The 143,125-nt window shown below is 44.0% G+C and overlaps 8 protein-coding genes across 9 annotated transcripts in view; 4 read left to right on the forward strand and 4 right to left on the reverse strand.

Annotated features, from left to right (window-relative positions):
- Positions 1-7,773, forward strand: part of LOC117658692 (metabotropic glutamate receptor 3-like) — a 10,035-nt gene extending 2,262 nt beyond the window's left edge. Inside the window, exons 3-5 of the mRNA XM_087893350.1 lie at positions 343-542; positions 3,044-3,273; positions 6,043-7,773. Of these exons, the coding sequence (XP_087749476.1) occupies positions 343-542; positions 3,044-3,273; positions 6,043-6,941 (1,329 nt within the window). The 3' untranslated portion in view covers positions 6,942-7,773. The remainder of the gene's footprint in view (positions 1-342; positions 543-3,043; positions 3,274-6,042) is intronic.
- A 5,728-nt stretch (positions 7,774-13,501) lies between these two features.
- Positions 13,502-14,428, reverse strand: LOC117657617 (olfactory receptor 10D3). The gene has a single exon (XM_034405740.2). The coding sequence runs from the start codon at positions 14,426-14,428 to the stop codon at positions 13,502-13,504; it is 927 nt and encodes a 308-aa protein (XP_034261631.2).
- Positions 14,429-26,675: 12,247 nt separating this feature from the next.
- Positions 26,676-38,224, forward strand: LOC117671226 (olfactory receptor 4E1-like). The gene is made up of 2 exons (XM_034427050.3): positions 26,676-26,793; positions 36,658-38,224. Exon 2 carries the CDS (start codon positions 36,677-36,679, stop codon positions 37,625-37,627), a length of 951 nt encoding a protein of 316 aa, XP_034282941.2. The 5' UTR covers positions 26,676-26,793; positions 36,658-36,676; the 3' UTR covers positions 37,628-38,224.
- A 16,021-nt stretch (positions 38,225-54,245) lies between these two features.
- On the forward strand, positions 54,246-55,190 carry LOC117671230 (olfactory receptor 4E1-like). Its single transcript, XM_060682659.2, has one exon. It carries the CDS (start codon positions 54,246-54,248, stop codon positions 55,188-55,190), a length of 945 nt encoding a protein of 314 aa, XP_060538642.1.
- A 5,951-nt stretch (positions 55,191-61,141) lies between these two features.
- LOC117671227 (olfactory receptor 4E2-like) lies at positions 61,142-62,149 on the reverse strand. Its single transcript, XM_034427051.3, has one exon. The coding sequence runs from the start codon at positions 62,134-62,136 to the stop codon at positions 61,201-61,203; it is 936 nt and encodes a 311-aa protein (XP_034282942.2). The 5' UTR covers positions 62,137-62,149; the 3' UTR covers positions 61,142-61,200.
- Positions 62,150-74,901: 12,752 nt separating this feature from the next.
- On the reverse strand, positions 74,902-75,954 carry LOC117671228 (olfactory receptor 4E2-like). Its single transcript, XM_034427052.3, has one exon. The coding sequence runs from the start codon at positions 75,928-75,930 to the stop codon at positions 74,926-74,928; it is 1,005 nt and encodes a 334-aa protein (XP_034282943.2). The 5' UTR covers positions 75,931-75,954; the 3' UTR covers positions 74,902-74,925.
- An 18,636-nt stretch (positions 75,955-94,590) lies between these two features.
- Positions 94,591-95,499, reverse strand: LOC117671229 (olfactory receptor 4E2-like). Its single transcript, XM_034427054.2, has one exon. It carries the CDS (start codon positions 95,497-95,499, stop codon positions 94,591-94,593), a length of 909 nt encoding a protein of 302 aa, XP_034282945.2.
- Positions 95,500-117,809: 22,310 nt separating this feature from the next.
- The window catches only part of SALL2 (spalt like transcription factor 2), a 35,930-nt gene continuing 10,614 nt past the window's right edge, over positions 117,810-143,125 (forward strand). The window contains exon 1 of one of the 2 annotated variants that reach the window (XM_087891751.1): positions 117,810-117,969. In XM_087891751.1, the coding sequence (XP_087747877.1) occupies positions 117,897-117,969 (73 nt within the window). In that variant the 5' untranslated portion in view covers positions 117,810-117,896. Of the gene's footprint in view, positions 117,970-135,374; positions 135,723-143,125 lie in introns of those variants that run through there. The other variant, XM_087891750.1, reaches the window with a different exon arrangement.

Here is a 143,125-nt window from a genome sequence, read left to right on the forward strand (position 1 = left end):
TTGGTTGCAATGGGGTTGCCTGGGTCATAGAAATCAACGGTGCCATCCTTTCTCCACTCACAACTAGAGTTGTGTTGGAAGACAAGAGTCAATTTGAATGATGGTTCTCTGGGGATGAGCAACTCCAAAAGAGGGTCTGGATTCCAGCTTGCCCTACGTAGCTTGTGCAACACAAGTGGGAAAGCGGCAAGGAGGCTACTGTGAGAGCCATGGGAAGAGCAAGACAAATTTCCATCTTCCTTTGTCAGCAAGACACATGGCCTGGATTCCTTGTGGAGTTGGCTCTGTTAGACTGAAAGGAAGGAGCTTTCATTCACCACCCATTTGTTTGTCTTCCTTTAGTTGACCTATGGTTCTGCTCCAGCCATGGAGAAAGAGACTCAAGCAGTTTTCTTCCAGCAGATGTTTCCAGATGAATCCCATGAACATAAGGGCCTCATGCACCTATTGAAGTACTTAAGATGGATCTGGGTTGGGATTCTTGTAGTCAAGGATGAGAAAGCAGAGAAATTTGTCCAGGAGGTTGTCCCTTCCTTTTCCAAGTATGGCATCTGCACTGAGTTCATAGCAGAGTTACCAAACATAGATTTCTATAATGATTTTACGGATATTATGGAAGAAGGACTAAAGATATACCATGTTCTCATGAAGAGCAAGGCCAACGTGATAATTGTATATGGTAAAATTCAGACCATAACAGTTCTGAGAAGTTTCCTCCAGTTTTCAGAAGTGGAAGACATACCAAAGAAGCAAAAGATCTGGCTTATAAATGCTCAGACAGATTACACTTCAATGTCCCTTCATAAAACTTGGGATGTCAATTTCCTACATGGGGCTTTATCCTTTGCAGTTCATACAAAAGAGGTCCAGGATTTCCAGGAATTTCTTCACAATCTAAGTCCAAAATATGACCATCACGATTATTTTCGGAAAGATTTCTGGGAACAGGCATTTGGTTGTTTCTTCTCTACTTCAAAAATGGAGACATCTGAGGTAACTTGTACAGGACAGGAGAAGCTTGGGACCCTTCCTACATCTGTGTTTGAAACATGCATCAGTGGACAGAGTTACAATATTTACAATGCAGTCTATGCTGTGGCACACGCTTTGCAATCTCTATATTTATCCAAGTCCAGACACAGAACAATTGTGAAAAAAGGAAGGAAACAGTTTCACAATCAACTGTGGTGGCAGGTAAGTCCTGTAAGCAGATAAGTGCGGAGACAACCATATCTGTATGTCTGTGGAGATTCTTGATCATCCAGGTCACGATAGACCCAAAAGTGCTTTTTCAAGAGGCAATTGGACTTTTTTGCTTTTGTTTAAAGACCTCCAAGTTTCCTCAATGACTCTCAGAAAGAGTGCAAATGACCAGATGACTTCAAGGAATATAAATCCTTCCATTCCACACCATTCACTTAGAACTGAAGAAGCTCTTGGACGAGAAGCAAAACCTCTTCAAGGAAAATAAGAAAGTCCAGTGGCCTTTTCGAAAAGTACCTTTGGGACAACCATATCTATAGGTCTATCTATCCATAAACTCTAACAAACAATATTCTCTAGGGGGATTGACCGTATGTCTTTTCTTTACTTTACTTTACTTTACTTTACTTTACTTTACTTTACTTTACTTTACTTTACTTTACTTTACTTTACTTTACTTTACTTTACTTTACTTTACTTTACTTTACTTTACTTTACTTTTATTTGATTTATATACCGCCCTACTCCCGAAGGACTCAGGGCGGTGAACAGCCAACAATAAAATACATACATACAAAATTTAAAAAGCAGAAATAAAATCGAATTAAATAGTTTGGCCCAGACAGATTAAAACCCCAATCAATTTAAAACAAATTTAAACTTTGAATATTAAAAATACTAAAAAAATATTAAAAATTGTTTAAAAAGAGGGAGAAAGTTAGGCCAGGCCTGCCTGGTGAAATAAAAAGATCTTTAGAGCGTGGCAGAAGGTGCGGAGATACGGGATCCTAAATCCTAATTTACAAATTAAATAAATAAATAAATAAATAATAATAATAATAAAAATGTGATTCTATCCATGAAATTGACAGACAGACAAAACATTCTTGGGGATTCTTCCAAGCTACTTTCTTTATTCTTTTGCATTTATAAGCTAAGTTCTGTAGGACTGTCCACACTACTATCAGTATTAGCAATATACTGTTCTGCCCCAGCTATGGACCCCAAAGAACGCAGCACACACAAAGTCTGTTCAAACCTTAGTTTACTGAATAAACCAGTCTTTTACAATAATGGCTGTTAATTAATTGCATTAACAGCTGCCAAGAATTCCAAGAAAAATAACTGAAAACTTACTATGGTTGGCAGAATGCCCAGAAGCAATTTGCTGAAACCTGATAAGATAAGCACGACACGAAGATGTGTGAATTAAGTTGTTCCCTGCAAATTGCTTCAGTCAGCATTCCTCCTTAAATAGGCTAAGGAAGTGCCCAATTAGCCCCAAGCCTTACTGAGGGCCCTGGCTGAATCCCCGACTCTGGCACCACATCTGCTCCAGCATTGTCCGACTCAAGCGCCAGCTGCACAGGCTGCTGGCGCAGCACCACACCAGCCTCCTCACTGTCTGAATCAGCTACTAGCTGCACAGGCTGTGTACAGGCCACAACATATACTCTGTTAATCATAAGAAAGGGCTATAGATAATATATTCAAATGTATAAGACAATAATAGGATAAAACATAAGGTAACTGGAAAGTGTGTTTGCTTGTGTGTGAGAGAGAGAGTATGTACATACATAAACATAAGCCTTTTCAATTACGTTTTGTTTTATCTTGTTATTATCTTACATCTAGTCTGCAATAATCCAGATCAAACCTTAGCATGGCTACAGCAAATATAAGGCTCTTTGTAAGTAAGAACAGTATTAAGGATAAGGATAAGGATAATTTTATTTCTATACCGCCCCTCTTCCGAAGGACTCGGGGCGCTGTACAGCCAGGTAAAAACACAATACAAATATCACAATTTAAATTTAAAACCTCTTCTGATTACTCGCAGTGGGGCAGGAAGCCACACGGAATGCCAGCACCCCCGCCGTGAGCTACCCCACATGCCCTACACCAGCTTACCTCAGGGCCCCTGCAACCAGGTCATCCAAACTTCAACCCCTGCCTCGCCTTGCAGCTGCGGCATCACCACACTACTCAGCCTCCTGCTTCATTGCGACCGTGAGCAAGCAGAGGAAGTGGGCTGGCGGCCATGTGGGCTTCTGCTACACGTGGCTAGTGGTACTGCTGCTGCCATGAGGCAGTTGTCAGGGCATGGATGGCCTGGCTGTGGAGGCCCTAAAGTAAGCCCATGTGGGGTGTGTGGGGCAGCTCCACCACGATCACCTCATGGCTGCAGCACCACGAGCAACCAGACGGAATGGGTGGGTGGGTGGTTGCGTAGGCTCTTAAGTAGGATTATTTGGAGGTAGGGCTTATATTAGGTGCACATGTAAAAAAACATACTAGGGCTTATTTTCAGGATAGGTCTTATTTTCAGGGAAATGTGGTATTTGTTTGATACTGGCCTACAACTAAAATTTTAAAAAAGTTTTAATATTTTCTTTGTTTAAAGTAACATGTATATGTACCCTGTTTCCCCCAAAATAAGACATCCCCTGATAATAAGCCCAATTGGGCTTTTGAGCACATGCATTAAAATAAGTCCTCCCCCCAAAATAAGCCCTCCCTAAAAATATTTAACCGCATGTGCAGTCAGTCCTCGCCATTTCCTCTGCTTAGGGTTAGGGAGACAGAGCTGGAAATCAGGTAAGACAGCAAGAGGAGCCCCGCCTTGCTCCACGCGCCCCAAAATAATAAGATCTCCCCGAAAATAAGGCCAAGCGCTTACTTCACAGTTCAAAAAAATATAAGACAGGGTCTTATTTTCGGGGAAACACAGTATGTTTTCAATATATGAATTCCTTATCTCTTCTCTGTCCTTTTCTCTCTTTGTTCCTCTCTGGCTGTCTCTGTTTTTCAGGTTCATTCTTTTCTGAGAAGTGTCAGATTCAACAACAGTGTTGGTGAGAAGATCTCCTTTGATAAAAACGGAGAATTCATTGGTGGATATGATATTATCAACTGGATCTCATTCCCAAACCAATCCTTTGTTAGGATCAAAGTTGGGATGATCGATCCCACAGCTCCAGAGAACAAGTTCTTCAATATTTCTGTAGATTCCATCACGTGGCCAGTAGGATTTAATCAGGTTAGCTGCTGGAATCTAGATTGGTCTCCCTTCCTTTATGTAGCATAAGCGTGTTCTGATCTAGGCTTCACAAAATCATAAAACAGAGTCCTTGTCCTGAAGAAAACCCCTTTTTATTTGACTAATGTGTGCATTCACATACAGAAAAGTCCCAGCAAACAGTCTTTCAAGGGTGAATTGCAACAATAGACCTTATCAGTCCTTGGATCGTTGCCAGCCCAATAGCTTTCAGGCGCAACTCTACAATGAAATACTTGGCAAGGAGTCTCTGTGAGACGCAACTCAGATAAGCAAATCTTCACACTAATAAATGAACTAATTGTCTCCTGCAAACACCACTCCCCTTTTGCTCCTCCTAATTCCCTATGGGAGGGGCCATTCAGCATCCGCTTGTTCCTTTACTCCCGAGTCAACCCCTGTTCCTTAATTGTTCCCTTCTCCTGACAGCTCTGTGCATGCGCACATTGGGAACAGGCTCCAGCTGTTCTTCTGCCCCACTTACCTCTGACTTCGAAGGTAGCTGGTAACTGTCAGATGGCCCTGGCCCCAGCTCTGCCTCTGATGCAGAGCCCTCATTAGAGCCTTCCCCAGACTCCAGGACTGGCCCATGTTCCTTCCCAACCTCCTCACTGTCCAAGTCTGCCGCCAGCTCCGCTTGCTGCTGGTGGGCCACAACTAAAAGTGTCTTTATTGATGAAAGTCTTAGAGCATCATCTCTGAACTAGTCTAAGTACAAATATTCTAGGAAAGAAAAAAATTATCCGTAGGAATGATTACTTTTGCAATAATAGTTATAAACTATTGTACCCTTTACCTAGGCCTTTGGTAATTAGGTACAATACTTTCATGGCTTTGAAGTAAAAGCTACAATCCAGTCAGTGGTGAAATCCAAATTTTTTTACTACCAGTTCTGTGGGCGTGGCTTGGTGCACGTGGCTTGGTGGGTGTGGCAAGGGAAGGATACTGCAAAATCTCCATTCTCACCCACTCCAGGGGAAGGATACTGCAAAATCCCCATTCTCTCCCCACTCCAGGGGAAGGATATTGCAACTCTCCATTCCCACCCCATTCCGGGGGAAAGGATATTGCAAACTCTCCATTCCCACCCCACTCCGGGGGAAAGGATATTGCAAACTCTCCATTCCCACCCCACTCTGGGGCCAGCCAGAGGTGGTATTTGCCAATTCTCCAAACTACTCAAAATTTCTGCTACTGGTTCTCCAGAACCTGTCAGAACCTGCTGGATTTCATCCCTGAATCCAGTGTAGTAGATTTCACCAGTCTGGTGACTTCAAACTTCAGAAGCTGAGAAAACTATTGTTATGTAATCGACACAAAAATTGTCTTGGAGTGGTGATGATGGTTATAGAAGGCCATAAATACCGGTAAGGGTAGATATTTAATGAATTGTTATTTCAGACCAATTACAACTAAAATGATGTCATCACATGACTTCTGTACTGCATTACTTAGTACATAAATCCATTTTTATGCTGATGATTCCACAAAAACAGTAGCTCTCCAAACATTTCCTTTTTCCTCTGCATCTTAAAATATTCTTCTTCGTTCACTGATAGGCATTGCCTCTATCTCTATGTAATGATCCTTGTGAGACAGGATACAGCAAGGAAAAGATAGAAGGGAAGTCATTTTGCTGCTATGCTTGCCGTCTGTGTCCAGAGGGGAAAATATCAAAGGAGAAGGGTAGGAAATTTCCAAATATAATGGGACTAAGCCATGAGGGTTCAACACTGTCTATAATCCACGGTATCAATTCCAATTGATGTGTTCTTTTCCAGATGTGGATGACTGCTTTCCATGTCCAGAAGATCAATATCCAAATCCAGAGAAAAATATGTGCATTCCAAAGCAGATCACTTTTTTGTCCTATGAAGAACCCTTGGGGATCAGTCTGACCGTTCTTTCCCTTTGCTTTTCCTTAATGACAACTTTGGTCATCACAATCTTCATGAAACACAAAGACACTCCCATTGTCAAAGCCAACAACCAGAATCTCACCTACCTTCTCCTAGGTTCCCTCTTTCTCTCTTTCCTTTGTGTCTTTCTATTTCTCGGGAGACCCAATACGATTGTGTGTCTCCTTCGACAGCCATCTTTTGGCCTCATCTTTTCTGTGGCGGTTTCTTGCGTCTTGGCCAAAACCTTTGTGGTGGTTCTCGCATTCATGGCCACCAAACCTGGATCCAGATTGAGGAAATGGGTGGGGGGAAGAATGGTCAGTTTCATTCTTCTAGCCTGCTCCCTTGTTCAAACGTGTGTTTGTGCTGTGTGGCTGATAACGTCCCCACCTTACCCAGATTTCAATGCACACTCAACATCTGAAGAACTCATCCTGGAGTGCAATGAAGACTCAGTCATGTTCTACTGTGTTTTGGGCTTTATGGGTTTTCTTGCTCTGGTTAGCTTCTCTGCTGCTTTCCTAGCTAGGAAGTTACCTGACAGTTTCAACGAAGCCAAATTCATCACCTTCAGCATGTTGGTCTTCTGCAGTGTTTGGCTGTGTTTTATTCCAACCTATTTAAGCACAAGGGGAAAATATACGTTGGCTGTGGAGATCTTCTCCATGATCTCTTCCAGTGCTGGATTATTGATGTGCATCTTCCTTCCCAAGTGTTTTATCATTGTGATGAGACCTGAACTGAATGATAAACATCAGCTCATGAAGAGAAAGTTTTAACAAATGTTTCCATTTGCCTGATATCCTTTATATATAAATATTGGAGATTTTCCCCACTGGAACATTTAAGCCAGGGAACAATGTGCAATATAGAAGATTGGCCTTCTATATTGTCCTGTGTCTGAGATTTAAGTTAGATCAGAACTTTTTTTCCTTCTGGAAGGCAATTATAAATGGGGACCATAAAAGCATAAATTGATGTATGGACATATTCAGTGGTGGGTTGCTACCGGTTCTCCACAGTTCGCAAGAACCGGTAGTGGAAATTTTTAGTAGTTCGGGGAACCGGTAATACCACCTCTGCCTGGCCCCGCCCCCAATCTATCCCCACTCCCAGCTGATCAGCTAGAAGGAAAAAATCAGGGCTCACTTGACAAAGAAGAGGAGGACAAAAACAAGACACTGTTGCTTTAAATTGAGAAGCCTCCCAACTGATTGGCTAGAAGGAAAAAATCAGGACTCGCTTCTCAGCCAGGAGATCACTTCACAAAGAAGAAGGGGGAAAAAAAGATGCCGTCGCTTTAAATTGACAAGCCAAGAAGCAGCTGCTGGAAGGAGGTTTTTACTTGCAGAAGTGAAGTGACATTCAGCAGTTGGTTTCTGGGTCAGCTGAACAACAAACTGGATAAGAGGAGGGATTCCTATATGGTTCTATGTTTTTGAAGTTTTGGGGTTTGTGCAACATGGGCTTTGTGTTTCTAAAAAGGTTTGGGCAATTTCCATTGTGAAATATCCTGTCTTGGGAATGAGTTTTCTGCCTGCTTGTAAATGGAGCCAAACTTCCGGTTTCCACTTTCTATTATCTCTAACCGATAACTGTTTTCTTCTTACAAAGTTTCCTTTATGCAGCTGGCAGGAATGTGGAATGAGTATCAGGCAGGTTCCTTTGTAGCAGCTTGATTTTTCCTTGCTTTTCTTATGAGTAATATTTTATTTGGGGATATGGAGAGGGGGGAGTTTGATTCCTTCCCAGAGCAGGTTAGTGGGGTGGGGAGGGAATGGGGATTTTGCAGTAACCTTCCCCTGTCACGCCATGCCATGCCCACCAAGCCACACCCACACAACCAGTAGTAAAAAAGTTTGAAATCCACCACTGTATAAGTCCATCTTAATATGCTTGTAAGCACTCTTGTAATCTTTGACTTTTAGACTTGCCATAATACTAATGACTGTTTTGAACAATAAGTAGGTTGTATTACACGAATGGCTATTTTATATGTGAAATTATGACTGAAATATTTCTGCACCTATATTGGTTCACACTGTCAGGAAGTTTCTCCTTAGTTTTAGGTTTGTTCAGTTTCCATTGCTTCTTATTTTGCCTTCTGGTGCTTTGGAAAATACATTGCCCCCCCCTTCTTTCTGGCAGCCCCTTAAAAGCCTGTTGCCTATCACACTCTTGGGCAAAGCATGTGAGCCATTTCCTCCTTTCAGTGGTCCATGAAAGTGCATCTATAGTATGTAGATAATAAAGTTGAAAAAAGGTGAACAACATTTTTACAGAAATATAGATACGTCGAGGCTGGGTGTGACAAGGAATGGCTGGGAGGGGAGGGGCCAGGCGAGGCACCTCTTGACGTGAGTGACATTGAGTTGGCCACGCCTACCCAGTCACATGACCATCAAGCCACGCCCACTGTCACATGACCATCAAGCCACGCCCACAAAATAAGCCACACCCACAGAACCGGTAGTAAAAAAAAATAGAACATATTTCATGTATGATAGACAGCTCTGACTATAATGGTGCAGTGGCCTAGAGGTGGAGCTCTTGCCTCACAATCAAGAGGCTTTGAGTTCAATCCTAGGTAGAGGTAGATATTTTTCTCTCTGGGCACACTGAGAATATGTCTGCTAAATAACACTCCGCATTGGCGACAGGCAGAGCATCCGGCCAGTCAGAATTCAGCTCCATTCAGTTGCCCAGACTCCACGCCGCAAGGGATTATGGGGTCATTAAAAGAGGATGGTAGACAGCTCTGACTAAATATATGATTAAATATGAATTGTAAATTTGTCTTGATTGATCATCTTAATCCATATGCACAATAGAATGTGAAAAAGAAGTGGAGTTAAATACAAAGGAGCTTTTCATTTAAAAAGTTAGGTCTTATGAATTGTTTCTGAAACAAGCAAACACTGGAAGTTTTCTACTGCCCCTGAGATTTAGAAAGCGGAGAACATTTTTTTTTTTCCTTTTGAAAGGTTCCATAAAAGCATTTAAATAAATAATTACACCAATTGATGCATGGACCTATTTCAGTAGGTGATGGAGAACTCTGACTAAATATATAGATTAAATGTGGCTTTTGAATTTTTCTTGACTGGTCATCTTAATTCATATGCAGACTAGAATGTGTAAGAGGAAGTGGGCATTCAATAAAAATGAGTGTTTTATTTAAACAAGGAAGCAACTGGATACTAGCAATTTTCTCGTGCGTATGATGTGTAGTGGTCACCTACCTGTTCTTCTGGTTGTCACCTTTAAAGCCCTTCATGGCTTGGGACCCAGTTATCTGAGAGACCATCCAGTGGTGACAGAGGTGGATTTCAGCAGGTTCTGACCAGTTCGGGAGAACCGGTAGCGGAAATTTTGAGTCGTTCGGAGAACCAGTAGTAAAAATTCTGACTGGCCCCGCCCCCATCTATTCTCCGCCTCCCGAGTCACAGCTGATCGGGAGGAAATGGGGATTTTGCAGTAACCTTCCCCTGGAGTGGGGTGGGAATGGAGATTTTACAGTATCCTTCCCCTGCCACGCCCACCAAGCCATGCCACACCCACCAAGCCACACCTACAGAACCGGTAGTAAAAAATTTTGAAACCCACCACTGAGTGGTGGGATTCAAATAATTTAACAACCGGTTCTCTGCCCTAATGACCAGCTGGGTGGGCGTGGCCATGATGGGCATGGCCAGGGGGTGTGACAGGCAGCACTCGGCCTCCTGCGTCCTGTACCCCCCTGGGAGAAAAAACAGGCTGTGGGGGGGGACACCCTGCCCCCGCACCCCGTTTTGGGCCTAGGAGGCCTCCCTGCAGCCTCCTGGGAGTGAAAATGGGCCGCAGGAGGGACGCCGCACCCCCACACACACAGACGCTCCATTTTGGGCCTAGGAGGCCTCCTTGCAGCCTCCTGGGAGCAAAAACAGGCTTTGGGGGGGCGCCACCCAACCAACCCCCCGCATGCCCCATTTTGGGCCTAGGAGGCCTCCCTGAAGCCCCCTGGGAGCAAAAATGAGCCACAGGGGGGTGCGGCATCCCCCACGCCCCATTTTGGGCCTAGGAGGCCTCTCTGTACTTACCTGGGAGCCAAAATGGGGCACATGGGGACTCCTGGAAGGGGCAGGACAGGGAGGGGCAGAGCCAGCCAGCAATTTAACTACCAATTCGCCCAAACCGGCCTGAACTGGCTGAATCCCACCACTGGGACTATCTCTTGAGTTGACCAACTAGAATGAGGATGCAAGGATGCAGACTATTTGGTCCTATATCACTGTGTTTTTGGAGCCGTGTGCATGCACGGAAGGCCGCATGCATGCACAGATGGCACACATACGAGCGAAGCAAGTGTGTGCACACGTACACTCACATTTCCGGTGCTGGGTGAACCGGTTGTTACATTATGTGACACCCACCTCTGGAGCCACGCCCACCCATATGACTTTCCAAAGGACTTGAAATTCTGGCTATGCACCAGCTGGTCTGGGTCTGCAATGGGGTGTTGGGAGAAATATCCATCTGGTTCAGTTCCAAGCTGTGAGGAAGACACTGGAAACATGGAGGCTGATTGGAAAGACAGTTTAATGATGAAGCAGAACCACCAAGCACATGGTTCTCTGGTGCAGCTGAACACATGGATTTGAGAGTCAGGGGTATTTATACCTTCTCTTTGGTTTTGAACTTGAGCTTCCTGTTCCTGTGCAAGACGGTGTATTCTATTGGCTGTTGTAGGGGTCATAGCTAGCTCTGTAGGTTGTCTGAGTTAAGTTTGGTTGAAGCTTAGACTCTGATGCAATGTCCTTAGGAGAGTGTGCCATGTAATAAGCTCTGCTGCTAGATGGGTTAATCCTATTATGTCCTAAGGGGTCATGTCTTAATCCCATCACCCTGGAACTGGAGGTCTTTTGTTTTATAGATAGACTAGCCCAATCTTTCTCAATGGGCACAAAATATCTCCTGGGGGCTATTAAGAAAGACTTGGGGATTTCTTTCTGTCTTGAAGAGCATGTTTCTCTATTTCTCCTTTAGGGAAATATAATATTCTGCCTTTTTAATATTTCTCAAAATATTTCATTCTTCTAGGAGAAGGGGGTCTTACCTCAGGGGGAATGGCATTTTGGAGACAGTTAATGGATTAGACAGACCCCACTTCCTCCCCATACATACTTCACTCCCTTCCTATTTTTGTTACTTGAATTCTAAATGAATTTTTAAAATATGTGGGGTTTTTTATTTATTGTTTCAAAGCTTTATATCATATTTTAATTATATGACTTCAAGCTGCCTGGGGTCATCTCAAGAAGATGGGTGTCAGGGTTTGAAGTAACACCACCAACGAAAGAAGAATCCGAGGCTAGAAGTTCCTCAAAGTTCCATTTTATTAGAGATGACATATTGGCACATCTGGGAAAAGCCGAATCTGAAAGCTTCCAGGTTTTCCACACCCATAGAAAAGTCCAAGTCCCTGCCCAGAACCCACATGTCTATCACATGGCCCAATCAATGCACCATCCCAACTGGAGATGCCTCCCAGTCCATCCCTCTGGGTGCAGGGCAAGATGTCCTTGACCCTCAGAGAAAGGAATGTTATTATGACTATATATCTTCCCTACTCCACACAATTCCCCCCCTCCCAGTTTCCCACAGCACTACACACGGCAGACCTGAAGATGCAATGCAAAAATGGCTTCCAGGCCTGACAACGGGGATCATAGAAGTGTAATAATAAATAATAAATAAAATCCATAACTTTATCATAAAAGTAGCTCTTGCTTGTGTGTGTTTTTCAGTTTCCCAGTTTGGTTTCCCTTGGAGGGCTGATAGGCGTACATTTCCATTTTTCACTCCTAGAACCGCCCCACTGAACTTCTTCAAACATTGCTCCAAAACAGATGCAAAAAAACTTTGGCTTTGCCTATTAGTTCATGTCACTGTATCATCACAACTTCAACCTTTTTTGGGGAGGAGGAAGAGGAGAAGGAGAGGAGGAGAGAGAGGGAGATGAGAGAGAAGAGAAAGAGGAGGAGGAGGAGGAGAGGGGGAAGGAGAAAAAGGGAAGGGGAGGAGAGGAGAGAGAGGGAGGAGGAGAAGGGGAGAAGGGGGTGGGGAGGAGCGGGACGGATGGAGGAATAGGAGGAGAGGAGGAGAGGGGGAAAGGGAGGAGGAAGGACATAAATGAATAGCTACAGCGGTGGGATTCAGCTGGTTGTCTCTGGATCGTGCAAACCGGTAGCGATGATTGCGGGAGGCTCCGCCCACCCACCGGGATGTAATGCGCGACTACTGCGCATGTGCTCACATTTGTGAACCGGTAGGCAAGGTAAGTGAATCCCACCTCTGAATAGCTACCCAATCCACCAGAGTGGGGGGGGTAGGGAAAGGGAATGTATGTGTCCTCTCTCCTAAGGAGGTTCATCTAGCAGGACCCAAAATATGGGCCTTCTCTGTGGTGGCTCCCTTTCTGTGGAGCATCATTCCTGCAGGGATTGGCCCCTGCTTTGACACTTTTTATCAAAGCCCTGAAGACATGGTTCTGCCAATGGTCATGGGGACCCCAGAGTGATATGGAGCCCATCAAGTGGCTCATCTGGTTGTCGTCACCAGGTGGGTGGAGATGTTATTGCTTTTTGTATAGGGTTTTTGTCCTTGTAAGCATCCCAGCAGCCCTGTGAGTGAGTTGGGCAGCCATACAAATTGTCTTAAATAAATAAATAGAAATGCTTTATACCTTAATCTCATAACTGCTGATGTCTAAGAGCTAAGTGTTCTACATTTGGACTGGAATCACAGCCTGCCCTGAACATGCCATCATGAGCTACAATTGTGAAGTCGGTGGACTTTTTCTGGTTGTGTTCCCATCGTCAAGAGAAGAAAACACTTGACTGGGAAATGGTGAGCATTCTAGACCAAGCCAAGTTCCTGGACGTCTGGGACTCAAACAAGTCAGTCATCAACCAGCACACAAAGATAAACAATATCTACATACCATTGGAAGAGACGATCAAAAAAGCCATTTCCTCAGCAGCAATCAACACCCAGATGAGCTGAGATTAACCTCAAGATTAGCACTAAGGCAACAATCAAGAACTGAACAATACCCCAATCAAGGAACAATCAATTCAGACAAACAAGCCAACAGTAAATAACGGGAACCACCAAGACCATTCCCACCAACACTGACAAGCCGCTAGCATACAAAAAGAGAGGAAACCCCGCTCTCTTTTAGCACTGATGATGTTACCTAGTTTGGTAATGAAACTCCTGACAGGAAAGCAACCAACTTCAGAGAGCATGAAGGGCTCCACAAATATGAAGCCAGTGGAGTTGTCTTCCCTTCACTTCTTCAAAAGAAAACACTTGGTCCACCTTTCAGCCTTCTGAAGGCTGATTGAACTTCCTTGTTCCGTAGAGTGTAAATAAGAGGATTTAACATTGGAGTGACAACGTTGCAGAAAATCTGGATGGGGGTGGCTAGAATGTCACTGAGAGAAGGCTGGGTGTAGAGAAGAGCACAAGGTCCAAAGAAGAAACAAACCACCGTCAGGTGTGACGCGCAAGTGGAGGCTGCCTTCCGCCGGCTTTCCGCTGACTGCATCTTCAGTATGGAAATTGAAATCCTAACGTAAGAGGTGAGGATAAGGAAAAAGCAAGCCATGGGCACCACCCCAATGTTGGTGAAGCTCACCGTTTCAATGATGTAGGTGTCCGCACAAGCCAACTTGACCACAGGGAAAATGTCACACAGGAAATAGTCGACCTCATTAGACTGGCAGTAGGGTAGGGTGAAGGTCAAACTAGTCAAGATAGTGGCATGGAAGGAGCTGGTGAACCAGGTACCAGCTGCCAGAAGGGCGCAAACTTTCCGATTCATGATGATGGAGTACCGCAGCGGGTGACAGATGGCCGCATAGCGGTCGTAAGCCATGACGGTGTAGAGAAGGCATTCGGTGCTCCCTAAGAAATGGTAGAAGAACACCTGGCACATGCAGCCACCCAGAGAGATGGTGCGGCTCCCTGCCCAAAGGTTGGCCAAGAACTTTGGGGTGCTGATGGAGGAGAAGCCAAGATCAACCACCGAGAGGTTGCAGAGGAACCAGTACATAGGGGTATGGAGGCGGGCATCGGAAATGACGGCTGTGAGGATGAGTAGGTTGCCAGTTAAAGTGAGAAGGTAGAAGGACAAGAAAACCACAAACAAGATATTGTGCAGGCCTTCGGTATGGGGGATCCCCAGGAGAATGAATTCCAGAATGACCGTACGGTTGGGCATTATATTTAGCCCCTTCCTGCAAATATAAGAAAACACACAAGGACATTCAATCTTTCTTTCTTTCTTTCTTTTTTTACTTTTGTCCTTTAAAGAAAATCTCATTTCATTTCAGAGAATTTCCTACTGGTTTGCCTCAAAGTGCTTTTTCTAAAAGGCAGCTGGACTTGGGAAAAAGTCCCTTTGGGACAACCATGACTTGGATGGTTGAGAATCTCCATAGACAGTACTAGTGACTTAATGACCAGGGAGATGGAAGTCTCTTTTGCTAAACTGTTGATTCCTGGATGCTTCCATTCTTCGCCTCTTTCACTGTCTCTTTCTTTCCAGAGGAAGATCTGGAGAACTTTCTTAACTTCTGGAGCCCAGATCTTTGTTGCTATCAAGACTCATTCAAGGGAGAATCCTGTTGAACTAGGACCATGATGGCGAACCTATGGCTCATGTGCCAGAGGTGGCACGCACAGCCCTCTCTGTGGGTACGCGTGCCATCGCCAGTTGCTCTTCCGGATTCCATCGCACACATGCGCACCGGCCAGCTGCTCTCTTCTGGGTTCCGGCAAGCGCATGCGTGAATACCAGCTGGCTGGGTCATTGCTCAGTAACTGAATTTAAACGTGCTTGGGATAAACACATTTTTCATTTCATTTTTTTCATTTTATTTGATTTATATACCGCCCTACTCCCGAAGGACTCAGGGCGGTGAACAGGCACAAGATAAAACACATAGAATACAAAAATTTAAGAGCAGAAGTAAAATCGAATTAAATCATGTCCATCATCTGACAAATTTTTTTTAAAAGCAACCAAAAAAAATTAAATAAACCCAAAAGGCAGATTCAATAACCCGTAGGGTTTTTTCTGCTGTTTTCTAATTTTCAACATCTAAAAATGAGAAAGACTTCAGTACACAAACACAGAGAGGCGTGGGGAGAGGGAGACAGAGGCAGAGAGACAGAGAGACGAGGCAGAGGCAGAGGCATTGGCAGAAGCAGAGGCAGAGGCAGAGAGAGAGAGAGAGAGAGAGAGAGAAACAGAGAGAGAAACAGAGAGAGAAACAGAGAGAGAAACAGAGAGATGAGACACACTGAGAGACAAAAAGAGACGGAGACAGAGAGGCAGAGACACAGAGACAGAGACAGAGACAGAGACAGAGACAGAGACAGAGACACAGAGGGAGAGGGAGAGGGAGAGGGAGAGGGAGGCAAAGGCAGAGACACAGAGAGAAAGAGAAAGAGAAACAGAGATGAGGCAGAGGCAGAGGCAGAGGCAGAGGCAGACAGAGTCAGAGGCAGACAGAGACAGAAAAACAGAGAGACGAGACACAGAGAGAGAGAGACAGACAGACAGAGACAGAGACAGAGACACAGAGGGAGAGGGAGAGGGAGAGGGAGAGGGAGGCAAAGGCAGAGACAGAGAGAGAAAGAGAAAGAGAAAGAGAAAGAGAAAGAGAAAGAGAAAGAGAAAGAGAAAGAGAAAGAGAGATGAGGCAGAGGCAGAGGCAGACAGAGACAGAGGCAGAGGCAGAGAGAGACAGAAAAACAGAGAGACGAGACACAGAGAGAGAGAGACAGACAGACAGACAGAGACAGAGACAGAGAGACAGAGACAGAGACAGAGACAGAGACAGAGAGACAGAGACAGAGACAGAGACAGAGAGATCATTGACAAAAAAGAGAAGATGCTAAAGTACAGGAAAATACAAGAGGCTGGTTCTTACCTTGCATGGATCGAAAAAACGATTAAGTTAATACATAGTGGCTGGTTCCAAACCCAGCTTGGTTTGATTCCTATCGCTAACAATACGTTCTGTGTTTATGAACTACAAACTGATATTTCTTGACCAGGTAGGACACAGGCTTCCATATATTTCTGTAAAAAAAAAAAAAAAAGAATCTGCATTGAACTTAGATCAATTCAGCTTCGCTGGAGAGGTGCTTTCCAGCTTTGAAAAGCTTGGAGAACCTCTGTCTTGGGAAAAGCTTTATATAGTTTCTGTATCTCTCTATGGGGAGCCTGGAGAATTCCCAGCCATCTTCTCTCAGGAGCAAATCTATCAGTGTTGCGTCAGTTGTTTGGAAGAGAATTGTAACCTTCTGGGAGGGTAAGTTAAGGATATGTGGGTGGTGATGGAGGTTTTGCGATCTTTAGAAATGTTCCTTTCATTCTATTTGTGGCATCCTAACATAGAAGTCCACCTGGTACCACCTATAAATCAACCAGGGCCTCTTCTGAAGAAGATAGCAGAGTTCTCCAAGCAGAGACTCATCCCAGGCATCACTTCTTTTCCCATCTAGGGGAGAGAATGTACTGAAAACAAGGTTTTGTCCATATCAATTCCAGGTTCCTGGAAATCTGAGGACCAGTTCATGGCGCAGTGAAGTTAAGAGAAGCACAGAGATGAATCAAGACTGCCTTCTTAAGAAAGTAAAATGCAATGGTCTTTTGAGAGACCTCAAGAGAAATAAGGGACTATTTAAAGAAAATAGTTGACCAGAGAAAAAGAAAGAAAGAAAGAAAGAAAGAAAGAAAGAAAGAAAGAAAGAAAGAAAGAAAGAGGGAGGGAGGAAGGAAAGAAAGGAGAGGGAGGGAGGGAGGAAAGAAAGAAAGACAGACAGAAAGAAAGAGAAAGAGAAAGAAAGAAAGGAGGGAGGGAGGGAGGAAAGGGAGGGAGGAAAGAAACAGAGGGAAAGAAAGAAGGAGGGAGGGAGGAAAGAAAGAAAGAAAGAAAGAAAGAAAGAAAGGGAGGGAGGGAGGAAGGAAAGAAAGAAAGGAGAGGGAGAGAGGAAGAAAGGAAGGTAGGAAGAAAGGAGGGAGGGAGGAAAGGGAGGAAAGGGAGGGAGGAAAGAAAGAGAGGGAAAGAAAGAAGGAGGGAGGGAGGGGGAAAGAAAGAAAGAAAGACAGATAGACAGAAAGACAGACAGACAGACAGAAAGAAAGAAAGAAAGAGGGAGGGAGGGAGGGAGGAAAGAAAGGAGGGAGGGAGGGAGGAAGGGAGGGAGGAAGAAAGGGAGGAAGGGAGGAAGGAAAGAAAGGAGAGGGAGGGAGGGAGGAAAGAAAGAAAGACAGACAGAAAGAAAGAGAAAGAGAAAGAGAAAGAAAGAAAGGAGGGAGGGAGGGAGGAAAGGGAGGGAGGAAAGAAACAGAGGGAAAGAAAGAAGGAGGGAGGGAGGAAAGAAAGAAAGAAAGAAAGAGAGGGAGGGAGGAAGGAAGGAAAGAAAGAAAGGAGAGGGAGGGAGGAAGGAAAGAAAGAAAGGAGAGGGAGAGAGGAAGGAAGGAAGGTAGGAAGAAAGGAGGGGGAGGGAGGGAGGGAGGAAAGAAAGACAGACAGAAAGAAAGAAAGAGAAAGAAAGAAAGAAAGGAGGGAGGGAGGGAGGAAAGAGAGGGAGGAAAGAAAGAGAGGGAAAGAAAGAAGGAGGGAGGGAGGAAAGAAAGAAAGAAAGAAAGGGAGGGAGGAAGGAAAGAAAGAAAGAAAGGAGAGGGAGGGAGGAAGGAAAGAAAGGAGAGGGAGAGAGGGAGGAAGGAGGAAGGAAGGAAGGAAAGAAGGAGGGAGGGAGGAATGAAAGAAAGAAACGTGGGAGGGAGGAAGGGAAGGGGAGGGAGGGAGAAAGGAAGGAAGGAAGGAAGGAAGGAAGGAAGGAAGGAAGGAAGGAAGGAAGGAAGGAAGAGGGAGGGAGATTAATTAATTAATTCTGGGAGTTGAAGTCCACACAAACTGACTGGATAATTCTGAAGTTGAAGTCCACGAATGCTGTGGCTGGAGGATTCCAGGTTGTGTGAAATCCACACAACCTAAAGTTGCCACCGTTAAAACACTTCCCCTAAACCAAACTGTTTCTCCTTCTCCCCAAACAACTATCCACACCACCCCACACCACCCGATCTCAAAATTCATCCTCCATGAACATAAAACCCTCTCCTGGTGCATTTTACTCCCAGCATCAAACTCTTAAGAGAGGCTTGGCACCTACACGAATCCACGACCAAGGGTAGTGGTGAAAAAAACCCTACAAGAGATCTCTACAGAAGTTCTCTTTGCCCACCCACCCCCACCCCCCAATTTTCCACCACACTTGGTGAGTTTGCAGACAAGCTATAATCTTTCGTTCGTTTCTAAATTTCATTTTTGGACTGAGGCCAGCTTGCTTCCTGCCACTGTGTCTCTCACAGCACAGAAGTACACACCGGCATCTTTCAGCCTTGCTACGTCTCTCGTAAATTTGCTCGAGCGGGATTTTGGCTCCACGTCCATCGTAAATCCGCCGGGAAGATCAGATTTTCCGTTATAGTTGGCCCCCAGAAATGCTAGGACTCTGCCAGTTTGCTGGTACCAAAACATGTTGTTAATGACAGTGATGTTGTGAGTGCACTTCAGCACCAACTTCTCTTTTTCGGCGAGGATCAGTTGCTCGGGTTGGAAGACTTGGCTGGAGACAAGACGGAAAATCTCTGCGGGTAAAGAGAAGATCAATATTGTTATTTCTTCAGCCTCCTCAGCATCGGCTTATGAAAATTTGGAACCAGCGTGCTACAAGATCTCTTTCTGCCCTCTCGCCCACCCAAGAAAAATAATCCTGTGAGGTAGGTCGGGGGTAAGAGTCAAAGACTATCCCAAAGTGGTTGAAAAGCAAGCCTAACAAGAGATTGGACAACCATTTGTCCGAAATGGTATAAGGTTTCCTGTTTAAGCAGGGGATAGAACAGGGGTCAGCAATCTGCGGCTCTGGAGCCACATGTGGCTCTTTCATCCCTCTAATGCGGCTCCCTATTGCTGGTCGGCTCCACAATTGATAGGGCTTTCAGTTAGGGCAGGTAGAGGAAAAAGGATGCCACACTAGGAGGAGACTCTATGGTGGGGGAACTGGACTTCCGATCGGCTCCAGAATTGAAGAGGGGGGCTTCTGGTTACGACTTTTGTGGCTCTTTGAGTGTTTAAGGTTGCCGACTCCTGGGCTAGAAGGTCTCCAGAGCCCCTTCCAACTTTGTTATCCTAACAGATTTTGGTTTATCCCATTCCAAAGTTGACTGACCCAAGAAGAAGAAGAAGACACTGAAGAGCATCCTTGTGGAGGAAGGCAATTCTCTGAAATGAGGAGGACGCACGACCGCAGCTTAAGACTTCAAGAGATGAGCCATCTGATCAGAGCTGCAGGACAAGCGATGGGAGGAGAAACTCAGATGGATCTCTCACCACCCACCACACCTCCTTGTCACCAACTGGAGGTGGTCTTCTCGTGGTTTGCTTTGATGCTGAAAAATCGAAACAATGCTGGGCATTTTGGAACTGGCATATACAGTAACATCTCTCTATCAGAATTCAAGGGGCAGGGTGAGGAATTTGAATTAAAGAAATATTCTCCATTACTTGCTCTTGATTGCCGGTGATTCCTTCCTTCCTTCCTTCCTTCCTTCCTTCCTTCCTTCCTTCCTTCCTTCTTTTTCTTTCTCTCTCTCTTTTTTCTTCTTCCTCCCTCCCTTTCTCTTTCTTTCTTCTTTCTTTCTTTCTCTTTCTTTTTTCCCTTTTTCTTTCTTTTTTCTTTCTCTCTCTCTCTCTCTTTCTCTTTTTCTCTCTCTCTCTTTCTTTCTTCTTCCTTCCTTCCTTTCTCTTTCTTTCTTCATTCTTTCTTTTTCTGTTTTTCCTTTTTTTTTCTTTCTTTCTCTTTCTTTTTTCCCTTTCTCTTTCTTTCTTTTTTCTTTCTCTCTTTCTTTCTCTTTTTCTTTTCTCTCTCTCTCTTCTTCTTCTTCCTTCCTTCCTTTCTCTTTCTTTCTTCTTTCTTTCTTTTTCTTTTTTTCCTTTTTCTTTCTTTCTTTCTTTCCTTCCCTTCCTTCTTTTTTTCTTTACCCTTCCTCCTATTTTCCCCCACAACAGGGGGGTTGGCTGAGGTGGGTTGGATTGAGAAGGAGAGGGATTGCTCTTAAATAAATAAGCATAAAATAAAGTTTGATGTGCATCATTCGTTTGCGTGTCTTCTTTTCTGGGGGCTTTTGGAACTAACATATAACATATCTGTATCAGAATTCAAGGGGCTTTGTCAAAGAAAGGGGAAAAAACGATTTAATGACCAGGGAAAACATTGGGCAAATCCTATGTTGTAAATTCTAAGGATAAATCTTCAGCATTGTCTATCACAAAGGATTCATTATTAAAACATAAATATGGATGATGTATTACAGTGTTTTTCAACCTCAGCAATGGTTATTTCTGACCAATGTCCTCAAAGTCACCAGATGTTTACAGTTAAAACAGCTGCTGTAATTTAGGATTGTCATTTTTTTCCCTGTATCTCTAGACCTCTAGACCTCAAATTCCAAAACCATGAGAGAAAACAATTCCTCTCTGTTATGAATTGTGTTTGAGGTCAAGGTATGTTTATATAATTTGACCTCAATCACACCTTCCTTCCTTCCTTCCCTCCTTCCTTCCTTCCTTCCTTCCTTCCTTCCTTCCTTCCTTCCATTATTTTTACCCCATACTCCTTCCTCCTTCTAATTTCTCCACAACAATCCTGTGAGGTGGGTTGAGCTGAGAGGGAGAGGGATTGCTCCTAAATAAATAAGCATAAAATTAAAGTTGATGGATGCCCTTCGTTTGCATGTCTGCCTTGCTAGGAAGTTAACGAACTGTGATGGTTTTGAACGTTGTACGGTAGGAACCGTCAACCAACCTCAGAAGTCAGATCTGCAAAATTGCTGCGGCCAGAACGCAAGTGGGGCTAAGTGGAGTGTCATTGTGTCTTGCAAATTTGCTTATTTAAGAAATGTATATGGCCCTCTACTTGCTCACAGTGACTCTAGGCAGCCTGCAAGTAACAAGAACACAATGGAGAAAATAAACAAATAAAAAACAATAACCCACTCACCCACCCTGTGACGAGACACTCCTTTTACTCCATGTTCCTCTCCCCTCTCTGGACCCCCTCCTCCTCCTCCTCCTCCTCCTCCTCCTCTTCTCTTCCCCAGCTTGCAAACTTTCAATCTGGTTTTGGAGAAGCCAGATTTTTCTGGTCCCTTCCTGCCCTCTAGTGGTGAGTTGAGGCATTTCTCAACACAACCCTAAAACTACAAGGTAAAGGTAAAGGTTCCCCTCGCACATATGTGCTAGTCGTTCCTGACTCTAGCGGGCAGTCTCATCTCCATTTCAAAGCCGAAGAGCCAGCGCTGTCCGAAGACATCTCCGTGATCATGTGGCCGGCATGACTGAATGCCAAAGGTGCACGGAACGCTGTTACCTTCCCACCAAAGGTGGTCCCTATTTTTTCTACTTGGATTTTTTATATGCTTTTGAACTGCTAGGTTGGCAGAAGCTGGGACAAGTAACAGGAGCTCACCCCATTACACAGCGCTAGGGATTCGAACCGCTGAACTGACGACCTTTCGATCGACAACTCAGCGTCTTAGCCACTGAGCCACCGCGTCCCTTCCTAAAACTATAGGTAGCCTTAGAATTTAACGATAATTAGGCCATGAACATTCATCATTTAGTGCTGCCATCATTAAGCTTCCAAATGAAGTTCAAGAGACAGTTTAGACTAGTGGTTATGGCACTAGGCTGGAAAGCAAGAGATTGTGAGTTCTAGTCCCGCCTTAAAGATGAAAGCTGGCTGTGTGACCTTGGACCAATCACGCCAGGGGATTAGGAGCTTGTTAAGTCCTTGGGTTTATGACGTGATGGCGAGGGAGCTCCCGATTGGCCAAAACGCATAGTCCTCTCGGCGGGAGAATGGAGCCCCGTGATGGGCTAAGCGCGTTTGACAGCTGCTATATATAAAGAGCTGTCAGACAGAAAGTTGTTGCCGTTCTGAAGTTACTCTTTACTTGTTAGCTGTTTAAAAGCCAATAAAGGCTTATGATGACTTCCAAACCTGTCTCACCTCAGTCCTTGCCACCCTCTGCTAACAAACAGAGTAGAGCTCTAGTCCCATCCTCAGCAGGAAAGCCAGCTGCATACCGTACCTTGGATCAGTCATTCTCTCTCTCTCTCAGCCCAATCCACCTAACAGGATTGTTGTGGGGACAATAGAAAGGAGAAGGTGTGTTGGATTTGTTCATTGTCTTGAGTTAATTGTAAAAAGAAGGAAGGAAGGAAGGAAGGAAGGAAGGAAGGAAGGAAGGGAGGGAGGGAGGGGGAGGGAAGGGGGAGGGAGGGAGGAAAGGAAGGAAGGAAGGAAGGAAGGAAAAGAAAGAAAGAAAGAAAGAAAGAAAGAAAGAAAGAAAGAAAGAAAGAAAGAAAGAAAAAGGAAGGAAGGAAGGAAGGAAGGAAGGAAGGAAGGAAGGAAGGAAGGAAGGCTCTCAAATACTGGAATACTGGTCTCATGTCCTCCTTTCTCTAGACTAGGCACTCCCAAATCCTGCAATCGTTCTTCATATATTTTAGTCTCCCAGCCTTTAATCGTCTTAGTTGCTCTTCTTTGCACTTTTTCCTCACTTCTCAGGGTTGTCGATCATTGTGGAACAGCTTCTGCCCAACCTCCTAACCACCTAACCACCCCTCAAAAATTGCAGCTGGCCTACAATTTTATTATTATTATTATTATTATTATTATTATTATTATTATTATTTATTAAATTTGTATACCGCCGTACTCCCGAAGGACTCAGGGCAGTGAACAGCCAAATAAAATACATATAATACAAATGTTAAAAAAACATTAAAATACAATTAAATAATTGGCCCAGAGAACGAAATTTAAAACACCCCAAATTCATAAGACAAATTTAAAATATTAGAAATTTAAAAAAATTTTTTAAGAAAGTTTAAAAGAGAGGTTAGGCCTTATCCTTTAGGAAGACAGCGAAATCAGGTTTGTGAGGACTAGACTGTTTATTTTTCTATTCCTATTCTATTATTTCTATTCCTATGCTATGCTATGCTATGCTATGCTATGCTATGCTATGCTATGCTATGCTATGCTATGCTATGCTATGCTAAGGTGACCAGACGTCCCGCTTTTGGCGGGACAGTCCCGCTTTTGAGCAATTTGTCCCGCGTCCCGCGGCGTTTTAAAAAAGTCCCGATTTTTCATTCTGCCTCCTGGTTCCCGGCTGCCTCCTGAATCCCCGCTGATGGCTAGAGGGAAAAAACCTGTTTAAACTCTTGCCGCGGGGCTTCAAAGGGCCGCCCTACGTTAATTAGCTCGGCTTCCCCCTCTCAGCTGATTTGGACAGGGCTCTGCTCTTGCTAAATTGCTCAGTTTTTTTTTCCTCTTTGTGCAAACCTAGCTCAAAACGAAACTGAAAGTAAAACAGGCTGTTGGCTTTGCGGTTTGCTTGCAACATTGGAAAATTAGGCAGCAGATTTATTTTCCTTTTCCTCACCAAAAAAGGTAAGTGCAAACAATGGAAAATTATTTAGGGCAAAAGAGGAGAGTTCAAGATTTTAAAACACAAAAGAAAAAAAAGCTCTTTTTAACTAGGGAATTGTAATAATTGAGATATTATTAATTGTATACTGTGTTGAAAGCAGAAATGGTTAAGTTGTGGTTTGGTTTGGAGGAATATATGGGGGAAATTATTTGGTTTATTATTATTGGTAAGTATAATTAATTGATTTGTAAGAAATTGGATTGCATGGAAATAATTGGAATATTCATGTTCATATTGATTAATATACAAAAAAGATAGTTATATAACTAATTGATTTATATTAAAATGTTGAATTTGTATTAAACAACTGTATTACATAATTACATAATTAACCAATGTGAGGATGGATATAAAAATAGATGACAATGGGAAGGGGTATAAAATAGAATAGAAGGGAAAAATTGAATTTGATTAAGATTAGAGATGAGGATGAAGGGTAATATTGTTTTTTTAAAAAAATAGATGAGGAATAAATATGGCAAAAAGGAAATATAGAAATTGTAAATTTAATTGAAATGACTAAACACTGTTTAAATTTGTGAACCAGCCAAATATTCTGTTCAAAGAAAATACATTGTATGTATGTGTGTTTCTAATTATTGCTATTTATTCATATTTGTTCTCTTTTATTCTTTAAAGTTTAACAATTCATTCTTTATCTTAATATCTTTATATTTGTTTGGGGTTGGCTTTCTTCCCTTTCATCTTTTTTATTGTACAGCAATCTTTCTCCTCAAACCTACCACCTCTCTTTTCTTTCCTTCTTACTTTCTCTTCCCCCCCTCTTCTTCTCCTCCCTACTTCCTCTTCCTTTCTCCTTCTCCTCCTCTCTTCCTCCCTCTCTTAACCGTCACTCCTACTCTAATTTCCTTTCCCTTCCTTCATCCCTCTCAATTACTGTATCCTTTTATGCATATGGACTACTCAGAGGGCTGAAAAAGTTATTTTTGACTGGTCCTCACACTTTTGACCAGTCCTCGAACTTACGACTGTCCTCACATTTTACGTTTTTGCCCTATCTTGTCACCATGGTGAAGAGAAGCAGTTGTGAAATGAGTGACATGGTTGTTAAGAATGCTGCACGGGCATAAATGTGAGGATGGTCATAAGTGTGAGGACCAGTCAAAAGTGTGAGGACCTGTCAGAAATGACTTTTTTCAGCCCTCTGGTTAGTCCTTTTGTGCATATGGACTACTCAGAGGGCTGAAAAAGTTATTTTTGACTGGTCCTCACACTTTTGACCAGTCCTCGAACTTACGACTGTCCTCACATTTTACGTTTTTGCCCTATCTTGTCATCATGGTGAAGAGAAGCAGTTGTGAAATGAGTGACGTGGTTGTTAAGAATGCTGCACGGGCATAAATGTGAGGATGGTCATAAGTGTGAGGACCAGTCAAAAGTGTGAGGACCTGTCAGAAATGACTTTTTTCAGCCCTCTGGTTAGTCCTTTTGTGCATATGGACTACTCAGAGGGCTGAAAAAGTTATTTTTGACTGGTCCTCGCACTTTTGACCAGTCCTCGAACTTACGACTGTCCTCACATTTTACATTTTTGCCCTATCTTGTCATCATGGTGAAGAGAAGCAGTTGTGAAATGAGTGATGTGGTTGTTAAGAATGCTGCACGGGCATAAATGTGAGGATGGTCATAAGTGTGAGGACCACTCAAAAGTGGGAGGATCTGTCAGAAATGACTTTTTTCAGCCCTCTGGTTAGTCCTTTTGTGCATATGGACTACTCAGAGGGCTGAAAAAGTTATTTTTGACTGGTCCTCACACTTTTGACCAGTCCTCGAACTTACGACTGTCCTCACATTTTACGTTTTTGCCCTATCTTGTCACCATGGTGAAGAGAAGCAGTTGTGAAATGAGTGACATGGTTGTTAAGAATGCTGCACGGGCATAAATGTGAGGATGGTCATAAGTGTGAGGACCAGTCAAAAGTGTGAGGACCTGTCAGAAATGACTTTCCAGCCCTCTGAGTAGTCCCTATACACATAGCCATGGCCACCCGGTCACATGACCAGCTAGCCACGCCCACCCAGTCACATGGCCTCCAAGCCACGCCCACACAATAAGCCACGCCCACAATGGTGTCCCTCTTACCAATGTTAAAATCTGTTCACCTTACCCTATACACATAACCATGGCCACCCGGTCACATGACCAGCTAGCCACGCCCACCCAGTCACATGACCAGCTAGCCACGCCCACAAAATAAGCCACGCCCACAATGTCCCTCTTTACCAATGTTAAAATCTGGTCACCTTATGCTATGCTATGCTATGCTATTCTACTCCCATTATTCTATTCTATTCTATTCTATTCTATTCTATTCTATTCTATTCTATTCTATTCTATTCTATTCTATTCTATGCCATTCCGTTCCATTCTGTTCCATTCCATTCCATTCTATTCTATTCTATTCTGTGCCATGCCGTGCCATTCCGTTCTATTCTATTCTATTCTATTCTATTCTATGCTATGCTATGCTATGCTATGCTATGCTATGCTATGCCATGGCATGCCATGCCATGCCATTCTATTCTGTTCTATTCTGTTAAGAAACTGTATCTAAAATATTTGGAAAACACTTTCTGGAGCACAATTCAATCATCAGGCCCGCTAAATAAAAACATGTTTTCCGCATTTTTTTTTTAGACCTTCCCATTCACTCCACTCTCCCCTGTCAAGGGAAAAAGCTTCACGTCCTTTGTACTAAAGTCGAAAATATCTTGGAACGGTTGTCGCCCCACCCAATGTTCTCTTTCCCCCATCACCACCACGTGATGTCATGGATTGTAATCTCTACAGGGTCGGCAAAGGACAGTTACAAAGCAACATTAAAAGACTTTGCCTTGATGCAAAAAAAGAGAAAAAAATAGAGAGAGAAAAGGCAATATATATATGGCAAGAGGGGGAAAAAAATTACAGATGTGATTCAGAAACTTCAACGGAGCTGAAGCAAGGGAACAAAAGGAGCTGTCCTTCAGACGGGTGCAAAATTGTAAGTTTTCTTTTCTTTTTTTCCTGTCAATTGCCTGAAAGCAGAAAACGTTGACAAGGGAGATTTGTATCCTTTCTTTCTTTTCTTTTCTTTTCTTTTTTTAGCAGAAATGTATATTGCCAAGAGATTACAGCAGGGATTCCTGTGTGTCTGATTAGACTTAGACTTAGAATTCTTTATTGGCCAAGAATAAAATTCTCCTGATTGTTGCAAACACCAGCGAGGTATGTAAATGCTATTTTATTCATTCTAGTATAAATTTACTTACAACAACTATACTTAGTTGAAGAAGTTGAATAGTTGAATTGCAAACATCTTCTTTTTTTTTTTTAGAATACAATAGAATATAATTTTTTATTGGCCAGGTGTGATTAGACACACAAGGAATTTGTCTTGGTGCATATGCTCTCGGTGTACATAAAAGAAAAGATACATTCATCAAGAATCATAAGGTACAACACTTAGCGATAGTCATAGGGTACAAATAAGCAATCAAATCATACTAGGAAACCGTCAATATCAATATGGATCGTAAGGATACAAGAAACAAAGTTACAGTCATGCAGTCGTAAGTGGGAAGAGATGGGTGATAGGAACGATGAAAAGATTAATAGTAATGCAGACTTAGTGAATAGTTTGACAGTGTTGAGGGAATTATTTGTTTAGCAGAGTGATGGCATTCGGGAAAAAACTGTTCTTGTTTTTCTGGTGTGCAGTGCTCTATAGCGTCGTTCTGAGGGTAGGAGTTAAAACAATTTACGTCCAGGATGTGAGGGGACTGTAGATATTTTCACAGCTCTCTTTTTGACTCGTGCAGTATACAGGTCCTCAATGGAAGGCAGGTTGGTGGCAATTGTTTTTTCTGCAATGTTGTGTTTCTAACACCGCTGAACTGAAAAATAAATACATGTACTCGTTATAAGGACCATGATAATAAATGCACCGTCAAAACCCGCTCTTATGGATGTCACTTTAACACCATTCAACCTCTGTTGAATTTTGCATAGAATAGAAATAGGAATAGGAGTAGGAGTAGGAGTAGGAGTAGGAGTAGAAATAGAAATAGAAATAGAAATAGAAATAGAAATAGAAATAGAAATAGAAATAGAAATATTAGAAATAGAAATAATAGAAGTAGAAATAATAAAAATAGAAATAGAAGAATGGAATGGAATAGAATAGAATAGAATAGAATAGAATAGAATAGAATAGAATAGAATAGAATAGAATAGAATAGAATAGAATAGAATAGAATAGAATAGAATAGAATGATGGAGTTGGAAGGGACCTTGGAGGTCTTCTAGTCCAACCCCCTGCTTAGGCAGGAAACCCTACACCACTTCAGACAAATGGTTATCCAACCTCTTCTTTAAAACTTCCAGTGTTGGAGCATTCACAACTTCTGGAGGCAAGTTGTTCCACTGATTAATTGTTCTAACTGTCAGGAAATTTCTCCTTTGTTCTACATTGCTTCTCTCCTTGATTAGTTTCCTTGATTAGTCTAAAAAAAAATTGTATTCTGAGTTTTTGTGCCTGTAAGACAACTCCAGGGATTTTTTTTTTATGTAAAATACCTTTTTGGGTGGGGGGATAGCCTCCAAAAATGGGAAGAAGGAGGGAATAGTTTGGTCAACGCCAACATTAAATTGAGCAGAAAAATCAGACCTGCTACTTTAATGAAGCCAAGTTTATTAACTTCAGCATGTTGCTGTTTTTCGATGTTTCAATGTCTTTTGTTCCACACTTACCTGAGTAACATGGTGGCTCAGTGGCTAAAACACTGAGCTTGTCGATCAAAAGGTCGGCAGTTCAGTGGTTTGAATCCCTAGTGCCACGTAATGGGGTGAGCTCCCGTTACTTGTCCCAGCTTCTGCCAACCTAGCAGTTCGAAAGCACGTAAAAAATGCAAGAAGAAAAATAGGGATCACCTTTGGTGGGAAGGTAACAGCGTTCCGTGCGCCTTTGGTGTTTAGTCATGCCGGCCACATGACCACAGAGATGCCTTCGGACAGTGCTGGCTCTTCGGCTTTGAAACAGAGATGAGCACTGCCCCCTAGAGTCAGGAACGACTAGCACATATGTGCGAGGGGAAACTTTACCTTTACTTTTTATCTGAGTACCAAGGGAAGGTACATGGTGTCTGTGGAAGTTTTTCCCATTTTGGCCTCCAATTTAGAGATAATGGGTTGCAACTTTTCCCCCAAATGGTACGTTATTTTGCTGAATCCAAATCCTGACACAAGAGAGCAGCTAACAAGAAAAAATAGAAATTCTTTATTGACCAAGTGTGATTGGACACAGGAGAAATTTGTCTAATGTGCATCTATTCAAAGGAACGCTAAAGGAAAGAAATATGTTCTTTCATCCAAAATCGCTCCAAAAGGAACTTTACTGTGTGCAGGCTGCAGCAGTCAGTTCCTGCTCTCGAGCGGATAATCTAAAGGGAGAAAATGATGCAAAATGAGGAAGAAAAGAGATTTCAGTTCTCACAACAGCGACCTAACATCAAAAGGGTTAATGAGGATGAGGTGATGAGCTGTGCACTGTTAGTACTGAGAGAGGAATGGCGGCTAAGCTACCGTAAGCACCTTCCTTATTTTTGCTTTGAATTCTTTGTGGATATTCTTTTATTCTTTCACCTTCCCTGAGAAAGAGATGGTTTTGTGGTGGAAGGGGGGAAAAAAGAGGTCCTTCATTTCTAGAATTGGTGAAACAGAGGATTATTAAAGACATGCATAAATTCTCGTCCTGTGGTTCACATTTTTAATCCGTTTCCATTTAGGAAGAGAGAGAGACAGAGAGAGAGAAAAAGAGAGACAGAGAGAAACAGAGACAAAGAGAGAGAAACAGAGGGAGAGAAACAGAGAGAAAGAGAGAAGCAGAAAGAGAGGGAGAGTCAAAGACAGAGAGGGGGAGAAACAGAGACAGAGAAACAGAGAGAGAGAAATAGAGAGAGAGAGAAACAGAGAGAGAGAGAAACAGAGAGAAAAACAGAGAAACACACAGAGAGAAACAGAGAGAGACAGAGAGAGAAACAGAGAGAGAGAGAGAAACAGAGAGAGAGAAATACAGAGAGAGAGAGAAACAGAGTGAGAGAGACAGAGAGAGAAACAGAGAGAGAGAGAGAGTGAAACAGAGAAACACAGAGAGAGAGAGAGAGAGAGAGAGAGAGAAACAGAGAGAGAGACAGAGAGGGAGAGACAGAGAGAGAAACAGAGAGAGAGATAGAGAGAAACAGAGAAACACAGAGAGAGAGAAAAAACACAGAGAGAGAAACAGAGAGAGAGAGAGAGAGAGAGAAAGGGGGGAGAGAGGGAGAGAGGGAGGGAAGGAGGGGGAGAGACTGAACTTTCCAAGCTTTTTTGAAAAACGTTTGCTTCTCATCCAAGAAGCTCTGAAGAAGCTTCTTGGGTGAGAGACAAAATGTCTTCAGAGAAAAACCAGAAAGTCCAGTTGCCTCTTGAAAAAAGCACCTTTGGGACAACCATGGCCTGGATGACTGAGAATCTCTTTAGACAGACAGACAGACAGACAGACAAGTTAGAAGATGTAAACTTTTAAAGCTTCTTCGTCATCCTGAGAATTATTATTATTACTTATTACATTTTATCCCTTTAAAAGTAACTCAAGGTGGCAAACGTACCTAATGCCCCTTCCTCCTCCTTTTTTTCCTCACAACAACAATCCTGTGAGGTAAATTGAGCTGAGGAAAAGTGAATGGCCACAAGTCACCCAGCTGGCTTTCACGCCTAAAGCAGCACTAGAATTCACAGTCTCCTGGCTTCTAGCACCTTAACTGCTACACTAAACGGCTTGATGAGACTTGTTTTCCAGCTTGTTAGTTGCGAAATAATGCCTTTGCAAAAGATCGGGTTGTTCATCCTCAGCATTTGATTTCTTGCCAATATAAGAGAGAGAAAGAGAATTTTCACTCATTCATTATTTTAATGAATGAATTCGTTAATTTCTAGAAAGCTTTTTAACAAACCCAAACCCCTTGCCCGTTTTTTTTTCCCCAAAGTCAGGTATTCTGCGGTCTCCTCTCAGTGAGTTTCAGTTGCCAGATTTAAAGCTGGCAATCCTTATTTATTTGCCAGGTGCGAAGTAAGTACAATATATCTGTCTTTTGCTTAGGGGCAGAAGAAAGTATTTGTTCATCCCAGGCATGCGACAAAAAGTACCAACTATACCAGTGGTGGGATTCATCCAGTTTGCACCGGTTCAAGCGAACTGATTGTTAACAATCGGTTCGCTTGAACCGGTGCAAACCGGATGAATTATACACACACACATACACACACACACATACACACAAAAGCTTTCAAAGTGGATCCTGGGCGCTGCGCTGCAATGGAGAAATAGGCAATGGAGTGGCCGGCGCGAGGGAAGGGGGAGGCTGCTTTCCCTCTTTCTTTTTCCTGTTCTTCCTCCTTCCCTCAGGCCGGCAGCTCTGTTTCTTCTTTCTCCATTGAAGCGCAGCACCCAGGATCCATTTTGAAAGCTTTTGTGTGTATGTGTGTGTGTGTATGTGTGTGTGTATAATTCATCCGGTTTGCACCGGTTCAAGCGAACCAATTGTTAACAATCAGTTCGCTTGAACCGGTGCAAACTGGATGAATTTGAACATAATTGAACACATGAAAAGAGTAAGTAAAAAGGAATATTAGGACAAGGACGGTAGGCACACTGGTGCATATATGCTCGCCCCTTACAGACATTTTAGGAATGAGGTGAGGTCAATGGTGGACAGTTTAAGGTTAAAGTTTTGGGGGTTTGGGGAAGAAACCACAGAGTCGGGTACTGTATTCCAGGCATTGACCACTCTGTTACTGAAGTCATATTTTCTGCAATTGTGTTTGGAGCGGTTTACCTTGAGTTTGTATCTATTATTTGCTCGTGTATTGTTGTGGTTGAAGCTGAAGTAGTCATTGACCGGAAGGACATTGTGGCAGATAATTTTATGTACTACGCTTAGGTCAGACTGAAGTCGGCGTAGTTCTAAGTTGTCTAAGCCCAAAATTTGGAGTCTGGTGGCATAAGGTACTTTATTGCGGTTAGAGGAATGGAGGACTCGTCTCGTGAAATATCTCTGGACTCTCTCGATTGTATTTATGTCCGATATGCAGTGCGGGTTCCAGACAGATGAGCTGTATTCAAGAATTGGTCTAGCAAATGTTTTGTATGCTCTAGTTAGTAGTACAAGAAGCTACACAAGATTAGGTTAACAACTCTTAATGCCTTTTTGGCAATGTTGTTACATTACAATGTTGTTACATTATGGGGTCAACTTATTTTCCAAAGCACCAGATGGCAAGGTAAGAAGCAATGGATGGAAACTGAACAAAGAGAGAAACAAACTAGAAATAAGGAGGAATTTCCTGACAGTGAGAACAATTAACCAGTGGCTTTTAAAAAGGGACTGGGCGACCATTTGTCTAAAATCATATAGGGTCTCCTGCCTGAGCAGGGGGTTGGACTAGAAGACCTCCAAGGCCCCTTCCAACTCTGTTATTCTGAATTCTGTATTAACAGGGCACAGTAAATCACATCATCGGCATTAATTGTTTGGATTCCACCTAGCTGTCTTCCTGACATATTGCATTTATTTATTTATTTAGCATATGGCCAGTCACACACAATATTAAAACACTTCATTTTTACAGGTTAAAACCATTAAAACAGTTAGAAAAAGAGCAGTAAGAAAACCTAAGAGGAAAACAGAAATAACATTTCAGAGTTTAATGTCGAGTTTGGAAATCCAGTCAGTAGCTGTCGTTGTTACGCAGAGGAAGTCCCTAAAATCTTCTGGATACCTTCTGTTAGAGCATTCCCTCACTATATGTTGGATAGTCTGTCGGGGGCCCCCGCAATCGCATTGTGCTGAAGGTGTCTTTCCCCATTTATACAAGGAGTTGGCACACACCCCATGAGTCGTTCTAATTCTATTGTATGTCACCCATATGTGTCGGGGTAGATTAAATCCTGGAGGTATACTATTAGGATTAATATGCTCAGAAATATCTTGGAAATATTTTGTGTGGTTCTGATGATCGGCCAGCAGCTTAAGCGCTGTCAAGAGTGGTGGGTTTCTTGACTTTAATCGGCATCTTAAGAGATCCTATTGACATATTTCAAATATACAGATAGTCCTCCACATACGACCACAATGGAGCCCAACATTTCTGTTGCTAAGTGAGGCATTTGTTAAGTGAGTTTCGCCCTGTTTGATGACTTTTCTTGCTACTCTTGTTAAGTGAATCCCTGCAGTTGTTAAATTAGTCAAACGGTTGTTAAGTGAATCCGTTGAGTTTGCTTATCAGAAGGTCGCAAAAGCGGGATCACGTAACTCCGGGACACTGCAACCGTCGTAAATATGAGTCCATTGCCAAGCGTCTGGACTTTGATCATGTGACCATGGAGATGCAGCAACGGTCGTAAAGGTGAAAAAATGGTCATGAGTCATTTTTCCGGTGCTATTGTAACTTCAAACAGTCACTAATATTTTTTTTTTCATTTAATGACCCCATAATCCCTTGTGCGGTGGAGCTTGGGCAACTGAATGGAGCTGACGGTTTACTGGCCGGATGCCTTTCTTGTCGCCAATGCTGAGTTATATTCAGCAGATATATTCTCATCGTGCCCCGAGTGAGAAATATCTGCCTCTACCTAGGATCGAACTGACAGCCTCCCGATTGAGAGGCGAGAGCACCACCTCTAGGCCACTGCACCACTAAACAGTCACTAAATGAACTGTTGTAAATCAAGGACCATCGGTATGATGGGTGTGTCTGTGTGTCACACTGCATACAGACCCACACATGATACATTTGCAGTGTCTGTAAGCAGTTTTTCCATTGAAAGAGCATTAGGAAGAATGCAGGCGACCACCAAATTAAGCAAAGGGTACTAATGGTTTACATCTGCAGGGTTCAGCCTTGGGTTGTTGCATTTCTAGAACTGCACACCTATTTTAAGTGTCCAGAACTGGACAGGTGAGGAATACTGCCTGAATGCTCATAAATTAAAAGAAGCTTCCTGTTTGACAATGGACCCAATGACTCAGAAAGATGGAAAGGTCTCCTTAGCTGAGTATAAGTAAGCAGAGGGACGGCCATTTATCCAGATGCTTCAATTAGGATTTTTACACAGAAAAGAAGGGCCTGGATAGCTCAACAGACAGAAGCACTGTAATTTAACACCAGCTGTCTGCAATTAAAGTAAGATCGAATCTCGCCAGGCTCAAGGTTGACTCAGCCTTCCATCCTTTCTAAGGTAGGTGAAATGAGGACCCAGTTTGTGGGGTCAATAAGTTGACTTTGTATAAATATACAAAAGTATGAAGGCTATTGCTTAACGCATTGTAAGCCGCCCTGAGTCTCCGGAGAAGGGCGGCATATAAATCAAATAAAAAAAAAAAAAAAAAGATTCGACTTGAGAATCTAAATGGTCTACCTGACATTATAGGACAGTGATGGCTAACTTTTTAAAACTAAAAAGAAAACATTGGCCACGCCCACCCTGTCATATTACCCCCCCACCAAACCACGCCCACAGAACCGGTAGTAACAAATTTTACATTTCACCACTGAGCTGATTCCCCCCCCCCCGCCTCGCTGTTCTACTTACCTTCCCAAGCCTCCTTTCGGCACGTACTGCACACGTGTGCGCGCACACCACGGTGTGTGCTTGGTGTGTACCACGCATGTGCATGTAACATGCATTTGGCACGCAGCGCACATGCGCGGCCAGAGAACCGGTAGCAAACCGCTTCAGATTTCACCGCTGGTGTGGAGCCTTCTTGGAACTGTTGAAAGGACTGTGTTGTAGACTGGAGATGGATGATATGGTATCCCTGCCCCTCTGTTGAGAGAGGGCTGTTCAGTTTTGACCTAGATGGCCTCTTTGACTCCTCTTTCATACCAGCGGACCTCTCTGTCGAAAATGTGGACTTTGCTGTCTTCAAAAGAGTGGCCTTTGTCTTTTAAATGCAGATGGGTTGCTGAATCTAGTCCTGATGAAACCCATTTTCTCCTACATTGGGCCATGTATTTATGAAGTGTCCCTGAGGACGCAGAGCAACCTCCAGGTGGCCTCAATGACTCTCTAAAACAGGGGTGTCAATGAATTCGATTTCATTGAGGGCCACATCAGGGCTGTGTTTGACCTTGGGATGGCCGGGTGGGCGTGGCCAGGGTGGGCGTGGCTAGCTTGATGTCACTCGTGTCGGAGGCACCTGTGGTGGCCCAAGCGCTCTGCCAGCGAAAACCGAGCTCTGTTTTCGCTGAGGAGAGTTCGCTGGGGAGAGTTGCAGAAGGCCGTCGTAGCCAAAAACAGAGCTCGGGAGGGTTGCACACAGCCTGAACGAGCTCCATTTTTGCTGGCAGAGGCACCCACAGGCCGGTCCTTCGCTGTTCCCAGGGAGGCCCCATGGGCCAGCTCTAAGCACCCAGTGGGCCGGATCAGGCCCTCGGGGCCTTGAGTTTGACACCCCTGCTCTAAAAGAATGCAAATGAGCCTTGGTGGCGCAGCAGACTAAAGTACTGTTAAGTAACACCAGCTGCCTGCAATTACTGCAAGTTCAAATCTCGCCAGGCTCAAGGTTGACTCAGCCTTCCATCCTTCCGAGGTAGGTAAAATGAGGACCCAGATTGTGGGGGCAATATGCTGACTTTGTATAAAAAAGAACACCACTTAGGGGGGGCCGAAAGCCCTACTAAGCAGGTATATACAAAAGTATGAAGGCTATTGCTTAACGCATTGTAAGCCACCCTGAGTCTCTGGAGAAGGGCGGCATATAAATCGAACCAATAAATAAATAAATAAATAAATAAATAAATAAATAAATAAATAAATAAATAAATAAATAAATAAATTACCAGAGTATAAATCCTTCCATTCCCCACCATCCAGGCAGAGCTGAAGAAGCTTCTTGGATGAGAAGCGAAATGTCTTCAAAGAAAAAAAAACCCGAGAAAGTCCAGTTGCCTCTTGAAAAAAACACCTTTGGGACAACTATGATGTGGATGACTGAGAATCTCCACAGATATTTCGTTGCACTTGGTAAATCGCATTGTCCTGTCTCACTATAGAATAGAATAGAATAGAATAGAATAGAATAGAATAGAATAGAATAGAACAGAACAGAACAGAACAGAACAGAACAGAACAGAATAGAATAGAATAGAATAGAATAGAATAGAATAGAATTTTTTATTTGCCAAGTGTGATTGGACACACAAGGAATTTCTCTTGGTGCATATGCTCTCAGTGTACATAAAGGAAGATACGTTCATCAAGAATCATAAGGTACAACACTTAATGATAGTCATAGGGTACAAATAAGCAATCTGGAACAATATCAATATAAATCGTAAGGATACCAGCAACAAAGTTACAGTCATACAGTCGTAAGTGGAAGGAGATGGGTGGTGGGAACGATGAGAAGATTAATAGTAGCGCAGACTTAGTAATTAGTTTGACAGTGTTGTGGGAATTATTTGTTTAGCAGAGTGATGGCGTTCGGGAAAAAATTGTTCTTGTGTCTAGTTGTTCTGATGTGCAGTGCTCTATAGTGTCATTTTGAGGGTAGGAGTTGAAACAGTTTATGTCCAGGATGTGAGGGGTCTGTAAATATTTTCACAGCCCTCTTTTTGACTCCTGCAGTATACAGGTCCTCCATGGAAGGCAGGTTGGTAGCCACTGTTTTTTCTGCAATTCTAATTATCCTCTGAAGTCTGTGTCTGTCTTGTTGGGTTGCAGAGCTTGCTACCTTTGTGATGTGAAGCCTGTAGATCTGTGAGTTGGTCACCTTCATTTTTTTTTCAAGGCAAAATAATACAAGGTATTATTTTCTCTTTTCTCCAGAACAGAAATCGATGAAGAGATGGCTTCCAATTGGACCACCCCGATACAGAACTGGACCTCGGTGACTGAATTCGTACTGGTTGGCCTTTCCAACAATCCTGAGACCCAACAGGTTCTGTTTGCCATCTTCCTGGTGATCTACCTGCTGATTTTGGCTGGGAACATGCTCATCATGATCACCATCGTGTTGGACCAGAACCTCCACACTCCCATGTATTTCTTCTTGAGCAACCTCTCTTTCATTGATATCTGCCACTCCACTGTCACTGTGCCCAAGATGCTGGCTGATTTCCTGTCAGCCGAGAAGACCATCTCGTTTGGAGGTTGCATTGCTCAGATGTTCTTCCTTCACCTCTTTGCCTGCACCGAGATCTTTCTCCTCACCGTCATGGCCTACGATCGCTATGTGGCCATCTGCAATCCCATGCACTATCTCAACATCATGAACCATAAGGTCTGTCTGCTCTTGGCGGGCACCATCTGGGTTGGTGGCATCATCCATTCCCTTGCTTTGATTGGCATGACAATCAGACTCCCCTACTGTGGCCCGAAGGTGGTGGACAACTTCTTCTGTGATGTACCTCCGGTCATCAAGCTAGCCTGTACTGACACGTATGTCATTGAGGTCCTGATTGTGTCCAACTCGGGCCTGATCTCCGTGGTCTGCTTCGTGGTGCTGGTAGTCTCCTACGGTGTCATCTTGGTCTCCCTTCGTACCCGTTTGGTGGCAGGTCAGCACAAGGCTCTTTCCACGTGCGCAGCGCATTTGACAGTGGTGACTCTCTTCCTGGGACACTGCATCTTCATTTATTCCCGTCCTTCCACAAGTTTTGCAGAGGACAAAGTGGTCTCGGTCTTCTTCACCGCGGTGACACCGTTGCTCAACCCCATTATCTATACTTTAAGGAACGAAGATATGAAACGGGCCCTGAATAAATTGCTTGGCCGGAAGATAGACACAGAGAAGTGAGAACTTGGTCCTAATATGTGAGGTGCTGCTCATCAAAAATATTCAATAAAATGTGACTGGGGTGGCCCCACAGGTGGAGAATACCAGTGGATCGAGATGGGGCCTCCATGGATCTCACATCTTTTATGAGATCATCATACAATGGCAGAATGTGGGACTTTAAATACAATCTAGTTACTCAGAACAGGATGCGGAATGGTTTAATGCTTTCCCACGTATCTTATACACTTTGTAGCTTCAGGCAGTTTGGAGCATAAATTCCATAAAAATTGGTAGTTTGATTAAATTAAATGTATTGGAAATAAAGCAGAGTTTAGCATTATTCCTTCCCTTCCCTTCCTTTCCTTTTTCATATACCCATCTCCCTCTTTTTCTTCCTTCCTTCCTTCCTTCCATCCATCTAGTGGTGACATTCAATATTTTTCCCCTACCGGTTCTGTGGGTGTGGCTTAGTGGGGGGGTCCTGCGACTGAATGGGTGTGGCCAACTCAATGTCACTCACAGCCATGCCCACTCAGTCACATGACCCCACCACCAAGCCACGCCCACAGAACCCGGTAGGAAAAAATGTATGTATGAGCACCAGAAGGGCTCATAGTGAATGTTGTGGCAGAGAGAATCTGCACTTTTCTCCCTCCATTCACAGTGGAGCTGCTGCTCCTGTTATGATTCCCCCCTGGCCCCCTCCCTCCCGGGAACTACCTTAAAGGGACAGGCTGCAGCAGCTCCGCTGTGAATGGAGGGAGAAAAGTTTAGATTCTCTCTGCTGCAGCATTTAACGTTGAATGGGGCAAGCGGCCAGAAGGTGTGAGCGGTGACCAGACAAGCGAGCAGGCATGGGCGCGGCCAACCAGGGGTGGTTTTTACCGGTTCGGCGAACCAATTCAAATCGTCCCTACCGGTTCGCTCGAGCTGGTCCAAACCGGTTGAATTTCACCCCTGCATCCATCCATCCATCTGCTTTTCTCCCTCTCCTTCCCCTCCCTCCCCTTCCCTTCCTTCTTCAGTTTAGTTAGTTTAGTTTAGTTTATTTGATTTGTATACCGCCCTACTCCCGAAGGACTCAGGGTGGTGAACAGCCAACAATAAAATACATAAATACACAAAATTTAAAAACCCGATAAAATCAAATTAAATTATTTGGCCCAGACAAATTAAAATACCCCAATAATTTAAAAACAGATTAAAATTTACGTATTTAAAAAGGGAAGAGATCAGGCCAAGCCCGCTTGATGGAATAAAAAGGTCTTCACAGCACGGCGGAAGGAGCGCAGATCCGGGATCCTCCGTATCTCCAGGGGGAGCTCATTCCAGATGGTAGGTGCCCCCACAGAGAAAGCTCTCCCCCTAGGGGCCGCCAGTCGACACTGTTTGGCTGACTGCACCCGGAGGAGTCCCTCTCTATGAGAGCGTACTGGCCAGTGGGAGGCTATTGGTGGTAGTAGGCGGTCCCGTAAATAACCAGGCCCTAAGCCATGGAGCGCTTTAAAGGTGGTAACCAAAACCTTGAAGCGCACCCGGAAGACCACCGGGAGCCAGTGCAGCTCGCGCAGGAGAGGTGTTACATGGGAGCTCCATGTCGCTCCCATTACCACCCGCGCAGCCGCACTCTGCGCCAGTTGGAGCCTCCGGGTGCTCCTCAAGGGGAGCCCCATGTAGAGAGCATTACAATAGTCCAGGCGGGAGGTGACGAGGGCATGAGTGACCGTGCGTAACGAGTCCCGAACCAGAAAGGGACGCAACTGGCGAATCAGGCGGACCTGATAAAAAATCCTCCCGGTCACGGCCGTCAAGTGCTCTTCTAAAGACAGCCGTGAATCCAGGAGGACGCCCAAGTTGCGAGCCCTCTCCGTGGGGGCCAATGATTCGCCCCCAATAGTCAGTGATGGTGTCAACTGGCTATATCGGGACGTCGGAAATCACAGCCACTCGGTCTTGGATGGGTTCACCTTTCCATCTCCTTCCTTCCTTCCTTCCTTCTTTCTTCCTTCCTTCCCTCTGTTATTCTTCTTTCCCTTCCCTTCTCTTCCTCTCATCCCCATCTCCTTCATCCTTCCTAGTGACTTCTTGGATGACAAAATTGAGCAGTATCATTATCACTATTACTATGTTGACATTGCTAGGGGGATTTAGAGACTCTTATTGATTTGCTTATTTAGCGTATGGCATTTACAGCAGTCATACAATCACTGATGTACAAACTTAGCTTAAATAAAGCATCACAAATACACATGCACACACACATAAATTGTATACATGTGAATATACATCTATACATATACATTTCCTGCTGAGGCTGTATCCATGTAATTGATTAACAGAACAACAGAATTAAAAGGAATCTTGTAGGTCATCTAGTCAATTTCATTGAGGGTTGCATCAGGGTTGTATTTGACCTCAGAGGGCTGAGGTGGGCATGGCTGGGGTGAGCGTGGCTGGGGTGGGCATGGCCAGCTCAATGTCACTTGTGTCGGGGGCACCTGTGGTGGCCAGGTGCTAAGGCAGGACTTCCCTCAGACCCTCCCTCACTATCATTATAACCTCCTTCCTTCCTTCCTTCCTCGGTAGGGTGCATGTGGGTCCCCTGAGCTCCATTTTTTCTGGCAGAGGCACCACGGGCTGATTCATTGCTGTTTCCACAGTGGCCCTGCGTGCCAGATCTAAGCATCCCACAGGCCGGATTTGGCCCGCAGGCCTTGAGTTTGACACCCCTACCTTACACCATTACTGACAGATGTCCATCCAGTCTTTTCTTGAAATCTTCCAGTGATGAAGCTCCCACAACTTCCAAAGGCAACTTCCATTCCATTGGTTGGTTGTTCTCACTGTCAGAAAATCTCTTCTTATTTCCAGGTTGAATCTCTCCTTGATCAGTTTCCATCCATTGTTCCTTGTCTGGCCTTCAGGTGCTTTGGAAAATAGCTTGATCCCCTCCTCTCTGTGGCAGCCCCTCAGATATTGGAAGACTGCTCTCATGTCTCCCCTGGTCCTTCTCTCCACTAGACTAGCCATGCCCAGTTCCTGCAACCGTTCTTCAAATATTTTAGCCTCCAGTCCCCTAATCATCTTGGTTGCTCTTCTCTGCACTCTTTCTAGAGTCTCAACATTTCTAGAGTCTTTTTTTATTTTAATTGCCCAGGGTGACTCTGCCCAGCTTCTAAGAACAGCCAAGAGAAGATTGTAAGAAGTAAATCCTGCTTCATCCTTCTCTGACTGGCCATTTTTTGGGGACCAGGATGCTGACAGGGGTTGTACAAGGACAGAGACACACAGGAACATGTCTCAATCATGTTGATTATACAGTGTTTAATGTGACCAGTTCATCCATTCAATTGCTCTCCAATTTGCCTTAACCAAACATAGGAAAGGTCTCCTTTTTTATGACCTGGGCAGTAGTGAAATCCAAATTTTTTTACTATTGGTTCTGTGGGCGTGGTTTGGTGGGCGTGGTGTGGCTTGGTGGGTGTGGCTTGGTGGGCATGGCAGGGGAAGGATACTGCAAAATCTCCATTCCCACCCCACTCCAGGAGAAGGATACTGCAAAATACCCATTCCCTCCCCTCTCCTGGGGGAAGGATATTGCAAAATCTCCATTCCCACCCCACTCTGGGGCCAGCCAGAGGTGCTATTTACTGGTTCTCTGAACTACTCAAAATTTCTGCTACCAGTTCTCCAGAACCTGTCAGAACCTGCTGGATTTCACCCCTGGACCTGGGCAAATTACAGCCTTACAACTGTTCATTTAATAACCATTTGAAATAGCACTGAAAAAAGTGATCTATGACCCTTTTCCACACTTATGATCATTGCACACATTCCCCACAGTCACGTGATCAAAATTTGGATGCTTAGCAAAAGGATTCGTGACAGTGGCAGGGTCCCTGGATCATGTGATAGGTCCCCTCTTGCGACCTTGTCAATGGGGAAGCGAGATTCACTTAACAACTGGGTTACTGACTCAAGAAGGGCAATGGTTCACTTAACAACTGTAGCAAGAAAAGTCGTACAATGGGACAAAACTCACGTAGCAACTGTCTCGCTTAGCAATGGCAATTTGGGGCTCAATCGTGGTCATAAATCAAGGACTACCTGCAGGGAGTTGGATTAGAAGACCTCCAAGGTCCCTTCCCACTCTGTTATTCTGCCTACAGCAGAGAGATCTGTCCATGAAGTTATCAAGAGCTAACTTGAAGTCTTCACCCTATGTAAAGCCTTTCCCCCTTCCCCCGAAGAATGAAATATTTTGAGGAATATTTTTAAAAGGCAGAATATTATATTTCCCTAGATGAGAAATGGAGAAACATGTTTTTTTAGAGTCAGGAAGCAGCCCCAGTCTCCCTGCCCCCAAGCAAAAACTGAGGAGGCACCTTTTAGAAATACAGATTTGGCCATCCGTTCAAGGCAGGCTATTTTGAAACTCCCTGCAGTAAAGTCTAAACAAAGGCAGAATGGTAGGATTAGAAGTAACCCCCTCACTCAAGATCCAAACCAGGACAAAGCCATTAAACCACAATAGGAATTGCCCAACACCCTTTCAGAACATAAGCCCGTTCATTGCATGTCTCCCAGAGCAGTCCAAACTTCACCTGAGACCTCAGATAAACAATAAACCAGAGGTTAACCAGATTAGCTCAGACAAGCTCGGACAATGCAAAGCATTTGCATTTCCCCTTTTGCCTATAGAGCCAGCTATGACCCCTACATGACCCCACAGGTATCTGACAACAGCCAATAGAATACATGTTTTTGCACAGGAACAGGAAGCTCAAGTGCAAAGCTCAAAAGAAGGTATAAACACCGCCCCGAACTCTCAACTCCATTTGGTCAGCTGCCCAGAATCACATGTGTTTCTGCTTCACCACTTTTCCAATCAGCCTCCATGTTTCCAATGTCTTCCTCCTAGCTTGGAATTGAACCAGATGGATATTTCTTTCTTTTTTTTTTTTAATTTGATTTATATGCCGCCCTTCTCCGGAGACTCAGGGCGGCTTACAATGCGTTAAGCAATAGCCTTCATCCTTTTGTATATTTATACAAAGTCAGCTTATTGCCCCCACAAACTGGGTCCTCATTTCACCTACCTTAGAAAGGATGGAAGGCTGAGTCAACCTTGAGCCTTGGAGAGATTCGAACCAGCAGTAAATTGCAGGCAGCTGTGTTAATAACAGGGTGCTTAGACCACTGTACTATCAAGGCTCTTCTTCCCACAACCCCTTTTTTTCAAAGTTGGAGAAAAGCAACATGGGGGTTTTTTTTCCAGGTATTCTGGATGACAGAATTCCATAAATGTCCAAAAACATGCGGAGACATTTTTCTGCCAAAGTTTGCTGTTGTGTTTGAGGTATTCGTATGCTGTTCTCCCTCTCCACAACACCACAACTGCAACTCTTCAAACCCTAAGAGGGCTTGTTAAACAATTCTAAGATTAACTTTACAGATTTCAAAACTTTGGGAAGCTTGACACTGGTTTCCCTAGGGACCTAATTGCTGTTAACTTCTGAGGTGAATCTTCAAAGCATAATGGTTCTCTTCGACCTCCCAATAACTGGCACGAATTATTACTGACTCGCAATTAAATTTAGGAGCTAAGGATGATGCAAAATATATTTGATTTTATAGTTCCCTTTTTTTTTCTTTTTTTGAGTTGCATTTTAACAACAGATGCTGAATAATTTTCTAGACGTCAAAGCACTGAATAGGAACATATTAGATTGCTTCCATGCCTGGTAAATTTTGATGCAGAAAGATTATCTCGCTGCCCATTTTATTTTGAGTTACATGAATTTGGAATTAATCGGAGCATCAGTCTGACCACTGAAGCAGATATCACTTATTTCCAAAGGCAGAATTAAAAGCACTAAAGGTGAAGATTTTATTATCATCACATCCTGAGAGGGACCAAGTTTTGAAGACAATACCTCCAGATTGCTTTCATTTATTTAAACGGAACTCTGTGGCTTCTCCTAAAATATTATTTTTGGGGATACTGAGCGTAAGGAATTTATTCAGCAATAAAAATTCTCCTGATTGTTGCAAAAGCCAGCAAGGTATGTAAATGCTATTTTGTTCATTCTATTATTAAAAAATATACTTAACTGAATAAGTTGAATAGTTGAATTGCAAACATCTTTTTTTTTAGAATACAATAGAATAGAATTCTTTTATTGGCCAAGTGTGATTGGACACACAAGGAATTTGTCTTTGGTGCATAAGCTCTCATAAAAAATGCATTCATCAAGAATCATAAGATACAACACTTAGTGATAGTCATAGGATACTAAATAAGCAATCAAAATCATACTAGGAAACTAAATAAAACAATATAAATTGTAAAGATACAAGCAACAAGGTATGTAAATGCTATTTTGTTCATTCTATTATTAAAAAATATACTTAGTTGTTTTGGTGATACTGAGCATAAGGAATTTATTCAGAAATAAAAAAATTCTCTTGATTGTTGCAAAAGCTAGCAAGGTATGTAAATGCTTTTTTGTTCATTCTATTACTAAAAAATATACTTAGCTGGATAAGTTGAATAGTTGAATTGCAAACATCTTTTTTTTAGAGTACAATAGAATAGAATTCTTTTATTGGCCAAGTGTGATTGGACACACAAGGAATTTGTCTTTGGTGCATAAGCTCTCATAAAAAATGCATTCATCAAGAATCGTAAGATACAACACTTAGTGATAGTCATAGGATACTAAATAAGCAATCAAAATCATACTAGGAAACTAAATAAAACAATATAAATGGTAAAGATACAAGCAACAAGGCTATAGTCATAAGTAGAAGGAGATCGGTAATAGGAAGGATGAGAAGAATAATAGTAGTAGTACAGTCTTAGTAAATAGTTTGACAGTGTTGTGAGACTTAGTTGTTTAACTGAGTGATGGCATGTGGGAAAAAACTGTCCTTGTGTCTAGTTGTTCTGGTGTGCATTGCTCTATAATGTCATTTTGTGGGTAGAAGTTGAAACAATTTATGTCCAGGATGCAAGGGGTGTGTAGATATTTTCACAGCCCTCTTTTTGACTTGTGCAGTATACAGGTCCTCAATGGAAGGCAGGTTGGTAACAATTGTTTTTTCTGCAGTTCTGATTATCCTCTGAAGTCTGTGTCTGTCTTGTTGGGTTGCAGAACCAAACCAGACAGTTATAGAGGTGCAGATGAAAGACTCAATAATTCCTCTGTAGAACTGGATCAGCGGTTCCTTGGGCAGTTTGAGCTTTCTGAGTTGGCACAGAAAGAAAATTCTTTCTTTTTATTTTAAATATAAACATTTTAATATAAAATATTAAAAATATATAAAATATAAACGTTTTAAAGCCACATGTAGTTTTTTTCAGTGGGTGGGATACCAGAGAAAGAAACGGACATTCTAAGTTTGTGAAAAGTTACTCTACTAATTAACTGTAGTTTAATTCTGGAAATGAGGCATGATTATTCATTGTCTTTGCAGCCTGCCGCTGGATGTTGTGCATTTGCACAAGACCCAATGCAGAAAAATAATTAATAACTTAGTGCCAGGAAACCCCTGTGTTTAAACCACAGTTTAAACAAGTTCCTAGTCCATAGTTCTGAAAAGATCATTTTCCAAATGTGTGAAATGCAGAAAGTGCTCTCCGATGAACATCAGTGTCATAAATTCTGCAGGTGAGAAACTCAGCATGTTGTGCATCAAATGAGCAAATGATTTACACAATATAGCATTTGGTGCACAGACAGAAAGAGAGAGAATGTACTTCGTGCTAGTGGTTTGCACAAAATTGTACACACACAATGCAAAGTATCTCCCTTTTAAACTAAATGGAATTGGAGGGAGGAAGGAAGGAAGGAAGGAAGGAAGATGTGATTGAGGTCAAGGTATATCAACATACCTTGACCTCAGTCATATATTCATAATTCACACTTTATTTATTGGAATTTGTCAAACAAAAACGAGAATAAGAATAAGAGAATAAAAATACAATGACGGGGACGATAGGCAAGTTAGTGCACTTACGTACGCCCTCTCTACTGACCACTTAAGTATGAAGTAAGGTCCACGGAAGTCCATTTGTGACTGAAAGTGTGAAAATTTGTCAATTCTCTATTACAGAGAATTGTATTTCTCTATTACAGAGATCGTATTTTTTACAGGCAAGTTTAGAACAATTTACATTGAGTTTAAAGCAGTCATTCGTGCATGTATTCTTGCAATTAAAACAGAAAAAGGCATTTACAGATAAAACATTCCTACGTATAATTGTGTTTACAATACCTAAGTCTGACCGCAAGCGATGCAGTTCTAAGTTATCCAAACCGAGAATATTGAGCCTAGGAGAATAAGGAATTCTATTAATTCTATTTTTTAGCAACGCTGTTACAGGGAGCTTTGGAGCATAAATCATCAGAGATAAGTACACCTAGGTCAGGAGTCTGCAACCTTAAACACTCAAAGAGCCATTTGGACCAGTGGTGGGTTGCTCCCGGTTCAGCTCGGTTTGGCCGAGCCGGTAGCGGTGATGCTATTACGTCACCGAACCAGTTCTCTTTCTTCGGGAGCTGGGCCCTCCCACCCGCCCCCGCATTATTCCGTCCTTATATTTCGAAGAGGCAATCGCGCACAAAGCGCGCACACAAAGAGATCCGGTAGTAAAGCCGGTTAGAACCCACCACTGATTTGGACCCGTTTTCCCACAGAAAAGAAAACATAGGGAGCCACAAAACCCTTCTCGTGCCTGACTATTTCTAGCATATGTAGTTGAATTAAACATTCTGTTTTCTTCTGAAATTTTTCTTTTCTTGGATTTATCCATGGTTGGCCTACCGGGGGTTGAAACGCTCAATAAATCACGTGCCGGTGCGTGTCACACATTGGCGGTTGTGACACATATTTTGAGTGACAGGTAGCCGCAGCAGAAGGGTGAAAGAGCTACATGCGGCTCCAGAGCCGCAGGTTGCTGACCCCTGACCTAGGTCCTTAACAAAGTGAGGGTCGTCTGCTAGATCAATGCCACCTAGCTTATACTTGACATTCTGCTTATGTTTACCAATATGTAAGACAGAGCATTTATTAATTGAGATTTGAAGTTTATTTATTTATTCATTTATTTTATTATATTTCTATACCGCCCTTCTCCTGCGGGACTCAGGGCGGTGTACAGCCAGAATAAAACATAGCATATAAAATTTAAAAACATTTTAAAAAACAATTAAATAATTTTGGCCCGAATTTAAAACAACCCAATTAAAACTGAATTCGATTAAAAAAACTGAGAGGATGGGATCAAGCCAGCCCAGCTAGATGGAACAAGTGTGTCTTCAGGGCCTGACGAAAAGTCCGGAGGTCTGATATCGTGCGTATCTCAGGGGGCAGGTCATTCCAGAGGGCAGGTGCTGCCACAGAGAAGGCTCTCCCCCTGAGGGTCGCCAGCCGGCACTGCCTGGCCGACGGCACCCTGAGGAGGCCCTCTCTGTGCGAGCGAACCGGTCGGTGGGAGGCTATTGGCGGCACAAGGCGGTCTCGCAAATACCCTGGCCCTAAGCCATGGAGCGCTTTAAAGGTGGTCACTAACACCTTGAAGCGCACCCGGAAGACCACAGGAAGCCAGTGCAGCTCGCGCAGGAGAGGTGTTATATGTGAGCGCTCCATCGCTCCCATAATCCCCCGCGCGGCCGCATTCTGGACCAACTGCAACCTCTGGGTGCACCCCAAGGGGAGCCCCATGTAGAGAGCATTGCAGTAGTCCAGGCGGGAAGTGATGAGTGCTTGAGAGACCGTGTGTAGGGAGTCCCGATCCAGAAAGGGACACAACTGGCGTATCAGGCGAAGTTGCCAAATAGGATGACCATTCAGACCACATAGTCGAGATCACTTTGCAAAACAACGGAATTCATAACAAAGAGGAGTTGTTTTCTCTCGTGGTTTTGGAATTTGAGGTCTAAACCATCTGCTATAATTTGAGAGAAACCGAAGAGATACAGTGAAAAAAACGACAATCCTAAATTATAGCAGATGTTTTAAGAGCAACCATCAACAATTGCCAGCCTCTGGTGACTTTGAAATAACCATTGCCAAGGCTGAAAAACACTGTTTTACACTGTAGTACCTCATCCATATTTATGTTTATGTTTTAAAAAATGAATCCTTTGGGATAGACAATGCTGGAGATTTATCCTTGGAATTTACAACATAGGATTTGCCCAATGTTTTCTCCCGTAGTTAAATCATTTTTTCTCTCTCTCTCTTTTTTTGACAAAACATGTATTTCTATCATAATTATCTTTCTCTCTTCTTTCTTTATTATTTTGAAAGCAATATAAAATAAATTTATAAAATCAAGTTGCAAAATATGGAAAGCATTCATTAATATAGCGGGACCAAACTATCGCAGGCAGGTTTCACTCAAACTACAACTCCTTTTTTTAAAAAAACTCCCAATTTTGCAAACGGTCTTTTCACCTACAAAGAATATGTAGAAATGTCCGATTTTTTTTTTCCCTCTCCAAGGTATAAAATAAATGAAGGAGATTTTGAGCACGGTAATAGTAAAATTGTTAAAATTAACTATATGGAAGAAATAAGTTTGTCCTCTGACAGTCCACATTTCTACAGAATATGTACAATAGTGGCCAAAATTGTGGAAACTTTTTGGGAAAAGGGTATTTTCTAAAACTAGCTAATAACACCACTTATTAGCAGTACCATCAAATAATATATCAATGGAAAGATAATTTAATCAAGAATGTAATGCAATGACTTTCATGAAGGATTTGCTATTAGAATAGCAGTTACGGTATAAAGAAGAAAAGTGAAACACGTAGAAAAATGAGATATACAAAAATGATCACCATAGAAAAAAACGAGATATACAAAAATGATCACCATGTCAGTTAATACTTAGTTGGGTAACCTTTAGCATGAATGATGGCCTTACAATGTCTTCCCATGGAGTGAACCAAGTCTTTTAGTTCTGCAGCTGTTAGAATGTGAAACCAAGATTGAATGATTTCTTCTATTAACTGGGTTTTATTGCTGGGTCGTTTCTGACTAACAAGTTTCTTTAGTCGGCTCCATAGATTTTCAATTGGGTTAAGGTCTGGGCCAAGGGTCTGCAACCTTAAACACTCAAAGAGCCATTTGGACCCATTTCCCACAGAAAAGAAAACACCAGGAGCCACAAAACCTGGGTGGGCGTGGCCAACTCAATGTCACTCACTTCCACCAGTTATGTGACCCCCTTAGCCACGCCTACCCAGCCAGTCATTAGTGCAGAGAACCAGTTGTTAAAAAACACCAGGAACCACAAAACCCTTTTGACATATCTCTCTCTCCCCTCCCTCCCTCCCCTCTCTCTTTCCCTCTCTCTCTGTATCTCTTTATGTCTCTCTCTCTCTCCCCCTCTCTCTATATCTCTTTCTCTGCCCTGGCCACTTCTCCCCCTCGCTGTCGCCCTTACCTTCTCAGGTGAGGCGAGGAGTGACTGGGAGGGGAGGACAAGGGGCGGAGCCAACCAGTGATGGGATCACCTGACAGGGAGCCACAGCAGAGGGCCCAAAGAGCCGCATGTGGCTCCAGAGCCGCAGGTTGCTGACCTCTGGTCTGGGTTATTCCCAGGCCATTCCAGCAGTGGAATAGGATTACCTTGAAACTCCAAAAATATATATATATTAGCCATCATATCATCAACACTTTTCCCAAGAGGTTCCCACAATTTTGGCCACTACTGTATATTGTTGTTGTCGTCAACTTTCATGTAAAGAAAGTAATTGTGGAACACCAGAAAATATCTAATGTGGAAGCTCAGCTGTAAATCTATAAGAGGCTGGGTGAATGATTTGAAATTGCAGCAGAATTATTCTTGATAATCCATTACTATTACTGAGCTTCCAGAAAAAGACTAGGAGATTGTTTTATTAATTGGCATTTTTTCTCTATTGTATGTATCCAGAGGTGGTATTGATTTACTTTCCCTACCAGTTTGCAAATGTGAGCACACGTGTGTGCTTCGCTAGCACGCACCTCGTCCACGCATGCACACATCCTTCCGTGCATGCTCTTTGCTCGGTCACATGTGCCCGGCCTCAAAAATATGCCTAAATAGGATGGCATACATTTCCGCAACCGGTTCGGGCAAACCAGTCCAAACCGGCATACATTTCTGCAACCGGTTCGGGCAAACCGATCCGAACCGACTAAATACCACCTCTGTATGGATCTAATCTTTCAGATAACAGATTGGCCCTTTTCTGTGAATTTAAGTGAAGCAGAAATGCAAACAATATCTAAAGTTAGGGTTAAACGTCACTCCTGAGCACAGATTGTGAGATAATAAATCCTGGCTCTGAACATTTGGGGACCTTGATTTGGGATCTTAGAGATCTTCAAAACTAGAATCTCCCCTCATGCCATGACCCTAGTCCGAGTCTCCTCTATGAATCCATTTCAAATAATATTTGGCTTTTCTGATTATGAGTATGTAGCATGGCCGTAACAGGTGGGTAGAAATGCAGTTCAGCTATTTGAACTAACATGTCCATATTTTGTTAAAACTGACATTGTAATTTGGAGACCTGAAGTCGGTCTGATAACTATCATAGATTGTTGTAGTTGATTTATATGATAGAGCAACTAAGATGATTAAGGGCCTGGAACAGAGGTGGGTTCTACTTACCTTTACTACTGGTTTCTCAATGGGATCGTGCATGCGCAGATAGCTGATGACAACATCCGGGGAGGGGGACGGGGCCTCCAGCCGGTTTTACTACCGGTTTTTGTGAACCAGTCCGAACTGGAGACAACCTACCATTGGCCTGGAGAATAAAACACATGAAGAACGGTTGCAGGAACTGAGTTTGTTTAGTCTAGTGAAAAGAAGGACATGGGGTGACATGATAGCAGTGTTCCAACATTTTGATTTTATTTTATTTTATTTTATTTATTAGATTTCTATGCCGCCCTTCTCCCGAAGGACTCAGGGCGGTGTACAGCCATATTAAAACACATATAAATATACCAAATTTAAAACAATTTAAAATTGAATATATAAAAATTTGGCCCATAGATTAAAACACACATACACCCATTCTAAAATTCGTATTAGGCCAGGCCGGCTTGCTGGAACAGGAGGGTCTTCAAGGCGCGGCGAAAGGAACGCAGGTCGGGGATGAGACGAATCTCAAGAGGCAACTCATTCCAGAGGGCTGGTGCCCCCACAGAGAAGGCTCTCCCCCTGGGTGTCATCAGTCGGCATTGTCTGGCCGACGGCACCCTGAGGAGCCCCTCTCTGTGGGAGCATATTGGCCGGTAGGAGGCTGTTGCTGGCAGCAGGCGGTCTTGTATATACCCCGGTCCTAAGCCATGGAGCACTTTAAAGGTGGTGACCAACACCTTGAATCACACTCGGAAGACCACCGGGAGCCAGTGCAGCTCGCGCAGGAGGGGAGTTATGTGGGTGCGCCGAGTCGCCCCCATAACCACCCACGCGGCCGCATTCTGGACCAGTTGGAGCCTCTGAGCGCTCTTCAGGGGGAGCCCCATGTAGAGAGCGTTACAGTAGTCCAGAGGCCCATTTGAGGGGCTTCCACAAAAAAGAGGGGGTCAACCTATTTTTCAAAACACCAGAAGGCAAGAAAAGAAACAATAGATGGAAATTAATCAAGGAGAGAAGCGACCTGGAATTAAGGAGAAATTTCCTTAACAGTGAGAACAATTAACCAGTGGCACGGCTTGCCTTCAGAAGTTTTATGTGCTTCATCACTGGAGGCTTTTAAGAAGAAACTGGACAGCCACTTGTCTGAAATGGCATAGGGCAGTGGTGGCAAACCTATGGCATGTGTGCCACAGGTGGCTCGCAGAGCCCTCTCTGTGGGCATGCGTGCCGTTGCCCCAGCTCTGTTTTGGGTCTCTGCCATGCATGCGCATGCACCTCCCGCCAGCCAATTGGTCTTCGGGTCTCTGCCACGCACGCATGGGGCACGCGCGCCTGTGCCCATGCCTTGCAATTTGGGCGGGGTGCACAGACGTACACGAGGCATGTGCATGCACACACCCATGCCTTGCAGGTTGCCATCACTCAATAGGGTCTCCTATTGACCAGGGGTTGGACTAGAAGACCTCCAAGGTCCCTTCCACTCTGCTATTCTGTTCTGTTCATCCAATTTTTTCAGATGTACAGAGATTGGTACAATTATTTTCCCGGTCCAGATTACTCCTTCCCAATCTAGTTCTATTTACTTCCTGTTACATGAATACTGACCACTGGGACAACTTCAGCCACCTAAGCTCATGTTTATGTTTGTTTATGTTTTATTAAATTTATATACCACCCTACTCCCGAAGGACTCAGGACGGTGAACAGGCACAAAATAAAATGCATAAATACAAAAGTTAGAAACATAATTAAAACCAAATTAAATAATTTAGCCCAAGACAATTAAAAATCCCAATAATTTAAAACAAATTTAAATTCCAATTTAAAAAAAAGGGGAGAAAATTAGGCCAGGCCGGCTTGCTGGAATAGGAGGGTCTTAAGCGCACGGCGGAAAGTGCGCAGATCCGGGATCCTCCGTATCTCCGGGGGGAGCTCGTTCCAGATAGTGGGTGCCCCCACAGAGAAGGCCCTCCCCCTGGGGGCCGCCAGTCGACACTGCTTGGCTGACGGCACCCGGAGGAGCCCCTCTCTGTGAGAGTGTACCAGCCATTGGGAGGCTGTTTGTGGTAGTAGGCGGTCCGTAAGTTCATAATAAATGGAACCCAGTCAAGGAGGGAACCAAGCTAGAACTAAGGAGAAATTTCCTGACAGTGAGAATAATCAACCAGTGGAAGGGCTTGCCTTCAGAAGTTGTGGGTGCTTCATCACTGGAGATTTTTGAGAAGAGATTGGACAACCACTTGTCTGAGTATAGGGTTTCCTGCCTGAGCAGGGGGTTGGACTAGAAGTCCTCCAAAGTTCTTTCCAACTCTGTTATTCTGTTATTCAATCAGCCTGGGACTGTAGAATCCATTTATGAAAGTTTGCTCTGTTGAGTGGATTAGTTTATGGAAACTAATCAAGGAGAAGCAATTATCTGTTATTCAGAGGTGGCATTCAGCCGGTTCGGGCCAGCTAGTGGTGACCTGTGGGTGGGCGCCCCCACCTCCCCCCCAGCATTATGCCATCCTACTTAGAGGGTTGGTAGCTTTAAATTTCTGGGCATTTATATCTCAAAGGACCTCTCATGTACTATGAATGCTAACATGCTTGTGAAGAAGGCACAGAAGAGGCTGTGCTTCCTGAGAATGCTCAGGAAGATAAATCTATCTCAGCATCTACTTCTGTCCTACTATCGCAGCACCATTGAGAGTGTCCTGACATAAGGCATTCTTGCATGGTATGGGAGCAGCTCTGTAGCGGACAAAAAAGCTCTACAGAGACTCATTAAAACGGCCCAAAATATCACCAGGCTCCAGCTATCAGCCCTGGATGACATCTTCGAATCTCGCTGTTTGAGGAAGTTGCATAACATTCTCAGAGACTCTTCCCATCCTGCTTACAATCTTTTTTGGACTGTTGCCTTCCAGCAGAAGATACAGAACAGTTAAAACTTGGACCACACATTTTCTGAATAGTTTTTATCCCAGAGCTATAATTGCACTCAACGATGAACTAAAGGGCCACCATCGGTGAGCTGTTGGACAACATTACTTGGTCTGTTGTGTGGATGTTTGGGTGGTTTAGGGGTGGGGAATTGTGGTGGGTGGGAGTGTGTTTGGGGATTGTTCAGTGGTGAAATGTAAAATTTGTTACTACCAGTTCTGTGGGCGTGGCTTGCTGGAGAGGGTAATGTGACTGGGTGGGCGTGGCCAACTTTTTTTTTTTTTACTTTTAAAAGCATTTTTTCTACAACCTTAAGAGGTTGCAGAAAAAAATGCTTTTAAAAGCCTCTGATGATCAGGCAACTCAGCTGGGATCGTCAAAGGCTTTTAAAGGCATTTTTTTTTCTACAACCTCTTCGGCCAAAGAGGTTGTAGAAAAAATGCTTTTAAAAGTAAAAAAAAAAGCCTCTGATGAACGTGCGGCTCAGCTGGGCATGGGAGCGGGACAGGGATTTTTGCTACCAGTTCTCCGAACCACCCGCCGCCATCGCTACCGGATCGGGCGATCCGGTCCGAACCAGGAGCATTTCACCCCTGGGATTGTTATGTGTGTTGGACCTGATCTTTGGGTGTTAAGTGAATTTCGTTGTATGGTTATACTGTGTATACACATACGATGACAATAAAGTTGTTGTTGTTGTTGTTGTTATTATTATTATTATTATTATTATTATTATTATTATTATTTAGCCACATTTTCTAAACCGCGTGCATGCAGTGCATTGGGAAGCTAGTGATTTAATTCTTTTTAATTATCTTAACTTTTGTATTTGTATGTTTTTTAATTTTGGCTGTTCACCGCCCTGAGTCCCTTCTGGGAGAAGGGCGGTATACAAATTAAATTAATAAAAATTAATAAATAAAGCCGCATGCGCAAGCCAAGCATCACATTTTCAGTGTGCAGCGAACCGGTGGTAAAATTATGTGAAACCCACCTCTGCTGTTATTCTGTTATAGTATTGTTCTTCTTTCCTTCCTACTTTCTCCACAGAAGACCATGCCAGGAGAGAACACTACAGAAGTGACAGCATTCGTCTTATCTGGACTCACCACCAACCACAACACCGAACTGGTTCTTTTCGTCATTTTCATTGCCATTTACACTTTGATCCTGGTTGGCAATATTCTCATCGTCATCACCATCATCTTCGACAACCAGCTGCACAGTCCCATGTATTTCTTCCTCAGCAATCTCTCCTTCATTGATGTCTGCCACTCCTCGGTGGTCATGCCCAAAATGCTAGCGGACTTCCTGACCGAGTTCAAAACCATCTCCTTTGGAGAATGCATTGCGCAGATGTTCTTCCTCCACCTCTTCGCCTGCACCGAGATCTTCCTTCTCACCATTATGGCCTACGATCGCTACGCCGCCATATGTCATCCTCTGCATTACACAAGCATCATGAGCCGCCGTGTCTGCCTCAGCTTGGCGGTGGGCATGTGGCTAGGAGGCCTTGTCCACTCCATTGCTCTGACAGCCTTGACCCTCAGCGTGCCCTACTGTGGCCCCAACTCCATCGACAACTTCTTTTGCGATGTTCCTCTAGTCATCAAACTCGCGTGCGCCGACACCTATGTTTTTGAGGTCCTCATCGTCTCCAATTCAGGACTGATTTCCGTGGTTTGCTTTATCGTTTTGATCATCTCCTACGTGGTCATCCTGGTCTCCCTGAGGAACCGCTTCTCCGAAGGGCGGCGCAAAGCTCTGTCTACTTGTGCTGCTCACCTGACCGTCGTGACCTTTTTCTTGGGCCACTGTATCTTCATTTACCTCAGGCCAGCTAAGAGTTTGGCCGCAGATAAGGTTGTCTCCATCTTCTTCACAGCTGTGACGCCCCTGCTCAACCCAGTCATCTACACGTTGCGTAATGAGGACATGTTAAATGCCTTGAATAAACTCCGTGGCCGGCAAGTCCATGCAGGAGCCAAAGGAGTTCATTAAGAAGGCTAAAATATTTCAAGATGCGGCACTCTGTCTTTCCAATAATTTGATAATCAATAGAAATAGTGAGTTGTCTACCACAGTGAAGGAAGCAGACTTCCAATCTGACGTTACCTCCAAAATGAATAACAAAATAACACTTGGAAGCAGTGGTGAAATCTAAAATTTGTTACTACTGGTTCTGTGGGAGTGGCTTGGTGGGGGGGGTAATGTGACTGGGTGGGCGTGGCCAATTTTTTTTTTTACTTTTAAAACCATTTTTTCTACAACCTCTTCAGCTAAGAGATTGTAAAAAAAATGCTTTCAAAAGGCTCTGACGATCCCAGCTGAGTTACCTGATCGTCAGAGGGTTTTTTTAAAAACCCTCTGCCGATCAGGCAAATCAGCTTGGATGTCAGAGCCATTTAAAAGAAAAAAAGGCAACTCAGCTGGGATCGTCAGAGCTTGGATCATCAGAGGCATTTCTTTTAAATTGCTCTGACAATCCCAGCTGAGTTGCCTGATCGGCAGAAGGTTCCTAAAAACCCTCTATGATCAGGCAACTCAGCTTGGATCATCAGAGGCATTTAAAAGAAAAAAAGGCAGCTCAGCTGGGATCGTCAGAGCTGGGATCGTCAGAGCTTGGATCGTCAGAGGCATTTAAAAGAAAAAAAGGCAACTCAGCTGGGATCATCAGAGCTTGGATCGTCAGAGGCATTTAAAAGAAAAAAAAGCCTCTGATGATCGCGCGGCTCAGCTGGGCATGGGGGGGGACAGGGATTTTTGCTACCGGTTCTCCGAACCACCCGCCTCCATCGCTACTGGATCGGGCGATCCGGTCTGAACCGGGAGCATTTCACCCCTGGTTGGAAGGGACCTTGGAGGTCTTCTAATCCAACCCCTTTGCTCAAGCAGGAAACCCGATGAGATTTCAAAACTGGGCTTTGTATGTTTCTTACTCTTTAAATTGGGGAGAACAACCTTTCGCATGTGGGTAGCAAAAAATAAAGTTATGGGCAGTCTTCCACTTATGACCACAATTAAATGAAATTCAATGGTGTAAAAAGTAAGGTTCTATATTTAGGCAAGAAAAACCAAATGCACAGGTACAGCATAGGTGGTACTTTGCTGAACGGTAGTAACTGTGGGAGGGATATTGAAGTCCTAGTGGACAACCATTTAAATATGAGCCAGCAGTGTGGGGCAGCAGCCAAAAAAGCCAACTGTCAGCATTCTGATGCTGCCATGAAAAGACGAGGCTTGACTTTTCACCTACTTATTTTCTCTGTAGATAATATCCCCTAGGAGATGGGATGGGAGGGGGGAACATTCCTGTGGGGTGAGATCAGAAGCTGGGGAGATTGACTTGGAAGATGGCCAATGAGAAGATGAGAATTGGGGAACGGAAAGGGAAGGGTTTGGGGGTCAGAGGGTTAGTATCGGCTACAACGAAGTCGGGGCCAGATCTGTCATACTCAATAAATGGAATATTTCAGCAAAGATTAATTGTTTGGGAGTGCAATTTATTTGAGATGACATCGAAACCTGGCACCAACACAGTTCTCAGCTGCATAAACAGAGGGATAGAATCAAGATCATGTGAAGTGTAAATACCACTTTATAATGCCTTGGTAAGGCCACCCTTGGAATACTGCATTCAGTTTTGGTTGCCATGATGTAAAAAAGATGTTGAGACTGTAGAAAGAGTTGCAGAGAAGAGCAACAAAGATGATTAGGCAACTGGAGGCTAAAACATATCAAGAACGGTTGCTGGAATTGGGTATGTCTAGTTTAATGAAAAGAAGGACTAGGGGTGACATGATAGCAGTCTTCCAATATCTCAGGGGCTGCCACAAAGAAGAGGGAGTCAAGCTATTCTCCAAAGCAGGACAGGACAAGAAGCAATGGGTGGAAACTAATCAAGGAGAGAAGCAACTTAGAACTAAGGAGAAATTTCCTGACAGTAAGAACAATTAACCAGTCGAACAACTTGCCTCCAGAAGTTGTGAATTCTCCAACACTGGAAGTTTTTAAGATGTTGAATAACCATTTGTCTGAAGTGGTATAGGGTTTCCTGCCTGGGCAGGGGGTTAGACTAGAAGACCTCCAAGGTCCCTTCCAATTCTGTTATTCTATTCTATTCTATTCTATTCTATTCTATTCTATTCTACTCTACTCTACTCTACTCTACTCTACTCTACTCTACTCTACTCTACTCTACTCTACTCTGTTCCGTTCCGTTCCGTTCCGTTCCGTTCCATTCCATTCTATTCTATTCTATTCTATTCTATTCTACTCTACTCTACTCTACTCTATTCTACTCTATTCTATTTATTCTTTTTTTTTAATTTATTTTTTAATTTGATTTATATGCCGCCCTTCTCCAGAGACTCAGGGCTGCTTACAATGCGTTAAGCAATAGCCTTCATACTTTTGTATATTTTATACAAAGTCAGCTTATTGCCCCCACAAACTGGGTCCTCATTTCACCTACCTTAGAAAGGATGGAAGGCTGAGTCAACCTTGAGCCTTGGAGAGATTCGAACCAGCAGTAAATTGCAGGCAGCTGTGTTAATAACAGTGTGCGTAGACCACTGTACTATCAAGGCTCTTATTCTATTCTCTACTCTACTCTATTCTATTCTATTTATTCTATTCTGTTCCGTTCCATTCTATTCTATTCTACTCTACTCTACTCTACTCTACTCTATTCTATTTATTCTATTCCGTTCCGCTCCACTCCATTCCATTCTATTCCATTCCATTCCATTCTATTCTATTCTATTCAGCCCAAAATTTCCATAGCTAAGCAAGACAGTTGTTAAGTGAATTTTGCTTCATTTTACAACTTTTCTGGCCCCGATTGTTTAAGAATTCAAATATCAAAAAATAAATAATTCATCTAGATAAGTTAATACATTAAGTGAATCGGGCTCTCCCGTTGAGTTTGCTTGTCAAAAGTTCGCAAAAGGTGAACTGATCGTCCCAGGATACTGCAACTGTCATAAATCCATACCGAATTTTAATCACGTGACCACAAGGATGCCGCAATGGCCAGTGAAAAATGGTCATAAGAAACTTTTTTCAGTGCCATCGGCCCTCGGTCACTAAATGAACAGTTGTAAGTCGAGGACTACCTGTAGTTGGGGGGGAGAGAACAGTGGGGCCCCCCTGAAAACAGCAAAGGACCAGCCCGCAGTGCCTCTGCCAGTGAAAACGGCACCCGGGGGGGCCTCATGCAGCCCTCCCGAGCTCCGTTTTCACTGACAGAGAGTTGCAAGAGGCCATCGCAACTGAAAACGGAGCTCGGGAGCTTGTTTTCACTTGCAAACCGCTTGGGCCACTACAGGCACCTCCGACATGAGTGATATCGAGCTGGCCATGCCCACTCTGGCCACACACACCCGTCCCCCCATAAGGTCAATCACAACCCTGAATTAGACAAATTATCATAGCTTATGGGCAACGCTGATTGTTTGGGCCCATCATACAGCTAAGATGGAGCAGCTGCTACTGAAGTTCATATGAGAGATATCATAATTATTTCTCTGAATGAAAAAAAACAACAACAACATGGAGTGCTTTAAAGTGCTCCATGGCATTGGACCTGGGTACCTTCGAGACCGTCTTCTGCCACCAGTAGCCTCCCACCGGCCAGTCCGCTCCCACAGAGAGGGTCTCCTCAGGGTGCCATCGGCCAAATTATGTCAGCTGGCGACACCCAGGGGGAGGGCCTTCTCTGTGGGAGCCCCTGCCCTTTGGAATGAATTGCCCCCAGAATTGCGTAAGATCTCCGATCACCGTGTATTTCGCTGTGCCCTCAAAACCTTGTTGTTCCGCCAGGCCAGGCTATCAATGTAAAGATTTTAATTGGTTTTAAATATGGGATTTTAAATTTGGGGGTTTTATAATTGAGCCAATTATTTAATAATTTTAATAATTTTAAAATTTTGTTTGTCTTTGTGCTTTTAATCAGGCTGTACACTGCTCTGAGTCCTTCGGGAGAAGGGCGGTATAGAAATAAAATTAATAAATAAATAAATAAAATAATGTGTTTTTCTTACAGTTCTGGAGAATAAACCTACAGAAAGGTTCTTTCAGCCTTGGTGCTATGTTTTATTCCATCTTTCCTTTCTTGCTCAAACAGCCTTTCTCTTTATGTATATCGTTTTATTAGTTTATAATATAACATACAAAGAGAATACAAAAGCAAATGTTAGGGAAATTAGAGAAGGAAAAAGGGAATGGAATAGTGGGGGAAAGGAAGGGGAAAGAGGAAGAAAAAGAAAAGGCAAGTCAATGCCTCAAACAGCCTTTTTCAGTTGGGCCTCAAATGCAAAATGGGGCCATTTTGCTTGAGATTCCATCTTGCTTGAGATTCCATCTTCCAATGCTATAGTTCAGTGGGGAGATTCAAAAAAATTTACGACCGGTTCTGTGGGCGTGGCATGGCTTGATGGGCGTGACTTGGTGGGCATGGCGGGGGAAGGTTACTGCAAAATCCCCATTTCCTCCCGATCAGCTGGGACTCGGGAGGCAGAGAATAGATGGGGGCATGGGCAGTCAGAGGTGGTATTTACTGGTTCCCCGAACTACTCAAAATTTCCGCTACTGGTTCTCCAGAACTGGTCAGAACCTGCTGAATACCACCTCTGCTATAGCTACACCAGAGCTGGGATTCATATACTGTAGCAACCAGTTCACCCAGCACTGGAAATGTGAGCGCATGCGCCCCATCCGCCACCATGCATGCAGCGTCACAAAACACAGCGATATAGGACGGGATTGCGCCCAGGCAGGTGGGTGGGCCCATCCACCACCATGCATGCAGCGTCACAAAACACAGCGATATAGGACGGGATTGCGCCCAGGCAGGTGGGCGGGGGCGGGCCCACCCGCAGGTCGCCTCTACCAGTTCTCCTGAACCGGTCTGAACCGCTACACCATTAAATACAGGAAGTCCTTGACTTATGACCACAATTGAGCCCAAAATTTCCATTGCTATGTGAGGCATTCGTTAAGTGAATTTTGCCCCGTTTCACAACCTTTCTTGCCACTGTTGTTAATTGAATCACTACGGTGGTTAAATTAGTAACACGGTTGGTAACACGGAATCTGGATTTTGCTTGTCAGAAGGTCGCAAAAGGTGATTTGGTTGATCTCCATGAGAGTCATAAATATGAGTCAGTGGCCAAGCGTCTGAATTTTAAACCATAGGTGGACGTAGAGATGCAACAATGGTGAAAAATGGTCAAAAAGTCAAAAAGTCTTCGATTTTAAGTGTTAATCTGTCCATTTCCGCACATTTTAGTATATTTTTTTTATTACATTCTCTTCTGTAGGGATCTCTATTTTCTTCCAGTGTTGTGCAAATGTAATTCTAGCCATTGTTAATGCATGTAGTATTAAGTACATATCCCCTTTTATTATATTTTTCTGGTATGATACCCAGCAGGAATATTTCTGGTTTAAAGTCTATATCAGTGATGGCTAACCTTTTTGCCATCGCGTGCCAGGAAGTTCTGGTCCCACCGGAAGTTGGCAAATGGGCCGTTTCTGGCCTCCAGAGGGCCTCCAGGGAGTGGGGAAGCCCGTTTTCACCCTCCCCAGACTCCTAGAAAGGCTCTGGAGGCTGGGGACAGCAAAAAACGGGCCTTCAGGTCCCACTGGAAGTTGGCAAATGGACCGTTTCTGGCCTCTGGAGGGCCTCCAGGGGGTTGGGGAAGGATGTTTTTGCCCTCCCCAGACTCCTAGAAAGGCTCTGGAGGCTGGGGAGAGAGAAAAACGGGCCTTCCCCACCCCACACTGCGAGGTCCTCTGGAGGTAGGAAACAGCCTGTTTCCATAGTTCTGATGGGCCCAGAAGGCCCGAAAAACCCACCTGTGGCACACATGCCATAGGTTCGCCATCACGGGTCTATATGTTCCTTTACCATTTTTTCTATCCAAGGTGTATTTTTGTCCATTTTTTTTTTATTTTTTATTTTTTGGCCTTTGTCTTCTCCTATTTCTTGTCAAGCTAGTTGGCCAACTCATCCCCTTGTAAAAAATATCTTCTTCCGGAGCCAGAGTTTCTGCATGGACTTCTTTACCTCTTCATTCCTCAGGGTATAGATCACAGGGTTGAGGAGAGGAGTAACCATGGTGTAGAAGACAGCTATCAGTTTGTCTGAGGAGAAGTTGGAAGCAGGGCGGCTGTAGAGGACGATGCATGGCCCCAGGAACAAGACCACAACCAGTAAGTGGGCACTGCAGGTTGAGAAAGCTTTGCGACGGCCCTCAGCAGTCCGTCTCCTCAGTGAGAACAGGATGATGACATAGGAAGTCACCAAGGCCAAGAAGCACACCAAGGAGATCATGCCACTATTCGATACGATGAGAACGCCAGTGAAGTACGTATCAGTGCAAGCCAATTTGATGACCGGTGGGACATCACAGAAAAAGCTATCTATGACATTTGGGCCACAGTAAGGGAGGCGAACGGTGAGAACAGTCTGGACCAGGGAATGGACAGTCGCGCCCACCCACAAACCGCCCACCAAGTACGCACAAATCTTCAGGTTGACATGTTTCACATAATGCAATGGGTAGCAGATGGCAACGCAACGGTCATAAGCCATGATAGTCAGGAGGAAGATCTCAGCACAGGCACAGATGTGGAGGAAGAAGAGTTGGGCCACACATCCCCCAAAGGAGATGACCTTCTGGGAGAGGAAGGTGTCAAGCAGCATCTTGGGTGCAGTGACAGATGAATGGCAGATGTCAATCAAAGAGAGGTTCCCCAAGAGGAAGTACATGGGGGTGTGGAGGCACCGATCAAAAGCCACCGTCACTATGATGAGGACATTCCCTATTAAAATAAGCAGGTAGATGATGAAAAAAATGACAAACAAAGCCAGCTCCAGATTCCGGATATCAGTCAGTCCCAAGAACACAAAATGAGTCACGGTCTGGTTGAACGCTGACATTGGAGTGGGATAGATTGAAGTCCACACCTTCAACCTAAATAGAGAGAAATAATATGTTTGCTTCAGAACACCTCCAAATCTACAAACATAGAAATACATACCAATAAACCATTCCTCAATATCAATATATACCCCCATCACCACTTTCTTACTTCAGTAGCAGATGGGATATACAGTAGTGGCCAGAATTGTGGAAACCTTTTGGAAAAAGTATATTTTCTAAAACTAGCTAATAACACCACTTTTTTTTTTAAGTAGTACCATAAAATTATATATCAATGGAAATATAATTTAATCTAGAAAAGAATGGAATGGAATGGAATGGAATGGAATGGAACGGAACAGAACGGAGGAGAGGAGAGGAGAGGAGAGGAGAGGAGAGGAGAGGAGAAGAGAAGAGAAGAGAAGAGAAGAGAAGAGAAGAGAAGAGAAGAGAAGAGAAGAGAAGAGAAGAGAAGAGAAGAGAGAAGAGAATATAGAATAGGATGGAATGGAATGGAATGGAATGGAATGGAATGGAATGGAATAGAATAGAATAGAATAGAATAGAATAGAATAGAATAGAATAGAATAGAATAGAATAGAATAGAATAGAATAGAATATATGGAATGGAATGGAATGGAATGGAATGGAATGGAGAATAGGATAGAATAGAATAGAATAGAGAATACAGAAGAGAAAAGAAAAGAGAATAGAGAACAGAATATGGAATGGAATGAAATGGAATAGAATAGAATAGAAAATATGGAATGGAATATATGGAATGGAATAGAGAATAGAAGAGAATATGTATGTATGTATGTATGTATGTATGTATGTATGTATGTATGTATTTATTTATTTATTTATTTATTTATTAGTCCAATTATATGCTGCCCTTCTCCGTAGACTTAGGGCGGCTTACAATGCATTATAGCAATAGCCTGCATATTGTTTTGTATATACCTGCTTATTAGGGTTTTCGGGGCCCCCAGAGAAGAGAAGAGAAGAGAAGAGAAGAGAAGAGAAGAGAAGAGAAGAGAAGAGAAGAGAAGAGAAGAGAAGAGAAGAGAAGAGAAGAGAACTCATATTGACCAAGTGTGATTGGACACACAAGGAATTTGTCTTGGTCCATACACTCTCGGTGTACATAAAAGAAAAGATACATTCGTCAAGAATCATAAGGTACAATGCTTAATGATAGTCCTAGGGAACAAATAAGCAATCAAATCATATTAGGAAACAGTCAATATAAATCGTAAGGATACCAGCAACAAGGTTACAGTCATGCGGTCATAAGTGGGAGGAGATGGGTGATAGGAATGATGAGAAGATTAATAATAATGCAGTAACTTTTATGAAGGATTTGCTTTTAGCATAGCAGTTACAATAGAAAGAAGAAAAGTGAAACACGTAGAAAAAAACGAGAGATACAAAAATTATCACCGTAGAAAAAAAGAGATATGCAAAAATTATCACCATGTCAGTTAATACTTCGTTGGGTAATTTAGCATGAATTACAGCTTTACAACGTCTTCCCATGGAGTGAACCAAGTCTTTTAGTTCTGCAGCAGTGGTGGGTTGTCCCCGGTTCGGACCGGTTCGCAAGAACCGGTAGTAACTAACAACCGCTTCTGACTAACAAGTTTCTTTAGTTGGCTCCATAGATTTTCAATTGGGTTAAGGTCTGGGCTATTCTCTCCACTGTTTCAGGTCTACAATTAAAAGTCCTCTTTGTGTGTGCGCACGCACGCACGCGCACACACACACACACACACACACAAGCCCTTTCTGCACATTGTCAGATTACTTCAAAAGACTGTGATATGTTTATCAAGTCTTCCTACAAGGGAGCTGTTCAGATTTTCAATTGATGTGCCCCGTTCAGAGGTCAAAGACTATTCCTTCTTTTTTTTCTTTTTTTTTAAATTAAATTTTTTTGTCTTGTGCAATACCAATTAAAATTTACAGCCATATTCATTATTTGTCTATTCTTAATTACTATTCTTAATACTGATTATCTAATACTGTAATAATTCTCTTCTTAGCTTATTTAATTCTATTAATATATTTTCCGTATTTCACTAATCTACTTTTATTTCTGACTTTCATATTTATTCTCTAGCCATCGGTAAAATAGTTCCCATGCAATATAATATTCAGTTTGTTCCTTCTCTTTGTTTGCAAGTGTTAACCTATTCATTTCTGCACATATTCGTATTTATTCTCTAGCCATCGGTAAAATAGTTCCCATACAATATAATATTCAGTTTGTTCCTTCTCTTTGATTGCAAGTGTTAACCTATTCATTTCTGCACATATTCTTATTTATTCTCTAGTCATCGGTAAAATAGTTCCCATACAATATAATATTCAGTTTGTTCCTTCTCTTTGATTGCAAGTGTTAACCTATTCATTTCTGCACATATTCATATTTATTCTCTAGCCATCTGTAAAATAGTTCCCATACAATATAATATTCAGTTTGTTCCTTCTCTTTGATTGCAAGTGTTAATCTATTCATTTCTGCACATTCTAATATTTTCCTAATCACATTCTCATCTCTTGACTTTTCCAATTTTGTGCAAATACAATTCTAGCTGCAGTTATTACATGGATAATCAAATATACATTCTCTTTACTATAAGTTTCTGGTAAAATCCCCAACAAATATATAAGTCTCTTTTCCTTCTTGAGGCTGCTGACTGAATTCAGGCTTCAGGCATGTCGAGAAAAACACACTTTTGCTACTGCAAATTTCTGCCTCGGTTTCTGCCTTGTCTATATAGCGCTCTGGTTCAATATGTCTGTCAGCTGGGGGTCAACCCCACCTCATGGATGAGTATATTTGAAATACAGCTCAAGTTTGAAAATCATTGTTTAATGGGCACCCTTAGAGCAGAAAAGAAATTTCACACACATTTCAAATGTACACCTTGCTGTTTCCAGATCTTTTCAACCTGAAGAGCACATGGAGTAGATGATAGATAGATAGATAGATAGATAGATAGATAGATAGATAGATAGATAGATAGATAGGCATAATAGAGATATAGATATATAAACAGACAGATGATGGTGGTGGTGATGATGATGAGATAGATAGATAGATAGATAGATAGATAGATAGATAGATAGATAGATAGATAGATATGCATAATAGAGATATAGATATATAAACAGACAGATGATGATGATGATGATGAGATAGATAGATAGATGGATGGATGGATGGATGGATGGATGGATGGATGGATGGATAGATAGATAGATAGATAGATAGATAGATAGATAGATAGATAGATAGATATGCATAATAGAGATATAGATATATAAACAGATAGATGATGATGATGTTGAGATAGATGGATGGATGGATGGATGGATGGATGGATGGATGGATGGATGGATGTATAGATAGATAGATAGATAGATAGATAGATAGATAGATAGATAGATAGATAGATAGATAGATAGATAAACATACAGATCAATATGGAGCAGAGAGAGATGATATATAGATATTATATATATATATATATATATATATATATATATATATATATAGAGAGAGAGAGAGAGAGAGAGAGAGAGAGAGAGAGAGAGAGACAGACAGACAGACAGACAGACAGACAGACAGACAGACAGACAGACAGACAGACATGATAGCACTCTTCCAATATCTCAGGGGCTGCCACAAAGAAGTGGGGGTCAACTTATTCTCCAAAACACCTGAGTGTAGGACATGAAGCAATGGATGGAAACCAATCAAGGAGAGAAGCAACCTATTAACAATTAATCTGTGGAATGATTTGCCTCCAGAATTTGTGGCTGTGCCAACACTGAAGGTTTTTAAGAAGAGGTTGGATAACCATCTCTCTCTCTCTCTCTGAGATTTCCTGCTTGAACAGGAGGCTGGATTGGCAGACTGCTAAGGTCCCTTACATCTCTATTATTCTGTTATTTTTATTTACCTCTAAGCCTTGTACACATCTTTGCAGCTATCTCCATGCTCGTGTGCCAATCATAGTTATGTACTCACTTTTTCTGAAGACAAATCTGTACAGTAAAGGTATCTCAGGTACGATAGTGCATTGGGGAGTAAAAGCTTACAAATGAGCGGTCACCATCCACCAGCAATCCAAAAGTCTTGATGGGCTCCATCGTAATCATTTTCCTTGTATAGACTTAGGCAACCTGAAAGAAATACGGGAGGTGATGTCACAAATTGCAGTGAAGACAAAATGAGGTTTTTTTTCCAGATTGAAAAGCTGCACACTAATGAATTCACCATTGGGATGGAGTGTTTAATTAAAGTTTTCCCAACAGGGCCAAAAGTTGTAGACAGTTTTTATTAACAGCTGTGGAGCAAAAAAAAAATATTGTGTCAGAAGGAAGGAAGGATCCCATAATGTTGTTCAGAGGTCCATTACTAACCAATTGTCAATTTTTGCCAACAAAAACTGCCAGCAGAATTATCGAGTCAGAAGGAAACTTGGAGGTCTTCTAGTTCAACCAGGGGTGAAATCCAGCAGGTTCTGGAGAACTGGTAGCGGAAATTTTGAGTAGTTTGGAGAACCGGCAAATGCCATCACTGGCTTGCCCCAGAGTGGGGTGGGAACGGAGATTTTACAATATCCTTCCCTCAGGAGTGGGGAGGGAATGGAGATTTTGCAGTATCCTTCCCCTGTCACGCCCACCAAGCCACTCCCACAGAACCTGTAGTAAAAAAATTTGGATTTCACCCCTGAGTCCAACCCCTGCTCGAACAGAAAACCCTATACACATGATGGCAAACCTATGGCACGCGTGCCAGAGGTGGCATGCACAACCCTCTCTATGGGCATGCGTGCCATTGCCAGCTGCTCTTCTGGTTTCCAGCACACTAGCCAGCTAGTCTTCATGGGTGCAGGAGCGCCGTAAAATGGCCTGAAAACGGTCAAAAACCAGGCTGTTTTTCAGGCCATTTTCAGGCCATTTTTCAGGCCATTTTCAGGGCCGCTTTTGGCTCAAAAAACAGCCCAAAAAGAGCCCAAAGAATGGCCGGAAAACAGCCCAGAAAACAGCCAAAAAACAGGCATGCGTGCACCAGCCCGTTGGTCTTCAGATTACCAATGCTCTAGCGCAGGGATGAAATCCAGCAGGTTCTGACAGTTTCTGGAGAACCGGTAGCGGAAATTTTGAGTAGTTCGGAGAACCGGCAAATACCAACCTCTGGCTGGCCCCAGAGGGGTGGGAATGGAGATTTCGCAATATCCTTCTCCCAGGAGTAGGGTGGGAATGGGGATTTTGCAGTATCCTTCCCCTGGAGTGGGGTGGGAATGGAGATTTTGCAGTATACTTCCCCTGGAATGGGGTGGGAATGGAGATTTTGCAGTATCCTTCCCCCAGGAGTGGGATGGGAATGGAGATTTTGCAGTATCCTTCCCCTGCCATGCCCACCAAGCCACGCCCACAGAACCAGAAGTAAAAAAAATTTGGATTTCACCACTGCTCCAGCGCATGCATGCACACGCATGCACGCGCGTTCCGGTTTGGGCACCCACTCCCAAAAAGATTCGCCATCACGGCCCTATACCATTTCAGGCAAATGGTTGTCCGATCTCTTCTTAAAAACCTCAAGTGTTGCAGCACCCAAAACTTCTAGAAGCTACACAGACACTGCTTGGTCCTTCAATGAGTTCTGAGCTTTCCAAATCCGAAAGAAAACTTACATTTACAAAACACCGTGGTTTAAGCGGAACTGTCTAAGAATTTAGATTTTATTTAACGTTTATTTAACGTTCATCCCATCAACCAAGTACAATCATCCGGTGACTAATCCTACGACAGTCACCGGCCAACTTGGGTACTCTCCCGCGATGTAGACTTCAATTCCTAGAATCCAATATGGTCTTTCAATATGGCTGAGAATTCTGGAAGCTTCTTAGGAAACAAGAATAATTGAGTTGGAAAGGATCTTGGAGGACTTCTAGTCCAACCCACTGCTCAAGCTGGAGACCCTTTCTACCATTTCCGACAAATGGTTGTCCAGTGTCTTTTTGAAAGCCTCCAGTGATGGAGCACCCACAACTTTTGAAGGCAAACTGTTTCACTGGTTGATAGTTTCACACCGTTAGGAAATTTCTCCTCAATTCCAGGTTGCTTCTCTCCTTGATTAGTTTCCATCCATTGCTTCTTGTCCTGCCTTCTGGTGCTTTGAAAAATAAGTTGACCCTTTCTTCTTTGTGGCAGCCCCTCAAATACTGGGATACTGCTACCATGCCACCCTTAGTCCTTCTTTTCATGAGACCAACCACACCCAATTCCTGCAACCGTTTTTCATATGTTTTAGCCTAATCATTCTTGTTGCCCTTCTCTGCACTCCTTCCAGAACCTGAATATCTGTTTTGTTTTGGGGTGACCAGAACTGGATACAGTATTCCAGGTGTGGCCTTACTAAAGCTTTCTAAAATGATATTAATACTTCATATGATTTTGATTCCATGTGTCTGTTTATATAAGCAAGGATCGTATTAGCTTTAGCTGCAGTACTCCAACGGTGGCCTTACTAAGGCCATATTTTGTTAATACACTTGAGATGAGCCAGGTTGCAGAAAGTTGTTATGGGATCGTAACAACTTTCTGACCTAATTATTTATCTAGATCAGTGTTGAGACCATCAGTTACTACACTTAAAGGAACAAAATCCCCATGCGTAAAGGTAAAGGTAAAGGTTCCCCTCGCACATATGTGCTAGTCGTTCCTGACCCTAGGGAGCAGTGCTCATCTCTGTTTCAAAGCTGAAGAGCCAGCACTGTCCAAAGACGTCTCCATGGTCTAAGATAGACTAAGATAGATCTATTTTGGACTTATAAGTCCTCATCAGTTAGCCACACCCTCATCCCATGTATCCTTCCTGTAAAGGTACAGTATTTGTTTTCTTTCCTTTTCGTAGACTTTATGTGTTTTTCTCTTTAGCCAGATTCTTCCTATGTAAACGAAGATTTTTATGCAGCCCTAGTTCAGTGAAATCACAATCCACTAGTTTCTAGGCTTTTTTTTTTTTTCTGGCAGCCAGCAAACACTCTGCTGCCCATTGGGAGACAAAGGAGACTAAGATATATCTATTTCAGACTTATAAGTCCTCATCAGTTAGCCACACCCTCATCCCATGTATCCTCCCTGTAAAGATACAGTATTTGTTTTCTTTCCTTTTCATAGGCTTTATGTATATTTCTCTTTAGCCAGGTTCTTCCTATGTAAACCAAGTTTTTTATGCAGCCCTAGTTCAGTGAAATCACAATCCACTATTTCTAGGCTTTTTTTTTCTGGCAGCCAGCAAACACTCTGCTGCCCATTGGGAGACAAAGGAGACTAAGATAGATCTATTTCAGACTTATAAGTCCTCATCAGTTAGCCACACCCTCATCCCATGTATCCTCCCTGTAAAGATACAGTATTTGTTTTCTTTCCTTTTCGTAGGCTTTATGTATATTTCTCTTTAGCCAGGCTCTTCCTACATAAACCAAGATTTTTATGCAGCCCTAGTTCAGTGAAATCACAATCCACTAGTTTCTAGTGGAAAGAGAAAGTGCTGGCTTTGTTGTTGTAAGCAGGTTGGTTGGCTGTGATGTTACAGCTGGCAAAAATGGCCTCCTCCGGGCTCCAGAGGCCCTCCGGAGGCCGGAAATGGGCTTGTTTCCGGAATTCCGGTACTTCAAGTAGGCCCATTTTTCACCCTCCCCAGGCTCTGGAGGCTTTCCTTGAGCCTCCGGGAGGGCGAAAACAGCCTCCCCCAGGCTCCAGAGATCCTCCGGAGGCTGGAAATGGGCCTGTTTCAGGACTTTTGGAACTTCCAATAGGCCTGTTTTTCACCCTCCCAGAGCCTCCGCATGGGCCCTGCATTTACGTGGCATCCACGTGGAGACTCCTGGGATAGGTGGGGTCAGCGGGGTCAGCCAGTCCTTGCAACTACCAGTTCGGAGAACCAGATTAAAATTAACATCCTGTTCGCCAAAACCGGTCCGAACCGGCTGAATCCCATCCCTGAACCAGGGGTGAAATTCAGCGGGTTCTGACAGGTTCTGGAGAACTGGTAGCGGAAATTTTGAGTAGTTCAGAGAACCGGCAAATACCACCTCTGGCTGCCCCAGAATGGGGTGGGAATGGGGATTTTGCAGTATCCTTCCCCTGCCACACCCCCAAGCCACACCCCCAAGCCACACCATGCCCACCAAGCCACACCCACAGAACTGGTAGTAAAAAAATTTGGATTTCACCACTACCCTGAACTTCATGTTTATGTGAAGAATGCTGGATGAGTTTCCAACTCCAGAATCTTTTCATCAAAACAGTATTAAAATAAGTAATATCATTAATTATATTTAATAGCAATCTCCCAATATTTGAGGGGCTGCCATAAAGAAGAGGGGGGTCAACTTTTTTTTCCGAAGCACCAGAAGACAAGACAAGAAATAATGAATGGAAACTAATTAAGGAGAGAAGCAACATGGCAAAATGTATGGAACAAAACTATGAAATTGACCCTTTCTTCCCCGTTCAAAGAAAACTTTTATAAAATGATCTACCGTTAGTATCTCCCCCCCCCCCCGCCAGAATCACTAAGATGTTCCCAGGATCTTCTGATAGATGTTGGAAATGTGGGTCGGCTAAGGGTACTTTCTTCCATCAGTGGTGGATTTGTCCGTCAGCTAGACGCTATTGGGGGAAAATACAGCAGTGGCTGCTGGAAATAACAGATGTGAGCTTTCCCCTTCACCCAGACCTCTACTTACTTGGAATAAGACCGGACCACATTGACAACAAGGACTGGTATATATTTGTCCATGTCTCAACAGCGGCGAGAATGGCATTTGCTCAACTGTGGAAAGATGCAGATACGCCCCCTGACCATCTGATAATAAACAAGATTCTCCGATGTGCTGAGATGGACAGGCTAACGTGTATCTTAAAAGACAAGAAAGATTCAGTATATAATAGAAGTTGGGACAGATGCTTTGTCTGGCTCAAAAGAAGGTTAAACCTAGGAGAAGGGTGATAAGATCGTCTAATTAGATTAACTAGGTATTTACTAGGCTTTATAACTCTTTATAATTTTGATAAAAACAGGCCAATTGTTTTGTAGATAGTTAAAAGAACTTGATTGCATTGAAATGTTTGGCTAGGATGATATTAGTTAATATTAATTGGAGAGCGAGCTTAACTCTCGGTTAGTCATGTTTGTTGTTTCGTTTTAGTCTTGTGTTTATGTGTTTCTATATTTCACTCCTTATGTTGCTTTCCAATCATTATTGTGTGTTAATTTTACTGTAAATATTTAATAAAGATATTTAAAAAAAAGGAGAGAAGCAGCCTAGAACAAGTAGCCGACAGTGAGAATAATTATAGTGGAACGGATTGCCTTCAGAAGTTGTGACTGCTCCATCACTGGAGGATTTTAAGAAGAGATTTTACAGCTATTCATTGGACAGCAATTCTCCTGCTTGAGCAAGGGGTTGGACTAGAAGACCTCCAAGGTCCCTCCCATCTCTGCTGTTCTGTATTATGCTGTATATTCTGCAAGTATAACAATTCATAAACAGTAGCATTTAAAGGAAAAAAGCAATAGGTTCTATTACAAATTAATCTCAGAGACACGTTCATGAATGCACAATAAAAGGGTCCATAAAAATAAAATACAGAAGGAATTTAAAGATATAACATTCAAGAGCCGAGGTGGCGCAGTGGTTAGGGTGCAGTACTGCAGCTACTTCAGCTGACTGCTAGTTCAGCAGATCGGCGGATCAAAATCTCACCGGCTCAAGGTTGACTCAGCCTTCCATCCTTCCGAGGTAGGTAAAATGAGGACCCAGATTGTTGGGGGCAATATGCTATTTAGTATACTGTCTTTGGTGTAAGCCGCCCAGAGTCCTCGGAGAGTGGGCAGCATAGAAATATGAATAATAAATAAATAAATAAACAGTCTGGTGCTCCTCCAGCTTTTTCAGATGACTAGTCTTATAGTGTCTAGCACAGGGGTGTCAAAGTCAAGGACTGTGGGCCAGATCTGGCCCTCAGGATGCTTAGATCTGGCCCATCGGAGTGCCCTGAAAACAGTGAAGGACTGGCCTGCTGTGCCTCTTGGTATGTCCTGGATCGAACAGGATGACTGAGGCGATCGGTAACAGGTAAGTATTTAATGTCAACTCAGAATACACATTGAACAACTTGCAGAACACGGTTAGCTGAGGGAAGAAGAAGAACCGCAAACTCACTCTGACAGCTCTTATATAGCAGCTGTCAGACAGCTTAACCAATGAGAACATCAAATGTAAATATGGACCCCAGCAGAGGGCCTACTCTGCCGAACAGGCTCAAAACACAACCCCTCTGCCAGCAAAAATGGAGCTCGAGACGGCTACAGGCAGCCCTTCCAAGCTCCGTTGGCTGCAGGTTGCAGGAGGCTGTCACAGCCAAAAACAGAGCTCAGGAGCCCGTTTTCACTAGCAGAGCACTCGAGCCATCACAGGTGCCCCCGACATGAGTGACGTTGAGCTGACCCACCCTGGCCATGCCCCCACACCAGTGGTGGGTTGCCCCCGGTTCGGACCGGTTCACAAGAACCGGTAGTAAAACTGGCGGGAGGCTCCGCCCACTGACTCGGACGTCATCTTGGTGATCAGGCGCGATGCGAACCAGTAGTAAAGGTAAGTAGAACCCACCCCTGCCCCACATCCCTCCCCAGGTCAAACACAACCCTGATGTGGCCCTCTGTTAGGATATGGTTTGAGCCTAACAAGTTGTCCAGGCAATATATGTGTACTGTAACTTTAATATGAATATCTATTGTGTAACTTTAAGGCTTTATTGCTGATTTATTGTAATACTGAGTCATGCTGTAATTAGGTAATGACTGGTTGTGAGAGTATTTAAGCAAGGTATTGTAACGTGTTCAGTTGATGCTATGATATGCTGCCATTGTGCATGAAGCTGATGTGTTATGCTACCAGAGTATGATAAGCTGCCATTGAGAGGAGTTGCTATCTGCTAATCATCGTTTGATGGATCGTGGTTTGTGAACCAGAGTGAGTTTGTTATTCTAACCAACTACTGTTTGTGTGGTAAGAAGATATCTGTAACTACTGGACTGATTTAACTGGTAAAGACTTGGAATTTGTTTAAAGACTATGAGACTGTTTTTTCTACTATAAAGTAAACTTTTGATAAACCAGTTTGCATATCTCTTATTCATTGCTCTCAGCAACGTTTCCTTGTGCATTTACTCTGCTGGTTGGTAACACAACACCAATATCCTTAACACCCTCAATGGAATCAAGTTTGACACCCCTGGTCTAGCACAAATAACATTTTTTTCAATCATTGACCCTTAAGATTTATTTCCCCAATATTCATTTATAGACGTTTTGGTTAGATGAAAACACATGTCCTTGTTTCTTTTTAGTTTCAGTTGAGTCTTCTCCCTCCAAATCTTCCCTTTCACTTAGCTGGGAAGGGGCAGCTCATCAGTTCTTCATCAAGTCCTATGTAGGAATGTAGTTTTGTCTTTTTCCCACAGAACTGTTTCCAGCACAGATTTCAGGCCTTTGGATTGACCATGCTCCAAAACCATTGCCTCGCTTTTTAAAGAAATTAATAATATCTTACAGAGGTCGTAAAAACTTAGCATAGCTTGTTGGCTTTCCATGTCTCCAAACTTAGAAAAATGGGCCTGTCATAGACATACAGGTAGTCCTTAACTTACAACCATTCATTTAGTGACCATTTCTGTTAGAAATTCAGCTTATATATAGCATCACAGAGCAAACAAAGAGTACCGTCACCATGTGCTTTACTGCTCAACTATATAACGGTAACAGGAAACAGGAAACTCTCCTCAGAACATAAAGAAATCATAGATTATAACCATAGATGCACACTAAACACTGCCATCTACTGGCTGAATAATTCTGTAGTTGTTGCAATACAAAATACATTCTAATATGTATTCCAACAGTTTGAAGTTACAACAGCATGGAAAAAAGTGATTTATGACCATTTTTCACACTTACAAACATTGTACCATCCCCATGGTCACTGCAGCTGGCATGTATTTATGACAGTTGCAGTATCCTGGGGTCATGCGATCACCTTTTGCAACCTTCTGACAGGCAAAGTCAATGGGGAAGCCAAATTCACTTAACAACCATATTGTTAACTTAATAACTGCAGTGACTCACTTAACAACTGTGGCAAGAAAGGTTGTAAAGTGGGACAAAACTCACTTAGCTACTGGCTTGCTTTGCAACAGAAATTTGGGGTTCAGTTGTGGTTGTAAGTTGAAGACTACCTATACCCGTGATGAAGAATCTATGGCACGCGTGCCAAAGGTGGCATGCGGAGCCATATTGGTGGGCACGCGAACATTGCCCTAGCTCAGCTCCAGCACGCATGCATGTGCTGGTCAGCTGATTTTCAAGTCTCCCGGGCCCACCAGAAGTTGGCAAAAAGCTATTTCCGGCCTCCGGAGGGCCTCCAGGGGGTTGGGGAAGGCTGTTTTTGCCCTCCCCAGGTTCCTAGAAAGCCTCTGGAGCCTGGAGAGGGCAAAAAACAGGCCTATTGGGCCCACCATGCGATTGCTTGCCAAAAGCGGTGGGGGTGCGGGAGGCGGGCGCAGGGGGGCATTCAATTATGGGTGTGGGCACACATGCGTGCGATCTCATCCCCCTGCTTTTGGCACGCGGTGGTAAAAAGGTAACCATCACTGACCTATACTTTAAAAAAAAAAAAAACTTCTGCAGCTTAAAATACTTCACTTGACTTTATTGAGATTATTCATTGCACTGAATTGTCTTCTCCTTTTTGACCAAGTTGTTTTCCACCAAAGCAAGTTGACCAACCCCTTTCCTTAGGAAGAAGACCTTCCTTCGGAACCAGAGTTTCCTCATGGAGTTCTTCACCTCTTTGTTCCTCAGGGTGTAGATCACAGGGTTGAGGAAAGGGGTCACCATGGTGTAGAAGACAGCGGCCATCTTCTCGGTGGAAAAGCTGGAGGTGGGGCGGGTGTAGATAAAAATGCAAGGTCCTAAGAACAAGACCACCACAAGTAGGTGGGCAGCACATGTGGAGAAGGCTTTGCGACGGCCCTCGGCCGTCTGCTTTCTCAGGGAGAGAAAGATGATGGCGTAGGAAGACACCAAGGCCAAGAAGCAAAGCAAGGAGATCACCCCACTGTTGGATATCATAAGCACTTCAGTGAAGTACGTATCTGTGCAAGCCAACTTCATGACTGGGGGAATGTCACAGAAAAAGCTATCTATGATATTTGGGCCACAGAAAGGAAGGCGAATGGTGAGGACAGTCTGGACCAGGGAATGGATGATGCCCCCGATCCACAGAGCACCCACCAACCATGCGCAGATCTTCAGGTTCACAAGAGTCACATACTGCAAAGGATAGCAGATGGCAACACAGCGGTCATAGGCCATGATGGTCAGGAGGAAGATCTCAGCAGAGGCACAGATGTGGAGGAAGAAGAACTGGGCCACACAGCCCCCGAAGGAGATGATCTTCTGCCTGAAGACAGAGTCCAGGAGCATCTTGGGTGCCGTGACAGAGGAATGGCAGATGTCCAGGAAGGACAGATTTCCCAAAAGGAAATACATGGGCGTGTGGAGGCCCCGGTCCCAAGCCACTGTCACCACAATCAAAAGGTTTCCTACTAGGGTGAGCATGTAGATGATGAAGAAGAGGACAAATAAAACCAGTTCTAGACTCCGGTTATCAGTCAGTCCCAAAAACACAAAATGAGTGACTGTTTGGTTCATCTCTGCCATTGGAACAGGACAGGTGGAAGTCCATGCATGCAACCTAAACAAAGAAAAATAATGTCTTTTGCTCAAAACATCCCCAAGTACGTATGCATAGGGGAAAAAAACATTCCTTGGTATTATTTATTCAGCATATGGCAAAGATGTTAAAAAAGCACCTCACAGTTTATTTATTATTTATTTTATTGAATTTATATACCGCCCTACTCCCGAAGGACTCAGGGCGGTGAACAGCCATAGAATAAAACATATAAATACAAAATTTAAAATAAAATAAAACGAATTAAATAATTTGGCTGAACAAATTTAAAACCCCAATAATTTAAAACCAAATTTAAAATTTCCATTTAAAAAGGGGAAACACTTAGGTCAGACCAGCTTGATGAAATAAGAAAATCTTGAGCGCGCGATGGACGGTACGCAGATCCGGGATCCTCCGTATCTCCGGGGGCCGCTCGTTCCAGATAGTAGGTGCCCCCACAGAGAAGGCTCTTCCCCTGGGGGCCGCCAGTCAACATTGTTTGGCCGACGGCACCCGGAGGAGCCCCTCTCTATGGGAGCGTACTGGTCGGTGGGAGGCTATTGGTGGTAGCAGTTACATTCACAATGACCAAATATGAAGCTGAGCCAGCAGCTGCCAAAAAAGCCAGCACAGTTCTAGGCTGCATTAACAGACGGAGAGAATCGAGATCACGGGAAGTGTTACTACCACTTTATAATTCCTTGGTAAGGCCACACTTGGAATACTGCATCCAGTTTTGGTCACCACGATGTACAAAAGATCTGAGACTCTAGAAAGTCTGCAGAGAAGAGCAACAAAGATGATTAGAGGACTGGAGGCTAAAACATATGAAGAACGGTTGCTGGAATTAGGTGTGTCTAGTTTAATGAAAAGAAGGACTAGGGGAGACATGATAGCAGTGTTCCAATATCTCAGGGGCTGCCACAAAGAAGAAGGAGTCAAGCTATTCTCCAAAGCCCCTGAAGGCAGGACAAGAAGCAACGGATGGAAACTAATCAAGGAGAGAAGCAACCTAGAACTAAGGAGAAATTTCCTGACAGGGAGAACAATTAACCAGTGGAACAACTTGCCTCCAGAAGTTGTGAATTCTCCAACACTGGAAGTTTTTAAGAAGCGATTGGATAACCATTTGGCTGAAATGGTATAGGGTTTCCTGCCTGAGCAAGGGGTTGGACTAGAAGACCTCTGAGGTCCCTTCCAACTCTGTTATTCTGTTCTGTTCTTTACAAATTCAAAGATAGACTGTTTATAGTCAATACATGATGGAGTTGCATACAGAAAGTCTTTGGGGTAATTTGAATGACTCTGGAATCGATTTAGAGGCCATGAACATGCAGTGTATGGGAAAGGGCTTGTAAACATACAAATCTTAGGCATAATTTACCTTCTCTGTGCAGTTTGTTCAGATTTTCCATTGTTGTGCTTTGTCCAGAGGTCGAAGCTTCTGCCTTCTCTTTGCGGATGATGTAAAACTATTCAACACCACTGACAATGCTGCTACTCTACAATAAGACCTCGACTATGTGTCAGAATGGTCAAACAATTGGCAACTCCAAATCTCAACCAACAAATGCTCCGTCTTACAGATTGGCAAAAAAAAAAAATCAGAACACAAAATACAAGCTCGGCAGATATGACTTAACAGACGACCCTCACTCTGTCAAAGACCTTGGAGTACTCATCTCAAATGATCTAAGTGCCAGAGCTCACTGTAACAGCATTGCTAAAAAAGGCATTAAGAGTTGTTAACCTAATCTTGCATAGCTTCTTCTCCGGTGATATTGACCTGCAAACTAGGGCATGCAAAACTTTTGCTAGACCAATTCTTGAATACAGCTCATCTGTCTGGAACCGAACCCACACTGCATATCAGACATTAATAGAATTGAACGAGTCCAGAGATATTTCACAAGAAGAGTCCTCCACTCCTCGGCCCGCAACAGAGTACCTTATGCCACCAGACTCGAAATGTTGGGCTTAGACAACTTAGAACTTCGCCGTCTTCGGTCTGACCTAAGCATAGTACATAAAATCATCTGCTACAAGGTCCTACCAGCCAATGAATACTTCAGCTTCAACCAAAACAATACAAGAGCACACAATAGATACAAACTCATGGTAAACCGATCCAAACTAGACTGCAGAAAATACGACTTCAGTAACAGAGTTATCAACACCTGGAATGCACTACCTGACTCTGCAGTTTCTTCCCCAAATCCCAAAAACTTTAACTTTAGACTGCCTATTGTAGACTCACTCCATTCCTAAGAGGTCTGTAAGAGGCGTGCATAAGTGCACCAGCCTTCCTACCATCCCTGTCCTAATGTTTTCTTTTATTCATATTGTTTTCATGTATCTATAATTATGTTTACACTTGTATCTGTCATAAAACACATGCTTGACAAAAAATAAATTTTAAAAAGAAAATATCGCTGCCTCAGCTTTTGCCTTGCTTTAATGATTCTCTTTTAAAATACGTCTGTCTTTTGGCAATCGACATCTGGTGGATTTAAAATCCAAATTTTTAGAAAGCAATTCAAGCTCCAAGTGGTTTACACGCAGGGAGCTTCCCTTTCGTAAATATCAATTTTAATAAAACCCTGTTAAGCAGATGTGCACAGAGAGATTGACTAACTCAAAAGTTATGCAGTTAGTTTCCAAAATCTACAGGTAGATTAGATGCTGGATCTCTGTTTTTTTAGATCAAAGTAAACTCACTGGAGAAGAGTCTAATGCTGGGAAATATTGAGGGCAAAAGAAGAAGGGGACGACAGAGAACGAGGTAGCTGGATGGAGTCACTGAAGCAGTCGGCGTGAGCTTAAATGGACTCCAGAGGATGGTAGAGGACAGGAAGGCCTGGAGGAACGTTGTCCATGGGGTCACGATAGGTCGGACACGACTTCGCAACTAACAACAACAACAAAATTTCTACTGATTCACATGTCACACCATTCCTTAAAATAAACCTAATTGTATAGATAGAAAAGGCATTTTCTAAGATCATAGAACAATCACTAGAGAAAAATAACTAGAGATGGCCTGAGCTGTAAAACAGGGCAAAATTCATTTAACAACTGTCTCAATTTTGGGCTCTATTGTGGTCATACGTCAATCAATCAATCAGAATAGAGCTTGAAGGGATCTTGGCAAGATCCCTCTCTTGGAGGTCTTCTAGTCCAGCCCTGCTCAACGAGGAGACTCTACCATTTCAGACAAGTAACTGTCTAGTCTCTTCTTAGAAGCCTCCCCCTACAACTTCTGAAGGCAAGCTGTTCCACTGGTTAATTGTCCTCCCTTCCAGAAAGTTTCTCCTTAATTCCAGGTTGCTTCTCTCCTTGATTAGTTTCCATCCATTGTTTCATGTCCTGCCTTCAGGTGCTTTGGAAAACAAATTGATCCTCTCCTCTTTGTGGCAGCCTCTCGACTACTGGGATACTGCTATCAAGTCCCCCCTACTCCTTCTTTTCACTAGACTAGCCAAATCCAAATCCTGCAACCGTTCTTCGTATGTTTTGGCTTTCCACCCCCTAATCATTGTTGTTGCTCTTCTCTGCACTCTTTCCAGAATCTCAACATCTGTTTTGTAATGTGGTGACCAACCCTGATGCAGATTTAAGTGGTTCTAAGAAAGAGAGTGGATTTACCTGATATAGTTGAGAAAAAAAGAAGATCACACAGATAGCTTTACGAGTTCTTCTCTGTCCATCTTTTTTTTTTTTTCCAGCTAGCTGGGGAGATGGCTTTGGTAAGCATCATCTGATCTTGGCTAGTTCTCGTTTATAAAACCTTAGATTCTCTGAAAGTAAGAGATAAACTGCATTCCAGGTATCTTCAAACTCAAGGAGGACCGGAGGAAAAAAAAGGGAAGATCTTGAGAGATTGGAGATCCTAACTGTAATTAATACACCACGGAGCTTGAATCTTTAATTAGTGAGTCCCCCAAGAGGATCGGAAGTTTGAAGCAAAGTTTGGTAAGAATTAATAGGCAAGATAAATTGGGCCAAAAAGCATTCCTCCATAATGAGATTCAGAGACTCACTGCAAAAAATGAACAGAGATCAATTTGGATTTGACACTTTCTTGATGATTTGATTGCACATGTAAACTAAAAAGGGGGTAAGGTAAAAAAAAAAACTCCTTGATCTTTCTTAAAGTTTTGGTTTCTTCTCTGCCAAGAAGCACTGGATCAACGGAGTCCATTCTGGATGAAGAAAATAATAAACCAGCTCTGGAGGGTGTGAATGCTCCGATATTGGAGGTTTTTAAGAAGAGATTAAACAACCATTTGTCTGAAATGGTATAGGGGTTTCCTGCTTGAGCAGGGAGTTGGAAGACTGCCAAGGTCCCTTCCAACTCTGTTATTCTATTATTCTAATAAAGTATTAGATCTTACTATTGGTTATTGTACCTTATGATTTATAATTTATCACTTTTTTTGGCCTGGATGTACACTAAGAACTTATGCATCGGAGACAAATTCCTTGTGTGTCCAATCACATTTGGCCAATAAAAATATTCTGTTCTATTCTATTCTATTCTATTCTATTCTATTCTATTCTATTCTACTCTACTCTACTCTACTCTACTCTATCCTATTCTGTTGTCTATTCTATTCTATTCTCTACTCCACTTTCACTACTCTATGCTACTCTATTCTCTGTTGTTTATTCTATTCTGTCCTGTCCTGTCCTGTCCTACTGTACTGTACTGTACTGTACTGTACTGTACTGTACTCTACTCTACTCTACTCTACTCTACTCTACTCTACTCTACTCTACTCTACTCTACTCTACTCTATTCTCTGTTGTGTGTTCTGTTCTGTTCTGTTCTGTTCTGTTCTGTTCTGTTCTACTCTAGTCTAGCCTAGTCTAGTCCACTCCACTCCACTGCACTCCACTGCACTCCACTGCACTGCACTCTATACTCTCTGTTGTCTGTTCTGTTCTGTTCTGTTCTACTCTACTCTACTCTACTCTACTCTACTCTATCCTATTCTGTTGTCTATTCTATTCTATTTTCTACTCCACTTTACACTACTCTACGCTACTCTATTCTCTGTTGTTTATTCTATTCTGTCCTGTCCTGTCCTACTGTACTGTACTGTACTGTACTGTACTCTACTCTACTCTACTCTACTCTACTCTACTCTACTCTACTCTACTCTACTCTACTCTACTCTACTCTACTCTACTCTATTCTCTGTTGTCTATTCTGTTCTGTTCTGTTCTGTTCTGTTCTGTTCTGTTCTGTTCTGTTCTGTTCTACTCTAGTCTAGCCTAGTCCAGTCCACTCCACTCCACTCCACTCCACTGCACTCCACTCCACTCCACTGCACTCTATACTCTCTGTTGTCTGTTCTGTTCTGTTCCGTTCTGTTCAGTTCTTTCTGTTCTACTCTAATCAACATGGACATCCTGCAAGGAATCAAGTTCGTAATGAATATGGGTCCACAAATCTCAACCTCACATTGCCTCTCAGCCAACCAGCATTTAAGTTGCAATCCACATTCCAGACAACCAGAAGTCCTTTGCCACATACCAAATCAAACCAAACACACTCTCTGATTCCACCTTTCGTCACAGGGTTGTTGTGGATAGAAATTGGAGGAGGGAGTAGAATGTACATTGCCTTAAACACCTGGAAAAACAGACAGGTATCTTTTAAATAAGATGCTGCAGATAAAGACCATAGTTCAGAATAACAAAGTTGGAAAGTCTTCCAGTCCAACCCCATTCTCAAGGAAGAGACCCGATTACATTTCAGACAAATGGCAGTCCAATCTATTCTTCAAAACTTGCAATTTCTGAAGGCAAGCCATTCCACTGATTGATTGTCGTAACTGTCAAGAAATTTCTCCTTAGTTCTAGATTGGTTCTCTCCTTGATTAGTTTCCACCCATTGCTTCTTGTCCTGCCTTCAGCCGCTTTGGAGAATAGCTTGACTCCCTCTTCTTTGTGGCAGCCCCGGAGATATTGGAACACTGCTATTTTTTTTATTTATTTATTTATATGCCGCCCTTCTCCGGAGACTCAGGGCGGCTTACAATGTGTTAAGCAATAGCCTTCATACTTTTTTATATTTATACAAAGTCTTTCTTTTCACTAGACGAGACGTACCGAATTGCAACCGTTCTTCATGTTTTAGCCTCCAGTCCTCTAATCATCTTTGTTGCTCTTCTCTGCATTTTTTTTCTTCACTTAATTAAACCATGTTTCATTGTACATGTTAGCCCCATATCATAGTCTAGGTTTGAAGAAAAAAATCCCATGTCTTCAACGAGGAGCTTTAATCTACAAATTATAGGTATGTTATAGAGCAGGCTTGTCAAACTCCTGGCCCATGGGCACTGGCCAAACCCACACCTGGTTTAGTGAAGGAGGGGAAAGTCCCGATACGTCACATGATGATGCTGTGATGACGTGAGTTTGACACCCCTGTTATAGAGTCTTGGAAAGAGCAATAGGAATTTCCAGCTTTCTTTGATTAATTTAATTTAATTTAATTTAATATTTAAATTTATATACCGCCCTTCTCCCGAAGGACTCAGGGCGGTGAACAGCCATAGGTAAAAAACATAGAATACAAAATTTTAAAACAATTTAAAAATATATTAAACAATTTGGCCCGACAGTTAAAATCCCCCATTTAAAATTCAAATTAAAATTACACCATTGGAGAGTTAGGCCAACCCGGCTTGATGAAATAAAAAAGTTTTGAGGGCCCGACGGAAAGTACGTAGATCCGGAATTGTCCGTATCTCCGGGGGGAGCTCGTTCCAGAGGGCAGGTGCTCCCACAGAGAAAGCTCTCCCCCTGGGGGCCGCTAGTCAACATTGATTGGCTGACGGCACCCGGAGGAGCGCCTCTCTGTGGGAGCGTACTGGCCGGTGGGAGGCTCTCGGTGGCAGAAGGCGGTCTCATAAATATTCAGGTCCTAAGCCATGGAGCGCTCTAAAGGTGGTCACCAACACCTTGAATCACACCCGGAGGACCACCAGGAGCCAGTGCAGCTCACGCAGGAGAGGTGTTACATGGGAGTGCCCATGATTAATGAGTTCATTAAAGGAGAGCAACCAGCCCTAGAAGTGATAATGAAGATTTGACAGTGGTGGATAGCATCTGCATTTTTGTATCCACCATCAACAATTTATTTATTTATTTACTTATTAGTTTGTCAAACATGTACAAGATAGCAAGTATGAATATGGACATGGACATGAAGGAAGGAAATGAATACAAATAAATGGGGACAGTAGGACAGGGTCGGTAGGCACGCTGGCACTTATGCACACCCCCTTACAGAACTCTTAGGAATGGGGTGAGGTCCACGGTAGACAGTTTAAGGTTGAAGCTGTGAGGGTTTGAGGATGTAACAATGGAGTCAGGTAGAGCATTCCAGGCATTGACCACTCTGTTGCTGAAGTCGTATTTTCTGCAATCGAATTTGGAGCGGTTTACCTTGAGTTTGTACCAATTGTTTGCCCGTGTATTCTTGAGGTTGAAGCTAAAGAAGTCATTGACAGGTAAGATGCTGTAGCAGACAATTTTGTGTACTATGCTTAGATCAGACCGCAGGCAGCGCAGTTCCAGATTGTCCAAGCCCAAAATTTCAAGCCTGCGTGCCTACCGTACCTGTCACCAGCGTGCCTATCGTCCCTGTCCTACCGTCAACATTTATTTGTGTTCATTTCCTTCGTTCATATCCATGTTCATATTCATAAGGGATTTTATTGTGAGTAGAGGAGTGGAGTACTCTTCTCGGGAAATACCTCTGGACCCGCTCAATTGTATTAATGTCTGATATACAGTGTGGATTCCAGGCAGATGAGCTGTATTCAAGAATTGGTCTGGCAAAGGTTTTGTATGACCTAGTTAGCAATACAATGTTACCAGAGAAGAAGCTTCGCAAAATTAGGTGAACAATTCTTAATGCCTTTTTTTCAATGCTGTTACAGTGAGCTCTGGGGCTTAGATCATTTGAGATGAGTACCCCAAGGTCCTTGATAGAATGAGGGTCAAATACAAGGTCGTTTCCGCCCAACTTGTATTTGGTGTTCTGATTTTTATTGCCAGTGTGTAGGACAGAGCATTTGTCAATCAAGGAACAATCAAGGAACAATTAAGAAATATGGTGCAAACTAGCACAGGGTAGAGCAGCCATGAAAAGCTTGAGAAAGATATTTAAATGTCATGAGATGGCAATACAGGTAGTCCTCGACTTACAATCATTTGTTTAGTGGCCATTCAAAGTTATAACGGCACTGGAAAAAGCAACTGATGATCAGTTTTTACACTTACAACCAGTGGTGTGTTGCTCCCGGTTTGCATCGCTTTGCAAGAACCGGTAGTAAAAATTTATAGTAGTTCGGAGAACTGGTGATAACATTGGCTGGCCACGCTCCCGAACCAGTCCCCGGCCGGGTCACCGCTCGCTTACCCCGCCCACCTCATCAGAGGCGTTTCTCTTTTTTTTTTACTTTTAAAAGCATTTTTTCTACAACCTCTTCAGCCGAAAAAATGCTTTTAAAGGTTATAAAAAAAAGCCTCTGATGATCAGGCAACTCAGCTGGGATCGTCAGAGGCTTTTAAAAGCATTTTTTCTACAAACGCTTCAGCTGAAGAGGTTGTAGGGAAAAAAATGCCTTTAAAAGCCTCTGGCGATCCCAGCTGAGTTGCCTGATCGTCAGAGGCTTTTAAAAACATTTTTTCTACAACTTCTTCAGTCGAAAAAATGCTTTTAAAGGTTATTTAAAAAAGCCTCTGATGATCAGGCAACTCAGCTGGGATCGTCAGAGGCTTTTAAAAGCATTTTTTTTCTGCAACCTCTTAAGGTTGTAGGAAAAAAATGCTTTTAAAAGTAAAATAAAAAAAGTTGGCCATGCCCACCCAGTCACATTACCCCCCCCACCAAGCCACGCCCACAGAACCGGTAGTAAAAAGTTTTAGAACCCCACCTGCTTACAACCATTGCAGAATCCCCATGGTCACACGAACAAAATTTGGGTGCTTGGCAACTGGCATTATTTGCAACCGTTGCAGTGTCCCAGGGTCATGTGACCGCCATTTGTGACCTTTCCAACTGGCTTTCAAGCAAAGTAAGTGGGTGGAGCCAGATTCACGGAATGACCATGTGTTGGAATTCATTGCTAGATGCAACAACTACAATAGTATTCAGCCACTAGATGGCAATATTTACAAATTTGGATCTGTGGTATATACTCTATGCTCTTATGTTCTAAGTAGAGTTTCCTGTTTCCTATTACAGTTATACTGTTGTACAGTAAAGCACATGGTTCAGTGGTGGGATTCAGCCGGTTCTCTCCAGATCGCGTGAACTGGTAGCGGCGACTGCGGGAGGCTCCGCCCACCCACCCAGACATAATGCGCGACTACTGTGCATGCACAGAGGGCCGTGAGCATGTGCAGAGGTGGTGCCTGCACTCACATTTGCGAACCAGTAGGGAAAGTAAGTGAATCCCACCTCTGACATGATAGGAAGTTAGCACTCACCCCTCTCCTAGAAGAATAAAATATTTTAGGAAATATTAAAAAGGCAGAATATTATATTTCCTTGGATGAGAAATGGAGAAACATGTTTTAAAGACAAAGAAGCTTCCTGCCTCCCTCATCTTTATCAATGGGCAATTAAGGCTTCAGCCAAGCTCACTTATTCCCTCCACCTTTGTCAATGGACCATCATCTGCAACACAATAGGACCCATCTAGCAACAGAAACTCACCACATGGCACCTGCGAAGATTACATCAGCCAGCAAGGCTAGCTAAGGCCCTCACCCCCTGGGAGTCTGACAACCAATCAGGATACTCTTCCTGTGCCCCAGGAAGTTCAAAGCTCAGAGAGGGCATAAAACCAAGGCACACTCAGCATCTCACCCCTTTTCTGTTCAGGAACTCAAACCATGTGATCCTGTCCACCATTAAACCATCTTTTTAAGCAGTCTCCATGTTTGCAGTGTCTTTTTCCCCACTTGGAACTGAACCCAGATGGATATTTCTTCCAACAACATGGTGACTGTACTTTGTTTGCTCTGTGGTTATATATACATCACCACAGAGCAAACAAAGTAAGTGTGTGTGTGTGTGTGTGTGTGTGTGTGTGTGTGTGTGTGTGTGTACATGGAATTTCTAACAGCACATGATTCAATAAATTTGTTCTAAGTAGAGTTTCCTGTTTCCTATTACAGTTGAGCAGTAAAGCACATGGTGACTGTACTCTTTGTTTGCTCTGTGGCAAATTCCATATAAATATGGAATTTCTAACACCATTTGATTCAATTATTTGCTTAATAACCATGGCAAAAAAGATCATAAATCAGGCATGACTCATTTAACAACCACCCTGCTTAGCAGCAGAACCTCTGGTCTCAGTTGTGGTTGTAAGTCAAGGACTACCTATTATTTCCAGGAACCGATCATTCGTTCCAAAGCCTTCCTTCAATGCCTCTGATTCACATGCTGGTTAAATTTAACATATGAACCATGCTGAGCTACATATAGGGAGCAAAGTTCTGGCTTGATGCCAGGTAGCTGCCTCATTTTCATGAAATTCAGAAATGTGTTCAGCTGACATTTTCAAACAATGGTAGTCGCCTCCCTGCCGCTCATTAGATAATCTGGATCAGTCACGGGGACCAGAGGTTTTGTCTTCCGAGCTTTCAGACTTCTGCTGGAGCACATCTTCTCTAGCAGTGTGTGTCCTGTTCTGTGTGTGGTATTTATATGGTGCCTGTTGTTTCTGGCTTTTTAGATGTCGATTGGAGTATGTAGGAAGCGTAGCTGTTCATAAGTTGATGCCTCGCATGCTGTGAAGGATTCTCAAACCAAACTATTTGAAGCGCTAGCCACCCACATCTCTCACAAATGATGGTGAATCTACGTGTCCAGAATAACGTTGCAGGATCCAATCTGGGTCGGCCACCGGGACCAGAGATTTTTGTCTCCCGCTTTCTAGTCTGATACTTTACCCACTAAACCAGAGGTCCCCAATCTGTGTTTCACAGCCCACTACTGGGCCACAGCCTATTTGCCAGTGGACCACATGAGGGGCCAGTAGGTGTGTGCATGCATGCACGCGCACAGCCCCACTTGTGCGAGTATTGCAGGTGCTCAGGGCCTCACACGAGCATTGCAGGCGTTCAGAGCCTCACTCACGCGAACATCTCAGGCGCTCTCAACCCACTCGCACGAGAGTTGCAGGTGCAAGGGGCCTCAGTCAAGCAAGCATTGCAGATACTCTCAGCCTCACTCACCTGAGCAATGGGTGCTCGTGTGCACGCACGTGTGCCTGTGCCCACCTCTCCCACAAAACCATCCCTTCTTTCCCTCCCCTTCCCCATTTCTGGGTCGCCAATCCGGAAAGGTTGGGGGAACTCTGCACTAGACCAAAGTGACTATCCTGCCTTGATGTGCATTATCATTCCTTGAGACAGAAGTAAACTGGGGGGCTTTTTGTGTCACTGCTCTGCACCAAAAACCAGAAAGTAAAGGCTAGAGGTCATGGGAAGACATTGGCCGTGTTCACACATTCTTCTGAACCGGAAAAGCATTAGGATGAGGTGTGAAACTCAAGGCCCACGGGCCAGATCCAGCCTGCAGAGTGCTTAGATCTGACCTGTGAGTCCACCCTGGAAACAGCAAAGGACCAGCCCACGGTGCCTCTGCCAGCGAAAATGGAGCTCGTGAGGGCCACATGCAGCCTTTCTGAGTTCTGTTTTCACTGGCAGAGGGTTGCAGGAGGCCATCGCAGCTGGAAATGTAGCTTGGGAGGGCTGCACGTTGCCCTCATGAGCTCCCCTTTTGCTGGTAGAGGGTTGCAGGAGGCCGTCGCAGCAGGAAATGTAGCTTGGGAGGGCTGCATGTGGCCCTCATGAGCTCCCTTTTTGCTGGCAGAGGGTTGCAGGAGGCCGTCGCAGCAGGAAATGTAGCTTGGGAGGGCTTCACATGGCCCTCGTGAGCTCCATTTTCACTGGCAGGAAGCCGTCGCAGCCAGAAACAGAGCTCAGGAGCCCATTTTCGTTGGCAGAGCGCTTGGGCCACCACAGGCACCCCCGACACGAGTGACATCAAGCTGGCCACGCCCATCCTGGCCACGGCCCTCTGCCCCCTCCCCCCGAGGTCAAACACAACCCTGATGCGGCCCTCGATGAGATCGAGTTTGACGCTTCTGCATTAGGAGAAGGAGTCCTCAGTGCATTAGGTTTTGTAAGCCTCGGTAAAGATTTTGTGGCTGGTACATCCTCTTCCCTTTTCTTCCTTTCCTTTCCAGGCTTTGTCTGTTTGCCCTGGTGAGCTATTTGCCATCAGATAACACTAAAAGATAGCCTGGTTCTATTCTTCATTGCATCATTCCTTCAACGTTAGTCAACCATGTCCCGCATCATTTCTACCCAGAATTTATTAACACCTTAATCTGAAAAGAAAGCAGTATGTGGGGGGAAAAAAACTGAGCAGATTTCTGCAACCCACAATCCCCTCCTCCAGTAATGAGTTTAATTCGCAACTCAGGTAGTCCTCATTTAGCGGTTATAATTGAAACCATCGACTCATTGACAAAGCACTAAGTGAAACCACTACTGCGCATACAATTTCACTTCCGCTTCTCTTTGTTTTACAGACCCGCGATATTCGCGAATGCCAGGATTGGGTCGCAAAGTTAGCTTTACATCACCCTCTCTAACTGTGAACGGTCAGTAAATGAGGCAGTCGCTAAACGAGGATCAGCTCTATGAGCTTTTTTTTTAAAAAAAACTTGAGAATGTCTTTAGCAGTCCCCAAGTAGTCCCCTTTTGTCACACAAGGCTGCCTCAGCTCGCTCCAGCCCATATTTCAAACAGTGTTCCTTCATGTCCAATAGAATCACTAGTTTTTTCCTGCTTATAGCCAGGTGTGGGATTCAGCTGGTTCAGACTTGTTCACACGAACCGGATGCTAATTTTACATCTGGTTTGCCGAACCGGTAGTTGCAAGGACTGGCTGGCCCCATCCATCCAGCCCACCCCTCCCAGGTGTCTCCACATGGTCTGTTTTGGATGCCACGTAAGTTCAGGGACTGCGCGGAGGCTCTGGGAGGGCAAAAACTGGGCCTCCTGGAAGTTCCAGAAGTCTGGAAACTGACCTGTTTCTGGCCTCCAGAGGGCCTCCGGAGCCCAGGGGAGACCATTTTCGCCCTCCCAGAGGCTCAAGGAAAGCCTCTGAAGCCTGGGGAAGGTGAAGAACAGGCCTACCGAAAGTACTGGAAGTCTGGAAACAGGCTCATTTCCAGCCTCCAGAGGGCCTCCGGAACCTAGAGCAAGGACTGGCTGGCCCCTCCCACCCCTCCCAGGTGTCTCCACATGGCCTGTTTTGGATGCCACGTAAGTTCAGGGCCTGCGCGGAGGCTCTGGGAGGGCAAAAACTGGGCCTCCTGGAAATTCCAGAAGTCTGGAAACTGACCCGTTTCCAGCCTCCAGAGGGCCTCCGGAGCCCAGGGGAGACTGTTTTCACCTTCCCAGAGGCTCAAGAAAAGCCTCTGGAGCCTGGGAAGGGCGAAAATGCCCCCTCCCCCTCCACCACCATGGTGCAGGAGGCTGAGTAGGCCATGCCCACCATGGCCACCCCCACCCAGCAACTGGGCAGAGAACCGGTTGCTAAAATTTTTGAATCCCAGCCCTACTTATAGCAACCTAGAATCAAAGTGTGTTAAACTTTACTTGGCTTTCTAATCCCTTTGGGGGAAATAGGTTTTTAGTTGACCAACTAAGCTTTCAACATTTATTAGTAGTTGCTCAGAACAGAGGTACAAAATTGCTATTTACTGCCAATCAGTATCATCAAAATAAGAGGGAGGGAGGGAGGGAGGGAGAGACAGACAGAGAAACTGCCTAGCTAAGAGGCCAATACATTTTGTCTGCTATCCAGGATCTCAATGTTTGTTTGTTTTATGTTTTATTAAATTTATATACTGCCCTACTCCCGAAGGACTCAGGGCAGTGAACAGGCACAAAATAAAATACATAAATACAAAAGTTACAAACATAATTAAAACCAAATTAAATAATTTAGCCCAAGACAATTAAAAATCCCAATAATTTAAAACAAATTAAAATTTCAATTTAAAAATTTAAAAGAAAGGGGAGAAAATTAGGCCAGGCCGGCTTGCTGGAATAGGAGGGTCTTAAGAGCACGGCGGAAAGTGCGCAGATCCGGGATCTTCCGTATCTCCGGGGGGAGCTCGTTCCAGATGGCAGGTGCCCCCAGAGAGAAGGCTCTCCCCCTGGGGGCCGCCACTCGACACTGCTTGGCTGATGGCACCCATAGAAGCCCCTCTCTATGAGAGCGTGCTGGCCGTTGGGAGGCTGTTTGTGGTAGTAGGCGGTCCCCTAAATAACCAGGTCCTAAGCCATGAAAGCAATGAAAGTTAGAGTATTGATAGAAGAGAATATCTGTAGCTCAGGGTTGAACTGTAGAGTCCCTGGGGCTCTCTGGTTGTTTTCTTGCAGATGTTTCATGACCCAACTGGGTAACATCATCCGTGCCAGAAAGGAGTGAGATTTGTGGAGAGGAAGAGGAGGAGGAGGGCTGTGAGGTCCTTCGTGCTCTCTGAAATTGGTCGTTTTCTTCCAGGCATTTCATGGCGCACATAGGTAACGTCATCAGTGCTCCAACTTACACCACAGAAGCTTAAAATATGTGTTATATCAGTGATGGCTAACCTTTTTGCCATCGCGTGCCAAAAGCAGAGTGGGAGCGGGGAGGGGGTCGAGCACGCACATGCCCACACCCATAATTCAATGCGCCCCACCCCCTGTGCATGCACGCGCAACCCCCCCTGTGCAACCCTGCTTTTGGCACGCGATGGCACGGTGGGCCCATTTTTTGCCCTCCCCAGGCTCCAGAGGCTTTCTAGGAGCCTGGGGAGGGCAAAAACAGCCTTCCCCACTTCCCTGGAGGCCCTCTGGAGGCCAGAAACGGCCCGTTTCCCGACTTCCAGTGGGCCTGAAAGACCCAAAAGTTAGCTGGCCAGTGCATGCATGCGGGCTGGAGCTGAGCTAGGGCAATGCTTGCGTGCCCACAGATATGGCTCCGCGTGCCACCTGTGGCACATGTGCCATAGATTCGCCATCAAGGTGTTATATTGTACAGTACGGAAGTCGTCAACAATTGTTCGATTCTGGTGGGATTACAGGTCAAGCATGCCAACCTCTTTAAAAAGCAACTGGCCCAATTATAAATTATCATACTGAAATATAAAAATCAATATTATATACAAATATATATATCCAAGGGTATGAATACATTAAAATACAACTTTTGGACCACAACTGCTAAAAGCCAATAAGGTAGCATTTTTGTTGTGGTTAAAACTGAAGATTGACGTGTTCAGCACCCAATGTTGTTCATTTTCTTTGGTTGGCAAAAAAGCAAAATATGTCCTTCTTTCAGGAATCTTCTAGATCACTTATCTCTGCCCTTTTCCGCTCTCTTGTCTATGGAGAGACAGGTCCAATCTGTTGTGATCCACCAGCAGTCTGCGGAGCTGGCAGCAGAGTCGGATAGTGAGGAGGCTGGGGAGGACAATGGGCCAGTCCTGGAGTCTGAGGAAGGCCCGGATGAGGGCTCTGTGTCGGAGGCAGAGATGGGGCCAGGGCCATCTGGGAGCGATGCGTGGACTCCGGAGCCTCCAGAGGCGGACAGCAGAGAGGCAGAGGAACAGGAGGAGCCTGTTCCTAGTGCATGCATGCGAAGAGCTGCCAGAAGGCAGGAGCAGCTAAAGCAAAAAGGACAACTTGGGAGTAAGGCCAGGAGATTATTGGCTTAAAAGAGCAGCAAAGGCTCTTGGGCTCTTCGTAGGAATGCAACATTGCTACATCTGTTTTTAGTCGGCATCTCTTATTTCTGAAATTTGTGGGGCTTTGCCAAGAAAAGCATTTGGCAGGGTGCCAAAGAAGATAAAGGTTTGTGATAAGGCCGAAGGACTTTTCCTGAAGGACTTGTTTTGGAATTAATTTGGACTAAACTGGGAATGAAGTAATTCCCAGCTGTTATAATAAAATAGGTTTATTTAAGACTAAGTGTGTCTTTTATGCCTAAGTGAGCCTAGGTCACAGCACAATGCATCTTCAAGGACAACATAAGATCCTAGTTTAAAGCTTTGCCACTAACTGTTTGCATGATAGTCTTTAGTCAGTTAGCTTGTTCATGTCACAAAGGGATGAAACATTGAATTGGCCACTTATTATAGCACCTTACAGATTCATGAAATACTAGCAGGCTTCCCACGCCTTCAATCATGGAAGAATGGGCTTCTTGTACCACTAAGACATCTCCTCTGGTTGATAGGTATGAACAGAATTGGAAGGGACCTTGTAGGTCATCTAGTCCAACCCCCCACCCAAGCAGGAGACCTTCCACCATTTCTGGCAAATGGCAATCCAATCTCTTCTTGAAAGCTTCCAGTGATGAAGTTCCCACAACTTCTGAAGGCAACTTTGGTTGATTACTTTGGTTGATAACTTCTCCCCACTTCTGATACATCAAAGGAAAGCAGCTCAATAATTACGGAATTAATCAAGTCCAGAGATACTCCAGCAAAGTCTTAAAGCAAAAGTCCAGCAATGCAGAATGGCGTGGAAGCTTTCAGCTTTGTTCGTCACAAGGTTTGACTGGCCACCACGCTCCCTTTTATATCCTGTGGGGTGTGGTCCAATGACTCAGCCTAATCTCGGGCACGCCTTTTCTTCTATTGCGCACGCTTATCTCTGTGACGCTGGCGTGGATCCAGCCAAGACTCATTACCCTCATCACTGTCCATCTGTGGCTGCATGGACGTGCTTGGCCCTGGCCCTATCTCTTGCCCTTCGGCAGACACCGAAGGCATTGCCAGAGAGTAGGGTCCTGGAGAGGGAGGCCTTGCCAACTCCTCTCCTTCACTCTCGGAGTCCTCTCCTGATGATGACACAGGCTCCGGTAACGGAGCCACAACATTCTGTTCCATTGATGGATTGATTGTTCTCACTGTCAGAAAATTTCTCCTTATTTCTAGGTTGAATCTCTTCTTGATCAGTTTCCACCCATTATTCCTTGTCTGGCCTTCAGATGCCTTGGATAGCAGCTCAATCCCTTCCTCTCTGTGGCAGCCCCTCAAATACTGGAAGATTGCTATCATGTCTCCCCTAGTCCTTCTCTTCACTAGACTAGCCATGCCCAGTTCCTGCAACCATTCTTCGTATGTTTTAGCCTCCAGTCCCCTAATCATCTTGGTTGCTTTTCTCTGCACAATTTCTAGAGTCTCAACATTTTTTATACTGTGGTGACCAAAACTGGGTGTAGTATTCTAGGGGTGGTCTTACTAAGGCTTTATAGAGTGGTATTAGTATCTATTTAAATTTTAAATATCTAAATTTTTGTTTGTTTTTTGTTTTTATTAAATTTATATACCGTCCTACTCCCAAAGGACTCAGGGCAGTGAACAGGCACAAAATAAAATACATAGATACAAAAGTTAGAAACATAATTAAAACCAGATTAAATAATTTAGCCCGAGACAATTAAAAATCCCAATAATTTAAAACAGATTAAAATTTTAAAAGAATTTTTAAAACAGGGGAGAAAATTAGGCCAGGCCGGCTTGCTGGAGTAAGAGGGTCTTAAGAGCACAGCGGAAAGTGCACAGATCCGGGATCCTCCGTATCTCTGGGGGAGCTCATTCCAGATAGTGGGTGCCCCCACAGAGAAGGCCCTCCCCCTGGGGGCCGCCAGTCAACATTGTTTGGCTGACGGCACCCGGAGGAGCCCCTCTCTATGAGAACGTACCGGCCGGTGGGAGGCCATTTGTGATAGTAGGCGGTCCCGTAAATACCCAGGTCCTAAGCCATGGAGCGCTCTAAAGGTGGTGACCAAAACCTTGAAGCCCACCCGGAGGACCAACAATTTTAAATATTTAAATATTTATTAAATATTAAACATAATATTTAAGGTGGCTCAAAGGGGATGTGGTGGCTCAGTGGCTAAGATGCTGAACTTGTCGATCGAAAGGTCGGCAGTTCAGTGGTTCAAATCCCTAGTGCTGCGTAACGGGGTGAGCTCCCATTACTTGTCCCAGATTCTGCCAACCTAGCAGTTCGAAAGCACGTAAAAAATGCAAGTAGAAAAAATAGGGACCAGCTTTGGTGGGAAAGTAACAGCGTTCCGTGCACCTCTGGTGTTTAATCATGCTGGCCACATGACCACGGAGACGTCTCCAGACAGCGCTGGCTCTTCGCCCTTGAAATGGAGATGAGCACTGCCCCCTAGAGTCAGGAACGACTAGCACATATCTGCGAGGGGAACCTTTACCTTTACCTTATTAGTATCTCACTTGATCTTGATTGCATTTTCACTGGATGCAGTATTTTAGGTGTGGTCTTATTAAAGCTTAAATAGAGCGGTATTACTACGTCACTTGATCTTGATTGTATCTCTCTGTTTATGATGGCATTTTCTCTTTTGGCAGCTGCCACACACTGCAGGCTCATATTTAAACATCAACCTCATGGAAAGCTTGATCATTATCAACCTTTCCATGGAATTCTCTCCTTCCATATCCTGACTTTTTTTTTCCTTCTACGTAAAGATGGCCAACTCAACTCCTTGCCAAGAAGATCTTTCTCTAGTTCCAGAGTTTCTTAATGGCATTCTTGACCTCTTTGTTCCTCAGAGTGTAGATCACAGGGTTGAGGAAAGGGGTCACCATGGTGTAGAGGACAGCAGCCAGTTTGTCCGTTGGGAAGCTGGAAGCTGGGCGGGTGTAGATGAAGATACAGTGTCCCAGGAACAAGGTCACCACAAGTAGGTGAGCAGCACATGTGGAGAAGGCTTTCTGACGACTTTCGGCTGTCTGCCTTCCCAGGGAGATAAGGATGACGGCATAGGAAGCTATCAAGATCACGAAGCAAACTAAGGACATCAGACCACTGCTGGATATGATGAGAATGCCGGTGATATGGGTGTCCATGCAAGCCAACTTCATGAGTGGAGGAATATCACAGAAAAAGCTGTCAATGACATTAGGGCCACAATAAGGGAGATGGACGATGAGGGCCGTCTGGATCAGGGAGTGGAGAATTGCCCCAACCCACAAGGTTCCTAGCAAACCCCCACAGATCTTCAGGTTCATCAGGTTCACGTACTGCAAAGGGTAGCAGATGGCGATACAACGGTCATAGCCCATGATGGTCAGGAGGAAGATCTCCGCCGAAGCACACAGGTGAAGGAAGAAGAGTTGGGTGATGCAACCCCCGTAAGAGATGACCTTCCGGTGGAAGAAGCAGTCGAAAAGCATCTTGGGCATCGTGACAGAGGAATGGCAGATGTCAATGAATGAGAGGTTCCCCAAGAAGAAGTACATGGGGGTGTGGAGGCAGCGGTCCCAGGCCACCGTCACTATAATGAGGAGGTTGCCTGCTAGGATAAGTAAGTAGAGGATGGAGAAAATGACTGATAAAACCAGCTCCAGGCTTCGGTGATTGGTCAGTCCCAAGAACACAAAATGGGTCACTGTCTGGTTGAGGCCTTCCATCGCAACGGGGCAGAAAAAGGTCCATCCATTCAACCTAAAGAGAAAAAAAAGTTGATACTTTTCTTCTACCATCTCATCTTATCAGATCAGATTAACAGAGTTGGAAGGGACCTTGTAGGTCATCTAGTCCGCACACACCCCACCCAAGCAGGAGACCCAGTAGTGGGATTCAAGTAATTTAACAACCGGTTCTCTGCCCTAATGATCTCTTCCAACAACCAGTTTGCCAAACTGCTCAGAAAGTTAACAACCGGTTCTCCCAAAGTGGTGCGAACTGGCTAATTCCCACCACTGAGGAGACCTTATACCATTTCTGACAGATGGCAATCCAGTCTCTTCTTGAAAGCTTCCAGTGATGAAGCTCCCACAACTTCTGAAGGCAACTTCTGTGTTCTGTCCCCAACCCCACACGCACACACCAACAGACGTTCAGGAGTTAAAGACCAAACCAGCCGGCAAAATCCTTTTCCTTAAGATAACGGAACTTGGCAACAACCTAGTGGCTGCCTGCCAAGAGTTTATTATTTACAAAGAGGAGAGATAACTTCTCCCCACTTCTGATACATCAAAGGAAAGCAGCTCAATAATTACGGAATTAATCAAGTCCAGAGATACTCCAGCAAAGTCTTAAAGCAAAAGTCCGGCAATGCAGAATGGCATGGAAGCTTTCAGCTTTGTTCGTCACAAGGTTTGACTGGCCACCACGCTCCCTTTTATATCCTGTGGGGTGTGGTCCAGTGACTCAGCCTAATCTCGGGCATGCCTTTTCTTCTGTTGCGCGTGCTTATCTCTGCGACGCTGGCGTGGATCCAGCCAAGACTCATTACCCTCATCACTGTCCACCTGTGGCTCTGTGGACGTGCTTGGCCCCAGCCCTATCTCTTGCCCTTCGGCGGACATGAAGGCATTGCCAGAGAGGAGGGTCCTGGAGAGGGAGGCCTTGCCAACTCCTCCCCTTCACTCTCGGAGTCCTCTCCTGACGATGACACAGGCTCCGGTAACGGAGCCACAACATTCTGTTCCATTGATGGATTGATTGTTCTCACTGTCAGAAAATTTCTCCTTATTTCTAGGTTGAATCTCTCCTTGATCAGTTTCCATCCATTATTCCTTGTCTGGCCTTCAGATGCCTTGGATAGCAGCTCAATCCCTTCCTCTCTGTGGCAGCCCCTCAAATACTGGAAGATTGCTATCATGTCTCCCCTGGTCCTTCTCTTCACTAGACTAGCCACGTCCAGTTCCTGCAACCGTTCTTCGTATGTTTTAGTCCCCTAATCGTCTTGGTTGCTCTTCTCTGCATTCTTTCTAGAGACTCAACATTTTTTATATTGTGGTGACCAAAACTGTGTGTAGTATTCCAGGGGTGGTCTTACTAAGGCTTTATAGAGAGGTATTAGTACCTCACTTGATCTTGATTGCATCCCTCTGTTAATGCAATTTAGGATTGCATTGGCTTTTTTGGCTGCTGTTGGCTCATACTTAACTGGTCGTCCACTAAGACTCCAAGAGCCCACTCATAGTTACTGCTCTTAAGCCTGGTTTCACTCAGTCTATATGTGTACTTTTGGTTTTTCTTGCCTAAGTGTAAGACTTTACTTTTCTCTACATTGAATTTCATTTTGTTAGCTAGTTAGATACAACATTTGTACAACATTCTTCATATAAATCCTTCCTCTCTGGTAACATATTACCATACCCACTTGCTTCCTTCAGCAGTGGACAGGAAATATATTTCAGAAGGGGAATAAGATGTTACTCCCTTCGTCGAAGATAAGGAAGGGTTTACTGAAATATGGTACAACCTGATTTCTTTCATTGATCCTCCCTTCTTTTCAGCTGTTCGTTCTCTGCCTACAACATCTATTCGTTCAGTGTTTCATGCCTACAACTAAAGTCGTTTGGGCAGTGGTGAAATCCAAATTTTTTTACTACCAGTTCTGTGGGCGTGACTTGATGGGCATGGTGTGGCTTGGTGGACATGGCTTGGCAGACGTGGCAGGGGAAGGATATTGCAAAATCTCCATTCCCACTCCACTCCAGGGGAAGGATACTACAAAATCCCCATTCCCACCCCACTCTGGGGCCTGCCAGAGATGGTATTTGCCAGTTGTCCGAACTACTCAAAATTTCCGCTACCGGTTCTCCGAACTGCTCAAAATTTCTGCTACCAGTTCTCCAGAACCTGTCAGAACCTGCTGGATTTCACCCCTGCGTTTGAGGGGTAAAAAAACCTACACAAAATCCAGATTATGGAGAAATTTCCTGAAAGTGAGAACAATCAACCAGTGGGACAGCTTGCCTCCAGAAGTTATGGGTGCTCCATCACTGGAAGCTTTTTGGACTAGAAGACCGCCAAGCTTCCTTCTAACTCTATTATTCTATTCTATTCTATTCTATTCTATTCTATTCTATTCTATTCTATTCTATTCTATTCCATTCCATTCCATTCCATTCCATTCCATTCTCATTTTAAAGAAGAGATTGGATGACCATTTGTCTGAAATGGTACAGGAATTCCTACCTAAGCAGGGGGTTGGACTAGAAGACCTCCAAGGTCCCTTCCAACTCTGTTTATTTTCTATCTTCTATACTATTGATATCTTTTCTGCAGCTAGCCTCATTATTTCAAAAGATGTGATATGTTTATCATACCTATCTACAAGATGGATTGTTAAGATGTTTAATATTGATATGCAATTGAAATCAAGCCTGGTCAAGGTTGCCCTTTTGAGGACACAACTTCAGGATTTGTCCCATAGACAGACTGATTCCTGCCTCAAGCTTAGAATCATTTAAATTTCTCTCTTTCTTATTGTGTCTGCTAGCTATCAGTATTTAATGGGTTAATTGATTTTCACTGCTCCACCACTGTAAAAACAGTTATTTAATATACATGTCAAAGCTGAACCTATTTTTTTTTAACTCCATTTGACATACAGTAACAGTTTACAACTCTAGGGTTTTGTTTTTTTTGGTTTTTTTTTGTTTTTTTTTTGTTGTTGTTGTTTTTTGTTTGACTATTCCCCACCTTTATTTCTGAAGCTGAAGGGCACGGTTAGAAAAATAATTTATTTTTTATTTTATTATTCATATTTCTATGCCGCCCACTCTCCGAGGACTCTGGGCGGCTTACACCAAAGACAGTATACCAAATAGCATATTGCCCCTAACAATCTGGGTCCTCATTTTACCCACCTCGGAAGGATGGAAGGCTGAGTCAACCTTGAGCCGGTGAGATTTGATCCGCTGATCTCCTGAACTAGCAGTCAGCTGAAGTAGCTGCAGTACTGCACCCTAATCACTGTGCCACCTCGGCATTTGTTTGTTTGTTTTTTTGCTGTTTAGAAAATTTATATGGACGCCCACTCACTCTTAGTGACTTTGGGCAGCTTATTAAAAAATCAGATTAGCAATGTTTACATCTTATACCTCAAAAAACTCTGGAATTCCTTAGGGTTTTCACAAGCTTTTTTCTGTTTCTCAATGCATACTATATGTATGTATACATATAGAATAACAGAGTTGGAAAGGATCTTGGAGGTCTTCTAATCCAACCCTTTGCTCAGACAGGAAACCCTATACCTTTTCAGACAAATGATTGTCCAATCTCTTCTTAAAAACGTCCAGTGTTGGAGTGTTCCCAACTTCTGGAGGCAAGTTGTTCCACTGATTAATTGTTCTAACTGTCAGGAAATTTCTCCTTAGTTCTAGGTTGCTTCTCTCCTTGATTAGTTTCCACCCATTGCTTCTTGTCCTGCCCTCAGGTGCTTTGGAGAATAGTTTGACTCCCTCTTCTTATCGCAGCCCCTGAGATGTTGGAACACTGCTATCATGTCTCCCTTAGTCCTTCTCTTCATTAAACTAGATATACCCAGTTCCCGCAACCGTTCTTCATATATTAGCCTCCAGTCCCCTAATCATCTTTGTTGTTCTTCTCTGCACTCTTTCTAGAGTCTCAACATCTGCACTCTTTCTAGAGTCTCAACAGGAAACATTTCGATCAAATGTGAATGACGCATGGAACTACAAAATCCTAAGGGAGGGGTATGGAAAACATGCCAAAAAATCAACAAGAATTGAAATACTAAAGCGGGCAAGAGATGATGGATAGAAATAGAATACCTACCAATATAAGATTTGTTCTCTTCAGAATTAGAATAGAGGTTGTTGTTCCACTGATTAATTGTTCTAACTGTCAGGAAATTTCTCATTAGTTCTAGGTTGCTTCTCTCCTTGATTAGTTTCCACCCATTGCTTCTTGTCCTACCCTCAAGTGCTTTGGAGAATAGCTTGACTCCCACTTCTTTGTGGCAGCCCCTGAGATATTGGAACACTGCTATTTTTTTTTTATTTGATTTATATGCCGCCCTTCTCCGGAGACTCAGGGCGGCTTACAATACGTTAAGCAATAGCCTTCATACTTTTGTATATTTATACAAAGTCAGCTTATTGCCCCCACAAACTGGGTCCTCAATTTACCCACCTTAGAAAGGATGGAAGACTGAGTTGACCTTGAGCCTGGGAAGAATTGAACTCGCAGTAATTGCAGGCAGCTGGATGTTAAATGCTGCCTTAGGAGGCATTAGCCTCCTACGCCACTCAGGGTCCCTTAGTCCTTCTTTTCATTAAAGTAGACATACCCAGTTCCTGCAACCGTTCTTTATATGTTTTAGCCTCCAGTCCCCTAATCACCTTTGTTGCTCTTCTCTGCAACTCTTTCTAGAGTCTCAACATATTCTGTACATCGTGGCCACCAAAATTGAATGCAATATTCCAAGTGTAGCCTTACCAAGGCATTATAAAGTGGGATAGAATCATAGATAGATCCCGTGATCTTGATTCTATCCCTCTGTTTATGCAGTCTAGAACTGTGTTGGCTTTTTTGGCAGCTGCAGGACACGGCTGGCTCATCTTTAAGTGGTAGTCCACTATAGATACAAATATACAGACATATACACATAATGCATTCTAAACTTATCCAGATATTTATATTATGCGGTTGAGAAAGGAATCCCTTAAGATCTATCACCAGCTCAAAGCAAGCAAACACACAAGTTTCAGTTTAAAATGGTTTCCTGTTTTTCTAATTGTTTTATTTTAATTAAGCCTTCCATCATCTGATACTGTAGATCTGCTGGACAACAAGTCCTAGAGTTCTGGGCTAATTCTGGGAATTGTAGTCCCAATATTTTAGGCACCTGACTGCAGGAAACCCTAACCCTTTTTACTTATCCTTACAACTACTGTTCCAAATATATACAAGCAAATACTCACAGTTTTGCTGAGGATCAGTTCACCAGCATCAAAGAGTCAAAGAGTTTCAATCAATCAATCAATCAGAATGGAGCTGGAAGGGACCTTGGAGGTCTTCTAGTCCAACCCCCTGCTCAAAGAAGAGACCCTATGCCATTTCAGACGAGTGACAAGTCCAGTCTCTTTGGGTTAGCCACCTTGATGGACCAACTTAAAAACTAGTTGCCACCTTCCCTTGGCTAAGTGGTAGCTTTTTAGAAATCTGTCTAAGCTTAACCTTCATTCTTATGTAGACTTTCTTAAAAGAAAGAGCTGGACGTGACATTGTTTGCCGCATGAAAAAGATAAAAGAGGGATCTCCATCCCTGGGGAAATTGGAGATCCTAACCCTAATTAAACCACCATGGGCTGAACGGTTTAATTAAAAGCTTTCCCACAAGTGCCAAAAGTTTGAGACCAACTTTGCTAATCATTCATAGGGAAAATATGTTTTGTCTCGGTAGATAAACCTCTAATAGAGCTCTGAGGGTCACCTCAACTTCTCTGATGGAAAGATCTGGTTAATATTCTGGCTCCAGACATTTTTAAAAAATGCAAAGAAAGAGAAAGAAATCTCCGTTGATACATTTTATTCCAGATTTCATGATATTCCGTTTCACCCTTGTCTTTGAGTTCCAGAATCAGCCTGTCCATTTCTGCGCAAATCAGGATCTTATTTATTATCTCTTCTTCTGGCGGGGGGGTTTCTCTTTTCCAATTTTGACCAGTCTCGCTGCCGTTAATATATGCAACATTAGGTATATTGTTCCTTTATTATATTTGTCCTTTGTGATACCCAGTAGAAAGAGTTCTGACTTTAGATCTATGGTTTGATTTAACATCTCTTCCAGCCATTGTTTTATCTGGTGCCAAAAGTCCAGTGGTGGGACTCAAGTAATTTAACAACTGGTTCTCTTCCTAATGATTTCTTCCAACAACCAGTTTGCCAAACTACTCTGAAAGAAACAACCGGTTCTCCCAAAGTGGTGAGAACTGGCTGAATCCCACCACTGCAAAAGTCCCTAGCTTTTGGACACAGCCACCACATATGGTAAAAGGTTCCTGGTGCTACCTTACATTGCCAGCACATCGGTATCAGTGTATCAGTGGTTGGAGAGGAGGAGAAATGTCGGGATAGAAAAATATGGATAAATCAAGAGTTTAAGAATTGTTATGTTAGTATTATGTGATAGGTAGGAATTGTATTGGTATTGAATGTAATTTCTACAGATGAAGAGGTTTATGTAGCTGAATTTTGATAGATTGTATAAAGGTATATGTTGAATATGAATTGTAGAAAAAAACTGATGGAAATGTTGGAACTAGAGAAGTAGCACTATGTCCAATGTTTTTAACTGTATATTTAATAAAAAAACATTTTAAAAAAAGAAAGAAAGAGAAAGAAATCTCCCTTCACCTGTTTGGAGTTTTCATTCCTTGTTTCCTTTTGGGCCAAGAAGAATCTGTTCGACCAAACCCTAACTTTATTTATTTTTTTATTACAAACTTTCCCAATACTCATATTACCCAAACAAGGCAGTAGAATTCTTCTCTCTGCACTGGAACCAACAAAATGACAATTTTGGAGGTGGTGGGGGGGGGGGTATTATCACCGCACAAAATGGAGAAGTAAATGTAGAATCAACCTCAGCCTAGCACTGATTATGTTACCTAGTTTGATAATGAAATGTCTGCAAGAAAACACCCAATCTCAGAGTGCACCAAGGATCCCGCATTTCAAGGTGCACTCAAGGGCACTCAAGGATCCCTGAGCTGCAAATATTCTCTTTTATTGGTACCTCTGCCTTCGTTAAGCAGAGTAAGTGGTCCATCTCTGGCAAAGCATGAGGTGTAGGAAGGGAAAAAAACTGTTTTTAGGACAATTAGTTTTCTTCTAGAAGGTCGCTTTGAGATGGGGGAGGGGGAGGGAGAGGAGGAGAAAGACTAGGACTAGGACTAGGACTAGGACTAGGACTAGGACTAGGACTAGGACTAGGACTAGGACTAGGACTAGGACTAGAGTAGAATAGAATAGAATAGAATAGAATAGAATAGAATAGAATAGAATAGAATAGAATAGAATAGAATAGAATAGAATAGAATTTTTTATTGGCCAACTGTGATTGGACATACAAGGAATTTGTCTTGGTGCATATGCTCTCAGTGTATGTAAAATAAAATAAAAATAAAAGAGGAAGAGGAAGAAGGTGAAGGTGAAGGAAGAGGAGGAGAAAGAGGAGGAGGAGGAGGAGGAGGAGGAGGAGGAGGAGAAGAAGGAGAAGGAGGAGAAGGAGAAGGAGGAGAAGGAGGAGGAGAAAGAGGAGGAGGAGGAGGAGAAGGAGAAGGAGAAAGAGGAGGAGAAGGAGAAGAAGGAGGAGGAGAAAGAGGAGGAGGAGGAGAAGGAGAAGGAGAAAGAGGAGGAGAAGGAGAAGGAGAAGGAGAAAGAGGAGAAGGAGAAAGAGGAGGAGTAGGAGAAGGAGAAGGAGAAAGACGAGAAGGAGAAGGAGAAGAAGAAGGAGAAGAAGGTGAAGGAGAAGGAGAAAGAGGAGGAAGAGGAGAAGAAGAGGAAGAAAGAGAAGGAGAAGGAGAAGGAGAAGGTGGTGAAGGAGGAGGAGGAGAAGGAGAAAGAGAAGGAATAGAAGAAGAAGGTGGTGAAGGAGGAGGAAGAGGGGGGGAGGAGGAGGAGAAGAAGAAGGAGGAGGAGGAGAAGGAGAAGGAGAAGGAGAAGGAGAAGGAGAAGGAGAAGAAGTATGAACCGTCACTAAATGAACTGTTATAAGTGGAGGGCTACCTGCAGAGCACAGCTGGACTATACCCTGCTTTTTTTTTCATTGGAGACTCAGTGTGCTGCAGCTGCCAAAAAAGCCAACACAGTTCTAGGCTGCATAAACAGATGGAGAGAATCAAGATCACTGGAAGTGTTAATACCACTTTATAATGCCTTAGTAAGGCCACACTTGTAATACTGCATCCGGTTTTGGTTGCCACTATGTAAAAAAAAATGTTGAGACTCTAGAAAGAGTGCAGAGAAGAGCAACAAAGATGATTAGGGGACTGGAGGCTAAAACATATGAAGAACGGTTGCTGGAACTGGGTATGTCTAGTTTAATGAAAAGAAGGTGGGACATGATAGCAGTGTCCCAATATCTCAGAGGCTGCCACAAAGAAGAGGGAGTCAAGCTATTCTCCAAAGCACCTGAGGGTAGGACAAGAAGATGGAAACTCATCAAGGAGAGAAGCAACTTGGAACGAAGGAGAAATTCCCTGACAGAACAATTAACCAGTGGAACAACTTGCCTCCGGAAGTTGTAAATGTTCCAACACTGGAAGTTTTTAAGAAGAGATTGGTCAACCATTTGTCTGAAATGGTATAGGGTTTCCTGCCAAAGCAGGGGGTTGGTGTAGAAAACCTCCAAGGTCCCTTCCAACTATTATTCTATTCTATTCTATTCTATTCTATTCTATTCTATTCTATTCTATTCTATTCTATTCTATTCTATTCTACTCTACTCTACTCTACTCTACTCTACTCTATTCTATTTTCCCTACTCTACTCTACTCTACTCTACTCTACTCTACTCTACTTTACTCTACTCTACTCTACTCTACTCTACTCTATTCTACTCTACTCTACTCTACTCTACTCTACTCTACTCTACTCTACTCTACTCTATTCTATTTTCTCTATTCTATTCTATTCTATTTTCTGTTCTGTTCTGTTGTAATCCAGGGCCCATCCTATGGGTGATCCCAGCCGAGTTCTATTCTATTCTATTCTATTCTATTCTATTCTATTCTATTCTATTCTATTCTATTCTACTCTACTCTACTCTACTCTACTCTACTCTATTCTATTCTATTCTATTCTATTCTATTCTACTCTACACTACTCTACTCTACTCTATTCTATTTTCTCTATTCTATTCTATTCTATTTTCTGTTCTGTTCTGTTGTAATCCAGGGCCTATCCTATGGGTGATCCCAGCCGAGTTCTATTCTATTCTATTCTATTCTATTCTATTCTATTCTATTCTATTCTATTCTATTCTATTCTACTCTACTCTACTCTACTCTACTCTACTCTACTCTATTCTATTCTATTCTATTCTATTCTATTCTATTCTACTCTACACTACTCTACTCTACTCTACTCTACTCTACTCTACTCTACTCTACTCTATTCTATTTTCTCTATTCTATTCTATTCTATTTTCTGTTCTGTTCTGTTGTAATCCAGGGCCTATCCTATGGGTGATCCCAGCCGAGTTCTATTCTATTCTATTCTATTCTATTCTATTCTATTCTATTCTATTCTATTCTACTCTACCCTACCCTACCCTACCCTACCCTACCTTATTCTATTCTATTCTATTCTATTCTATTCTATTCTATTCTATTCTATTCTATTTTCTGTTCTGTTCTGTTCTGTTCTGTTGTAATCCAGGGCTCATCCTATAGGCGATCCCAGCCGAGTGCCAGTGGCTTGCCTTCCTTCTCCACCTCTCCCGCAACCCCTCCCCTCCCCAAATCAGAAGTCAAAGCTTTCATCCCGCCACGCTCATTCACCCACTCACCCGCTGCCGTTGCCCCCACCCCCACCCCCCTCTGCAGCCCCCTCTGGCTCTGCTTTCAACTCCTCCCGTGTCTGAATACTGTGCAAGCCAGAAAGGGAAGGGGGGAGAAGTGGCAGAAGACAATGCAAAATGGGGGAGGGAGAGAGATACAGGGATGGCCGGAAGGGAATTGGGGGTGGGAGGGGGGGGAAACCCACCCTCCAGGAGAAATCAAAGGCATCTTACGTTTCACATCTCTGTTACATTCAGGCAATTTGTAGGCCTCCCTGGAAACCAAGGGGCCCACTCGAGAGATGGGTCAAATCCAAAGGAGCAAAGAAAGGAAGAGGGAAGAAAAGAGACAAGACGGACAGACAGACAGACAGACAGACAGATGTCTTTGGGAGGCCTTTGAGGTGGATTTGAATCTGGATCGACCCACCTCTTTGCCTAGTCCCAGCCTTTGTTGCTCCCCCCCCCCCCAAAGCTTTGCAAACTTCAATCTTTTGCAGGAAGTTGCAAGCCTCTTTAAAAGCACCAGAGGCTTCTTCCACCTTGAAAAGACGGTCGTGGGTGGACAGTTCTGGACCTGGAGACCTGTTTTTATTATTTTATTTTATTTTATTTTATTTTATTTTATTTTATTTTATTTTATTTTATTTATTTTATTTTATTTTATTTTATTTTATTTTATTTTATTTTATTTTATTTCATTCATTCATTCATTCATTTGATTCCGTCAAGCATGTATTTGAGAACATATATAAGTATAAAACAGGGGTGAAATGTAAAATTCGTTACTACCGGTTCTGTGGGCATGGCTTGGTGGGGGTGGGGGTAATGTGACTGGGTGGGCGTGGCCAACTTTTTTTTTTTTTTTTAACGTTTCAAAGCATTTTTTCTAATGCTTTGAAAAGCCTCTCTGACCATCAGGCAACTCAGCTGGGATCGTCAGAGACTTTTCAAAGCATTTTTTTATCCACCTCTTCGGCCAAGAGGTTGCAGGAAAAAATGCTTTGAAAAGCCTCTGACGATCCCAGCTGAGCCACGCGATCATCAGAGGCTTTTTTTTTTTTTTTTTACTTTTAAAAGCATTTTTTCGTCGGAAGAGATTGTAGAAAAAAATGCTTTTAAAAGTTTTTTTAAAAAAAGCCTCTGATGATCATGCGGCTCAGTTGGGCATGGTGGTGGGGGGCAGGGATTTTTGCTACCGGTTCTCCGAACCACCCGCCGCCATCGCTACCGGATCAGGCGATCCGGTCCGAACCGGGAGCATTTCACCCCTGGTATAAAACATAATTATGAATACAGGAAATGGGGGCAAATAAATGGGGACAGTAGGACAGGGACGGTAGGCATGTAGGTGCGCTTATGCACGCCCCCCCTTAAGGACCACTTAGGAATGGGGTGAGGTCAACGGTAGATAGTCTAAGGTTAAACTTATGGGGGTTTGGGGGTGAAACCACAGAGTCAGGAAGTGCATTCCAGGCATTGACCACTCTGTTGCTGAAGTCATATTTTCTGCAATCGAGTTTAGAGCGGTTTACCTTAAGTTTGCATCTGTTGTGTGCTTGTGTGTTGTTGTGGTTGAAGTTGAAGTAGTCATTGACAGGTAGGACATTGTAGCAGATAATTTTATGTGCTATACTTAGGTCAGACCGAAGGTGGCGTAGTTCTAAATTGTCTAAGCCCAAAATTTCAACTCTGGTGGCATAAGGTATTTTGTTGTGAGTAGAGGAGTGGAGGACTCTTCTTGTGAAATATCTCTGGACTCGCTCAATTGTATTAATGTCCGATATGCAGTGCGGGTTCCACACTTTTTATTTTATTTTATTTTATATAAAGATATCTCTTTATATCCCCCCTCTTATTAGAATAGAATAGAATAGAATAGAATAGAATAGAATAGAATAGAATAGAATAGAATAGAATAGAATAGAATAGAATAGAATAGAATAGAATATCAGAGTTGGAAGGGACCTTGGAGGTCTTCTAGTCCAACCCTCTGCTTAGGCAGGAAACCCTACACCACTTCAGACAAATGGTTATCCAACCTCTTCTTAAAAACTTCCAATGTTGGAGCATTCACAACTTCTGGAGGCAAGTTGTTCCACTGGTTAATTCTTCTAACTGTCAGGAAATTTCTCCTTAGTTCTAAGTTGCTTCTCTCCTTGATTAGTTTCCATCCATTACTTCTTGTCCTACCCTCAGGTCAGTAGTGGGTTTCAAAAATTTTTACTACTGGTTCTGTGGATGTGGCTTGATGGGTGTGGCATGGCTTGGTGGGCGTGGCAGGGGAAGGATACTGTAAAATCTCCATTCCCTCCCCAATCCAGGGGAAGGTTACTGCAAAATCTCCATTCCCTCCCCACTCCTGGGAGAAGGATACTGCAAAATCTCCATTCCCACCCCACTCCTGGGAGAAGGATACTGCAAAATCTCCATTCCCACCCCACTCCTGGGGAAAGGATATTGCAAAATCTCCATTCCCACCCCACTCTGGGGCCAGCCAGAGATTGGTATTTGCCGGTTCTCCGAACTACTCAAAATTTCCGCTACCAGTTCTCCAGAACCTGCTGGATTTTACCCCTGTCTTGATTCTATGCCTCTATTAATGCAGCTGAGGACTGCATTGCCTTTTCTAGCTGCTGCCACACACAGTTGGCTCATATTGAAGTGATTGTCCACTAGGACTCCAAGATCCCTCTCAGAGGCAGTGAGAGATCCTAGAGATCTATCTGTATATTGTGTTTCACATATCTGTCCATCTGCATTTTAAAATTTCACGCAATTTTCACCTTGTCATTTTCTAAGGCTTTCTTTGGGGACGGGGCTCCCCAGTAGTATTGTTCATTTAATTTCTCCATAAATTCCAACACATGTTTTTTGAAACTCTAATGTGACATCGCCTATACAATTTTGCTACAGTCATTAACAAGGAATCCACCATTCACACGTTGATCTTGCTAGATCTTAAAGATGTGTTATTTTAGCTTTGATTGTTTGTTTGCTTGCCTAGCCTACTCTTTGTTCCACTATGTTTACATTCTTCTTAAGGAACTCACCAGGAGCAAGTAGGCGGCTATATACATTTTCATAATTAAAGGAAGGGAGGGAGGGAGGGAGGGAGGGAGGGAAGGAAGGAAGGAAGAAAGAAAGAAAGAAAGAAAGAAAGAAAGAAAGAAAGAAAGAAAGAAAGAAAGAAAGGGAAGGGAGGGTAGGAAGGAAGGAAGGAAGGGAGACAGAGAAAAAAAAGAAAGAGAGAGAGAGTTAGAAAGGGAGGGGGAGGGGAGGGAGGGAGGGAGGAAGGAAGAGAGGGAGTGGGAAGGAATTGGAGGGAGGGAAGGAAGGAAGAGAAAGAAAAGAAAGAAAGAAAGAAAGAAAGAAAGAAAGAAAGAAAGAAAGAAAGAAAGAGAAAGAAAAAAGAAAGAAAGAGAAAGAAAGAAAAAAGAAGGAAGGAAGGAAGGAAGGAAGGAAGGAAGGAAGGAAGAGGAAGGAAAGAAAGAAAGAAAGGGAGGGTAGGAAGGAAGGAAGGAAGGGAGACAGAGAAAAAAAAGAAAGAGAGAGAGAGTTAGAGAGGGAGGGGGAGGGGAGGGAGGGAGGAAGGAAGGAAGAGAGGGAGTGGGAAAGAATTGGTGGGAGGGAAGGAAGGAAGAGAAAGAAAAGAAAGAAAGAAAGAAAGAAAGAAAGAAAGAAAGAAAGAAAAAAGGAAGGAAGGAAGGAAGGAAGGAAGGAAAGAAAGAAAGAAAGAAAGAAAGAAAGAAAGAAAGAAAGAAAGAAAGAAAGAAAGAAAGATGGAGAGGGAAGGGAGGGTAAGAAGGAAAGAAGGGAGAGAGAGAAAGAGAGTTAGAGAGAGATGAAGGGGAGAGAAGGGAGGGAGGGTGGGACGGAAGGAAGGAAGATGTAGAGGGAGGGAACTGGAGGGAGAGAAAGAAGGAAGAAAGAGAAAGAAAGAAAGAAAGAAAGAAAGAAAGAAAGAAAGAAAGAAAGAAAGAAAGAAAGATGATAGATAGATAGATAGATAGATAGATAGATAGATAGATAGATAGATAGATAGATAGATAGATAAGATTTTTCAGGTATGGCTTCTGGCTTAGGAGATGTCCAGCTGTCATTTTTAAAGCCACAATCTTAACTTTTATCTTCCTTCAGGACTTTTTTCGGGCTGAAAAAAGCAGAAGGCAACCTCTTCTTCAATCATGAACGAAGAACGGAAGCTGCAATGCGAAACGCACCTTACCCGCTATAGGTTGTGGGAATTTACTTCCAAGTAAACCTGCTTTAAAATCATGCCAAATCAAGACCAGGGGAGAACTCCTGTCATGGCGTCAATGTATCCTTCCCTGCGTTTTGAGGGACAAAGGGACAAGGGACCAACATTAACAGAGGTCTTATGTTTTGCTTTCTAGCGAGGAAATCAATGGAAAATTGTTCTTGTTTCTCGTTTGGCCTTCTTCTTCTTCTTCTTCTTCTTCTTCTTCTTCTTCTTCTTCTTCTTCTTCTTCTTCTTCTTCTTCTTCTTCTCTATTTTCCTTTCCTTCCTAAAGATTGAGGGGGTTTTCTGCCATTTAGGTCTTCTAACATTGGAGCTTCAGGTAATTCTCGAGCTAGTTTGGCAAAGCAAAAGCGACTAAAGTTTTAGCAAGGAAGGAAGGAAACCTCTGCATTTCCTAATTTTCCTGGCAGATCTAGAGATAGTGCTGGGTCTCCGTCTCATCCCTCCCCCCCCCCAACACCTCAACATCTTCACTCCACCACACACAGAAATATCATCTCAATGAGGCCCATTTTCCCCCTCCCGATCCACTGAAGTAAAAAAAGACTTTACGCCTTTTGTGCTGCGGATTCATTAACATTCCCGCAGCGAGCTTCTCCGAGGATTTTACTTTTGTAGCTCCGGGGGGAGGTCAAAAGGCCACAGGGAAGAGGTAAAAAGGAGGCAGGAGTGGTGGTGGTGGTGTGGCGGAATCAAAGATGCGGCTTCCGAAGCGGGGGGGGGGATGGGAGAAGGGACAGGCGGAGGGGGGGCTGCCCGATGGGGCTGGTCCTGCAATGGATGAATGGCCGGGGAGCTATGGCTGAGGTGGGCGGGAAGCAGGAAGGGAAAGGGAGGGGAAGGAAGGGAAGGGAGAAGGAAAGAGATGAGGATGAGAAGAGAGAAGGGGAGGGGAGGGGAGGGGAGGGAAGGGAGAAGGAAAGAGATGGGGATGAGAAGAGGGAAGGGAAGGGAGGGAGGGGAGGGAGAAGGGAAGGGAAAGGAAGGAAGGGGAGGGAGAAGGAAAGAGATGGGGATGAGAAGAGGGAAGAGAAGGAAAGGGGAGGGAAGAGATGGGGATGAGAAGAGGGGAGGGGGGAAGGAAGGAAGGAAGGAAGGAAGGAAGGAAGGAAGGAAAAGATGGGAATGAGAAAAGGGAAAAGGGGAAATAAGGGAAGGGAAGGAAGAAGGAAAGAGATGAGGATGAGAAGAGAGAAGGGGAGGGGAGGGGAGAGAGAAGGAAAGAGATGGGGATGAGAAGAGGGAAGGGAGGAAGGGGAGGGAGAAGGGAAGGGAAGGAAGGGGAGGGAGAAGGAAAGAGATGGGCATGAGAAGAGGGAAGGGCTGGGCAGGGAAGGGAAGGGAAGGGAAGGGAAGGGAGAAGGGAAGAGATGGGGATGAGAAGAGGGAAGAAAAGGAAAGGGGAGGGAAGAGAAGAGATGGGGATGAGAAGAGGGGAGGGGAGGGGGAAGGAAGGAAGGAAGGAAGGAAGGAAGGAAGGAAGGAAGGAAGGAAGGAAGGAAGGAAGGAAGGAAGGAAGGAAGGTTTGTTGAAGAGAAAGATTCTGAGAAAAGGACCCTCCCCTTTTAAGTTCTGTTTTTTTTTCTAATGATGCAAAATAAAATATCTGAGATATGAACACGCAATTTCCTCTAATACACACATACCGCCCCCAAAACTATTGCCATGCCCTCTTGTGGGACTTTTACATATAACACTTTTTGGTTTTTTTTTCCTGGCACACACCAGATACCAAATGCCACCATTCTACTGTAGTCCAAAACCACTGAGGGAGGAAGGCAATTGTTATCGTTGCAATGGGAGCCGCCATCTTAAGGCAGGCTCTCACTCTGGTGACAAAGCCAAGCCCCACGTTGACTTCGGAAGGTCAATTCGGGGGAAATATCAGACCTTGTTGTCAATGGAGATTCTTGATTATCCAATTCATGGTTGTCCCAAAAGTGCTGTTCAAAAGGCACCTGAATTTCATTGAAAATATTTCATCCCGAAGGGAGGATAGAGGCACTGATAGGAGTGGTGAAGGTTTGGCAGCGAGAGGCAGAGGCAGAGGAATAGAAGAAGAGAAGAGAAGAGAAGAGAAGAGAAGAGAAGAGAAGAGAAGAGAAGAGAAGAGAAGAGAAGAGAAGAGAAGAGTTGGAAGGGACCTTGGAGGTCTTCTAGTCCAACCCCCTGCTTAGGCAGGAAACCCTACACCACTTCAGAGAAATGGTTATCCAACCTCTTCTTAAAAACTTCCAGTGTTGGAGCATTCACAACTTCTGGAGGCAAGTTGTTCCACTGATGAATTGTTCCCACTGTCAGGAAATTTCTCCTTAGTTCTAAGTTGCTTCTATTGTTTTATAAATATTACAAGGTGGCGAATGTATCTAATGTTCCTTCCTTTTCCTATTTTCCTCACAACAACCCTGTGAGGTGGGTTGAGCTGACAAAGATGATTGGCCCAAAGTCACCCAGCTGGTTTTCATGCCTAAAGCGGGACTAGAACTCATTATCTTCTGGTGATTGGCCCTTCATGCCTAAGGTAGGTGTTGTGGCTCACCAGCTGCCAACTTCCTGAGGCAAGTTGTTCCACTGGTTAATTGTTCTAACTATCAGGAAATTTCTCCTTAGTTCTAGGTTGCTTCTCTCCTTGATTAGTTTCCACCCATTGCTTCTTGTCCTGCCTTCAGGTGCTTTGGAGAATAGTTTGACTACCTCTTCTTATCGCAGCCCCTGAGATATTGGAACGCTGCTATCATGTCTCCCTTAGTCCTTCTCTTCATTAAACTAGACATACCCAGTTCCTGCAACCGTTCTTCATATGTTTTAGCCTCCAGTCCCCTAATCATCTTTGTTTGCTCTTCTCTGCACTCTTTCTAGAGTCTCAACATCTGCACTCTTTCTAGAGTCTCAACAGGAAACATTTCGATCAAATGTGAATGACGCATGGAACTACAAAATCCTAAGGGAGGGGTATGGAAAACATGCCAAAAAATCAACAAGAATTAAAATACTAAAGCGGGCAAGAGATGATGGATAGAAATAGAATACCTACCAATATAAGATTTAGAACAGAGGTAGAAATTAGAAAGGGGGAAAATATTATTATGCATATCCCTATAGAATATTTTAAAATCAGTGTGTAGATGAAAAGATTAGAAGCTGAAAGATGATTGTATTGTGTACACTTAAACAATATTATTATGGTGATTAGTAGTGTGTATTAAAATATTGAATAATTAAACGATGAAGGATGGTGGGGTTAATAACTTTAATTGTAATATTTACCATGTTATTATAATGATGTGACTGTAATGTAATTAATATTATCAATATTATCACTATTATTTAGTATCAAAACTAACAATACCTAGATGCCACACTGTTCATGTATTCAATATTTATGTATATTTCCCCCCAAAAATTGTAAAATAAAGAGAAGAAAATATTTCGCTTCTCATCGAAGAAGCTTCTTCAGTTATGCAGCATGTTGCTCAAGGGCCACATGATTTAGGGGGGGGGGTGTCTGTCTTTGGGGACAGAAACCAGCACCAGATGAGAGATTCGGGCTTCAGAGCAAGTGGCAGCGCTGATTGGCCTTCCCAGGACTCGACGCTAAATGCGGTCAGAGCGGGTGAATTCTTGGATGGGATACCACCAGGAAATCCAGGGAGGAGCACAACCGTTCAGAAGGAGGCCCTGACAAACAACTCCAGAACGTAACAGAAGGGCAAAGTCAGGTTTCAAACCCCCGTTCTCTTGATATTCTGAATAACCCTTAGCGGCCCAATGAAATACAGTTGTTCTTCATTTTTGGTAGGTTATAACAAGAATTGGAAATGAGCGGTGCAGTGGCCTAGAGGTGGAGCTCTCACCTCACAATCAGGAGGCTGTGAGTTCGATCCTAGGTAGAGGCAGATATTTCTCTCTCTGGGCACTCTGAGAATATATCTGCTGAATAAAACCTCCGCATTGGTGACAGGAAGGGCATCCGGCCAGTAAACACACAGCTCCATTCAGTTGCCTAGACTTCACCCCGCAAGGGATTATGGGGTCGTTAAAAGAGGATGATGATGATGATGATGATGATGATGATAACAAGAATCGGAAATGCCTAACCACATTTCCTTAATCCAATGTTTCTCAAACCTGGGAAACTTTCAGAGGTGTGGACTTCAACTCCCAGAATTCCCCAGCCCGCAAATTCTGGGAGCTGAAGTCCACCCTTAACCAAATTTAATTTAGGCCTTAGGCGATATATATTATTCCCATTTCACAGGTAGAGAAAAGTAAAGCTTGCTAAAACCAGTGGCAAACAGGTTGAAGAATCACACAACTTGGCAAGGGATAGTTTACAGCAGAGGTTTAACAGATTTACTTAGTTTAACAGATTAACCGAGTTGGAAGGGACCTTATAGGTCATCTAGTCCAACCCCCCACTCAAGCAGGAGACCCTACACCAGTGATGGCTAACCTTTTTGCCATCGCGTGCCAGGAGAGAGGGGGAGGGGGAGGGTCGCGCGCGCACGTGCCAATGTGCATGCGCACGCAACCCCACCCACCCCCGCTCCTGGCACACGATGGCCTGGTTGGCCCGTTTTCTTTCTTACCTGGTTCCAGATCCTTTCTATGCATCTGGGAAGGGCGAAAACAGCCTTTCCCACTCCCTTGGAGGCCCTACGGAGGCTGAAAGGGCCCATTTCCCAACTCTCGGTGGGACAGGAAGTGACATTTTTTGCTGTCCCCAGCCTCCAGAACCTCTCTAGGAGTCTCTAGGAGCCTCTCTAGGAGTCTCTGGAGGCTGGGGACAGGAAAAAAGTCACTTCCTATCCCACCGGGAGTTGGGAAATGGGCCCTTTCAGCCTCCGTAGGGCCTCCAAGGGAGTGGGAAAGACTGTTTTCGCCCTTCTCAGATGCATAGAAAGGATCTGGAGCCAGGTAAGAAAGAAAAACGGGCCTTCCCCACCCCCCCTCCAGACCCTCCAGAGGCAGGAAACAGCCTGTTTTCCTACTTCTGATGGGCCCAGAAGACCCGAAAATCAGCTGGCCGGCACACGCGTGCACCCCAGAGCTGAGCTGGTGTGCCCACTAATATGGCTCTGCATGCCACCTGTGGCACGCGTGCCATAGGTTCGCCATCACGGCCCTACACCATTTCTGACAAATGGCAGTCCAATCTTTTCTTGAAAGTCTCAAGTGATGAAGCTCCCACAACTTCCGAAGGCAACTTCTGTTCCATTGGTTGATTGGTGGGATTCACTTACCTTCCCTACCGGTTTGCAAATGTTGGGGCGGGTGGGCGGAGCCTCCCACAGTCGTCACTACCGGTTCGCACGATCCGGACAGAACTGGCTAAATCCCACCATTGGGTTACAGCCTCTAATTAAGTGCTACTCACTAAATCCCAGGATTAAATCTCCCTTAAAAGACCAACACTTCCTGATTTACAAATAGATGAAGGATAGGTTTTTTTTGTTTTTTTTTAATACTGTAGATCATCCTAAACAGAAAATTTTACTTCATTGTGTTCATGGCTACAACTCACCTCGTTGAAAAGTACAATTTGCAAAACTGTTGGAAAAAAGAAAGAAACGAAATCTGTTAAGATTCAGGAGGATGGAAGAGGGAGATGAACCTCCTACCGATCAAATCATTATCTTAATTTCCTGCATGAATTTTCAAAAGCAAAGGGTCCAATGAGAATCAAATCAATTCGGCCTTAAGCTGTACCTCACCTGCTTTAGGCACAATATCCAAGTGGATGATGAATTAAAAAGATGAGAGAGAGGAGGGGGAGGGAGGGAGAAGGAGGAGGGGGAGGAAGAGGAGGAGGAGGAGGAAAGGAAAGGGAGAGAGAGAAAGTAAGAAGGAAAGGAAAGGAAAGGAAAGGAAAGGAAAGGAAAGGAAAGGAAAGGAAAGGAAAGGAAAGGAAAGGAAAGGAAAGGAAAGGAAAGGAAAGGAAAGGAGGAGAGAGATAAAAGTAAGAAAAGAAAAGGAAGGAAGGAAGAGAAAGAAAGAAGAAAGAAAAGAGAGAGAGAGAAAGTAAGGAAAGGAAAGGAAAGAAGGAGAGAGATAAAGTAAGAAAAGAAAAGAAGGAAGGAAGAGAAAGAAGAGAGAGAGAGAAAGTAAGAAGGAAAGGAAAGGAAAGGAAAGGAAAGGAAAAGAAAGAAGGAGAGAGACAAAGTAAGAAAAGAAAAGAAGGAAGGAAGAAAAAGAAAGAAGAAAGAAGAGAGAGGGAGAGTAAGAAGGAAAAGAAAGGAAAGGAAAGGAAAGAAGGAGAGAGATAAAGTAAGAAAAGGAAAGAAGGAAGGCAGGAAGGAAGGAAGGGAAAGAAAGAAGAAAGAAAAGAGAGAGAAAGTAAGAAGGAAAGGAAAGGAAAAGAAAGGGAGGGAGGGAGAGAGAAAGTAAGAAGGAAAGAAAAGGGAAAGAAAGGGAGAGAGAGAGAGAAAGTAAGAAGGAAAGGAAAGGAAAGGAAAGGAAAGGAAAGGAAAGGAAAGGAAAGGAAAGGAAAGGAAAGGAAAGGAAAGGAAAGGAAGAGAGAAAATAACAAGGAAAGAAAATGAAAGGAAAGGAGGAGAGAGATAAAGTAAGAAAAGAAAAGAAGGAAGGAAGGAAGAGAAAGAAAGAAGAAAGAAAAAAGAGAATGAATGAATGAATTATGCTGGTCAACTTTTGAACAAACAAACAAACAAAGAGGAAGAAAACGGATAAGAGGGATGGATGAAACCCAGGCTCTTATGGGAATAGTGGCTTATTCATTTATTTATTTTTAATGTATCGATTTATATCGATCGATTCACTTAATGGACCCTGTATTATTTAAAACAAAAAACAAAACAGGCTGAGACGACCGGGGAAGGGGGAGGGCGCCTCTGCCCTCACAGTTTCCCCCCACCAACCCTCAACTAGCTCATTCACTTTTCCAAATTTTATTTTTTTCCTCTCGCTAACTTCTCCTCCCCCCCCTCGGCCACCCCACCCCGCCATTTCCCCCCCTCCCGATAAATTTAAGGAACATTGCGAAGTGGGGAGAAAGGAAGGATTCTTTCTTCTTTCTTTCTCTTCCTTTCTTCCTTTTTTTCTTTTCTTACTTTATCTCTCTCCTTTCCTTTCCTTTCCTTTCCTTTCCTTCTTACTTTCTCTCTCTCTTTTCTTTCTTCTTTCTTTCTCTTCCTTCCTTCCTTCTTTTCTTACTTTATCTCTCTCCTCCTTTCCTTTCTTTTCCTTCTTTCTCTCTCTCTTTTCTTTCTTCTTTCTTTCTCTTCCTTCCTTCCTTTTTTCTTTTCTTACTTTATCTCTCTCCTCCTTTCCTTTCCTTTCCTTTCCTTTCCTTCTTACTTTCTCTCTCTCTCTTCTTCTTCTTCTTTCTTTCTCTTCCTTCCTTCCTTCTTTTCTTACTTTATCTCTCTCCTCCTTTCCTTTCCTTCCTTTTATTTCCTTTCCTTCTTACTTTCTCTCTCTCTCTTTTCTTCTTCTTTCTTTCTCTTCCTTCCTTCTTTTCTTACTTTATCTCTCTCTTCCTTTCCTTTCCTTTCCTTCTTACTTTCTCTCTCTCTTTTCTTTCTTCTTTCTTTCTCTTCCTTCCTTCTTTTCTTACTTTATCTCTCTCCTCCTTTCCTTTCCTTTCCTTCTTACTTTCTCTCTCTCTTTTCTTTCTTCTTTCTTTCTCTTCCTTCCTTCCTTTTCTTACTTTATCTCTCTCCTCCTTTCCTTTCCTTTCCTTCTTACTTTCTCTCTCTCTTTTCTTTCTTCTTTCTTTCTCTTCCTTCCTTCCTTTTCTTACTTTATCTCTCTCCTCCTTTCCTTTCCTTTCCTTTCCTTTCCTTCTTACTTTCTCTCTCTCTTCACCCCTTCATCCCGTTTCCCATTCCGCGGGGTCTGCCTCGGAAAAGAAGATTCCCAATGAAATAGTGGACAATGTCCCAAAGACTTGTGTGTGTGGGAAGAGAGAGAGAGAGAGAGAGAGAGAATGAGAGAGACCCGGGCAGAGAAGAGTTAAAAGGGCCCTTTTCCTCCTCCTTTACCCCCCACTCCTCTTCTCCAATCCCTTCTAGTACAAAAGCCGGAGTGTACAGAAAGATTAAGAGTTTTGCTTTTACAATGAGGGACACAAAGGAGGGGGGGCGTGTCCCCTGAGAATTGAGTGTGAAAGGGGAAAAGGAGGAGGAGGAGGAGGAGGAGGACAGGGAAGGGGGGGGTCTGTCCGGCAGGAGGGATGCCATTCCTGGGAGAGCGCAATCAGGGGGTCCCTGGCTCCCCACCAAAGAGAGAGACTTGGGGTACCCTCCCCTGCCGGCATGTCTCGGAGGAAACAGCGCAATCCCCAGCAGCTCATCTCACCCTGCCCAGGGCTCCCGGCCTCTGAGAACGGTGGGTGCCCGGTGGGTTGGAGGAAGGAAGGAAAAAAGGAAAGATTGGGGATGGGGAGGTTGAGGGAAGAGTGGGGGGGACCCCCCCCCTCTCCAGGGAGGTTAGGGCAGGTGCCCTGGGGATGGGCGGCAAGGGATGGGGGAGAGAAAATATGTCACATATTTTCCCACAGAGGAAGAACTGGAAAAGTTTTAGGCTAGTTGGCTTCGCTCCTCATCCCCCCACTTAGAAAAACCCAACTTGGGCAATTGAGTTGGCTGGGCTTGTGCAAACTTTACTAAAGATTGCTTGAATTCTTTCTTGCTTACTGATGTGCTCGAGATTGGGGTTTGGTTTTTTTTAGACAGATGCATTATAAATGCCTTCCCTTGTTGCTTACAACCTCCGGCTGGCCAATATTTGAATCCCTTGTCTATTATTATTATTATTATTATTATTATTATTATTATTATTATTATTATTATTATTATTATTATTTACTTTATTCGTTAAACATGAAACTCAGTCAAGTGAACATTCAAAAGGGCATCACAAATACCACCGACTGGTGCTAATGGTTGATGATATTATTATTATTATTATTATTATTATTATTATTATTATTATTATTATTATTTAATCTTTAGTGAGATTCACAGCCTTTGAGGCTGGTTAATAGCTCAGCAGCTCGAGTCCTAACCAAGGATTTAGGAATTGTTAAGGTATCATCAGAGGATGTAAGCTGTTCCGAGTAAGGTGGTTTTTTGTAGAGTCTATTATTATTATTATTATTATTATTATTATTATTATTATTATTATTATTTACTTTATTCGTTAAACATGAAACTCAGTCAAGTGAACATTCAAAAATGCATCACAAATACCACCGACTGGTGCTAATGGTTGATGATATTATTATTATTATTATTATTATTATTATTATTATTATTATTATTATTATTATTAGTTAATCTTTAGTGAGATTCACAGCCTTTGAGGCTGGTTAATAGCTCAGCAGCTCGAGTCCTAACCAAGTATTTAGGAATTGTTAAGGTATCGTCAGAGGATGTAAGCTGTTCCGAGTAAGGTGGTTTTTTGTAGAGTCTATTATTATTATTATTATTATTATTATTATTATTATTATTATTATTATTATTATTATTATTATTTACTTTATTCGTTAAACATGAAACTCAGTCAAGTGAACATTCAAAAATGCATCACAAATACCACCGACTGGTGCTAATGGTTGATGATATTATTATTATTATTATTATTATTATTATTATTATTATTATTATTATTATTTAATCTTTAGTGAGATTCACAGCCTTTGAGGCTGGTTAATAGCTCAGCAGCTCGAGTCCTAACCAAGGACCTAGGAACTGTTAAGGTATCGTCGGAGGACGTAAGCTGTTCCGAGTAAGGTGGTTTGTTGTTGTTGTTGTTATTATTAGTATTAGTATTAGTATCATTATTTACTTTATTCATTAAACATGAAACTCAAGTCAAGTGAACATTTAAAAATGCATCATAAATACCATTGACTGGTGCTAATGGTTGATATTATTATTATTATTATTATTATTATTATTTATTGATTTTAAATTATTATTATTATTATTGATTTTAAATTGACAAGTTTTAAATTACGGGCCAAATTTATTAATTATTTTAACTCTATTTTTAACTGTAAATGTTATGTATAGATGTTTTTATTTTGGCTGTTCACCGCCCTGAGTCCTAAAGGAGAAGGGCGGTATAGAAGTTTGAATAATAAATAAATAAATAAATAAATAAATAAATAAATTATTATTATATACTTTATTCATTAAACATGAAACTCAGTCAAGTGAACATTCAAAAATGCATCATAAATACCACTGACTGGTGTTAATGGTTGATACGGGTTGCTGCCAACGTCCTAGGTATCAACCAATTTGTATTATTATTATTATCTCTTTTATTCATTAAACGTGAAAGTCAGCCAACTGAACATTTAAAAATGTGTCACAGATACGAGTGACTGGTGCTAATGGTTGATACGGGTTGCTGCCAGCGTTCTAGGTATAAACCAATTTGTATTATTATTGTTATTGTTGTTATTATTATTATTTATTGGTTAATCTTTAGTGAGATTCACAGCCTTTGAGGCTGGTTAATAGCTCAGCAGCTCGAGTCCTAACCAAGGACCTAGGAACTGTTAAGGTATCGTCGGAGGATGTAAGCTGTTCCGAGTAAGGTGGTTTATTATTATTATTATTATTATTATTATTATTATTATTATTATTATTATTATTATTATCCTCTTTTATTCATTAAACGTGAAAGTCAGTCAACTGAACATTTTTTAAATGTGATTGACTGGTGCTAATGGTTGATACGGGTTGCTGCCAGCATCCTAGATATCAACCAATTTATATTATTATTATTATCCTCTTTTATTCATTAAACGTGAAAGTCAGTCAACTGAACATTTAAAAATGTGTCACAACTATGATTGACTGGTGCTAATGGTTGATACAGGTTGCTGCCAGCATCCTAGGTATCAACCAAGTATCTTCTTAAAATATATGATGTTCCGAGTAGCGCAGTTTTTTGCACTTCCGCTGGTGTTATTGCAGGAAGCTACAATATTATTATTATTATTATTATTATTATTATTATTATTATTATTAGTTAATCTTTAGTGAGATTCACAGCCTTTGAGGCTGGTTAATAGCTCAGCAGCTCAAGTCCTAACCAAGGACCTAGGAACTGTTAAGGTATAGTCGAAGGATGTAAGCTCATTATTATTATTATTATTATTATTATTATTATTATTATTATTATTATTTTATTCATTATACATGAAACTCAGTCAACTGAACATTTAAAAATGAATCACAAATATCATTGACTGGTGCTAATGGTTGATCCCTGTTGCTGCCAGCATCCTAGGTATCAACCAAGTACCTTCTTAAGATGTATGATCTTCCAAGTAGCACAGTTTTTTGCAGTTCCACTGGTGTTATTGCAGGAAGCTGCAATTTGTTGGTGTATCTTATAAAATTTATTATTATTATTATTATTATTATTATTATTATTATTATTATTTAATCTTTAGTGAGATTCACAGCCTTTGAGGCTGGTTAATAGCTCAGCAGCTTGAGTCCTAACCAAGGACCTAGGAACTGTTAAGGTATCGTCGGAGGACGTAAGCTGTTCCGAGTAAGGTGGTTTTTTGTAGAGTCAAAATGTTCAAGTCCGGCAAATTTAGAATTTCTAAATAGCGGGGTAGCCCTTTGGGTATTGCTCCAAGGGCTCCAATTACAATCGGGACAACACACAATTTATTTTTCCACAGTCACTCAACTTCAATTTGCAAGTCCCGGTACTTTGTGATTTTTTCTTGCTGCTTATCTTCAATCCGTGCATCACCAGGTATTGCAATGTCAATGAACCATACTTTTTTCTTTTCAACTATTGTTATGTCAGGTGTGTTGTGGACCAACTGCCTGTCAGTCTGAATCCTAAAGTCCCACAAGATCTTGAGTTTCTCATTCTCTAAAACTTTCTCAACCTGATGTTCCCAGTGGTTTTTGCTGTACTCAAATCCAAACTTCTGGCACAATTTGCAGTGAATGATCTTAGCAACACGGTCATGGCGTTGTAGATAGTCGATTTGTGAAATTTTGCTGTACCCACTGATCAGGTGGTCGACTGTCTCATCTTTCTCATTGCAGAGGCGGCATTTGCTGTTGGTGGTAATGCTGTTGAATTTTTGCCTTCATGCAGTTTGTGGCTAGGGCTTGTTCTTGAGCTGCTAAAATAAAGCTTTCTGTTTCTTTTTTAAGTACTCCTGATCTTAACCAGTTCCAAGTTAGTTTCTGGTCAGCTTTGCCTTCAATACTTTTCAAGTATTGGCCATGCAGAGCTATGTGTTTCCAATTTTCAATTATTTCCAATTCAATTTCCTATTATTATTATTATTATTATTATTATTATTATTATTATTATTCAACCTCCTGCAACAAAACACCCTGATATTCATGTAGGCTAGCAATGATTGCCTTCGGAGGCACGTTTAAGGCTCAGTCGGAAGCTCAACTAACACGCAGTTGGGTGTGTAATATTTGTGGCACCCTCCTGCATGTTGGAGGGAGGTCTTTCGTGAGATGTGGACTTTTTGGGGTGGGGGGAAAGCCTTAGGTAGTGGATGGTAGAGACATCCAGATCATGATTGTCCCAAAGGGGGGGGGGTTTCAAGAGGCAAATGGACTTTTTGGGGTTTTTTGCTGTGGCCCCGCCCTCTGAGCCTATCCCATCGGAGGAAGAAAGCTCCGAGCATGAGGAAGAGGAGTCAGCCAGGCCTCCCTCTCCAGGCCCCTCCCCTCTGGCACTGTCTCAGGAGCCGGCCGAGGGAGAGGAGATTAGCCGGGAGACAGGTGTCTCGGATGAGAGTGAAGGAGAGATGTCATTCCTGGATGCACGCCTACGAAGGCGTGATAAACGATTGCAGCAGCTCAGGAGGCGTGCTAGGGATTAGAACTGAGTCACTGGACCACACCCCAGAGACTATATAATAGAGGGTGGTGGCCAGTGATCCCTGTGACGAACAAAAACAAACCCTGGATAGTCACTAGAGCCTCGTCCGAAGCTGCCAAGAGGAATATTGTTTCTGTTGGACTCTTGTACGCTGAGTATATTATCTTTCTGTTTCTGTGGCAATAGAAGCACTTTGCAGACGGTGTGTATATCGCTGCCAAGTTGGAGATAAAGACCTGGGTGTGTGCCAAGTGCTTCCTTAACCCTCGGCTGGCTGTGTTTGTGTGTGTGTGTGTGGATGGGGACAGATCACTTTTTCTTTTTTCTTTGGAAACATTTTGCTTCTCACCCAAGAAGCTTCTTCAGTTTTCAAACAAACAAACAAACAAAAACCCAGAAAATCCAGTTGCCTTTTTGGAAAAAAGCACCAAGCAGATGGGTAACTTTTTCATAAAATGACCAGAACTGCAGGCACAGATGTGGGACATCTGGCAAGGATGGGGGTAGAACTGGAAAAAGGAGAAACAGCTTTGAGTCTAAGGTCATCCAATGGATTGGCAGTCAAACACTTTTAAGGTTCCTGATTCAGGATGCAAAATTCCTTTTATTCCCCGCCCTTCTGAAGCATCTCTTCTGTTAGCATCCATTTGCCAAAATGCACATACCTGCTAAATAGATCCAGGTTCAGGAGATCAAAACTTCAGGTGGCTCGAGCAAAGGAGCCAAACTGCATTATAAGTCAAAACAGAAAGTTGGCATTCAAGAAGGGACCAAACACAGCCAAACTGTGTGATCCGATGTAGGGAGAGCTAATCCTAACCCCACCGTTTTCCGCAGCTTTGTTTCCTTTCAACTCCCTCGAAATTAAGGAACTCGGGATTAGAACCCTACAATGCACACTTAAGATGACCAGATCATTCAATATCCTAATATTCCGCCCCCTGCCCCCCAAAACCCCACTTCAGCTGGCGGCTTCTTGATGGCTGCTAAGTCGTAAACAAGACACGGTTCGATGGATTGTAGGTTTGAAAAATATTGGCCAACAAGACGGGTGACTGGCAACTTACAGCTGCAGGCAGGCAGTCCACGTAATATTGTAACGCACCTACTTACACCCATATTTTGTTGACACTCTGAAGGCGGTCTACTTATCTTAGGAAGCCAAAGTACACTTTTTCCAAGTAAACACCAGCTCCTAGATTTTTCAAGCCAGAGAGAGAGAGACAGAGCGAGACAGAGAGACAGAGAGAGAGAGACAGAAACAGAGACACAGAGAAGGAGAGAGGAGAGAGAGGGAGAGGAGAGGAGAGGAGAGGGAGGGAGGGAGAGACAGAGAGAGAAGACAGAGGAGAGGACAGAGAGGAGAGGACAGAGAGAGGGAGAAAGGAGAGAGAGAGGAGAGAGAGAGACAGAGAGAGAGACAGACACAGAGAGGAGAGAGGGAGAGAGTGGAGAGGAGAGAGAGAGAGAGAGACAAAGACACAGAGAGAGAGGAGAAAAGAGAGAGGGAGAGAGAGACAGACAGAGACAGAGGGAGAGAGGACAGAGACAGAGACATAGAGAGGGGGGAGAGAGGAGAGGACAGAGACACACAGAGACAGAGACAGACAGAGAGAGAGAAGAGAGAGAGGGAGAGAGAGACAGACAGAGACAGAGAGGGAGAGAGGACAGAGACAGAGACATAGAGGGGGGGAGAGAGGAGAGGACAGAGACAGACAGAGACAGACAGAGAGAGAAGAGAAAAGAGAGAGAGGATGAGAAGAGAGAAAGGAGGGGAGGGGGAGGGAAGGAGGGAGGGAGGGAGAGAGAGAGAGAGAAAACCCCTTAACAGAATAACAGATTTAGAAGGGACCTTGGAGATCTTATAGTCCAGCAGCCCACAACCATTTGAGCATCGGGGACTGATTCTGTGGAGAGAGGTTTTTCCACGGACCGGAGGATGGGGCTTCACTTGTTCACGTGGCCCAGTTTTTGGGATGCTCAGGCCCAGTGCTGGTTCACAGACCAGGGGTAGGGGACCCCTGTTCTAGTCCAACCCCCTACTCAAGCAGGAAACCCTATAATATTTCAGACAAATGGCTGTCCAACCTCTTCTTAAAAACCTCCATTGATGGATGTCCTGAAGGTGCTTTTTTCAGGAGGCAACTGGACTTTCTTGGGGGTCTTTTCATCGAGAATCTCTTCAGACTCCATTGATGGAGCACCCACAACTTCTGGAGGCAAGCCAGTTCCACTGATGAATTGTTCTATTCACTGTCAGGAAATTTCTCCTTAGTTCTAGGTTGCTTCTCTCCATCTTTCGTTTCCATCTGTTGCTTCTTCTCCTGCCTTCCAGTGCTTTGGAGAATAGGTTGACCCCCTCTTCTCCTCAGATATTGGAAGACTGATATAAGTTCCTCCTTTTCATTGAACTTTGTTGTTGTTAGTTGTGAAGTCGTGTCCGACACATCGCGACCCCATGGACGACATTCCTCCAGGCCTTCCTGTCCTCTACCATCCTCTGGAGTCCATTTAAGCTCACACCGACTGCTTCAGTGACTCCATCCAGCCACCTCGTTCTCTGACGTCCCCTTCTCCTTTTGCCCTCAATCTTTCCCGGCATTAGACTCTTCTCCAGTGAGTCCTTCCTTCTCATTAGGTGGCCAAAGTATTTGAGTTTCATCTTCAGGATCTGGCCTTCTAAAGAGCAGTCAGGATTGATCTCCTCTAGGATTGACCAGTTTGATCGCCTTGCAGTCCAGGGGACTCGCAGGAGTCTTCTCCAGCACCAGAGTTCAAAGGCCTCCATTCTTTGGCGCTCAGCCTTCCTTATGGTCCAACTTTCACCAGCCCTACATTGCAGCTGGGAAAACCATAGCCTTGACTATACGCACTTTTATTGGCAGGGTGATGTCTCTGCTTTTTAGTATGCTGTCTAGATTTGCCATAGCTTTCCTCCCCAGGAGCAAGCGTCTTTTAATTTCTTGGCTGCAGTCCCCATCTGCGGTGATCTTGGAGCCCAGGAAAATAAAATCCGTCCCTACCTCCATTTCTTCCCCATCTATTTGCTGCTGCAACCGTTCTTCGTATGTTTTACCCTCCAGTCACCTCCTAATCATCTTTGTTGATCTTCTCTGCGCTTTTTCTTTAAGTCTCAATATCTTTTTTTAAAAAAAAAAAATATCGTGGCCAACCCAAACGGGATGCAATATTCCAAGCGCCTTCTTTTTACCAGGGCATTTTTAAAGTGATGCTTTACCTCATAAATTCCCCCGTTACACAGTCTCTCCTGCACGTCTTCTAGTTTTTTTTAGGGGTGGTGGGTTTTTTTTTCCACATCACTGGTCCAAAGCCCCCTTTCCCAACAAGCCGAAGAAGATGATCAATCCCGTATGCATTCTGTCACACTCCCTCACTCCCATATTTTTGCCACACACTGCTTCTTTTCTCTTGCTTCCCGGGCTATTTGTGCTGTTGCTAAGTAACTCACCAAGTGCAAGATAGTTTTTCTTGTGTTAAGTTAGATCTTTCTCTCTTTCCCCCCACTTCCCTTAGGTTTTTTTTTTTTTTAATTCTCCCTCCCACCCGCTCACCCCCCTCCGCTGCTCTTACGGGGGTGACAATTACACTACTGGATTGTCTCCGGTCCAGCTTCCCTCCCCAGACTGAAGAGAGGAAAAACAAGGAGAGGATATAGAACACAAGCAAATTGCTCTTGGCCCAAAAAAATATATATACCCACAACGCAACAACTTTGAGCTGCAAAATAACAATTGTACAGAGAGACACACACATACACCCTCTGGGATTTACACGAGGGCCTTGAAATTTCCCGAGCAGCCGCAGGAAGTTTAATTTTTAATTTCACTGGGGGAATGATTAAATGCGCGAACTCTTGTTGAATCAACTTTATGCAATCTGGACAGAAAATAAGATTAGATAGCAGGGAGATTTTTTTGTTGTTGTTCTAAACTCACTCAGATTTCGGCGGGGTGGAAGGGGGGAAGGAATAATTGTCCTTCTGATAGAGATTAAGGTTCTGATTTGGGGGGCAAAGGGTTAGTTGAGAGATCCAAAGGAGATCACATTGAGGAAAGTTAATTTAAACCGAGGGGAATTGGATCGTAAGTAAACAAGGAGAATTTTTCAAGGCAGATTAGTTTACCGCACTGAAGCAGAGGTGGGTTTCAGCGGGTTCTGATCAGTTCTGGAGAACCGGTAGCGGAAATTTTGAGTAGTTCGGCAAATCGGTAGTAAAAATTCTGACTGGCCCCGCCCCCATCTATTCTCTGCCTCCCAAGTCGCAGCTGATCGGGAAGAAATGGGGATTTTGCAGTAGCCTTCCCCTGGATTGGGGTGGGAATGGAGATTTTACAGTATCCTTCCCCTGCCACACCCACCAAGCCATGCCACACCCACAGAACCGGTAGTAAAAAAATTTGAAACCCACCACTGCACTTAAGGGTTCATTAGCAACCTTTATCCATGGCAATTTTGGTTTTGTGGGTTCATACCAGAGGTGGGATTCCCTTCCCTTCCCTACCAGTTTGCAAATGTGAGCACGCAGCCTTCTGCGCCTGCAGAGTAGTCACGCATTACGTCCGGGGGTGGGCGGAGCCTCCCGCAGTTGCTGCTACCAGTTCGCACGATCCAGAGAGAACTGGCTGAATCCCACCACAGGTTTCAGGAGACCCTACACCATTTCTGACAAATGGCAGACCAATCTTTTCTTGAAAGTCTCAAGTGACGAAGCTCCCATCACTTCCGATGGCAACTTCTGTTCCATGAGTTGATTGTTCTCACCATCAGAAAGTTCCTCCTCATTTCTAGGTTGAATCTCTCCTTGGTCAGTTTCCATCCATTATTCCTTGTCTGGCCTTCAGGTGCTTTGGAAAACAGCTTAACCCCTTCCTCTCTGTGGCAGCCCCTCAAGAATTGGAAGAAGGCTATCATGTCTCCCCTGGTCCTTCTCTTCACTAGACTAGCCATGCCCAGTTCCTGCAACCATTTGTCGTATGTTTTAGTCTCCAATCCCCTAATTATCCTAGTTGCTCTTCTCTGCACTTTTTCTAGAGTCTCAACATCTTTTTTATAGTGCGGTGACCAAACTGGATACAGTACTCTAGGTGTGGTCTTACTAGGGCTTTATAGAGTGGTATTAGTACCACATTTAAACCTGCTTAGCTTTGGTTGAGTGGATCTGGAAAACCCAGCCCATGATGGTTTATTCCACGAAGCATCATTAAATCAACTTTCCACAGGAGGTCAGCTTGTCTATTAAGTGACTTTTAGATCATTTCCCTCTTGACCAAAATATCCTTTCTGAATGAAAACACAAAAGCTCACCCAAACTCAATTTTATGCCAGCACAAGAGTTTTTTCCCACTGTTGTCACCGAAACCAAACCTTTCAGTTTCTACAACTTTGTCTACAATCAGTGGGGGAATTCAATTTTTTTTACTACCAGTTCTGTGGGCGTGGCTTGGTGTGCGTGGTGTGGCTTGGTGTGCATGGCAGGGGTAGGATAGTGCAAAATCCCCATTCCCTCCCCGCTCCTGGGGGAAGGATATTGCAAAATCTCCATTCCCACGCCACTCTGGGGCCAACCAGAGTGGGTATTTGCCAGTTCTCCGAACCACTCAAAATTTCCACTACCAGTTCTTCAGAACCTGTCAGAACCTGCTGAATAGCACCCCTGCTACAGTTGCGTTGCTTAGGAAAGAGTTTGGTGACTGACCCGCTGAGGTTGACCCTCGCACGGGAGGCATCTGTATGGGCGGTCCTTGACTTACAACCAGAATTGAGCCCCAAATTTCTGTTGTTAAGTGAGACATTTGTTACGCGAGTTTTGCTCCATTGTACTATCTCTCTTGCCACCGTTGTGAAGTTAGCAACAGAGTTGTGAAGTGAAGCTGGCTTCCCAATCATCTTTCCTTGTCAGAAAGGCACACGAGGTGACCACATAACCCCGGGACATTGTAACCGTCGTAAATATGAGTCAGTTGCCAAGCGTCTGAATCAGGGGTGAAATGCTCCCGGTTCGGACCGGATCGCCCGATCCGGTAGCGATGGCGGCGGGTGGTTCAGAGAACCGGTACCAAAAATCCGTGCCCCCACCCCCCACCCCATGCGTAGCTGAGCCACACGATCATCAGGCTTTTTTTTTTTTTTTACTTTTAAAAGCATTTTTTCTACAACCTCTTCGGCCAAAAAAATGCTTTTAAAAGTTTTTTTAAAAAGCCTCTGATGATCGCGCGGCTCAGCTGGGATCGTCAGAGGCTTTTAAAAGCATTTTTTTCTGCAACCTCTTAAGGTTGTAGAAAAAATGCTTATAAAAGTAAAAACAAAAGTTGGCCACACCCACCCAGTCCCATTACCCCCCCCCAACCCACGCCCACAGAACCAGTAGTAACAAATTTTACATTTCACTACTGGTCTGAATTTTTAGCATGTAACCACGGGCAATAGTCATTAGTGTGAAAAATGGCTGTAAGTCACTTGTTTCAGTGACTGTTGTAACTTTGAGCTGTCACTAAATGAACCGTTGTAAGTTGAGGACTAGCTATACACTCAAGGCAGAAATCATGTCACTGTTGCACACTGAGTCATAGCCAGATATATCAGCTGAGACCAGTTTACCTTCTTCTTCTTCTTCTTCTTCTTCTTCTTCTTCTTCTTCTTCTTCTTCTTCTTCTTCTTCTTCTTCTTCTTCTTCTTCTTCTCCTTCTCCTTCTCCTTCTCCTTCTCCTTCTTCTCCTTCTCCTTCTCCTCCTTCTCCTTCTCCTTCTCCTCCTCCTCCTCCTCCTCCTCCTCCTCCTCCTCCTTCTTCTTCTTCTTATTATTATTAATTAATCTTTAGTGAGATTCACAGCCTTTGAGGCTGGTTAATAGCTCAGCAGCTCGAGTCCTAACCAAGTATCATCGGAGGATGTAAGCTGTTCCAAGTAAGGTGATTTTTTGTAGAGTCAAAATGTTCAAGTCCGGCAAATTTAGAATTTCTAAATAGCGGGGTAGCCCTTTGGGTATTGCTCCAAGGGCTCCAATTACAATCTGGGCAACACACGATTTCTTTTTCCACAGTCGCTCAACTTCAATTTGCAAGTCCCGGTACTTTGTGATGATATTATTATTTTTTATTGTTATTATTATTATTATTGTTGTTGTTGTTGTTGTTGTTGTATTATTTTATTTTTTATTGGTTCGATTTATATGCCGCCCTTCTCCAGAGACTCAGGGCGGCTTACAATGCATTAAGCAATAGCCTTCATACTTTTGTATATACCTGCTTAGTAGGGCTTTCGGTCCCCCCCTAAGCGGTATTCTTTTTATACAAAGTCACCTTATTGCCCCCACAATCCAGGTCCTCATTTTACCTACCTCGGAAGGATGGAAGGCTGAGTCAGCTTTGAGCCTGGTGAGATTTGAACTTGCAGTAATTGCAGGCAGCTGGTAGCTAAGTGCTACTTAACAGCACTTTAGTCCGCTGCGCCACCAAGGCTCTTTATACGTAATAGCCGCTTGTAAATCCACATTTCAAATGCTTCTCGTCTCTTCAAGTGGCTTTCTGTCGGAGACCAACTCTCCCCTCCGTAGAGCAGGATAGAAAAGATGTAGCATCTGACAATGTATGTACCTTAAGGCAGGGGTCTCCAACTTTGGCAATTTTAAGACTGGTGGACTTCAACTCCCAGAATTCCTCAGCCAGCAAAGCTGGAACTCTGGGAGTTGAAGTCCACCAGTCTTAAAAGTTGCCAAGGTTGGAGACCCCTGCCTTAAGCTGCAGAATCCAAATTCATCCTAAAAGGTTTCCCTTAAGTGCTGCTTAAATCCAAGCCGCTACAGTCCTCGAATTACGACAATTGGAACCAGTTTGGGTTTTTTTGCTAAGCGAGACATTTGTCAAGTGAGTTTTGCCCCATTTTACGAATCCCTGCAGTTGTTAAGATAGTAACAGTTTTTAAATGACTCTTGCTAATCCCTGTTGTCTTCGCTGGTCAGAACGTCGCAAAACGGGACTCACATGGCCCCGGGGCATTACAACTGTCATAAATACGAGTTAGTGACCGTAGGAATGCTGAAACAGACATAAGTGTGAAAAACGGTCGTTAAGTCACTTTGCTTCAGACAGTCACTAAATGAACTGTAAGTCTAGGACTTCCTGTAGACAGATGTGGTTTGCCACTGTTTTCTTCCTGGATTGCATTCCAGCCTCCCGTAGCCTACAGTTCAAAGATCTCCTGGTGGTCTCTCGTCCAAGGTTTCTAATTACAGTAGTGGCCAAAAATTGTGGAAATCTTTTGGGAAAAGTGTATTTTCTAAAACTAGATAATAACACCACTTTTGGGGGGGGAGTAGTACCATAAAATTATATATCGATGGAAAGATAATTTAATCAAGAATGCAATGCAAGAACTTTTATGAAGGATTTGCTATTAGAATAGCAGTTATAGTAGAAAGAAGAAAAGTGAAACACGTAGAAAAAAACAAGATATACAAAAATTATCACCGTAGAGAAGACGAGATATACAGAAATGATCACCATGTCAGTTAAGACTTAGTTGGGTAACCTTTAGCATGAATGACGGCCTTACAACCTCTTCCCATGGTGTGAACCAAGTCTTTTAGTTCTGCAGCTGTTAAAATGTGAAACCAAGATTGAATGATGGCTTCTATTAACTGGGTTTTATTACTGGGTCGCTTCTGACTAACAGGTTTCTTTAGTCGGCTCCCTAGATTGTCAATTGGGTTAAGGTCTGGGCTATTCGTAGGCCATTCTAGCAGTGGAATAGGATTATCTTGAAACTCCAAAAAAAAAAAGTGGTGTTATTAGCCATCAAACCTCAAAAATACACTTTTCCCAAAAGGTTTCCACAATTTTGGCCACTACAGTAAATCCAAGATTGAGTGAGTGAGGGGCTGTACTCTTGTATTCCTATCCTAAAGTATTCCGTTGCCCATCCAGGCAGCTTCTGGGCCTGGAAGTGGGAAGCAGGCAGGGGTGGGTTCTCAATTTTTTTACTACCGGTTCTGTGAGTGTGGCTTATTTTGTGGGCGTGGCTTGATGGTCATGTGACAATTATTTAGGATTTAGCAGTGGTACTGATTTACCAGGCTTTTAACTGCTTGCAGAGCTGTACCGATCTACCCATTTATTTTTGCAGGCACTGGTCTACTCATGTATTTTTGCAGGCACCGGTCTACCCATTTATTTTTGCAGGCACTGGTCTACCCATTTATTTTTGCAGGCACTGATCTACTCATGTATTTTTGCAGGCACTGGTCTACCCATTTATTTTTTGCAGGCACTGGTCTACCCATTTATTTTTTGCAGGCACTGATCTACTCATGTATTTTTTCAGACACTGGTCTACCCATTTATTTTTGCAGGCACTGGTCTACTCATGTATTTTTGCAGGCACCGGTCTACCTATTTATTTTTTGCAGGCACTAATCTACTCATGTATTTTTTCAGACACTGGTCTACCCATTTATTTTTGCAGGCACCGGTCTACTCATTTGTTTTCTTTTAACACTGATCAGCTGTAGGGTGGCCCTTTGAAGCCCCTCGGCAAGAGTTTAAACAGTTTTTCTTCCCTCTAGCCATCAGCTGGGACTCAGGAGGCAGCAATAGATTGGGGGTGGGGCCAAATAAAAGGTCAGAATAACGCAGGGGGTGGGGGGCGGGGTGGGCAGAACCAGTTTGGTGACATCATATCACCACCGCTACCAGCTCGGCGGAACCGAGCGGAACTGGGAGGAACCCACCACTGGAAGCAGGGAATGGGGAGAGGAAAACCCTTGGCCCAGGGGTGCTATTCAGCAGGTTCTGACAGGTTCTGGAGAACCGGTAGCGGAAATTTTGAGTAGTTCAGAGAACAGGCAAATACCACCTCTGGCTGGCCCCCGAGTGGGGAGGGAATGGGGATTTTGCAATATCCCTTCCCCTGCCATGCCCACCAAGCCACGCCCACCAAGCCACACCACGCCCACCAAGCCACGCCCACAGAACCGGTAATAAAAAAAATTGGATTTCACCACTGCCTTGGCCCCATCACCGCGGACCAGCCAAAGTCCATCTTTTTACCCATTTCCACTTCAAGATGGGACCCCTGCCTGCAAATGGAGGCCTTTGCAGCTTGCGTCTATGGAATTTCTCAGTCATCCAAGTCACAGTTATCCCAAATGTGCTTTTTTAAAAAAAAGAAAGGCAACTGGACTTCCTTGATTTTTTCCTGAAGAGGTTTCACTTCTCATCCCGGAGGCTTCTTCAGTTCTAGGTGACAGGTAGAGAACGGAAGGATTTCTACAGTGTTAACGACGGGCTGATTGCAAAGAGGATAAATCTTTCCGTTCTCTACCAGTCGAGTAAGAACTGAAGAAGCTTCTTGGGTGAGAAGTGGATGGTCTTGGGGAAAAAAAAATAATACTCCGAAAATGCCAGTTGGCTTCTTTTTTGGGACATTGTAGCTCGTGGTTAAGTTGCACAGCGTGAAAGAGGGATGTCTGGCCCTATAGATGGCACGGATGGTGGCCGCCTTCTAGCGGTCAACTGGATTTGTGCAGCGCAGACCTGGGAAGGCAGAACCAGCCTCCAAACAGATTCTTGCTCCTTCTTCTTTTCTTGCACTAGCCGGGTTCCCTCTCTCTCCTCTTCCCCCTCCTCCTGTTCTTCCTCTTTCTTCGCTATCTTCCTCCTCCTTGCCATCATTCCCTCCCTCTTCCTCTTTCTCCTTCCTCTTACTTCTCCACTTCCGCCTCCTCCTGTCCATCACTCCCTCCCTCCATCCTCCTCTTCATCCTCTTTGCCATTGCTCCCTCCAGCTTCTTCCTCCTGTCCATCACTCCCTCCCTCCTCTTTCTCCTCCTACTCGCCATAATTCCCTCCAACCTCTTCCTCTTTTTCCTCCTCCTTCTGCTATCCATTGCTCCCTTCCTCCTCCTCTTCCTCCCACAGCCACCTCTTTCTCTTCTTCCTCTGCCTGCTCCTCCTCCTGTCCATCGCTCCCTGCATCCTCTTTCTACTCCTACTCTTCTTCCTCTTCCTCTTCTTCCTCCAGCCTCCTCCTCCTCCTTTCTCTTCTTCCTCTTTCTCCTCCTCCTGCTATCCATCAATCCCTCCAGCCTCCCTCCTCCTCCTCACCATCCTTCCTCCTCCTCCTCCTCCTGCTATCCATGGCTCCTTCCCTCCTCCTCCTCACCATCCTTCAGCCTCCTCTTCTTCCTCCTCTCCATCGTTCCCTCCCTCCTCTTCATCATCCTTCGGCCTCCTCCTCCTCCGGCTATCCATCACACCCTCCATCACTCCCTCCTCCTTCTTACCATCCTTCAGCCTCCTCCTCCTCCTCCTCAAGTTATCCATTGCACCCTCCCTCCTCCTCTCTCCTCCTCACCATCCTTTGGCCTCCTCTTCGTCTTCCTCCTCCTTCCTCCTCCTCCTCCCTCCTTCTCCTCCTGCTATCCATTGCACCCTCCCTCCTCCTCTCTCCTCCTCCTCACCATCCTTTGGCCTCCTCTTCATCTTCCTCCTCCTTCCTCCTCCTCCCTCCTTCTCCTCCTGCTATCCATTGCACCCTCCCTCCTCCTCTCTCCTCCTCCTCACCATCCTTTGGCGTCCTCTTCTTCTTCTTCTTCCTCCTCCTCCTATCCATCCCACCCTCCCTCCTCCCCTTCACCCTCCTTCAGCCTTCTCCTCCTGCTATCTATCGCTCCCTCCTTCCTTCCTGCTCCTCGCCATCCTTCAGCCTCCTCCTCCTCCTCCTGTTATCCATTGCACCCTCCCTCCTCCTCTCTCCTCCATCTCACCATCCCTTGGCCTCCTCCTCCTCTTCTTCTTCCTCCTCCTCCTCCTCCTCTCCATCACTCATCATTCCCTCCTCCCTGCTCCTCGCCATCCTTCAGCCTCCTCCTCCTCCGGCTATCCATCACACCCTCCATCACTCCCTCCTCCTTCTTACCATCCTTCAGCCTCCTCCTCCTCCTCCTCAAGTTATCCATTGCACCCTCCCTCCTCCTCTCTCCTCCTCACCATCCTTTGGCCTCCTCTTCGTCTTCCTCCTCCTTCCTCCTCCTCCTCCCTCCTTCTCCTCCTGCTATCCATTGCACCCTCCCTCCTCCTCTCTCCTCCTCCTCACCATCCTTTGGCCTCCTCTTCATCTTCCTCCTCCTTCCTCCTCCTCCCTCCTTCTCCTCCTGCTATCCATTGCACCCTCCCTCCTCCTCTCTCCTCCTCCTCACCATCCTTTGGCGTCCTCTTCTTCTTCTTCTTCCTCCTCCTCCTATCCATCCCACCCTCCCTCCTCCCCTTCACCCTCCTTCAGCCTTCTCCTCCTGCTATCTATCGCTCCCTCCTTCCTTCCTGCTCCTCGCCATCCTTCAGCCTCCTCCTCCTCCTCCTGTTATCCATTGCACCCTCCCTCCTCCTCTCTCCTCCATCTCACCATCCCTTGGCCTCCTCCTCCTCTTCTTCTTCCTCCTTCTCCTCCTCCTATCCATCACTCATCATTCCCTCCTCCCTGCTCCTCGCCATCCTTCAGCCTCCCGTTCTTCTTCCTCCTCCTCCTCCTCCTCCTCCTCCTCCTCCTCCTCCTCCTCCTCCTGCTATCCATTGCAGCCTCCCTCCTCCTCCCTCCTCCTCCTCACCATCCCTTGGCCTCCTCCTCTTCTTCTTCCTCCTCCTCCTCCTCCTATCCATCACTCATCATTCCCTCCTCCCTGCTCCTCGCCATCCTTCAGCCTCCCGTTCTTCTTCCTCCCCCTCCTCCTCCTCCTCCTCCTGTTATCCATTGCAGCCTCCCTCCTCCTCTCTCCTCCTCCTCACCATCCCTTGGCCTCCTTCCTCTTCTTCTTCTTCCTCCTCCTTCTATCCATCACTCATCAGTCCCTCCTCCCTGCTCCTCACCATCCTTCAGCCTCCTCCTCCTCCTCCTCCTGTTATCCATCCCTCCCTCCCTCCCTCCTCCTCCTCCTCCTCCCTCCTCTTCCTCCAGGTGCGCTCCGGCGCCGTGGCGCACGGGGGCGCCCCGCGCCGGCTCCTGGTGGCGGCGGCGGCGGCGGCGGCGCCAGCGACAGCCGCCCTCCAGACACCAGAGGTCCCTGCTGCAGCAGAGCCGTGGGGGGAGCCCGCCGATCTCTCTCGCCGCTGCCTCCTCCTCCTCCTCCTCCTCCTCTTCTTCCTCCGGGAGCGGCCGAGATGAGCAGCCCCCGAGGACGCGGGGAGCCGGCGGAGGGCTTGGGCGCAGCGGCTGATGCTAGCATGGCAGAGCCCGCAGGTGGGGAGGAGGGGGCTGCGGGGGGGGGAGGGAGGGATGGATAGATGGGGGGGTCCCCCGGCAAATCCCCCCCCTCTTTGACCCTTTCTTTCTCTCTCTCCCCCCCCCTCCAATCTTCCCTTCCAGTCGCGGCCGGTTGGTTCTTCTCTCCCGGGGGTCCTTTCCATTGTCTTTCCTTCTCCCCCTCCCCAAAAGCACGCGATCCGTCTCTCAACCACCCCTCTCGGGTGGGTGGAAGAAGGTGGGGAGGGTGGGGAAGATACACCAATATGGTGGACGGATCTGAGACACCCCCCCCCCAATTTCCCACCCACCATCCATCCACCCCCCCCAATTTCCCACCCACCCACCATCCATCCACCCCCCCCCCAATTTCCCACCCACCATCCATCCACACACACACACACACCCCACGCCTGCCCTCCTGTTTGCAAGGATGCGCCCCAGCAGCAGGGTGGAGATTCGTGGTTTGTGCTCAGCCGGGTTTAGAAACCCGCAAACAACCATTGGGGGGGTGGGGGTAGAGGAGGAGGAGGAGGAGGAGGAGGATCCTCCTAGATCTAGAGAGGATCTAGAGAGGAGATCCTAACATTGCCAAGGAGCAATGTTGGAGGCTCCTCCTTACATCCTTTGCCCTTCTTTTTTCCCTGCTTTTTTTTTTTTTTTTGGAAAGATCCACCATGAGGGCTAGAAACTTGACTCTGGTTGGCCCCATTTTTTTTTTTAATGATTTATATGCCGCCCTTATAAGGGCTTACTACAGGGCCGGATTTAGATGAAAAGAGGCCCTAGGCTATTCCACTTATGAGGCCCTTTCACCTATAGTGAAAGTGTAATTTTAATTTTGCTAACAATTTGAATGTAGGCCCCTCTTGATCTTGAGGCCCTAGGCTGAAGCCTAGTTAGCCTATAGGAAAATCCGGCCTTGGCTTACTATAAGAGACTCAGGGCGGCTTACAATGCGTTAAGCCAGTGGTTCTCAACCTGTGGGTCAGGACCCCTTTTGGGGGTCGAATGACCCTTTCACAGGGGTCGCCTAAGACCATCGGAAAACACATATTTTCAATAGTTTTAGGAATAATTTTATGGTTGGGGGGGGCACCACAACATGAGGAACTGTATTAAGGGGTTACGGCATTAGGAAGGTTGAGAACCACTGCGTTAAGCAATAGCCTTCATCCTTTTGTATATTTTTTTTACAAAGTCAGCTTTATTGCCCCCCCACAAACTGGGTCCTCAATTTATCTACCTTAGAAAGGATGGAAGGCTGAGTCAGCCTTGAGCCTGGCGAGATTCGAACTTACAGTAATTGCAGACAGCTGGGGTTAAATTACAATGCGTTAGTCTGCTGAGCTATCCAGGCTCCTGGATATCCTGGCTATCCAGACTTTGAATGTTAGTAAAGGCAGAACCACCATTTTGCGGTGCTGGCATTTCCTCTCTCTCCCTCCCTCCCTCCCTCCCTCTCTCTCTCTCTCTCTTTCTTTCTTTCTTTCTTTCTTTCTCCCTCCACCTCCCCCCCACCCCCCAAAGCCTGGCTCAAGGCCTCCCAATTGAAGATGGGGGTCCTTGAAGATGGACCCAAATGGCTGGAAGGGAAGCTCTTAAAGGCCAGAGCAGGCTTTTCCTCAACCGATGTGTTAGATTACATTTCCCAAAATCCCCAGCCTCCCTCTGGGCGAGTGGGCTGCTGGGGGATCCTGGGAGCGGGTGCTGGTTATAACTGGAGGACGCCCATCCGTTTGAGGAAGCTGGGAAACCAGATTGGCTTCTTGCATGAGAATGGGGAGTCATCTGCAATCCAACCTTGGCCTCTTTAAGACGTGTGAACTTCGATTCCCAGAATTCCCCAGACAGTCATGACTGGCTGGGGGATTCTGGGAGTTGAAGTCCTCACCTCTTCAGAGTAGCCAAGGTTGAGGAAGACTGTCGTGTGAGATTCTAGGCGGCTCAGTGGCTAAGACGCTGAGCTCGTCGATCAGAAAGGTCGGCAGTTCGGCGGTTCGAATCCCTAGTATAGGTCTCCTGCGTGAGCATGGGGTTGGACTAGATGTCCTCCGAGGTCCCTTCCAACTCTGTTACTGTTAATTTATCGAAAAATGTGTGTCTGGGCTTTGCTGGCTGGGGAATTCTGGGAATTGAAGTCCACACATCTTCAGAGTAAGCAAAGTTGAGAAAGATTTGTCATGTGAGGTTCTAGATTTTATTAAAAAAATGTGTGTCTAGGCTTTGCTGGCTGCGGAGATAAGATAAAATAAGAACAAAATAAGATATAAAATGTGATTAAATATGTCGATTAAGTAGGAATATGTGGGAATAGATGAAGAAAGTTAAGAATTAAGTACTGTCGGAAAGATGTTGAATTGTATAATTATTACGGATGTATTTTTGCTATAGAGGTATTTTAACTTGTATTTTTGGATTTTAAGTGTTAAAGGTTTTTCAAAAAATTTTAAAAAAAGAAAGAGTAGCCAAAGTTGAGAAAGATTTGTCATGTGAGGTTCTAGATTTTATCGAAAAACGTGTGTCTAGGCGCTGCTGGCTGGGGAATTCTGGGTGTTGAAGTCCACACATCTTAAGACTAGCCAAAGTTGAGAAAGATTTGTCATGTGAGATTCTAGATTTTATTGAAAAACGTGTGTCTAGGCTCTGCTGGCTGGGGAATTCTGGAAGATGAAGTTCACACATCTTAAGAGTAGCCAAAGTTGAGAAAGATTTGTCATGTGAGGTTCTAGATTTTATCAAAAAAACGCGTGTCTAGGCTCTGTGGCTGGGGAATTCTGGGAGTTGAAGTCCACACATCTTAAGAGTAGCCAAAGTTGAAAAAGATTTGTCATGTGAGGTTCTAGATTTTATGGAAAAACGTGTGTCTAGGCGCTGCTAGCTGGGGAATTCTGGGTGTTGAAGTCCACACATTTTAAGAGTAGCCAATGTTGAGAAACATTTGTCATGTGAGGTTCTAGATTTTATGCAAAAACGAGTGTCTAGGCGCTGCTAGCTGGGGAATTCTGGGTGTTGAAGTCCACACATCTTAAGAGTAGCCAAAGTTGAGAAAGATTTGTCATGTGAGGTTCTAGATTTTATGGAAAAACATGTGTCTAGGCGCTGCTGGCTGGGGAATTCTGGGAGTTGAAGTCCACACATCTTAAGAGTAGCCAAAGTTGAGAAAGATTTGTCATGTGAGGTTCTCCATTTTATCGAAAAACATGTGTCTAGGCGCTGCTGGCTGGGGAATTCTGGGAGTTGAAGTCCACACATCTTAAGAGTAGCCAAAGTTGAAAAAGATTTGTCATGTGAGGTTCTAGATTTTATTGAAAAACGCGTGTCTAGGCTTTGCTAGCTGGGAAATTCTGGGAGTTGAAGTCCACATATCTTAAGAGTAGCCAAAGTTGAGAAAGATTTGTCATGTGAGGTTCTCCATTTTATCAAAAAATGTGTGTCTAGGCGCTGCTGGCTGGGGAATTCTGGGTGTTGAAGTCCACACATCTTAAGAGTAGCCAAAGTTGGAAAAGATTTGTCATGTGAGATTCTCCATTTTATCGAAAAACGTATGTCTATGCCAGTGATGGCAAACCTTTTCGGGATCGAGTGCCCAAACTGGAACACGCATGCATATGCATGCATGTGCGCATGCCAGAACACTGGAAATCCAAAGACCAGCTGGCTGGCACGCACATGTCTGTTTTTGGGCATTTTTGGCCATTTCCAGGCAGTTTTCGGGTCGTTTCCAGGCCATTTTCAGGCAGTTTTCTGGGCAGTTTTCCAGCCGCTTTTTGGGCTGTTTTCAGGCTGTTTCCCAGGCTGTTTTTGGGCTGTTTTTAAGACCGTATTTTGGGCCGTTTTGGGGCCAAAACCAGCCTGAAAATGGCCCAAAAACAGCCTGAAAATGGCCCAGAAACGCCTGAAAAATGGCCTGGTTTTTGGTAGTTTTCAGGCTGTTTTCCGGTGCTCTGGCGCCCCGGAAGTGGCAACGACGCGGATGCCCGCAGAGAGGGCTCTGCTTGCCACCTCTGGAACAGATGCCATAGGTTCGCCCTCACGGGTGGCTGGGGAATTCTGGGAATTGAAGTCCACACATCTTAAGAATAGCCAACATTGAGAAAGATTTATCACGTGAGATTCTACATTTTATCGAAAAACGTTTGTCTAGGCTTTGTTGGCTGGGGAATTCTGGGAGTTGAAGTCCGTACATCTTTAAAGCTCCCAAGGTTGAAAAACATTGATTCTAGTCCAATTGTTACTCAGAAGAAAAATCTGCCAACTATCTTCAATACAGTTATGCCAGGGGTCTGCAACCTTAAACACTCAAAGAGCCATTTGGATCCGTTTCCCACAGAAAACACCGAGAGCCACAAAACCTGGGTGGGCGTGGCCAAATCAGCGCCACTCACTTCTATCAGTCACATGATCCCCCTAGCCACGCCTACCCAGTGGTCAATAGGGCCGCTCATTAGTTTTTTTTGTTAAAAAACACCGAGAACCACAAAACCCTTTTGACATCTCTCTCCCTCCCTCCCCCCCTCTCTCTGTATCTCTCTATGTCTCTCTCCCCCTCTCTCTGTATCTCTCTGTCTCTGCCCCAGATGCTTCTCCATCCCCCGCTATCCCCCTCACCTTCTCAGACCAGGCGAGGAGTGACTGGGAGGGGAGGGGGTGGGGCCAGCCAGTGGTGGGATCACCCAGCAGGGAGCCACAGCAGAGGGCCCAAAGAGCCGCAGTGGCTCCGGAGCCGCAGATTTTTGACACCCGAGCTAGGCCATCGGAACCTTGTCCGAGGCACTCCACTATCCATAATCCTGCTTTTAAGCTCCCTGTATAGTGGCAGACTGGTCTATCATTTATTATTATTATTATTATTATTATTATTATTATTATTATTATTATTATTATTTATTGGACTTATATGCCGCCCTCTCTCCAAAGGACTCAGGGTGGCTCACATCAGCGAAACAATCCCAATAAATACACATTAAAACATACTAAAACAGACTAAAACCAATTTAAAACCAATTTAAAACAGTAGACCCCATCAGTCCAGGCTAGGGCGTTCAAACAGCCATGTCTTAAGCTCGCGGCGGAAGATACGAAGGTCTGGGGCCAATCAAAGACCCAAGGGAAGTTGATTCGAGAGGGTGGGAACTTTCTTCCGTGACTTTAAACACCCTGCTCCTGCTGGCATTTTTGGGACCAAAGGGATTTTGAAGTGGAGGAACAGCCTTTGAGATCCTTGTAGATGGCCCTCATATCAGTGGTGGCATTCAGTTCCAGTTCAGGCGAACTGGTAGCGGCGGCTGTGGGAGGCTCTGCCCACCCGCCCGGACACCATCACACCCTGTTTTTGACACTCTGCGCATGCCCAGAGGTGGTGCACATGCTCCCGTTTGCGAACTGGTAGCAAAGGTACCACTACTGCCTTATATCATTTCCAACTAGATCTGACCTTCACAAGGCTGGGTTTCCCGAGATCCGCAGGGAGATCTCTGAATCTTCTCTAGTTTCACCATCTCCCCAAGGAACATACTGTGGCCAGAAGTGGGCACAGCCCAGATAACAATCTAAGCAATGGAGAGTATCTTTTTAACTGCCGCATCGCATTACATCGGTTAGATGTATTGTTTGTCAGAAGGGCCTCTGGCGGGAGGAAATTTTCCATCCGCGCCTCCTCTCGGTGTTTATGGGTTGCCGTATGCCAGGAGAAGGCGGTGGCCATGCCAGAACACACAGATTGTCCTGCTTGAGAATGGACGCCAACTTTCCCCAACCCCGTGCTCTCCAGATACATGGCTTTATCCCCGCGGCTAAAAATTTGGGGAATTGTAGGTAGTCCTCGGCTTACGACCACGATTGGGAACACAGTTGACATTGGTAAGCGTTGCTAAGTGAGTGGTTCCCGATTTTGTGAGCTTCGTTTGCCATGGTTATTAAGCAAATCACTGAAGTTATTAAGGCAGGGGTGTCAAACTCATTGAGGGCCGCATCAGGGTTGTGTTTGACCTCGGAAGGGGCCAGGGGGCGTGGCCCGCTCGACATCACTCATGTCAGGGGCGCGTGTGGGGTCCCGAGTGCTCTGTCAGTGAAAACAGGGTCCCGTGCTCAGTTTTCAGCTGCGACGGCTTCCTGCAACACTCTGCCAGCGAAAACGGGAGGGCTATGCACGGCCCTCCCAAGCTGCGTTTTTGCTGGCAGAGGCACCGTGGGCCGGGTTTTCGCTGTTTCCAGGACGGTCCCGCAGGCCAGATCTAAGCACCCTACAGGCCAGATCCAGACACCCTGAGTTTGACACCCTGAGTTAAGGGATTTTTTTAAAAAAAAATCTAGCTTCCCCCAATGACTTGGCTGGTTGGAAAGTTGCAAATGGAGGTTACATGACCCAGGGACATTGCAACCATCGTAAATACTTGCCAGTTGCCACGTGACTAAATTTTGATCACGTAACCACAGGGATGGTGTGATGGTTTTAAGTGTGAGGACCAGTCAGAAGTCCCCTTTTTCACTGCCATTGTAACTCTGAATGGTCGCTAAACCCAATAGGTAGTCCTCGACTTGCAACAGTTCATGCAGTGATTGTTCAGTTACAAAATCCCTGAAAAAAGCAACTTAATGACCGTTTTTCGCACTTACGACCATTGCAGCATCCCCATGGTCACGTGATTAAAATGTGGATGCTTGGCAACAGGTTCATATTTATGACAGTTGCAGTGTTCTGACCTTCTGACAAGCAAACTCAGTGGGGAAGCCGGATTCACTTAACAACTCAGTTACTAACTGGAGAACTGCAGTGATTCCTTTAAGCAAGAAAGATTGTAAAATGGGGTGAAACTCACTTAACAAACGTCTCACTTAGCAACAGAAATGTTGGCTTCCATTGTGGTCGTAAGTCGAGGACTACTGTAGTCATCCAACTGGAACAGCGGCCCCCTCATAACCTTTTGGTCATCAAGGTCCAGTTCTGTGGAGAGAGAGTTTTTTCCGTGGGCCGGAGTGGGTGTGGTTTCACGTCCCGCGGATGGGGCTTTGTTTGTTTATGCAGCCCGGATTTTGGCATGCCGCAGCCCAGTGCCAGTTCACAAACCGGGGGTTGGTGGATCTCTGCTTTGAATATGCAGCCAATCTGATTTATGATTATACTTGTAGTCTTGGAGTTACGACCACAATTGAGATACATGTTCTTTAAAAGAAAATTTTAAAACAATCTTAGTGGTGGGATTCAACCGGTTCGCATCAGTTCAGGCGAACCGGTTGTTAAATTGCACACACACACACTCCGCTATCAAAGTGGACCCTGGGTTCTGTGCTGCTCTCGGCTTGTTGTTCGTTCAGAACTGGCTGCAATAAAGAAACGGGCAATGGAGCGGCCGGCGCGAGGGAAGGAGGAAGCCACTTTCCCTCTTTCTTCTCCAAGC

This window comes from Pantherophis guttatus, chromosome 4 (genome assembly GCF_059756535.1).
Source record: "Pantherophis guttatus breed Tessera chromosome 4, ASM5975653v1, whole genome shotgun sequence".
In the NCBI taxonomy this organism is placed as follows: Eukaryota; Metazoa; Chordata; class Lepidosauria; order Squamata; family Colubridae; genus Pantherophis; species Pantherophis guttatus.

What these genes read in the sequence shown, in the direction of transcription:
- LOC117657617 (XM_034405740.2), bottom strand. Translation starts at nt 14,428, where the DNA reads ATGCCCAACCGTACGGTCATTCTGGAATTCATTCTCCTGGGGATCCCC.
- LOC117671226 (XM_034427050.3), top strand. Translation starts at nt 36,677, where the DNA reads ATGGCTTCCAATTGGACCACCCCGATACAGAACTGGACCTCGGTGACT.
- LOC117671230 (XM_060682659.2), top strand. Translation starts at nt 54,246, where the DNA reads ATGCCAGGAGAGAACACTACAGAAGTGACAGCATTCGTCTTATCTGGA.
- LOC117671227 (XM_034427051.3), bottom strand. Translation starts at nt 62,136, where the DNA reads ATGTCAGCGTTCAACCAGACCGTGACTCATTTTGTGTTCTTGGGACTG.
- LOC117671228 (XM_034427052.3), bottom strand. Translation starts at nt 75,930, where the DNA reads ATGGCAGAGATGAACCAAACAGTCACTCATTTTGTGTTTTTGGGACTG.
- LOC117671229 (XM_034427054.2), bottom strand. Translation starts at nt 95,499, where the DNA reads ATGGAAGGCCTCAACCAGACAGTGACCCATTTTGTGTTCTTGGGACTG.